Raw genomic sequence first — 102,930 nt, forward strand, 5'->3', positions numbered from 1 at the left:
AGCTTTTTAAAAATTGTATAAGCTTAATTTTTTTGCAAAGTCTAGTCACATGCAATTGTTACTGGACTCTTAACCCATCTATTAAGAAAGAAATGAAATATAGACATGAAGATCACAAAATACCAGTTTATAGTCCAACAGGTTTATTTGGAAGCACTAGCAACCTGATTTTTAAACTTTGTCCACCCCATTCCAACACTGGCTCCTCCAATCATGGAGATGGTAAGGAAATACCAACAAAAGGAAATTAATTACTGCAGTTGCTGGAATCTGTACTGGAGAGAGTCATTTAGACTCCAAGTGTTAACTTGCTGGTGCTGTCTGGCCCGCTGTGATTCCCAGCATAAACAATAGCAGAGACAAGGTCCTGTGCGGACACACCCCGACAGTAGCAATTAAGGAAGTGGGTGAGACAAAAGCGGAGGGAGGTTGGGAAATGTAGTTTAATGTAGAGCGGAAAGGCTGGTGCTTAAATAATGCTGGGGAGAGGTTCGAGTCAAGTGGTTGGGGATGTGTTTATAATATAGTAACAAGGAAACTGGAACAGGTAACAATATGTGGAGTTACTGTAACGGTAGAAGAAGAATCGCTACTTGACAAGCTCCTGACATTGCTGCTTCCGTGTGGCAGGCGGATGGGGTCAGCGCTGAACCGGGAATAAGGCGGAGCTGGAGCTGGACGAGCTGCAGTCAGTGAGTTGGATTCCTCGTTTCCGACCTCCTTTCTTGCAGTGAAAAATAAAGCAGGCCCAGAGACCCGCAAAGATGCACCGCAGGGGAGTTGGAGCCGGCGCCATCGCCAAGAAGAAACTCGCAGAAGTAAGTTACAATGTGCTGTCGTTTTCCTCTCCGGCTACAATCCATTAACACCTCCCAGCCCCAATATTTTGCCCACCTTCTCCATTGACAGTCAGTTTTGCTTTTCCTTAGTCTATCAGCCTTTTCTCCCAGTCACTATCCTGTTCCCCTCCTCCTCTCTCTCCACTCCCTGGATGATGGGGTGGGCTCGATTGGCTGAATGGCCTATTCTTGTTTCTATGGGGAGAGACACTGCTAACTGAAGACTAGTATCTTTCAAGGAAATAAAACTACGTTGCACCTGTCTCTATGGGTAGGGATTCCCATCTGAATTAGAAGGCCATTCACCCTGCTCCTGAGCATCATTATCATCTCCTCAGTTTTGCAACTAAGATCAAACCACTGTGTGAAATCTTAAAATATAACTTCTGATGGAACTATTGTGTAAAAGACCCAATTGAATTATCTCCAGTGTTCTTGTCCAATATTTGTCCTTCAGTCAATGCTACTGAAAACAGACCAGCTGGTTAGTACCATGTTGTTGTTTACAGAATCTTGTCATATATAAATTATTTCCTACATTAAAACAGTGGATTAATTTTCAAAGTTCCTCTTTAGCTGTAAAATACTTTGGATCCATGAATCATGAAAAGCACTTCAGAAAATGCAAGTCTATCCTTGTTTTCTTTCTTATTCTGTTAATGGTATTTTGCTGCTTAATGTTTGCTAACTGAATTTTCTTTAGGCTAAGTATAAAGAGCGAGGAACAGTGATGGCTGAGGATCAGCTGGCTCAGGTGAGTAACTATGAACTCAAGCCCATTTAATTAATCTTTATTACTATCTGAAATTGACACTTTTGGTTTCTGCTTTGCCTTGTAAAGAGGATCAATGGTCTGTCCTATCGAAAGATTTCTGAATTTTTCTTGATCTTTGCAGATGTCAAAGCAGCTGGAAATGTTCAAGACCCATCTGGAGGAATTTGCCAGCAAACACAAACAGGAGATTCGGAAAAGCTCAGAGTTCCGTGTTCAGTTTCAGGATATGTGTGCAACAATTGGCGTGGACCCTCTTGCCTGTAATCCTGTTCAGTCACCTCTCTCCAGTTTCATTTTGAATTCACATCTTCCCTGATCTTGAAATATTATCTTCATTGTAGGGAGAGTTTTATTCTATCTGACTCCATGCTGTCCCTGTCCTGGGATTATTTGTTGGGACAGTGTTGAGGAAGTAAAAGAGTAGAGAAAGCCTTACTCAATATTTAATCTTGTGCTGTCCCTGTCTTATGTGTGTGTTTGGGAACAGGAGCTTTACTTTCAGTCTAAAGGTGTAGATGGAGCTTTACACTATCTAACCCTGCACTGTCCCTGTCCTGGGAGTATTTGATGGGGACAGTGTTGGAAGAACTTTACTTAATTTACTTTCATTTTAAAAGAGTAGAGGCAGCTTAACAATGTAGCTAACCCTATGCTGACACTATCATGGGACTGATTGATGGGGACAGTGTAGAGAGAGCTTTACTCTATCTAACCCCAGACTGTACCTGTCCTGGACTGTACTTATGGAGAGAATATCAAGGCACATTTACTTTGTTTAAAGAAGTGGAGGAAAGTTTATTTTGTCTAAGCCTATGCTGCAGCCATAGAGGGAGTGTTTAATAGGGCAAGTGTAGAGGAAGGTTCACCTTCAGTTTAAAAGCTTATAGAAAGCTTTGCTTTCAATGTAAGAGTAGGGAGAGCTTTACACCCTGGAGGTTAGATTCAGAGTATCTCTCTTGGGAGAATTTGGTGAGTGTTGAGGAAATTTTACTCTACCTATCACCCACCCTAGTGCTGTACCTGTCCTGGAGTATTTGATGGGACAGTGCAGAGGAAGCTTTGCTTCCTGTTTAAGAGTAAAGTTCACTCTGTACCTAACTGTGTGCTGTACCTGCCCTGGGAGTGTTTGATGTTGTGATGTGTGAGAAATTGATGAGACTTCTGTGCCCTTGCACTGATGAACAAAAATTGTCACATACACACACAAGTTTACTTAATTTCCTCCTTGCAGCTGGCAAAGGATTCTGGTCCGAGATGCTGGGTGTCGGTGACTTCTACTATGAACTGGGAGTGCAAATTATTGAAGTGTGTCTGGCTCTGAAACACAGAAATGGAGGTGAATCTCTCATTATCCATATTAAGTGAGTGAGATGGTTTGCATGAGACAGTGATTATGAGTGGCAATTTAAAACATACTTTCATCCAGGTTAGAAGCTTGCTTATGGTATGAAGATGGTTGAAGGATTTGAAAGTGCCGAACTTTAAAGTATATGGGAGATGATATATCCACACAGTCCTCTGTGCAACAACAAATTAAATGTAGATATTTGCATAAAAGGGAATCCAAAAGGGCCAATTAGGGATCAAAAAAGGTGGCATGGATCATGGATGAGCCATTACGTAAGTATTTTGCATCTGTCTGTACCAAGGGAAATGTTGTTATCTGGGCCAGTTTTACAGAGGAGGAAGCCTAATCATTAGGAAGAAATGAAGTGAAATGAAAAATTGATAGAGGAGATATTTGATGAGCTGATGGCACTGAGAGTTAACAAGGCACGAGGACTAGATGAAATGCAAGGAAGGAAGAGTGGACATTGCAGAGACACTGGCAGGAATCTTCCACCCCTTCCCTGGATTCAGGGATGGGGTAGAAGATTGGAGAATTTAAACTTCCTTTTTGAAGAAAAGTGTAATTTTGTAAGTATAAGTCTAACAATTACAAACTACTCAGTTTAATTTCATTGAGACAGGGAAACTTCTGGAAACACTAATTTGGAATAGATTTAATAGCTACATGGATTTATTAAAGACCAAAAAACACTTAGTGCAATGCCACACAACAGATTTGTGAGGAAAGTTGTAGTTTGTGGAATAAAAGGGACAGTAACAACATGGATATAAAACTGGCATAGTGATAGGAAGCAGTGAGTACTGTTTAATGGATATTATTCCAACTGGTGGGAAGTTTATCGTGGAGTTTTACAGGGGTCAGTGCTGGGATCCTTGCTATTCCTAATTTATGTAAATCTAGATCATGAAGTGCACAGGACAATTTCAAAATTTGTAGATGACACAGAACTTTGAAGCATTGTAAACTGTGAGGATAACAGTGTAAAACTTCAAAAGGACATTGATAGGTCAGTGGATATGTGGCAGATGAAGTTTAATGCTGATAGGTGATACATTTTAGTAGAAAGAATGTAGAGAGACAGTATAAAATATAGTATTCTAAAGGCTGTGCAGGAGCAGACCTGGCTGTGTATGTGCACCTGTAGGTCAGGTAGCTAGAACATGGTTAATAAAGCAAAGTAAACCCAAGCTTTATTAATGGGGGCATAGAGTACAACAGCAGGGAGATTAAATGGAACCATAATAAGACACTAGTTCAACCTCAGCTAGAAAATAGTGTACATTTCTGCACGCCACACTTTAGGAAGAAGGTGAAAGTACTGGGGACGGTGCAGAAAAGACCAACAAGAATGGTTCCAGGATAATACACAGTAAAGACAGATAGAAGTTGGTGCTGTTTCCCTTGGAAACAAGAAGGCTAAGAGGAGATTTGACTAAAGTTTTGAAACTCCCCTAAGCTCTGGGCAGCAGAAAGGATGTAGAAGGAGAGGTTACAGATTTAAAGTGTTCAGAAAAGAAGTAAAAATGATGTGGTTTGAGTCTGGAAATGCAGTCATAGGAAATGTGGTGGTGATGGGTTCAATCAAGGAATTCAAGAGGACATTGGATAATAACGCTCATTATTTATCGAGAAAAGGCAGGAGAATGATAATAAATCATTATTATGGAGAGCCGGTGCAGACTTGATGGGCTGAATGGCCTCCTGCACTATAATAGTTCTGTGATATAGCACTGAGTAAATCTGACATTCAGTTACATGAGAAATTAGATCGGTTGACCAAACTGCTTAATTGGAAAACTAAGTTTTAATGTGTGTCTTTAATGGATAGAGATAGAGAATTTAGATTAGACTTAGTGTGGAAACAGGCCCTTCGGCCCAACAAGTCCACACCGACCCGCCGAAGCGCAACCCACCCATACCCCTACCTAACACTACGGGCAATTTAGCATGGCCAATTCACCTGACCCACACATCTTTGGAATGTGGGAAGAAACCGGAGCACCCGGAGGAAATCCACGCAGACATGGGGAGAACGTGCAAACTCCACACAGTCAGTTGCCTGAGGTGGGAATTGAACCCAGGTCTAACCTGGGATCGGATAGAGATAACCACTGTGCCACCGTGCCGCCCACAATTTATAGAGGACATTCGTGGTTACAAATGATGGAGAAATGAAAGTTGAGATGTGCAAGAGTCACATTAGGAGGGTGGTGGATTTTGATGTTACACAGAGTGTGGAGTGCAATCACGGTAAGACTATTAAGAATTGTGAAGCTGAAGCAAATCCAGTTAGCAGGCATGCAGGTGATGGATGAATGGAACTTGGTGTGAAAATGATCCCAACAAGTGAGAAAAGCAACTTATGACGTACCTTTTAACTTCTTTGTAGGTCTGATCACATTGGACGAGCTGCACCAGCGCGTGCTGAAAGGTAGAGGCAAGTTTGCCCAGGATGTCAGTCAGTGAGTAAAACAGGCAACTCCTAATGAAGGGGATCAATAATTGATTTAAGTCTGATCCTACCTTTATTTGCTTGAGTCTAGCTGTTTATCGTTCGCTATGCAACACTTCATAGAATCCAAGAAATTTGGAGTACACAAGGAGGCCATTTGGCCCATGATGCTGGTTCTTTTAAAGAGCAATGATCCTGATGGTAATAATGATTGGAACTCCCTTCTGCAAATGGCAGTAAATCAAGCAATAGATATTAAATCTGTTTGTGTTAAGCAAATGTCATAAGGGATTTGGTCAACAGGCAAGGAATATGATGTTAGGTGACAGATCAGCCAAGTTGGAACTGGCTTCAGGTCTCCTCCTGTTCCTATGGAAAAAAAAAACTTTGGGGGTGGGGAAAAAACCTAGACCCAGGGTCCAAGACCTTCAAATCAGGTTTCTCAATGGCAGTCTCTAGAGGTATTTCATCAGATGAAAGTTAGTAGAAATCTAAAACTTCATTCCTTCCGCATTAAAAAAGCTGTTGAGGCTGAGAATCCATTGAAAATGTCTGAATAACATTTAGCAAACTCCATTTAGATAATAGTGTTAAAGGATTACCTTAAATTCACCTGGACTGTCTCAGACTCCTCCCTCCCTTTCCTAGACCTTTCCATCTCTATCTCGGGCGACTGACTCAACACAGACATCTACTATAAACCGACTGACTCCCACAGCTACCTGGACTACACCTCCTCCCACCCTGCCCCCTGCAAAAACTCCATCCCATATTCCCAATTCCTTCGTCTCCGCCGCACCTGCTCCCAGGAGGACCAGTTGCAACACCGCACAGCCCAGATGGCCTCCTTCTTCAAGGACCGCAAATTCCCCCCCAGACGTGATTGACGATGCCCTCCACCGCATCTCCTCCACTTCCCGCTCCTCCGCCCTTGAGCCCCGCTCCTCCAACCGCCACCAAGACAGAACCCCACTGGTTCTCACCTACCACCCCACCAACCTCCGCATACAACGTATCATCCGCCGTCATTTCCGCCACCTCCAAACAGACCCCACCACCAAGGATATGTTTCCCTCCCCTTCCCTATCAGCGTTCCGCAAGGACCACTCCCTTCGTCACTCCCTTCGTGACTCCCTCGTCAGATCCACACCCCCCACCAACCCAACCTCCACCCCCGGCACTTTCCCCTGCAACCGCAGGAAATGTAAAACTTGCGCCCACACCTCCACACTCACTTCCCTCCAAGGTCCCAAGGGATCCTTCCATATCCGCCACAAGTTCACCTGTACCTCCACACACATCATCTATTGCATCCGCTGCACCCGATGTGGCCTCCTCTATATTGGGGAGACAGGCCGCTTACTTGCGGAACGCTTCAGAGAACACCTCTGGGCCGCCCGGACCAACCAACCCAACAACCCTGTGGCTCAACACTTTAACTCTCCCTCCCACTCCACCGAGGACATGCAGGTCCTTGGACTCCTCCACCGGCAGAACATAACAACACGACGGCTGGAGGAGGAGCGCCTCATCTTCCGCCTGGGAACCCTCCAACCACAAGGTATGAATTCAGATTTCTCCAGTTTCCTCATTTCCCCTCCCCCCACCTTGTCTCAGTCGGTTCCCTCAACTCAGCACCGCCCTCCTAACCTGCAATCTCCTTCCTGACCTCTCCGCCCCCACCCCACTCCGGCCTATCACCCTCACCTTGACCTCCTTCCACCTATCCCACCTCCATCGCCCCTCCCCCAAGTCCCTCCTCCCTACCTTTTATCTTAGCCTGCTTGGCTACTCTCTCTCTCATTCCTGATGAAGGGCTTATGCTCGAAACGTCGAATTCTCTATTCCCGAGATGCTGCCTGGCCTGCTGTGCTTTGACCAGCAACACATTTTCAGCTGTGATCTCCAGCATCTGCAGACCTCATTTTTTACTAAAGGATTATGGAACCAAGGTGAAAAAGATACGGGTTAGATACAGATAAAGATACAATAATGGAAAGGCTTGAGGGCCGAGTGGTCTCCTCTAATTTAGACATTGTCTGATTTTTGTTTATTTATATGGTATTTCATTTGCCCTTTAAATTAGTCACATCAACCAATGACTTCTCCCTTTTGTTTCCTCTCTACTGGACACCTAACCACAACTCTACTTACCTTCACTTCTCAGGGACGATCTCATTCGGGCCATCAAAAAACTGAAATCCTTGGGGAATGGTTTCAGTATAATCCCAATGGGAGGTGGATACCTGGTACAGTCTGTCCCCGCAGAACTGAATATGGATCATACAGTGGTGCTGCAGATTGCAGAGGTAGGTGACATCACTCAGTTTTGAGACACAGCTGGCGGACTGAGGGAACACTTGATAACAACCTGCAGCTTTTTATATAATCAAAACTCCCATAGCATGAAACAGGAGCAACTGTCAAACAAACTTCAACACTGAACCACATACAGAAGTATTGAGATAGATGGTCAAAGGTTTGTTCAGAGGCTAATAAGCATCTTAAAAAGGGAGGAAGAGAGATGTTGAAGGTACAATCACTAATGTTGGATAGTCTAAAATTGTGGATGTCTGACCAGGTGTGGGTGTGTGGGAGATGCCCCGCTTTCAGATTTTACAAGTTGATTTATGACAACTGTTCATGTTCTGAGCTTCCCATTCTTCCTATTACCCACACATTTCAGCTCACTCTCGTTTATAGACACCCTCTCTGTTTTTCTGGGATTTAAAAAAAAATCACTTGTGGAATGTGGATGTCGCTAGCTAGATCAACATTTATTGCCCAATCACTATTTACCCTGGAGGTGGTGATGAGCTGACTTCTCGAATTGGTCTTTTAGCAGCAGCAAGCAGATATACCAGCACAGCTCTTCCGGGGTTTTGACTTCCTGATAATAAAGGAACAGCAATTTAATTCCAAGTCAGTGTGTATAGTTTGGAGAGGAATTTTGCAGGTGATGGTGTTTCTGTGTGTCTGCTGCCCTTGTCCTTTTGGGTGGAGGAGGTTGCAGATTTGGGAGGTGCCAGTATAAGGGGTTATGCTGAGTTAGTGTTGGGTACTGCAGTAAAGAAAAAAACATCTTAAAACATCTAGGAGCAAATAAGCTTCTCCACAAAGCCTTAATGACGTTTGGCTGTTAAGGACTTGGGAACATCCCGTGAAGTAGTTTTGAAGTGTAGTCAATGTTGTAACGTAGAAATTCAAAAGCAAATGGGCACACTGCAATCTACCACAATCAGCAATGTGACAATGGCCATATTTGAATTGTTGACTTTGGGACAGTTACTGCACTAGGGAGAATTCACCTACCATTCACAATCCTACTGTGAGATTGTTCACATACTGTGGGGTGCAAACTGGACCTTTGTTTAATAAGGTCTTTATTACCAGCATCTGTGCAGCACTCCCTCAAGTGTTGCACTAGGCATGTCAGCCTAGATTCTTGAACAGACTGAGACTGAAGTTAGTTTGCCCTCTAGTAAGAGTGACCAGATAAAAGGGCATGAATGAGAAACTGGGGTAATTAGGGATAAAACTGACAACCGTCTTATGATGGGGAGAGAGAGAGATTAATCTCAACCATTTTGTGTCTTACAGAAGAATGGGTATGTAACAGTCAGTGAAATTAAGTCCAGCCTGAAGTGGGATGCTGAACGTACTAAGCAAGTACTGGTATGTATACCTACCATCTCCAGTCTTTCCTTCCTAGAACAGACTAGGCTGTCTGCTGAGACTGACATTACATTTTCCATAATTTGGCAGAACAAGGGAATGGTATAGCTGGAGTCAGGCACAGGCAAAAACATTGATTCTTTACTATCAAATATGGATGTCATCTTTGCAATATTGCTTGCTTCAAATAAGGAAAACTGCTAATAAAGGCAGCCTATATAAGCTAATAGAGCTGAAACCGAATGCTTCCAATAAATGACTGGACTTTTGTGATTGTATGTTAGGGTTATTTGGGAAATCAAAGAATGAAAACATAGACAAACAGGTGGTGAAACCTTCCCTGTGATTTTGCACATCTAGACTAGTGGACAGTGAATATTTAGTCAAAGTAGCCACCAATGTGGATGGCAAATATGAAGATATCAAGAAACACATTAATTATTGAACTTTGAGGATTTGTATTTTAAAAAAAATCTTCATGATACATTTCTTTGGTTCCCCATTAAATGTTAGTGTTCAGCATTTTCATATTTTAAACTTCTGTGACATTGTCACCTTTTAAGTGGTTTATCTAAAATTACAGCAACAAGCTTTTTCCCAGGGTGAGGGATTCAATAACGTGAGGTCATGCTTTCAAGGTGAGAGGTGAAAAGTTTAAGGGGGATACACGTGGTAAGTACTTCACACAGAGGGTGGTGGGCGTTTGGAATGCGTTGCCAGCAGACGTGGTAGAGTCAGACATGGTAGCATCATTTAAGATGCATCTGGACAGATACATGAGTAGGTGGAGAGCAGAGGGATACCAATGCTGAGGAATTGACCGACAGGTTTAGATAGTAATATTTGGATCAGATCAGGCTTGGAGGGCCGAAGGGCCTGTTCCTGGGTTGCAAATTTTTCTTTGTTCAAGTCCATTTAAGTGATTATATTCCCACCCTAGTTTATTCTCATTCTACTAACATATCATTTCTTGATGTTTACCTAATTTGCCATCTGCATGAGTCACCAGCTGTTCCTCCCACTAGCATCTCTGCTCTGCAAAGATTTTGTTTTCTTTTCATTACAGCGGGGGAGGATGGGAATTTAGCTGTGAATAAGGAATTAACAATTTAGATGAGAATCTGTGTCAAAAACTCTTGCCGTTGTAACCTCTTTCAGGAACATTTGTTGAAAGAAGGCTTGGCGTGGATAGATAAACAAGCTCCTGAAGAGCCTCAATACTGGTTACCTGCACTCTTTTCCGATCTATACTCCCAAGATGTCACTCCTGAAGAAGCTGATGCAAGTTTGCCATGAGGAAAAATTTAATACTTCAGTCCAGAGAGTGAATAGACTCCATCCACCTTGAGATGGCTTTGACACCAGAATGAAAGACTGGATGTTCATGTTCTGGATACACAAATCTTTTTGTGGCAGGCAACTTCCAGTATCCCTGCATATGATACTTGCACAATTAAATGGCATTTCTCAGCCTTTGACCACTGGAAACTAACCCAAGGTATTGTACTGCTACACACTTGGAGTTTGAAGAAAAAGTCATTTGACACACCTGTCTGAACACTTTAACTCTGAAAGTGTATTTCAAAATTGCCGTTAAAGTGGTGTTGCTGCAGATCAAGAGTTGGGAGCAGAATATTTGACCTGCAGAATTGTCTGGATAAATCGACTGAAATACTAATCTCCTGCTAAAGCTTGTAATTTTTGCTGGTGATGAAGATATACAAAATATTGGTCAGAAGAACAACAACCAGGCAGTTGTGCCTGCCTTGCTCTCATGATGACTGCAGCAACAATGACATGATGGTGACTTCTTATTCTTCCCCTGACCCCAAATCTTTGACTGACTGAGAAGTTACCACTTAGAGGCAAACCTTGGCATTAGCAAGGTTTTGTATTCCAAAACTCAGTTCAATTTAATTTTGTCAAAAGAAACCATGTAATGAAGAGAGTTTTATTTTTGCACCAAGCATTCACTCATTTAAAAGTTTCCAGCAGTGCATACATCACTTTCCTATGATTCATTAAAAGTAGCTTGCTGAATGCCAGTTTTTATGATTGAATCCAAATGCAGATGAATACTGACTGATGATTAAGATTTTCTTTTCCTTCTGCTGGTCAGGATGTCCCCATGCCCTGAAGCAGTTGGCAGTCTCATAACTGGCTTTTGAGTACTTGCATCATTCTAAGTAGTTAAATTGACCCTTTCAATCAGCCCCCAAATATCATCTTATCTCCAGGGCAGGTCCTGACTCGACTTTCGTCTCTGTCTTCACAAACTACACATCGTAATGGTTCATTGTACAAATTACAAACTGACAGTTTAGATATGAAGCTGTGTTTCCATGTTGCTGGAGGGAAAGGAGACAGGCACTTTGATTTAAGAATTCTCATACTTTTATTCAAACTGTTGCATCACCTCCCCTTTTGGAAAGTGGAGGAAAAGGTTTTGAAAAATTGCGATGATTGGACTACTGTGGTTCTGTGGGGGAGTGGGAGAGATGATGCAAACCAGTACTACAAATCCTGTGAACAATAAGTATTTTGTCAGTAGAAGGTTTCTGCCTATTTGGTTGGTAGTCAGAGGAGACAGTTTTAAAATAGTGGTAAAGGAACTGAGAGGCTGTTGCGAAGATGAAAAGTTATTTACATACTAACAGCTATAGGGAAAGAAGGGGGAAATTGGGATGAATGTGAAGTTGGCACAGACATGATGGGCATATGGCCTCTTTACGTGCTAAATTTTGCTTTCATTCAACTAATAACCACAATAAACCCACTGACTCTTTCCCAGTGTAGCTCTAAGTGGAATAAATTAAGTGAATCATGCAATTTAGTAGGTTTTGTCATCAGCAAATTTTATTGCACCAAAAATTTGAATTGTCACTTATATACAATATGAAACAATATAAACATCAGTGCTTTTTCCTAGTTTGCATATTAGTTGTTAACCATGATTAGACAATCTTTAACCACGTGCATCTATTAAATTGGTGTCATAGCTGAACCCAACCAGCAGTACCAGATTGACAATTCAATGGTGTTTTACCTTCACTCTTGTTACCTTGAAATGAAGTACCAGTGAGCTAATAGATGTGTATATAATCCACAGCAAGTAATCCGATAGAAAATTATATCCATTTCAGATGTGTCCAAACCAGTGGGTGAATGAATTATCACCTAACAGGTATGGGAGACCCTTGTCAGAAGATACGCCCCACTACCCAGATTGTTTATCTTGTAAGGCATCATAACAGTGAGGTATAGGTAATATGGGAAACCAAGGCAGTGAAAAGACACACTTTTTAAGTTTCCAAAAGGAGCTTTTTTTTTTTAAACACAAACTCTCACCTCATGCAATATTGTCTTTTTCTTACTGTTGAGGTACAACTCAAAGATACCACAGTCCATATCCAGTACCTCCTACAAACGACCACTGCTTAACCTTCAATACTAGCATTGTGTTTGACAAAGAACATCATGAGTCACTGGTTTGAGACTGCCTGATACACAAGCACTTTTCCCACAAGAAATGCCAGAGAGCGACTGGAGATGGAAAGGCAAGCTGAGACTGAAGCCAATTGCCAGTAACTCCACTCAAACCATGCGTGAATCAGAGAATATTCTGCTCCATATAGTCCAGTGACATCCTACTTTTACCCATTGAAGATGGAGCAGATACTGAATGTTGGAAAACATTATAATGAAGTTTCTGCACCTGAGTATGGAAGTGAAAGGTAACGTCTCAGTGGTACATAGCAGAGAGGGGTGTTTATCAGTTTGCCAATGGATGGCAGTGATTACTGTGCTGAGAGATGGGGGGGGGGGGGAGAGAATTGGGAAGGGGGTGGGTTTGGGAGGGAGGGGGGAGTGCCTCAGCAATCTAACTGAAACAAGTCATGATGGTTGTGGAAGGAGCTCAGATTACCAGGCCTTTCAAAAAATGAGCATACCTTTTAAACAAGAAACATTTCTCACATTAACTATACTTCACAGCTCTAGGCAGATTGCTCTTCTCTGAAATGCTGCTTTAAGCAGCTTTAATCCTCATCGTACTCCCATCATCTCTGGCCTTGGGAATATTACCCTACGTCAATGTTTTGCCTGGCAAGGGAATCGGAAATAATTGTGCAGCCAAGTTTAAGGTGAGGCCCAAAAGTGAAACAAACATGTTACCATCAACAATATTAAACGCAGAACAGATAACTGATATACTGAATGTCTCTCCCCGGGGTAAGTTGCAGCAGTTCAATTATAGATTTAAAAAAAAGAACAGAAGGTTGTAGGTAATGGATTAAGTTCTAACCAATATGTTTTGACATTAGCCTGATGGATACACCACAGACCATAGCTGTTGACTTTTTCAACTTTCTCTTCCACTGTAACCCCTAGGCTTCAGATTCTATTGAATATCAGGCTTCTATGGTTAAGTCCTTCCAATGTAGTACTGGTTACCCTGCAAAAGATGTTGCATGTCCATGGACAATACTCCAAGCCTTTTAGTTACAAGCGTAACTGACCTGCATCCTGCTTTCTAAATGCAGAGCTACTCCCTTCAATGCATTTGAAGTAAAATAAAATTCCTGTTTGATAAGCTGTTTCCTCAAAATGAATGGATCAACCACCCTCAATCACAATTCAGTTAAAACTGGAGTACAATTTTTTTATTCTGTCATGGCAGTGCAAGAATCCTTAGAAATCATTAGAATTCCATGGAACTGGTCGAGTAATTGAATATCTAACCAATCATATAAAAATGGATCTTTTTAAATACACTTGTTCCTACATAGCAACAGGACTTTGTGGGGGGTGGAGGGTGGGGGGGGGGGGGGGGGGGGGGGGAAGAACTTTTTTTAAAGCATACTTGATTTCAGATTGGAAGGACAAACGTTGTTTGAAAGCAGGAAACAAAGCTGATTCAATTCTGAATGTCAGTCAGTAAATAAATCAAATGAAGAACTGTTCTGGGTGTAGTAAACCATTTCGATTGCAGATTACATTAACTGTGAAAGGAATTCTGCTATGTTGCAACAAGCTTGGATTTAGATATATGCAACATAAACTAGGTTACCAAATGGAAGTGATCTCACATCCCTGTGTTCCTTTACTGGATGATCTTTCGGTTTCATTGTTCGTGGTTGGAAGCCTGAATGGTGACAATACATTATGATGCAGATTATAAGATTAAAAATAAATTGCAAAACAGGTTTTGTGATGGCATTAATGAAAACGTGAATTTGCCTTAAAATAGTGGCTATCATCCTAACTGAAATTGCAAATGGGGCTGCTAAAGTGACCTGACATCAGTTCAAACTCTTAGGGGTGCCCAATCAGGAATGTAACACAAGAATCAGAAATCTCAAATAACAAGCAATTTTTAAAATCTGTGTATAACATATTTATACATTTAAGGAAAAACCTACATGAGCCTTTGCCATTAATTGGAGTGTTTTGTTTAACATTGATTATAAAGCAACACAAATATAGATGTAATCTCTGATGTGGCTTCATTTTAGGGAATTTACACTTATTTTGTAAAACATGCACTCAATCCTCCCCACCCTTATCTTGAAAGCAACAAACGTTTGCTGATATGGTTGCCAAAAGCAGACGGTCCTTTTGTACCATCCCTAAATGTCTTTCTTAATGAGCAAACTGTACACTGCTTGACTATGGAGTGTATCACACATTAACCTGACTGTAACTCAACAAGTGTGCATATTCCAGCAAAGGCTTCTGAACACCAGTCAGGGCGGAAACAGTGGCTGATTTTTACACCTACAATTCGCCCACAAATGCTGAGGTCAACAAAAGCAGTCTAAATGTTGCACTGGTATTAGCAAACTTGCTACACTGAGGAATTGGATTGGGGACAGCTCTGGTTTTTATGATGAGCTCTGCGGTGGCAAGCACATTCACCAACTCAACTGCACAGGGGAGCTAATCAATCATTTTAGATTAACGGGAGATTACCAGTGACAGAGAAAGAAATTTTGGTAACTCTCAATATGCACACTTTCAAGTTATCTGCCACAATCTTTAGATTGAACTAGGATTCTATTATTAACATATTCAAGGTTATTATACATTTAGGGATCCCTGGATGCCTGTAGAATAAACTTGCATTATTTTGAGTAAACACTCAAGGCAAGTTTAGAATCATTGTCAAAGGTGGCAGTAAGTGTAATACTGATCACTAAGTAACCCCATAACAAAGGATACAAATCTCATTCTTTATGATCAAGTGGTGAACAAAGGTGCCAAACATAGAAACTGTCTGTCCCATTTGGATAACCTGAAATTTTGTGGTTAGGAAGCCAATGATAAGCTTGAACTGTATGATACTATATGGTAAGTGATATCCTTCAATTGGAGATATCTAACAGGGCTGAGAGATCTCTTGCTGTTATCAGTGACAACACCTTGAGCCTCAAATAATCAGTATCAAAAATCCCCGATTCCTAAAACTGTTCCATAGCCACTAACTTAACTAGGTCCATGATGTCAAACCCAATTACAGTTCTCAAAAAAAAAGCAATAGTTTAACATGCTACCTTCACAGAAATCAGCACCCCAGCCCATATTTTGGCAGTTTGAGGCTAATGAGTCATTGCAAATTTTAATCATAACCATAGACATTAAGTATCAATGGAAGTAGTTCCTCTGTTTGCCTCTGTTCCTTACCTGTATGTAATTCCTCAATAAGGTCTCCTACTTGATTTACTTTAGGTTTTGTAACTGCACCCAATCTCTGTAGTTACAAAATGATGTTCATGTTCCATCAATGCGCACTGCTCCAGGATCAGAACCATTGTCCTGTTGGTTCCAATTCCAGGCAGGAGAAAGGGATGTTGAGACCAACTATAGCACCAAGATCACCTTATAATTAACACTGGTCAGTGCTGTGTCAAAAAGCAAAGTCAATGAAATGAGAAGTTGTAAATGAGAAGTTTTGCAGGTAGCTCATCAGCAACTCCATCACAAATTCTCTCCAGTAATACGCTGAGAGTTACAATTCAACCTGAAAAAACTTCCATTGTTGACTTTTGCAATGCAATCACAAGATGTGCAGAGATGGCTTATAACATCAATATACAAAGCAGCAGCTAAACACCCAGCACTAGGTTATATCTCACTCTACTCCAAGGCCTGAGAATACTTTTTCAGCTAACTGTGCTGAAATATTGAAAGTAAATGTTTATTCAATTCCATGAAAAGGGAACCAAATGTTTAGACTATTTACACACAAGAAAAATCTTTACAGTTTCCACCAGACATTGCACAGAATTGCTCAATCATTAGTATTTTCACATGGCTTGTGAGTGAATGATGGCATCACTTTGACATGGTAACAAATGGGCTATTCATCATTAATAGAATCTGGCATAACAAAACTGCCAAGTACTTAAGAGAAGAATAAACCCATTGCTCTAATCTGGGTAGCAACGGGTTAAACTTTTTTAAAAAAACATTAAAAGCAATAATGCAATTAAGGAGGTTCCAGAAACATAAACAAGGTGTAACCGTTACTCAACTTATAAGCCATTATTACTACTTCTAAGTCAATGGTTTGGGCTGAATTATTTCAAAATTTATTTTAGATTACTTGACCAATGGCAATGTTTTGCTTTAGATCATAAGTTGCAAGACTTGGGAGCTGTTTAACTATTAACACCTCAGAAGCAAAGAAAACAAAAATCAGTGACTTTCCTTAACTCCAAATAAACAATGTCTCCAGCACAGGTCAAGTAACATGAAGGACAGGGGGTTAACTGAGGTGTCTCTGAACTTGCTGTAAATTGCATCAGTGGAAATGAGGTGATGAGATCAGTAACTCTCATCTGTATCTCCTAAAACATCCCACAAGGGTAGCCACAACACACAACAGTCTCATGGCTACAATATGTACAGTATGTTCAGCAGCCAGGGTTTTTTTTTGGGGGGGGGGGGGGGGGGGAGAGCAAAAAAAGAGAAACACTCTTGTCTCCAAGAAATTCTTATCTAGTAGTTTGGTTCAGCCATGATGAAGCACCCTGAACCATGCTGCTTCACATACATACAACCTTTGTATCAAATGGTTTCTTTAAAACTTGTTTGGCTGTACAATAAAGTAACGGCAGCTGGGTCACAGGGATAATGTAAAGTCACATCACAGCGCAAGTACATCAGGTACCATTTTCCAGATATCCCACGTTAATTGGGATTTAGCTGTCAGGACCATGGCCAGAGGAACTGGGAGCAGGATTTGGGGAGACTTTCAATGTAAGGGAAGAAGAACACAGGAATTTTCATCATCAAGGGAGGGTGAGGATTTTGCTGTCAGTGATTTCCCTCTTTCTGAACTTTTCCACACATATCTAATTGATCCAATAACGTGCCTGTTGTATTGGAGGAGGCATTGATCTTGAAATTATTGGTATTCACAAACCTTGGACAAACAAACAAAATTGAAACTGCGACAAAGCTGCAATGGACTGAGTGGAATCTCTGAATGAAACAACAATGTCCCAAATTCAGAGTACCAGCATTTCACTTCCATCAGATATCCCTACAGCTGTTATTCTGTCAAATGATCAGGTCAGAGCGTACTGAGTGGTCCAGCTTTCCATCCTTCCATTGAACAGACAGAAAGCAAAATCAGGCTGTCCTCCTGGGAGTCATCAAAGGAAGGCTTACAAAATTTGTTTTAAAAATTTACAGCTTCTAAAAACACTCTCCTTTATAAAGGAAATGGGGGGGGGGGCCTTAAATCTTTAAGAGTTGTACTAAGAATTATTTATGATGACATCAGGTTTTGTCCAAACAGAATCCAAAGTCACATTTTAAACTTTTATCTGTGATCACAAACAATTTTATATCATTCACCTGACCAGCAAATCCTCAATGGATTAGAAGTCAAACAGGTTGGAAAGATAGTGATTAGATCAGACTGAAGCTATAGAAATTACACCTTTGCAGCCTCTTGGACTATATCTGAACCTGCATTTGGGAGAGCAGAAGGAATACTCAAAACACAGCGATGAAGTCAAAGAGTAGGGGGAGCAGAGACACATTGACATAGTATGCACAGCAAACTATTAGAAAAAAGATTTATATTTACCTCAAGACTTAAGTTACTTAAACAAATCTGAACAGTGCTTTGACCAACTAAAGGTGCACTTGCTATGACCAGAAATCACCTCCAAACCTCTGCCCTATCCATACAACAAAGACTTTGAGACAACTGGTCAAGAGGATATGTTTAGCAGATATTTCTCTCTGGTAATCCAAGTTGCACTTAGTTGAATTTTCATCATGTCCCCGTTTATTTCTACAGCTCAACCCCCGCTTACAAACTTTCTAAACAGGGGTAACAGATTTCAGAACAGGTTACCAATGTGCAACGTTTTCAGCCACCATGCATGCAAATAGAGCAGACTGTGATGAACTCAGGACATTTGCCAAGTTGTGGACTGAACATCAGATCAAGTCTCTCCTAAAAGAATGACTGGTTTATATAGTATACAGACATTTCTCTCTAAAATATATGCATCTTTGGGAAGCCAATAAAAGGGGTTATAATGACTGTCACTTTTCCTTTAACGTTGGTACTGTGCTGCAAGAGAAATCCAGTATCAGTACAGCTATGTGGTGCCATAGATCAGTACAGGGCTTGCTTGGTGAGTTTTATAGAGACCCTCCACAAAAGAGAAACATGAAAAAAATCCATGTTTGACCCATCTGAATTAAACATGAAACAACCCTTAAGTAAACAGCTTTTCTGTCACTTGCCACACATTTAACAAAAGTGTGTTGGATTCTGTTTGAAAGATTGAATGGATTAAAACAGGTACTTGTATCAATTTGCAACAGATTCAACACCATATCAGGAAAAGTGATTGTTAAATGAAGTAAATTAATTCTGTGGATTTTGTAGTTAACATTTAAACACAGCTGTCAGACACCAGCCTCAGAGTACCCATTGTATGGTGCCGTGCAAGATGACTGGAAGTGTGATCCATGAATACCTGGACAGTCTCATCATACCAGAGATCGTCTCCAGAGATGTTCTCGTATAGATCTCAGTATATTTTAAAAAAAAAACATCCACACTGTTTCCCACAGGTGGCTATACTGATGAGGCAAGAGGCTAAACCTTATGGGTAACAATGGACATTACAGAGCAATGTTTTACAGTGAAAATATTGCCCTGCAAAAAAAAGTATAGATTGGAGAGCTAAAACTTTAAAAAATTATAATCAAGTGATTCTTACCCAAGCCAGTTCTCTCCTTTCTACCATTACAAAGCCAAAGCTGAGTAAAAACAGGCTTCCACAAAGATACCAGATCCTTGGTCTATATACAAAACCACGTGAGAGGTCTCACTCCTGGATGCCTGAGCTTTAGCCCAGCTTCCCTGGATCCTCACCATTACATACATGGGCTGTCCCAGTGTTCGTATTCTAAGGGTGAGAAGTGCCTTGACTGTCTTGCTCAGTTCCTGAAGAGCTGCTGTCAGAGTCTGCCTCTATTGCCTCTTCTTCATTTTTCTTTTTCAACCTCTGTCTTATGGCTTGCAGGCGATTCAGTAAGGTCTGGTAATCAAAATGACCTCGCCTCTCCCCAAAAGGATCCTGTGAGAGAAGGAAGAACATGCCCATGTGTTTTACTGCAAAGTTTTAAATCAAATTTTGCAAAATATCTTTAACATTTGCAATCATTTTGTTTCTATGACTACGAATAATACTCTGAAGAAAAAATACTCCCGACATTTTCTTTTCTCTAACTGTACCCTAACTTTCTCAACGGCAAATAGTTGTATTATACCAAAAAAAAACTGGTTTCAGCTTTTAATAATTTTATGATCCTGATTAGCATAAAGACAATTGTTTACTTTAATGATGCAATTTACAGACACTATTCGAGTGATAATCACGTACATAAATAAATGCGCACGCACAAAGACTGTTAACATTTTAAAGAACACAGGTCGGAATAGGCAGAAGTGCTTGAAAGCTGGGACGGGAAGAAACTGGTGAAGAGGCCATAAGGGATTTCTAAATGACTGTATAAATTTGAATGTTCTGGGGAAATGAAATTTCAAAACAAGGTCAGAGGTAGCTTCTTACCATGATTTAGTAAATATGAACTTAAAGCAAAGATCTGCAGGAATGCTGGAACTAAACAAAAGGAGGAAAAGTGAAATCACTCACAACAGATTGGTTTGTGGAGAGATGACTTAAGTGCTGCTCCTATAGTTAGGGATTTTGGGCATTTGGCTGAATGCATTGTGGTACAGGAAGAGCTTTGGGAAGTAACAAAAAAAACCCCAAAGAACTGCGGATGATGTAAATCAGAAACAAAAATAGATATTGCTGGAAAAGGTGGGCAGGTGTGGCATTTAGTGAACAGAAATCAGAGTTAACATTTTTGTTTGAGTGACCCTTCCTCAGAACTGGTACATAGAACCTGACCTTCAACTTTTGACTAATGTCACAGAAGCTGTGAAGTGGAAATAAACCTTGAGGAACACCAAAAACAGTCCGTCCCAAAAATTTACAATCTCATTGCGAGGCTTCAAAATTATCAGAATCCATCGAGTGGTCAGAGCGGGAGGACAGCTGTGGAGTTGTTCTAACGTGGACAGAGCTCTATGGCAGCCATTATTAGTGTCAGAGCTTAAGGACCCCATTGGGGTCCTGACCCTCACCTAGAAAACCCTGCACCGGATATTTGGAGCAGCATTTGTACGGGATACAGTGGCCACCTCAGGACAGGTAAGGTGGTGGTGCAGTACTTGATCACACCACGCTACAGCAAGTGCAGAAGGGATATGATGTTGATGATGATGATGATGATGATGATACCTGCATGGTTTGTCCCTGTAGATGAAGTCGGTCCTTACAAGACAGTTCATAGAAATCATAGAATTCCAGGAAAGATTTCTCCATCACACTTCTAAAGTAAACAGCAAACATCACAACAGTTAACATTCATTAGATTTAACTGGTGAATATTTCAGCTTTGTCCATCAACTTTGAAATAAATTTTAACTCATGACAGTAAAATACATCTTGCAGGTTTTATATTTGGAAACTTTTAGCCATATAGCAAATCTGACCACGTGAAAATGCTACTAACAGAAATGTTTAATGATTGATAATGGCCTTGTACTAAATCTTTTGAATAAATAAGATAGAATCTTGCGTTTTAATCCATTCTATACAAAATTACAGATTTTAAATCTGCAATCACACTTTTCCGGTTATCAGTCAGAAGCCAGAATGAGCCATTTTTCACCAACTTCCTTTTCTCTAAATTAACTCAACCACAAGAGTCCAGAAAAGATTCATTGTGTTTTTGATTCCTACTCCCATGTAATAATAATGCAGTACCATTTCAGCTGAGGATCTGGATTATCCTCAACTTTCATTATTCATCACGAGTTCTCTAATGCGCCAGGAGCAGTTACGATGGTTGAAATCAGATATATGGTTTGGCTTAGCTAACTTCATTTCGCAGATGATAAAGTAAGAAACACAACAAATAGAGATCATTTCACATTCATAAACTGCTTTTATCCCACCAAAATGCTTTAGAATTGATCTTCATACCTGTATGAAAGTAGGTGGGAGAACCCTGGAAGTTGTCAAGAAACAACCGTAGTTGCATTCTTTTGAAATACCTCTAAAATAGAGGGAGGATGTTGCGAGATATAGGAAAGGATTTGAGGTGGGTGCCAGTATCTGGAAGAATTAGGAGCTTAGTATGTAGGTACTATGCTGGGGATTATAGAGAGGTGCTTTAGAAAAGCAGAGAGCATAAGCAGTGGAATGGGTTAGGAATGGAGTTGGATGATATTTCAGGAACTGGAAATGGACAGTTTCATTGTTAACTATTACGTAAAGTATAACTTGTTGCTCACCTAGTGCTCTGGCTGGATACCGACCAATGCTTCGGCTGTTAAATTCCAGTCAGCGCATTTTACATATAAAGGACAAAATTTGAGAATGGACATTTTATCTTTTCTATTCAACCGTGTTTGATATTCCCTTGAGACCTTAAATGGAGGGCAAGGATATTGAAAGTTTGCTTTATCTAGTGTGAGGTTTAAAAATACTGAAGATCTTCTCAAAACAGCTAGGGGCTGCTTGCAGAAGGATGCTGACATCAAGAACATCTGCCAGAGCAATTGGCAGTCTGCTCATGAACAGGAGTGGGATAAAAACTTCCTTCAATGGGCAATGCTAAAACCTTTCACTGATGGTTGAAACTTACTCCAAGTCTTTTCTCCGGTGTACTGAATGCAAGCAGTTGGCTATTGACAAATTAGGCATGCTATATTCTCTTTATAAACAGGCAAAATGTGCATTATATTGGAAATCATGTGTAATGTACAGCATCCTGCTTTTTGATTGTAATGTCAGTTATGCTCAGTGAGTTATGCTCTCGTATGAGCCAGAAGATTGTGCTCAAGACACACCCACACCGTTGAGCATAAAATCTAAGCTGACAACACAATATAGTGTTGAGAGAATTTACTGCATTATTTGAGGAGTCACTTTTCAGGCAGCACACTGAACAAGGCAATGATATATTCAGATGGATATCAAAGAACTAGTAATGCAAGTCAAACAACAACAGGAGGTTTTCCCTAGTGATCTGGCCAAAATTGACTGCTTCAACATCAATAGAGACCAAGGTAAGGCAGCTTTGTTGCATCTTGTGCAAACTGACTGCCACATGAGCTTGTGTCACAGGGTCTGCACTTCTGATGTAATTAACAATGAAGACTTGACATGCAAAGGCTGTGATACTAAGGGGCATTTTTTAAGGTGAGGGGGAAAAATTTAAAAGGGATCGGACAGGCAATGTTTTCACACAGAGGGTGGTTCATATATGGAATGAATTGTCAGAGGAAGTGGTGGATGCAGGTACAGTTACAATGTTTAAAAAACATTTGACAGGTAAATGAATAGGAAAGGTATAGAGGGCTATAGGTCAAACACTGGCAGGTGGACTGGTTTAGTTTGGGAAACTTGGTTGGTATGGATGAATTGGACTGAAGGATCTATTTCTGTGCTGTATGACTAAGTTATTCCACCTTGTCAAAACTAACCCGAATGATAGAGATTGAAAACATTAAAATGTTGTTTTTTTATTTAGACAGTTTGCCCATATTAACTGTCTGCCAAAATGTCCCTGGTTTAAAGACAGCTGGTAATTCACTGGAAAAGTGCCTTTATAATGAGGGTTCAGTTATTCTCTACATCCACCTTCACCCATAACAACCATCCATAAACAACTCCTTCAGCAAGTAATTGAGAATTCTGAAAGGTTTCAGTGGGAAAGTGACAATATACCACAATAGTTAACTACTCATAATGCAATATGTGATTTACCTTAGTGCATCTGGACACAGACACTTGCCATCTAACATATCGCAAACAGCTACTCTGATGGATTCATGCCTTATGCATTCGTTGTAATTTTTACTATCTCCAGGATGCCTCTCCTAAACAGTAAATAAAGTTTTATTTTACAATTTTATAATTGTGCACATATATATTTTAAAACATTTGTTGCACAGCACATAACCTCTGCATCTTAACATGGAGTGAATTCTACCAGGTAGAATTTCAAAGGAGCCATTCCATACGGAGTCTTATCTTCTGGTCAGTGAATGCTGCTAGTCTTTTCAGTCACAGGGCCAAAGTCATGGATTGTGGTCCAGTACACTCTCCCAAGGGACAGTGTCAGCAGCAAGCACTCAGGATTACAATCTTTACCTTTTCCTCCTTAGCCTCGGCAAACCGAGGCCAAGTGACATGTTCCTTCAGATAAAGGCTGGTTCGTAATCAAGAAAGTGCAAGCATGGGCAAAGGTATGTAGATTAGAACAAAAAGTGTCCCTCTGTTTTGTGAATGGAACTGCACGCATCAACATTGGGAGAGATGTTAAGGAAATGCTAGAAATCTCTCATGTGAATGACCAGTGAAACTAAGCCCATGAATGATAAACAGGAGTTTCTTTGGTCTACTCTTGTGAAGACGTTAAGCATTTGATAGAACACTTCTCTTGGACTGCAGCTGCCAAAGTTCCTTATCCACATGGTTACTTCTGACTTGAATATAAAATCAGAGAGGTTATTCTTAAATTATATAGGACTTTGGTGAGCTTGCACTGTACAAAATATATTGTGTACAGTATCAGCCTGCTTATTTAAGGAAGGGTGTAAGTGCATTGGAAACAATTCAGAGAAGGCAAAGGAGACTAATTCATGGTATTGACTGGTTGTCTTAAGAGACAAGGTTCTAGGGTTCACTGGGGTTTATGAGATAATTTGACTAAAAAAAAAGAAAAGATCCTGCGAGGTCTTGACTGGTAGATGCGGAAAGGATGCTTCCCCTCATGGAAGATTCTAGAACTATGGTGGCAAAGTGGCTAGCACTGCTGCCTTGTAGCACCAGGGACCTGGGTTTGATTCCTGACTTGGGCAACTGTCTGTGTGGAGTTTGCACATTCACCCTGTATCTGCGTGGGTTTCCTCTGGGTGCTCCGGTTTCTTCCCACAATCCAAAGACGTACAGATCAGATGAATTGGTTATGCTAAATTGCCCATAGTGTTAGGTGCATTAGTCAGAGGGAAATGGGTCTGGATGGAACCCTCTTTCGGAGACTCGGTGTAGACTTGTTGGGCAGAAGGGTATGTTTCCACACTGTATGAAATCTAATCTAAACTAAGGGTCACTTTAAAAATAAGGTTACCCCATTTTCTTTCAAAGGATCATGAGTCTTTGGAACTCGCCTCAAGTGGCGGTGCAAGCAGAGTCCTTGAATCTTTTTAAGAAGTTAGTAAATTCTTGATTAGCAAGAGGTTGAAATGGGTAGGCAGAGTAATCAGATCAGTCACAATCTTACTGAATTGCAGCGTCGGATGCAAGAGTCTGAGTGGGCTACCCTGTTGCTAATTTGCAAGTTCATGAGAGCTCTGATAGTGGTGATGATAGCATGATATAAACTGACATATATTGCTAACTTACTGTAAGTCTGAGTTTCTGGTTTTTATAGAATCATAGAGATGTACGGCATTTGACTTAGTAATCTGAGAGTTCTGCATGCATCTGAAGTTAGCATTTAATTTGTAAGTAATTCTGTAGCCGCTTCTTTCAAATGATTTTGAAACCAGACTTTGAGGGAATGGATTTGTGTGCTATACAAATTGTTTCATTTTACCACTCAGCAATGTAAATAATGGGGCATCAAGGCTTGTTAAAGTCTTTGGAACTTGTAAACTTAAGGGAAACATCCATACTTTGGAGAGGGAGCCTTTAAGTTTCGGTTTTCACTTTGAGTTTTGAGCAGTCTGCAAAGTGCTTGTAATAGGATGCCATACAAACCAGTGTTGCTCAAAAGGAAAGGATACCTAGAGAATGACATTATTTTAAAGTGAAGAGTTAGTATTAGTCCCAGACCAAAATTAGTGAGATAAAACCCTGAAGAAGCTACTTAAAGCTGAGCACATGTAAGCTCAGGTGTGTGCTTGCTCCAGGAGGAAGCTGTGCTTTCAGTCTAAAGGTTGAAGCCACAAGTGACTTAAACATACCAAAATGTTTGACACAGGGACTCCAGTCCGAGTGTTGTATGAGTAGTACATTGGATACTGTACCAGCCATGGGTTTTGTGTACAATACAAAAGCTGCTTTGTTCCTTTCCAATTTATAGAGCAGTATTTTAGGATTAATTTGATTATATTTTCATTGTGGATTTAAAAATCTTTGTATCTGTACTATAAATTGATGGTTAGGTTTATTCTACCTATCTTCATGTCTTTTGTTAATAAACTTATTGTTTACTGTCAAAGCAGATTCTGCAGCATTTGTGTGCTCATGTTTCAGTAACAGACCACTGTTAAATCCAAAAGAAAACATGATCTATTAAGCCAAGTTTCAGTCAGGGATCTGATTGTCCAGTAATAATATCAGCTGAGATCACAACAACAGCTGTTTAATTTTAAGAGACGCCACTTCATGAAATCATATCTTAAACTTGTGGGTGTTTCCTACGGATATCACTGCATAGTGACTCAAACCATGAGGCTCTTTGCCAAACCAGAATATTAAGACCAGAAACCATGTTGATCGGCATGAGGAACTGTCACATCCTCTATGTTTCAATACAACATTCATACAATTACAGACACAGAATGTTTCAAAACTGCAGATTAGTTCTGACGCTCAGATAGACAAAAATGTTTTATTCAAAGTTTGTCAAGCATACAGCTGCATTCCTTTGACACATCCCAGTTCCATGGAGATTACCAAGAATTCCTGAACACATAGCATTTGTGTTACACACAGCAGAGGAAAAATCCATTTAGCCCAAATGATTTATTGTCCACACAAACCTGTTTCTACTCTTCTTTACCTAACCTTGTCAGCAGTTCCTTAAGTTCTTTCTCCCTCGTGTACTTATCCACTTTCCCTCGCAAGCAAAAAGCTTTACTTGTAAAATCAAAACCACAACTGCAAAAGCACATCTCAAAGTTCACCAATATTAACAAGCACTTCAGCTCACCTGTTCAAAACCTGGTTCATTGTGATATGGGTTCTCAGTCATAAGGGACTGAATGGATATGAGTACAGAAGAGATGCTTTGGGCTGGGCTCCAGGCAGGCCCTGTCCACGTGCTTCAAAAAAAAATATCGCCTTAGAACAGAGCAGAACTTAGTACAGCAACAGACTAATGATGATTCAAAACCATCCCAATATATGAAATGAACATTCACTTCACTTTTCAGTCACACGTACAAAACATAGGGTTGCTTAAGTCGTCACCTCTTAAAAATGTATGGGCTTGAATGGGTGCTCCAAGTAGATTTAACCTAAACATCACTACACACACAGATCATGACACTGCTAAGATATCCTGAAAGGACTAAGAAGTAATTGCACATTCACTCATTAAAATGCATAAAGCTTTAAAGAATTTTGCACCTGTGATGCACAAGATTTTGCATTGTGCTTGTGAAATTATACAGCTTGCATAATAGCAGTGTCTCTGCATATCCCAGTCTCCCAATACATTTCTTTGAAACATCAAAAAGCTTTTTCAAATTTGACACAAAATTAGAGATGGGTTTCATGAGGAGGGGAGGAGAGGGCAATATGAATCATGACTGTTGCCTTTACTCGTAGTTTATAGGCCAGCCCAGAAATTAACCTACCAACCATTAGTTCATATGTACGGCTCAACCCAGGTTATGATTTAATCTGTGCATACCCGAGGATGCTGAGGCAAACTTTGCCATTCCGGTAGAAGTTTGGGTTAAACCGCACAGTGTTGTTTCCAGTTGTCATGAGCTTGACTCTTGGTGGATGGATTGGATAGTCAGGAGGACAGCGAAAGAGAAAAAGGAAAAACCCTCCTTCGTAAGGAGTATCAAAGGGTCCTGTAATTAGTGCATGAATCTGTAGGGGGAAAAGAAAAAAGAAGAAAACCAACAGCTTCAATCAGAAACTTCTACAGACCTTACCTGGCCTGCAGGTCAAAGTTCAAACGTACAACAGCAGTGCAGTGGCAGTGTCCCTACTTCTGGGCCAGGATCTCCATGTTCAAGCCCCAGTTGCTCCTGACATGTCCTACTGTATCTGAACACACTGATTAAACATACCTATAAGAGTGGAATACACTAAACTGTGCCAATCAAACCAGTTTCTTATTGCACAATTGGGCATTCAAATTTCTATAACCTTAATTGTTGACCTTCCTATGCATTTTACAAATAATTGACGGGAGCATGTTAGGATAAAGCAGGAAGGATAAGGGCTCAATTCTGCTATTTCAAGACCTCGAACCTCGGAATTGCCGGGTTACAGTGTGGGAAGAAGGGAGAGGAACTGGATTATCAGCTTGGATTCCACTCCAAAAACCTTTTTCATTAGTGATTTGCTTATTGGGGAAATTCTACATTCAAACATCTATACAAATATACATACAAGTTAAGAGCAAAAACAAACCATGCAAAACCTTTAAGTCTGCTTCGTTCAGTAAGATTAAGGCTGATCTGTTAGTGTTTTGAATCCCCATCTACCCTCAATAACCTGATTCCCCTGCCTAACAAGAATGTATTCCCCTCAGCCTTAAGAACATTCAATGATATTGCCTCCACCACCTTCTGGAGCAGAATGTTCCAAAAATATGTAACTCAGGAAAATATTTGCATCTTTGCTCTGTGATGGACAAATTAAAACGATGCCCACTTGTTCAGAACTCACCCACAAAAAGAAACATCCTCTCCAAGTTCATCTTGTCAAGACTATTCAGGATCTTATCTAATTAGGTACTACTCTTCAGTCTCACCTTAGTCATATCTTGTGGGTCTGGGACAACAAACATCCCTGGCGGAGGTTCTTTGTAAATAGACATGATATCCCTGAAAGACAAAATGAAGCACAATATTAAAATATGTTCAGTAACTTGCTCAAACATTCCAATAAAATTCCAAACTCTTGATCACTACCATCTAGAGGGATGAGGGATAGTAGATACGTGACCTGCAAGTTCCTCTCAAGCCACTCTGGTGAAGCAAATCCTGACTAGAAGTATACTGTCATTTGTTCGGTATTGTAGGGTTAAAATCCTGGAACTGCCTTCCTAACAGCAGAGCCAAGTGCTGAGGGTCTACCTAAAGCACACTGACCACAGCCAATCAAGGAGGTCATTCCCCACCTCCTTCATCAGCGCAGGCTCAGGCATTAAATGTTAGCCAAGCTCATGACGCTCATCGCCTACAAGTGAATTAAAAAATTACACAGAGGCGAAAGAAGAATGGATGTAAAGATGACACTTCCACTTCATCTCTCCTGAAGACCGTGACTTGAAGCACAATTCTGTGGCTCCTGCAGTCCCCTATGTTATGGTTTTTGCGACCATTTTTATATTAGTGCTGAATGCCTATTCCACTGTGGAAGGCACATAATCAGGTCTCATCTTAGTGTGATCAGGTGATTATACATGCAATTGCCAACATGTCAATCACTTGCTAAGCAAAGCCATTCTAGCAAGCCAGAGAGAAGTTCCCCATGTAGATGCAATTAAAAATCCATAAACATTTAGCAAACTATTGATTAGGCAGTACTAGAATGGAGTCATCAAATCAATTGACAAAGTCATCATTATATAATTATATACACTGAAAATTCTGAAGATCTATCCCTGGTCATTTCCCTGCCTAGGAAGGCAGCACACCTTTAAAGTCATAATTTAATAGAAATTGGAAAAATAAATCAAGAGAGTTAACAATTGTATAAAGCTGAATGTAGAAATGTCCAAAGGTCAATTCAAAGGAATGAAAGGGTATGGTAAGAAGGTGGGAACTCAGTACTGAGTTCAATGATCAGCTGTGATCATAATTAATGGTGGAACAAGCTCAAATGATGTACTCCTGCTCCTATTTTGTATGCTTCATATCCTAGACAACTTCAGAGACTCTTGACCTACAGGTCAGAACATAACATTGCTAAATTTTTAATTAAAGCAAACTACAATTGGAAATAATTGTGGAATCTTCAGAGGCCCATTTCCGTGTCCATGTTTTGGATTTATAGTGTACAGAGGTTAAGAGACATGTTGGATTATGGCCAGGTCACTGCAAAGTTTGTACATTTTCAGAGGAACATCGCAGGTGGCATCAGTCCAAATGAGTCATAGAGATGTACAGCATGGAAACAGACCCTTCGGTCCAACCTGTCCATACTGATCAGATATTCCAATCCAATCTAGTCCACCTGCCAGCACCTGGCCCATATCCCTCCAAACCCTTCCTATTCATACACCCATCCAAATGCCTCTTAAATGTTGCAATTGTAGCAGCCTCCAACACTTGGTCTGACAGCTCATTCCATTCAGCTGTCATCCTCTGCGTGAAAAAGTTGCCCCATAGGTCTCTTTTATATCTTTCCCCTCTCACCCTAAACCTATGCCCTTTAGTTCTGGACTCCCCGACTCCAGGGAAAAGATTCTGCCTACTTACCCTATCCATGCTCCTCATAATATTGTAAACCTCTAATGAGATCATCCCTCAGCCTCTGACGCTCCAGGGAAAACAGCCCCAGCCTGTTCAGCTTCTCTCTATAGCTCAAATCCTCCAACCCTGGCAACATCCTTGTAAATCTTTTCTGAACCCTTTCAAGTATCTTTCCGATAGGAAGATGACCAGAATTGCACGCAATATTCCAACAGTGGACTGACCAATATCCTGTACAGCGCAACATGACCTCCCAACTCCTGTACTCAATACTCTGACCAATAAAGGAAAGCATACCAAACGCCTTCTTCACTATCCTATCTACCTGCAACTCCACTTTCAATGAGCTATGAACCTGCACTCCAAGGTCTCTGTGTTCAGCAACACTCCCTCAGACCTTACCATTAAGTGTATAAGTCCTGCTAAGATTTGCTTTCCCAAAATCCAGCACCTCACACTTCTCTGAATTAAACTCCATCTGTCACCTCTCAGCCCATTGAACTATCTGGTCCAGATCCTGTTGTAATCTGAGGTAACCCTCTTCGTGGTCCATTACACCTCCAACTTTAGTGTCATCTGCAAACTTACTAACTTAAGTTTCTTTACTTTAGTTACCATGGGGCTTCTCTCACTCATCAAGGAGAAAGTGAGGTCTGCAGACGTTTCGGGCATAAGATTCCTGAAGAAGGGCTTATGCCCGAAATGTCGAATTTCCTGTTCCTTGGATGCTGCCTGACCTGCTGCACTTTTCCAGCAACACATTTTCAGCTTCTCTCACTCATCACCCAACTCAGTAGACAAGTTGCTGCTGTTGAAGGTTAGTAAATCAAAGGCTGGGGGACCACTGTGCAGCTTCAGGCACCTTATGAAAGGAGCGGTCAAGCCTTTGGACATGTTAACTTCCCTGTTTTTTTTTACTGTTCAGCGATTTTTGCTGCTATTATATTCCATGATGCATTATGTTTCTCAAAAGCAGAAGAACCATTTTGCCTCAAGTTGCAAATTCTGTGCTTCGCTTGAGATAGAAAAAATTTGAATATACATACAAACCAGGAGGCGTAGGCACACCATCAAGTCTGCCCAATCTATAAGACTGTGGCTAACCTGAGTGTAAGGTCTACTCCACATTCCAGACTACTCCATTAACCAGCTCACCCTTTGTTTATTAAGAATCTAAGAATGTTCAAAGACTTTTCTTTCATCACCTTTTGACAAATGGAACTCAGGGTTTCATAACTCTGAGAAAAGATTCCTCATCTCTCTCTTTAATGGACAACCCCTTTTTATAAAAAAGAACCCCAGTTTAAGATTCTTCCACAAGAGAAAACCTGTTAAGACAGACTCCTGATCTAAATATCCCAACTTATTTTATCAGAACACATTGATTAGTGGAACTCCCTAATCAGACAAGCTGTGGCTGCAACCAATTTTCTTAAGCTCCGTGGGGGTGGGGAAAGGGGGAGGGGAAGTGGGGCTTGTTAAGTCTCAAGAGTGCAGCTCCCCATTGCCCCCAACTCTGCTTGCCCCAGTTCAGCGTTCAGTTGACCTTGCTGCTGCTGCCTTTAAGAATTTAATGCTTTTCAGTGGGACATTTCTCATTCGTCAAGAACATAGGTTTATTCTATGCGATATCACCACTAGAATCAGTCCTCTCACCCTTAAGGAATAAGGGTGCAGATGCAGTTTCACCAAGGCCACGAAGAATTTTAACAATGCGTCCTATTGTACATTGGCTCGCACCCCTGTCACAAAACAGGACAACACATAGTACTTGCCTTCCTAATTGCTTGCTGTAAATATTTGCACACTTCCTGTAGGAACATAAAATCACCCAAAATTCCTGTATTTACAAGTCTCTCACTATTTTAAAGCAGAATTCTGCTTTTCTGTCCAGCCCAACAAGGTGGATAATTTCACACCTTCACACAGTTTTCCCAGCTAACTGCTCCATATGCCTTTATAGCTTGTGTGTCCCCTCCACATAGCTTTATTTATCATCGTAGCACATTTTCTCTCTGCCAGAAGGTTGTGGGTTCAAGGTAATTCAAGATGGAGGACAGGAAAAAAAACGTGGTTGTAAGAGCTGCTCCTCCAGTGAAGGTATTTTAAGTGTTGGAGGCAATTTCCTCAAATTCTAGGTGTAGAAATTATTGCATTGTAAGCTGATGCATTGTTTTGGAACTTTGGCAATTTAATAAGGAGGAAGATAGACAAAAGCAGTGACCACATGGGGAGTGAACCAACAGTAACCTGCACAGGTAACTGCCTCTGCTGTCTGGTTTCAAGTATCTCTGGACATCAAAGTTCACTAGAGAAAAATTAACAGTGAAATTCACAGCTGACCTTGGAGAAATCGGTGTATGAGAGCTCACAGGAGGACAGCAGCTAAATGGCTTTTTAACATGTAACCCTACTGTTTATTTGTAAATAAACAATAGTGAGTAGCGTGGGTTTTTTTTTGACTATATGTTTTATTGAGATCTGTCTCTTGATTAAACTTTAAAAATATAAAACACAAGTACTAAGTTAGTCTGGAGGAGTGTTTTTTTTAAGAGCAGTAGGACTGTTATTTTCTGGGTCTGTAAAATTGTTAAGGTGCAAAGATAGCCTTTAGTAGAGTGATGGGCTCTTCCTGTCGGGAGTGGGACATTAGGAAAAGTTTCCATGTTACTGATGATTATGTTTGCAGGAAGGAGGGTTGGTTGTGTATCATATCTGATCACGGATCAGTTGGTGCAGTAGTTAAAGGCAATGAAGAATTCACAGGAGCTAGGGGGTGTGTTGGATGGCGGTTGTAGGTAGATGATAAATCACAGATACAGTCAGGTAGATGGGTTACCTCCAGGCAAGATAGAAGAGGGAGGCAGGTCTTTCAGGAGTCTCTTGTGGCTTTCCCTATCTCAAAGAAGTATGCTATTTTGGAAAATGTATAAAGTTAAAAATCACACAACACCAGGCTACAGTCCAACAGGTCTATTTGGAAGAACTAGCTGTCGGAGCTCCTTCATCAGGTGGTTGTGGAGTATAAGATCGTAAGACACAATTTATAGCAAAAGTTTAGTGTGATGCAACTGAAATTATATAGAGTCATAGAGATGTACAGCATGCAAACAGACCCTTCGGTCCAACTTGTCCATGCTGACCAGATATCCCAACTCAATTAGACCCATCTGTCAGCACCCGGCACATATACCTTCAAACTCTTCCTATTCATATTCGCATCCAGATGCCTTTTAAATGTTGCAATTGTACCAGCCTCCACCACTTCCTCTGGCAGCTCATTTCATACAAGTACCTCTTTCTGAGTGAAAATGTTGCCCCTTAGGTCTCTTTTATATCTTTCCTCTCTCACCCGAAACCTATGACCGCTAGTTCTGAACACCCCCACCCAGGCAAAATACTTTGTCTACTTATCCCATCCATGCCCCTCATGATTTTATAAACCTCTATAAGGTCACCCCTCAGCCCCTGACGCTCCAGGGAAAAACAGCCCCAGCCTATTCAGCCTCTCCCTGTAGCTCAAATCCTCCAACCCAGGCAACATCTTTGTAAGCCTGTTCTGAATCCTTTCAAGTTTCACAACATCCTTCTGGTAAGAAGTAGACCTGATTTGCATGTGATAGTCCAACAATGTCTTGTTTAGCTACAACATGACCTCCCAATTCCTGTACTCAATACTCTGACCACTAAATGAAAGCATACCAAATGCCTTCTTCACTGTCCTATTTATCTGCAACTCCACTTTCAAGGAGCTATGAACCTACACTCCAAGGTCTCTTTGTTCAGCAACACTCCCTTGGACCTTACCATTAAGTGGATAAGTCCTGCTAACATTTGCTTTCCCAAAATGCAGCACTTCACATTTATCCAAATTAAACTTCATCTTCCACTTAAACTTCATTGGCCCATCTGATCAAGATTCCGTTGTAATCTGAGGTAACCTTCTTTGTTGTCCACTACACCTCCAATTTTGGTGTCATCAGCAAACTTACTAACTAGACCTCTTATGCTCACATCCAAATCATTTATATAAATGACAAAAAGTAGTGGACCCAGCACCGATCCTTGTGGCACTCCACTGGTCACATGTCTCCAGTTTGTAAAACAAGCCTCCACCACCACCCTTAGTCTTCTATCTTTGAGTCAGTTCTGTTTCCAAATGGCTAGTTCTCCCTGTATTCCATGACCTTGCTCTGCCCTCATCAATCCTCTTTGTTACTTCTTCAAAAAACTCAATCAAGTTTGTGAGACATGATTTTCCATGCACAAAGTCATGCTGATTATCCCTAATCAGTCCTTGCCTTTTGAAATATGTGTACATCCTGTCCCTCAGGATTCCCAAAGATTCGCCAAAGAGGAGCGTGTTAGTCATTGGGGACTCAACAGCCAGAAGCTCAGATAAAAGACTTGTTGGGAACGAACAATACTCGCAGTTGGTGTGTTGACTCCCAGGTGCCATGGTCTGTGATGTCTCGGATCGTATCTTTGGGGTCCTGAAGAGAGAGGGTGACCAGCCTTAAGTCGTGGTCCATGTAGGTACCAACGACATAGGTAGAAAGAGGGATAGGGATGTAAGGCAGGGTTTCAGGGAGCTAGGGTGGAAGCTGTTGCGAAAACAAACAGCTATTAACTCTGGTTTATTACCCGTGCCGCGTGATAGTGAGGCAAGGAATAGGGAGAGATATCAGCTGAACATGTGGCTGCAAGATGGTGCAGGAGGGAGGGTTTCAGGTACTTGGATAATTGGGGCTCATTCTGGGGAAGGTGGGACCTGTACAAACAGGACGGTCTTCACTTGAACCAGAGGGGTACTAATATCCTGGGTGGGAAATTTGCTGGTGCTATTCGGGTGGGTTTAAACTAGCTCAGCAAGGGATGGGAACTGGAGGTGCAGTTGCAGTGCACAGGAGGATGAGAGTAGGAAGGACAGGGACAGGATTTCAGGGTCCTAGGAATGTGCTGGCAGACAGCAAACTGTTTGAAGTATGTCTACTTCAACGCCAGAAGTATCCAAAATAAGGTAGGTGAGCTTGCAGCATGGATAGGTACCTGGGACTTCGATGTTGTGGCCATTTCGGAGACATGGATAGAGCAAGATGAGGAATGGATGTTGCAGGATCCAGGGTTTAGATCTTTCATTAAGAACAGGCAAGGCGATAAAAGAGGGGGAGGTGTGGCCTTGTTAGTCAAGGATAGTTTAATGGTGGCTGAGAGAACTTTTGACGAGGACTCGTCGACTGAGGTTAGGACAGGAGAGGTAAGACTGCTTGGAGTTTTTTATAGGCCTCCGCAGAGTTCCAGGGAGGTGGAAGAGAGGATTAATAAAATTATTCTGGGTAGGAATAAAAGGAACAGGGTGGTCATTATGGGGGACTTTAGCTTCCCCAATATTGTCTGGAAATGCTATAACTCTAGTACGTCAGATGGATCAGTTTTTGTTCAATGTGTACAGGAGGGTTTCCTGACACAGTATGTCGAAGGGCTGACAAGAGGGGAGGGCATACTGGATCTGGTGCTTGGTAATGACCCAGGCCAGGTGTTTGATTTAGTTGTAGGTGAGCACTTTGGAGAGTGACCATAATTCAGTTATGTTTAGTTTAGCGATGGAAAGGGATAGGTACATGCCACAGGTCAAGAGTTATCGATGGGGTGAGGGCAATTATAATGCGATTAGGCAAAAATTAGGATGCATAGAATGAGGTAGCAAAATGCAGAGGATGCAGACATTGGAAATGTGGAGCTGGTTTAAGGCACGGATATTGCATGTCCTTGATAGCTATGTTCCTGTCAGGTCGGGAGGAAGTGATAAGGTCAGGGAACCGTGATTTACTACAGAAATTGCACCTCGTGTTAAGCTGAAGAAGGAGGCTTGTGTGTTGAGGCGGCAAGATGGTTCAGATGAGGTAATAGAGTTACAGATCAGCTAGGAAGAATTTAAAGAGAGAGTTAAGAAGAGCAAAGAGAGGACACAAGCAATCTTTAGCAAACAGAATAAAGGACAACCCTAAAGCTTTCCATAGATATGTGAGAAATAAAGGAATGATTAGGGTAGGAATAGGCCCAGTCAAAGACAGAAGTGGGAAGTTGAGTGTGGACCCTGTGGAGATCAGAGAGCTGCTAAACGAACATTTCTCATCAGTTTTCACTCAGGAAAAGGAGAACATTGTAGAGGAGAAGAATGAGGTACGAGATATTAGACTAGAAAGGATCAAGGTTAGTTACAAACAAGTGATATCAATTCTAGAAGGAGTGAAAGTAGACAAGTCCCCTGGGCCAGATGGGATTTATCTGAGGATTCTCTGGGTCCTAGGGAGGAGATAGCAGAGCTTTGGCTTTGATAATTGAGTCGTTATTGTCTACAGGTTTAGTACCAGAGGACTGGAGGATTGCAAATGTTGTGCCCTTGTTCAAGAAGGGCAGTAGAAATGACCCAGGTAATTACAGACCAGCGAACCTTACTTCTGCTGTAGGAAAGGATTATAAGAGATAGGATTTATAATAATCTAGCAAGCAACAATTTGATTTCAGATAGTCAACATGGTTTCGTCAAAGGCAGGTCGTGTCGCACAAACCTCATTGAGTTTTTTTGAGAAGGTGACCAAGCACGGAGATGAGGGTAGGGCAGTTGACATGGTATACATGGACTTCAGTAAAGCCTTTGATATGGTTCCACGCGGAAGGCTGTTGGAGAAAATGCGGAGGCATGGAATTGAGAGTGATTCAGCAGTTTGGATTAGAAACTGGCTTTCTGAAAGAAGATTTAAGACAGATGTTACAGGCAGGTTCTTTCCGCAGAGAGTGGCAAGGGTGTGGAATGCCCTACCTGCTAATGTAGTCAACTCAGCCACATTAGGGAGATTTAAACAATCCTTAGATAAGCACATGGATGATGACGTGTAGGGGGACGAGCTGAGAATAGTTCACAGGTTGGCGCAATATCGACGGCCGAAGGGCCTGTTCTGTGCTGTATTGTTCTATGTTCTAACGTGCCCACCACGGATGTCAGGCTCTTTGGTCTATAGTTCCCTGGCTTGTCCTTACCACCCTTCTTGAACAGTGGCACCACGTTAGTCAACCTCCAGTCTTCCAGCACTTCACCTGTGACTATTGATAATACAAATATCTTAGCAAGGGGTCCAGCAATCACTTCCCTAGCTTCTCAGAGTTTTAGAGTACATCTATTATTGAAAAAAGACCTGGATTTTCAATATATAATTTCTGTTGCATCACACTGTAAACTTTTGCTATAAATTCTGTCTCTTATGATCTTAACTCCACAACCATCTGATGAAGGAGCAGCGCTCTGAAAGCTAGTGCTTCCAAATAAACCTGTTGGTCGATAACCTGGTGCTGTGTGATTTTTAATTTTGTACACCCCAGTCCAAAACCGGCACCTCCAAATCTTGGAAAATGTAGGGGGTGATGGACTCTCAGGGGAACGGAGCACTGGTAGCCAGGTTTCTGGTACTGAGACTGGGGTTCATCAGGTTCCAAGTAATCAATTGTCACAGAGGACTCTCCAGTCAGAGGCATAGACAGATGTGTCTGCGGCTGACAGCAATACATCGGAATGATGCGTTGCTTCCCTGGAGCCAGGATTGAGGATATCTTGAAGAGAGTGTAGAGTATTCTCAATGGGAGAGGAATGAGCAGGGAGTCATTGTACACATTGGAACTGATGACATAGGAAGAGAAAAGGATGAGGTTCTGAGAAGAGAATATAGCAAAATAGATAGAAATTTAAAAAGGAGGCCCTCGAGGGTTGTAATGTCTAGATTACTCCCAGTGCCATGGGATAGTGAGGGTAAGAATAGTAGGATAGACCAGATGAATGTGTGACTGAGGAGCTGGTGCAGGGGAGAAGGGTTGACATTTTTGGATCATTGGAATCTCCTCTGGGGTAGAGGTGATCTGTATAAGGAGAACAGATTGTACCTGAATTGGAAGGTACTGAATAAGCTGGTAGGGAGATTTGCTAAAGCTGCTCAAGAGGATTTAAACTAGTTCGGCTGTTGGGGGGATGGGTGGTGGTTTTGGGGGGAGGTTGCGATTCAGGAAGATAGTGAGGAAAGACTTCAGTCTGACACTGGTATAGTTGAGAAAAGCAAGTCAAACAGTCAGAGCAGGCAGAAACAAACTAGGTAGGAGTGATAAATTGCACTTATTTCAATGCAAGAGGTCTAACAAGTAACGTAGATGAACTCAAGGCACGGTTGGGAACGAGAAACTGGGATATCATAGCAATTACTGAGATGTAGCTCAGGGACGGACTGGACTAGCAGCTTAAATGTTCCAGGGTATAGATGCTATAGAAGGATAGACAGGGAGGTGAGAGGGGAAGGGGAGTGACGTTTTTGATTAGAGATAACATGTGGCTGTACTTAGGGAGGATATTCCTGGGAATACATCCAAGGAAGTTTGTGTTGAACTGAGATGTAAGAAAGAGATGATCACCTTACTGGGATTGTACTATAGACCCCGCAGGAAACTGATAAACAAATTTGTAAGTAGATCCCAGTTATATAAATAATAGGGTGGTTATGGAAGGGGATCTTAACTTAGCATAGTCCAGGACTGCCATAGTGTTAAGGGCTTGGATGAAGAAGAATTTGTTAAGTGTACACAAGAACATCTTCTGATTCAGTATGTGGCTGTACCTACTAGAAAAGGTTCCAAACTTGTCCTACTCTTGGGAAATACAGCAGGGCAGTGACTAAGGTGTCAGTGGGGGAGAACTTTGAGGCCAGTGACCATAATTCTATTAGTTTCAAAATAGTTATGGAAAAGGATAGACAGGATCTAAAAGTTAAAACTCTAAATTGGGGAAAGGCCAAGTTTGATGATATTAGGCAAGAACGTTCAAAAGTTGATTGGGGGCAGATGTTTGGATGGCTGGAAAATAGGAAGCCTTCAGAAATGAGATAATGAGAGTCCAGAGACAGTATGTTCCTGTTAAAGTGAAGGGCAAGGCTGGTAGGTGTAGGGAATGCTGGATGATTAGAGAAATTGAGATATTGGTCAAAAAAAATGAAGCGTATGTTAGATAGTTAGCAGAGATCGCGTGAATCCCTAGAAGAGTATAAAAGGCAGTAGGAGAATACTTAAGAGGGAAATGAGGAAGGCAAAAAGGGGACATGAGATATCTTTGGCAAATAGGATTAAGGAGAATCTAAAGGGATTGTACAAATACATTAGGGAAAAAAAGGGTAACTAGGGAGAGAATTTGGATCATTAAAGATCAGGAAGGCCACCCGAGACCGCAGCACATGGGGGAGAAAGTAAACATCAGTGTTTACTGTGGAGAGGATATGGAAGGCATAGAACATGGGAGGAAAAAGCGACATCTTGAGAAAATGTCCATATTAGAGGTGGTGGTGCTTAAAACTCATAAAGATGAATAACTGGGATCTGACCAGGCCTACCCTAGAACTTTGTGGGAAGCTAGGGAAGTGATTTCTGGGCCCCATGCTGAGTATTTGTATCATCAATAGCCACAGGTGAGGTGCCAGAAGACTGGAGGTTGGCTAACATGCTGCCAACTATTTTAGAAAGGTGGTAAGAAAAGCCAGGGAACTGCAGATGGAATAGCCTGACATCAGTGGTGGGCAAGTTGTTGGAAGGTATACTGAGGAACAGAATTTACACCTATTGAAAGGCAAGGGTTGATTTGGGATAATCAACATGACTTTGCGTGTGGGAAATCTCACTAACTTGATGGAGTTTTTTGAAGTAACAAAGAGAATTGATTAGGGCGGGGGTGGAGATGATCTATATAGACTTCAGCAAGGCATTCAACAAGGTTCCTCAATAATAGGCTGGTTAGATCACATGGAATACAGGGAGAACTAGCCAGGTGGATACAGAATCGGCTCAAAGGTAAAAGGGAGGATGGTGGTGGAGGGTTGTTTTCAGACTGGAGACCTGGGACCAGCGGTGTGCCACAAAGATAGGTCCTGGGTCCACTGCTTTTCATAAATGATTATATAAATGATTTGGATGTGAACATGAGAGGTATAGTTAGTAAGTTTGCAAATGACACCAAAATTGGAGGCATAGTTGACAGTGATGAAAGTTACTTCACAGTACAAAAGGGATTTTGATCAAATAGACCGATGAGCTAAGGATTAGGAGATGGAGTTTAATTTAGATAAATGTGAGGTTCTGCATTTTGGAAAGCGAATCAGAGCAAAACCTTTGTCCGGGGAGAGTTGCTGAACAACTCTTGGAGTGCAGGTTCATAATTCCTTGAAAGTGGAGATGCAGGTAGATAGGATAGTGAAGGCAGCTTTTGGGATGCTTGCCTTTATTGGGCAGTGCAGTTGAGACGTCATGTTGCAGCTGTACAGAACATGGGTTAGGCCACTTTTGGAATATTGCATGCAATTCTGGTCTGTGAAACTGCAAATGGTTCAGAAAAGATTTCCAAAGATATTGCCAAGGTTGCAGGGTTTGAGCTATAGGGAGTGGCTGAAAAGGTTGGGGCCATTTTCCCTGGAGCATCAGAGTCTGAGCTCATATAGATTTTCATAAAATCATGGATATGGTAAATGGTAAATAATGGATATGGGGCATGGATATGGTAAATAAACTAGGTCTTTTCCCTGGACTGGGAGAGTCCAAAGCTAGTGGGCATAGATTGAAGGTAAGGGGGAAAGATTCAAAAAGGACATAAGGGGCAACTTTTTCACAGAGAGGGTGGTGCATGTATGGAATTAATTGCCAGAGGAAGTGGTGGAGGCTGGTACAATTACAACATTTAAAAGGCATCTGGATGGGTATATGAATAGGAAGAATTTAGAGGGATATGGGCTAAATGCTGGCAATTGGGACTAGATTTATTTGGATATCTGGTCAGCAAGGACAAGAACAAGAAGGAAAATTTACAGCCCAGGAAGAGGGTCTTCAGCCCTTCAAGCCTGAGCTGATCCAAATCCAATGTCTAAACCTTTCGCCCAATTCCCAAGCATCTGCATCCCTCTGCTCCCCACCTACTCATACGTCTGTCCAGATGAACCTTAATCTACCGTGCCTGCCTCTACTACCTCTGCCAGCAACACATTCCAGGCACCTACCACCCTCTGTGTAAAGTGCCACATATATCCCCCTTAAATTTTCCACCTCTCACCTCGAACATGTGACGTCTCGTTATTGAATCCCTCACCCTAGGAAAAAGCTTCAATCTACCCTGTCTATACCCTTCATGATTTTGTAGACCTCAATCAGGTCCCCCCTCAATCTCCTTTTTTCTAATGAAAACAATCCTAACCTACTCAACCCCTCTTCATAGCTAACACCTTCCTAACCAGGCAACATCCTCGTAAACCTTCTCTGCACCCTCTCCAAAGCGTCCACATCATTTTGCTAATGTGGCAACCAGAACTGTACACAGTATGCTAAATGCGGCCGAACCAAAGTCTTGTACAATTTTAACATGACCTGCCAGCTCTTATCCTCAATACCCCGTCTGAGTAAGGCAAGCATAACATATGCCTTCTTGACCACTCTATCCATCTGTGCAGCAACTTTCAGGGTACAATGGACCTGAACTCCCAGATCTCTCTGCTCATCAACTTTTCTCAAGGCTCTTCCGTTTACTGTATTGTTCACTCTAGAATTAGACTTCCCAAAATGCATCACCTCCCATTTGCCTGCATTGAACTCCATCTGCCACTTCTCCGCCCAACTCTCCAGTCTATCGATATGTTCCGGTGTTCTTTGACAGTGCCCTATGCTTTCTACTATCCCACCAATCTTTGTGTCATCTGTAAACTTACTGATCAGACCAACAATGCCCTCTTCCAGATCATTTATGTATATTACAAACAACAGTGGCCCCAGCACTGACCCCTGTGCAACACACTGATCACGTTTCTCCATTTCGAGAAACTCCCAGCAACTAATACTCTATCTCCTGCTGCTCCACCAGTTCTTTATTCACTTAGCTAGAACACCCTGCACACCATGTGACTTCACCTTCCCCATTAGTTTACCATGGGGAACCTTATCAACACCTTACTAAAGTCCATGTATGTGACATTTACAGCCCTTCCTTCATCTCTCAGCTTGGTCTCTCTGTGTGGGTTTCCTCCAGGTGCTCCGGTTTCCTCCCACAGTCCAGAGATGTGCGGGTCAGGTGAATTGGCCATGCTAAATTGCCCGTAGTGTTAGGTAAGGGGTAAATGTAGGGGTATGGGTGGGTTGCGCTTCGGCGGGTCGGTGTGGACTTGTTGGGCCGAAGGGCCTGTTTCCACACTGTAAATCTAATCTAATCTAATCTTGGTCACTTCCTCAATGAACTCTATTAAGTTGGTAAGGCATGATCTACCTCGCACAAAACCATGTTGCCTATCACTGACAAGCCCATTCTTTTCCAAATATAAATAGATTTTATCCCTCAGTACGTTCTCCAGCAACTTTCCCACCACTGGTCTGTAGTTAGCTAGAATATCCCTACTGCCCTTCTTGCAAAGGGGGACAACATGAGCAACCCTCCAGCACCTCACCTGTGTTTAAGGATGCTACAAAGATATCCATCAGAGCCCCAGCCATTTCCTCTCTCACCTCCAGCAGCAACCCAGGATAGATCCCATCCGGTCCTGAGGATTTGTCCACCTTAATATCCTTTAGCCTACCCAACACATCTTCCCTCCTTATGTTAACATGCTCCAGAGTAAACAAACTTCTATCTCTAATCTCAACATTCATCACCTCCCGTTCCTCAGTTTACACCAACTGAAAGTAATCATTGAGAATCTCACCCATTTTCTCAGGTTTGACACATAACCTTCCTTCCTTATCCTTTAGTGGATCAACCCTTTCTCTGGTTACCCTCTTGCTTCTTATAAGAATACAAGGCCTTGGAATTCTCCCAAATTCTGCTTGCCAAAGTTATTTCATGACTTTTTTCGCCTACTTGATTCCTTGTTTAAGATTGGTCCTACTCTTCTGATATTCCTCCAAGGCCCATTGTGTTCTTAGCTACCTGGGTCTTATGTACACTTCCCTTTTCCTCTTGGCTAGTCCATGATTTCTCCTGTCATCCATGGTTCACAAGTTTTGCCTATTCTATCCTTTGTTTGCAAAGGGACATGCCTAACCTGCACTACCTTTAACCTATCTTTGAAAGCCTCGCACACATCAAATGTGGAGTTTCCTTCAAATAGCTGAGTCCATTCCACATTTCCCAGCTCCTGCCTAATTTTGATATAATTGGCCTTGATCCAATTTAGTACTCGTCCTTTAGGGCCACGTTCATCTTTGTCTACTAATATTCTAAAACTTACAGAATTGTGGTCAAGTGGACAAGTTGGACTGAAGGGTCTGTTTCCATCTTTACACCTTTATGACTCCAAGTCCCAATTCAAGAGTTAAGCACAAATTTCATGGTTGACACTCTAGAACAGCATGTGATTTTGCAATAAATTCTGTGTTTTACAATTGTGTTCTCCACAGCCACCTGATGAAGGAGCAGCGCTCCGAAAGCCAGTGCTTCCAATGTAAAGGGCAGAGAAGTTCTCTGACACAATTTTTAAAGGTAGAGCAATATCAATCAACATAACAAACAAAAGCCAGCTTTGTATGGTCATTGCTATCTTGCCATCTGAGGGAGTCTGCTGCATGAAAGTCATTAAAACAATAGCGAGACCAAGTAGTAACTATTTGGCACTTCCAGTGGTTGCGAAACATGCAAATGCCAGTTGTTTATTTCTGGTCAACAAACTTTAATATATTATTCTTGGTCCCCTTGTCTAGATATTATTAAACAATCTGTTTGGAGATATTATTACAAAGCTCTGGAGCAGGTCGGACATAAATCCAGGCCATCTGACTCAGAGACACTATCACTGCACCAAGAAAGGTCCTGGGTTCATCAAAATTTTTTTCAAATTTTGTTTAACCTAGATTTCAAATCAATCTGTTTAGAGAAATTATTACACACCCCTGGAGCAGATGAACTTTGAACCAAGGCCTCCCAGTCCAGGGTAGGGACACTGTGTGCCATGAGGGGCCTGGTCTTGTCGTCGATTTCTTAAAATTTAACCTACTTTTTCTGATCAACCTGTTCAGAGATGTTGATACACATCTGTAAAGCAGGAAGGACTTAAAACCGGGTCTCCTGGTCCAGGATACTATCACTGCCACAAGAGACTTTGGTCTCTTCATCTAAGTAATTAATGTAGATTGTAAACAGCACAAGCCCTCAACCTATGGCACACCACAGGTTACACCTCTGCTTTCCCAAAAATGACCTGTTTTCTACCTGTTAACTAATCTCATGAGCACCATGTTCTGTTGCTGGCTAATTGCATTCACAGTTCACACTCTAAGCAATATAATACTACAGTGATCTTTTAACCACAACCATATAGAGACTAGTGCCCTTGCAGTACCGGCTGGTCAGAAATTATGAACAGTAATCACACTAGGTGGATTTGCATAAACATCAATTCGCAACAAGGCATTTCAGTTATCCTATGAACTTCAGAGTGAGGAAGCTTCAGTAGATATATCACCAAAAAAACTGCAATTCCTCATGGCCTTGTTTATGTAAGAAAACAGCTTTTTACAATTCTCTCCTTGGCAACAAGAGGAAAAGATTTTCACAAAGCAAGTGGTTCAGAGCTGGAATGCACTACCTGAGAGTGTGGCCACTGAAGAGAAAACTAAATTGTTATCTGCAAAGGAAGAACATGCAGGATTACAGGGGCAAGGGCACTAGGTAAACTGTTCACTGAGACAGTCTATACAGATATAATGGGCTGAGCAGCCTTCTTCAAAGCTGTAAAAATTCTATGATATAACTTTGTGCGTCATTTATTGGCGTCGCAACAGTAATCCCACAGAATATTCAAATGAGTCATTACGATATCTCTGTTCCAAAGTTCTCCTTCTGATCTCTGTAACCACCGCCAGCCCTACAGTGAGTTAATTGTGCTACTTCAATTCTGGGAGATTTCCTTCAATCCACCACTGTCTGTACCTTCAAACGAATAGCTGACCCATGCTCTCCTCCTCCTGTAGGCTTCTTAAAACCACCTCTTTGGCCACGTTTTCAGTCACCAAGGTGGCTTGTTGTCACACTATATTGGATGACACTGCTGTGAAGTGTATTGGGATATTTGCTACATTAAACATGACTGTTGTTATTATTGTTGTTATCTCTATTATGCTCCAAATGACCTTAGCGCTCATTTAGATTTACGCCTTTTGAATCTATTTCCCCAGTTTTAATAATATTTGGCCTTCAGAGGGCCTCACTGTTTTATCAGGTTAATACAGTGATTGTTCCTGCACTGACAGCACAATCTAGTTGCTGGTTAAATGGAATTCCTTGTCCAACACGCTCAATCTGCCAACGAATCAGAATAGCTCAACTGGCAGTTAAAGTGAATTGTGAAGAAATTCTAAAATAGAACTTTGTTTACATTCTGCCGTTTAAATTGCATTTGATCATGAAGGACAGCAAATTGGCTGCCATCTCTCCTCCAACATAACAGTGATTACACTTCAAAACTACTGTGTTTGTTAAACAGTACTTTGGGCTGTTCTGAGGACGCAAAAGGTACTAAACGCAGGGTTTAGTATGGCTGATTTGATTAAGATGGAATATGCTACTCAGCCTCCTGAACCACACTGCTCATATTCTAGAAAGTTCTACAGTTGTTGGCAATGATCGGGAGACATATTGTTTGAAACATTGAGCAGAACATTGAAAATCCTTCAAACTGTTGACATTACTTTGGCCAACAATCAACAATTATGAAGCCCAACTTCTGGGGATTTAAAGGGGAGTGTTGGAGAGGAAGAGATCCCCAGACCTGCAGCTGAGGATGACTTGAATCCAGAAGTACCTCACATTCAACACAAGAAAAGTAAAAGCCAGGGAAATGACTGAACCATGACCCCCCCCAATCCTGGAGGAAAGGGGAGGGGACTAAAGGTCAGTTAATTACACTATTGGGCAGAGTGAATGGAATAAAAAGTTAATTACATTTCTTTGGAAGTGGGTGGAAAATCTAAGAAATTAAGATGCAATACTTGCTGGGGAGGATTGGGTTTGAAATGGGTGTGATTGTGGTTAGAGGCTGAAATAGAAGAACTCCTTCCCTCTCTGCCTCAGATTCCTTGATACACCCCCAGTTTCTGCTCCATCAGTCACCTGGCACCAATCTCCTCCCCTCCCAGTCAGTTACACTCTCTGGTTTCTTGACCTGCAATCTTCTTCCCGATCTCTCCGCCCCCACCCCCTCTCTGGCCTATCACCCTCACCTTAACCTCCTTCTACCTATCGCATTCCCAATGGCCCTCCCCCAAGTCCTACCTCCCTACCTTTTATCTTAGCCTGCTTGGCACACCCTCCTCATTCCTGAAGAAGGGCTTATGCTCGAAACGTCGATTCTCCTGCTCCTTGGATGCTGCCTGACCTGCTGCGCTTTTCCAGCAACACATTTTTCAGTTACATTCTCTGGTTCCAGCTTTCAAATCTTCCTCCACATTTAACTAAACATTCAATTTCAAAGATTTGCATCTCTCGATACAGAAGTAGAAAAGACTTACAGAAATTGCACAGGGCTCAGCTGAGACTATACCCAGAGCAGCATGAACCAGTTTTAATCTTAGCTTCCTATCAGGAAATGGAATGAATGTTTACTAGACTGAGAGTAGGAGACTGTTAAGAGATGGTATGCGTTCACACACTATAACAATAACATGCCCTAGTTAAACTATAAAATGAGAAAGGAAGATGCTGAATAGTTATTGCCACCTGGTTGAAGGGTAGATCTGACGGGGTGTGTGTCAGGATAAGGCATTATAAGTCATTTCAGACTGTGATGAGAAAATTCGGATTGTGAATCTTTGAAATTATCAAACAGAGAGAAATGTGGATACTCAGCTATTGTGATTTAAGATTCATTAGTAGATGGTTGGGCATGATGGGAGAGTCCAGAATGGCAGAGTGAAAGTAGGGGTACACCTTCCACTTCTCAACTACTTCCTCTTATTTTCCCTCCTCATTCTTCCATCTCCTCACCTTTCATCCTTTTGTCCCCACTTTTTTTTGTCATCCCTCTCTCTTCTACCTCCAATAAGATCTTTCCTCCTCCCCAAATCCTCCCTCCATCGCCCCACCTTGCTCCCTCTCTCCAACTATTCCCTCCCTATTCACCTTCCTCTTGCAACTCGTCTTTTCCCCAGTCAGTCGCGTCACAATTCTCCCCAACCATACGTTCTCCTATCTCACTCCACACTTATACTCTGCCCTCTCACACATCCTTCCTGACCCTAACCATTTCCTCCATCATCTTCCCTACCTCTTCCTCTGCTCCTTCAACACTCCCCCATAAAAACGTTGAAGGTAGGAGGAGAGTCCCTTGAGCCTGTTCTGCCATTCAGTTTGATCAGCTGAAAACACTGAGCTCAATACTCTAATCCCTCCCTCTCCACATTTTCCTTTGATCCTTTTAGCCACAAGAGACATTTCTACGTCCTGTTTGAAAACACAATGTTTTGACCTCAACTGTATTTTCAGGTAGTGAATTCCACAGACTGACTGCTGTCTGGGTGTAATGTCTCCTCACTCAATGGTTAGCACTGCTGCCTCACAGCACCAGAGTCCCAAGTTCGATTCTAGCTTCAGGCAACTGTCTGTGTGGAGTTTGCACATTCTCCCCGTGTCTGCGTGGGTTTCCTTTGGGTGCTCCAGTTTCCTCCCACAGTCCAAAGATGTGCAGGTCAGGTGAATTGGCCGTGCTAAATTGCCCATAGTGTTAGGTGCATTAGTCAGGGGGAAATGTGTCTGGGTGGGTTATTCTTCGGAGGATCAGTTTGAACTGGTTGGGTCAAAGGGCCTGTTTCCACACTGTAGAGAATGTAACCTAATCTCAGTCCAAAAAGGTTGACTCCTAAACAATGACACTTGGTTCTGGAGTCCCCTTCCTGAGAACATCCTTCCTGCATCTAACTTATCCCTTCCTGTCACAATTTTACAGGTTTCATAGATTCCCTACACTGGGTAGCAGGCTATTTGGCCCATCATGTCCACACTGATCCTGCTGAGAGCACCCCATGCAGACCAACTCCTCCTCTCCCCCTCTCTCTCCCCCACCCACCCATCCTATCCTTGCATCCCCCATGGCTAACTCAATTAAGCCTGCACATCCTGGACACTATGGACAATTTAACATGGTCAATCCACCCAACCTGCACATCTTTGGATTGTGGGAGCACCCAGAAGAAACCCACGTAGACACAGGTAAAACGTGCAAACTCCACAAAGACAGTCGCCCAAGGCTGGAATTAAACCCAGGTCCCTCGCACTGTGAGGCAGCAGTACCAACCACTCAGCCACTTGACATTCTTCTAACCTCCAGTGAATACTAGCACAACTGACTCAATCTCTCCTCATACATCAGAGACATACAGCATGGAAACAGATCCTTTGGTCCAACTCATCCATGCCAACCAACATCCCAATTGTCAGCACTTGTCCATATCACTCCAAACTCTTCCTATTCATATACCCACCCAGATGCTGTAACTGGACCAGCTTCCACCACTTCCTCTGGCAGCTCACTGCATACACACATCACCCACTGCGTGAAAAAGTTATCCATCAGTTCCTTTTTAAATTTTTCTCCTCTCACTTAGACCTGTGCCCTCTAATTTTACATTTCCCCACCCCAGGAAAAAGATCTTGGCTATTCACCCTATCAATACCCCTCACCATTTTATAAACCTCTCCAAGGTCAGCCCTCAGCCTAAAACACTTTAGTGATAAAAGCCGCAGCCTGTTCAACCTTTTCCTAAAGCTCAAACCCTCCTAGCAACATCCCTTTTTTTGTTGGGATGGCAGGTATTGAATCATCTTGGTCAACATTTGCTGCACATTTTTATAGCACTCCTGTTCAGTTGAGGAAACCAAAACTGCACAACATTCCAGGTGTGGCCTCACCAAAGCCGATATAATTGTAACAAAACATTTTTGCTCTGTACTCAAATCCTTCAGTTATGCAGGCCACCATATGGTTTGCCTCTTTGCTGCCGGCTTATTTTCAATGAATGGTGCACAATGACACCGAGATCTTGTTGAGAATTCCTCCCCCCAATATACACCTACTCAAATAACAATCTGCCTCCCTATTTTTGCCACATTATACTGCATCGGCCATGCATTCACCCTCCCACTCAACTTGTCCCAATCACACTGCAATCCCTCCATCCTCCTCACACACCTATTTCGCTCCCTTAGCCCGTCCCACTCACCAATCTCCTACTCTCTCCCCCCCCACCTCCCTCTCTCCCCCCCCCACCTCCCTCTCTCCCCCCCCCCACCTCCCTCTCTGCCTCATTTCCTCTCTTTCTTTACCCTACATCCACTTTTCTTCATTCCTTCCACGCTTGCCCCTCCTCCTCCATCTATCCCCTCCCTTTCTCCTCCACCGGTCCTGTCCACCCCCCCCCCCCCTCCTCCTCACCCTCCCCCCATCTCCTCACCACCCCTCCCCTCACCCCCCTCCTCCCCTCCATTCTCCGCCCTGTCCCCCCTCCACCACCTCCCCATCTGCCCCCCTTCTCCGCCCCTCCCCTCATCTACTCTCCATCCCCTCCCCATCCACCCCCCCTCACGACCCCTCCCCCCTCTTCCTCACCGTCCCTCCCCATCCTCTCCCCTCCTCCTCCCCGTCCCCTACTCCACCGCTCCCCCTTCTTGCACTCCTCTTCTCCCCCCTTCTCCCATCCTTCATCCCCTCTCTCTCCCTCCTTCCCTTCCTCCTCCTCCCTTCTTTCATCCCCTCTCTCTCCCTCCCTCCTCCCCTCCCCTTCACCCTCCCCTCGCCTTCCCATTCCCCTCTCCCTCCCTCTCCTCCTCTCTCTCCCCCTCCCACCTCCAGTCCCTCCCTCCCCTCCTCCCTCTCCCTCACTCTCCCTCCCCCTCCACTCCCTCCCTCCAGTCCCTCCCCCCATTTCCTCTCCCTCCCTCCTCCTCTCCCTCCCCTCCGCTCCCTCCCTCTCCCCTCCCTCGCTCCCTCTCTGCCTCCTCCTCCCTTCCTTCGTCCCCTCTCCCTCCCGCCTCCTCACCCTCCTCCTCCCCCTCCCCTCCCTCCGTCCTCCCGCCTCTCCCTCCTCCTCCCCTCCCTCCTCTCCCACTACCCTCCCTCCTTCCACTCCCTCTCTCTCCCTCCTTCTCCCCTTCCCTCACTCTTCCTCCCTCCCCCCCTCGCTCCCTGTTCCCCCTCCCTCCGTCCGCCCCTCCTTCTTCTCTCCTCTCCCTCCCTCCGCACCTCCTTCGTCCCCTCCCCTCCTTCGTCCCCTCTCTCTCCCTCCCTCCTTCGTCCCCTCTCTCTCCCTCCCTCCTTCGTCCCCTCTCTCTCCCTCCCTCCTTCGTCCCCTCTCTCTCCCTCCCTCCTTCGTCCCCTCTCTCTCCCTCCCTCCTTCGTCCCCTCTCTCTCCCTCCCTCCTTCGTCCCCTCTCTCTCCCTCCCTCCCTCCTTCGTCCCCTCTCTCTCCCTCCCTCCTTCGTCCCCTCTCTCTCCCTCCCTCCTTCGTCCCCTCTCTCTCCCTCCCTCCTTCGTCCCCTCTCTCTCCCTCCCTCCTTCGTCCCCTCTCTCTCCCTCCCTCCTTCGTCCCCTCTCTCTCCCTCCCTCCTTCGTCCCCTCTCTCTCCCTCCCTCCTTCGTCCCCTCTCTCTCCCTCCCTCCTTCGTCCCCTCTCTCTCCCTCCCTCCTTCGTCCCCTCTCTCTCTCTCCTCCGTCCCCTCTCTCTCCCTCCCTCGTCCCCTCTCTCTCTCTCCTCCGTCCCCTCTCTCTCCCTCCCCTCCTTCGTCCCCTCTCTCTCCCTCCCTCCTCCGTCCCCTCTCTCTCTCTCCTCCGTCCCCTCTCTCTCCCTCCCTCCTTCGTCCCCTCTCTCTCCCTCCCTCCTTCGTCCCCTCTCTCTCTCTCTCCTCCGTCCCCTCTCTCTCCCTCCCTCGTCCCCTCTCTCTCTCTCCTCCGTCCCCTCTCTCTCCCTCCCTCCTTCGTCCCCTCTCTCTCCCTCCCTCCTTCGTCCCCTCTCTCTCCCTCCCTCCTTCGTCCCCTCTCTCCCTCCTCCTCCTCCTCCCCCCCTCACCTCCTCCCTCACTCTCTCTCCCTCTCCTCCTCCTCGCCTCCTCCCTCCCTCCTTCTCTCCCTCCCTCTCTCCCTCCCTCTCTCCCTCCCTCTCTCCCTCCCTCTCTCCCTCCCTCTCTCCCTCCCTCTCTCCCTCCCTCTCTCCCTCCCTCTCCCTCCCTCCCTCCTTCGTCCCCTCTCGCTCCCTCCCTCCTCCCCTCCCTCCCTCCTTCGTCCCCTCCCCCTCCCACCCTCCTTCGTCCCCTCCCCCTCCCTCCCTCCTTCGTCCCCTCTCTCTCCCTCCCTCCTCCGTCCCCTCTCTCTCTCTCCTTCGTCCCCTCTCTCTCTCCTCCTCCGTCCCCTCTCTCTCTCTCCTCCGTCCCCTCTCTCTCTCTCCTCCGTCCCCTCTCTCTCCCTCCCTCCTTCGTCCCCTCTCTCTCTCTCCTCCGTCCCCTCTCTCTCCCTCCCTCGTCCCCTCTCTCTCTCTCCTCCGTCCCCTCTCTCTCCCTCCCCTCCTTCGTCCCCTCTCTCTCCCTCCCCTCCTTCGTCCCCTCTCTCTCCCTCCCCTCCTTCGTCCCCTCTCTCTCCCTCCCTCCTCCGTCCCCTCTCTCTCTCTCCTCCGTCCCCTCTCTCTCCCTCCCTCGTCCCTCTCTCTCTCTCCTCCGTCCCTCTCTCTCTCCCCTCCCTCCTTCGTCCCCTCTCTCTCTCTCCCTCCCTCCTTCGTCCCCTCTCTCTCTCTCCTCCGTCCCCTCTCTCTCCCTCCCTCCTTCGTCCCCTCTCTCTCCCTCCCTCCTCCGTCCCCTCTCTCTCTCTCCTCCGTCCCCTCTCTCTCCCTCCCTCCTTCGTCCCCTCTCTCTCTCTCCTCCGTCCCCTCTCTCTCTCTCCTCCGTCCCCTCTCTCTCCCTCCCTCCTTCGTCCCCTCTCTCTCCCTCCCTCCTTCGTCCCCTCTCTCTCCCCTCCCTCCCTCCTTCGTCCCCTCTCTCTCTCTCTCTCCCTCCCTCCTTCGTCCCCTCTCTCTCTCTCTCCCCCTCCCTCCTTCGTCCCCTCTCTCTCTCTCCCTCCCTCCTTCGTCCCCTCTCTCTCCCTCCCTCCTCCGTCCCCTCTCTCTCTCTCCTCCGTCCCCTCTCTCTCCCTCCCTCGTCCCCTCTCTCTCTCTCCTCCGTCCCCTCTCTCTCCCTCCCTCCTTCGTCCCCTCTCTCTCTCTCTCCCTCCCTCCTTCGTCCCCTCTCTCTCTCTCCTCCGTCCCCTCTCTCTCCCTCCCTCCTTCGTCCCCTCTCTCTCCCTCCCTCCTCCGTCCCCTCTCTCTCTCTCCTCCGTCCCCTCTCTCTCCCTCCCTCCTTCGTCCCCTCTCTCTCTCTCCTCCGTCCCCTCTCTCTCTCTCCTCCGTCCCCTCTCTCTCCCTCCCTCCTTCGTCCCCTCTCTCTCCCTCCCTCCTTCGTCCCCTCTCTCTCCCTCCCTCCCTCCTTCGTCCCCTCTCTCTCTCTCTCCCTCCCTCCTTCGTCCCCTCTCTCTCTCTCTCCCTCCCTCCTTCGTCCCCTCTCTCTCTCTCCCTCCCTCCTTCGTCCCCTCTCTCTCCCTCCCTCCCTCCTTCGTTCCCTCTCTCTCCCTCCCTCCTTCGTCCCCTCTCTCTCCCTCCCCTCCTTCGTCCCCTCTCTCTCCCTCCCCTCCTTCGTCCCCTCTCTCTCCCTCCCCTCCTTCGTCCCCTCTCTCTCCCTCCCCTCCTTCGTCCCCTCTCTCTCCCTCCCCTCCTTCGTCCCCTCTCTCTCCCTCCCCTCCTTCGTCCCCTCTCTCTCCCTCCCTCCTTCGTCCCCTCTCTCTCCCTCCCTCCTTCGTCCCCTCTCTCTCCCTCCCTCCTTCGTCCCCTCTCTCTCCCTCCCTCCTCCGTCCCCTCTCTCTCTCTCTCCTCCGTCCCCTCTCTCTCCCTCCCTCCTTCGTCCCCTCTCTCTCTCTCCTCCGTCCTCTCTCCCTCCCTCCCTCCTCCGTCCTCTCTCCCTCCCTCCCTCCTTCGTCCCCTCTCTCTCTCCCTCCCTCCTTCGTCCCCTCTCTCTCTCTCCCTCCCTCCTTCGTCCCCTCTCTCTCTCTCCCTCCCTCCTTCGTCCCCTCTCTCTCTCTCCCTCCCTCCTTCGTCCCCTCTCTCTCTCTCCCTCCCTCCTTCGTCCCCTCTCTCTCTCTCTCCCTCCCTCCTTCGTCCCCTCTCTCTCCCTCCCATCCTCCGTCCCCTCTCTCTCCCTCCCTCCTCCGTCCCCCTCTCTCCCTCCCTCCTCCGTCCCCTCTCTCCCTCCTCCTCTCCTCCCTCCCTCTCTCCCTCCTCCCCCCCTCCCTCCCTCCTCCTCCCTCCCTCCCTCCTCCTCCTCCCTCCCTCTCCTCCCTCCTCCCCTCCCTCTCCTCCCTCCTCCCCTCCCTCTCTCCCTCCCTCTCTCCCCCCTCCCTCTCTCTCTCTCCTCCTTCTCTCTCCCCCTCCCTCCCTCTCTCCCTCCTTCTCTCTCCCCCTCCCTCCCGCTCTCCTCCTCCTCGCCTCCTCCCTCCCTCCTTCTCCCTCTCTTCCTCTCTCCTTCTCTCCCTCCCTCTCTTCCTTTCTCTCCTTCTCTCCCTCCCTCCCTCTCGTCCTTTCTCTCCTTCTCTCCCTCCTTCTCTCTCTCCCTCCCTCCCTCCTCTCTCTCCCTCCCTCCCTCCCTCCTTCTCTCCCTCCCTCCTTCTCTCTCTCCCTCCCTCCTTCTCTCTCTCCCTCCCTCCTTCTCTCCCTCCCTCCTTCTCTCTCTCCCTCCCTCCCTCCTTCTCTCCCTCCCTCCTTCTCTCTCTCCCTCCCTCCCTCCTTCTCTCTCCCTCCCTCCTCTCTCTCCCTCCCTCCCTCCCTCTCTCCTCCCTCCCTCCTTCTCTCTCTCCCTCCCTCCTTCTCTCTCTCCCTCCCTCCTTCTCTCTCTCCCTCCCTCCTTCTCTCCCTCCCTCCTTCTCTCTCTCCCTCCCTCCCTCCTTCTCTCCCTCCCTCCTTCTCTCTCTCCCTCCCTCCTTCTCTCCCTCCCTCCTTCTCTCTCTCCCTCCCTCCCTCCTTCTCTCTCCCTCCCTCCTCTCTCTCCCTCCCTCCCTCCTTCTCTCCCTCCCTCCTTCTCTCCCTCCCTCCCTCCCTCCTCAGGGTGGTTTTTACCTTTTGATGCGGAGCAGACAGGGCTGTGATGGCTTCTCGCTGTCCCAGTCTGTGCTGAGTGTCGGGTCCCAGGATGTTGCTTGGAGTTGGCTCAGGAGGCCGGTTGCTACCGAGCCGGTGCCTGGTAACAGGATCGGGCTCACGCTCTCCTCCACCGGAGCTTCCGCCATATTCCCCCGACTCCGGCCCGCACTGCGCACGCGTGGGAACCCCCCACCAACAGCGCCGCCAGCCGGTAACTCCGGGAATCACACGGTGCCAACAGCGCCGCCCGCCGGTAACTCCGGGAATCACATGGCGCCAACAGCGCCGCCCGCCGGTAACTCCGGGAATCACATGGCGCCAACAGCGCCGCCCGCCGGTAACTCCGGGAATCACATGGCGCCAACAGCGCCGCCCGCCGGTAACTCCGGGAATCACATGGCGCCAACAGCGCCATCTAATGATAGCATCACGCCACAAACACGGCCGCCCTCAGGGAGGAATCCAAGATGCGCCACCAATCGGCGATTCTATGGTACTGTAATGAAAATGGCCAAGGTTCCAGATTTCATTCAATTCTGCTCCTGCCCAATATTCCATACTGTCTTTAATCCCTGCCACCTATAACAAGTCACTCATTGCACCAGCCCGTCCAAGGAACAGAAATTAAATGTATAATAAATCAGAGTTAAGGTTTTTGAGTAAATTTGGAGCTCAGGTTGGTTTGCCCACCAAGCTAGTTGGTTTGTATGCAGACTTTTCATCACCCTCCTGGATAACATTATCAATGCGCCTTCCAATGAAGCATTGTTGTAATACTTCTCTTATTCTTTATCTGACCCTGTCAGTGATGGTGGGTTGTGTCATTTCTGGTCCTGCTCTTCAGTGGCTTGAATATAGGATCCATTTCTACATGTCTGTTGATGGCGTTCCAGGTTGAGAAACAGGCTTCTAGGAACTCTCATACGTATGGTAAAAACAATGACTGCAGATGCTGGAAACCAGATTCTGGATCAGTGGTGCTGGAAGAGCACAGCAGTTCAGGCAGCATCCAACGAGCAGCGAAATCGATGTTTCAGGCAAAAGCCCTTCCAGATGAAGGGCTTTTGCCTGAAACATCGATTTCGCTGCTCGTTGGATGCTGCCTGAACTGCTGTGCTCTTCCAGCACCACTGATCCAGACTCTCATGTGTATCTTTAGTTAGCTTGTCCCTATACACGCAGACAAGGAGGGCCATCAGTTTGACTGGGATAACATAACCATCTTGGGACAAGCTAACCAAAGACACGCACAGGAACTTCTAGAGGCCTGGTTCTCAACCTGGGAAAGTTAGCAACAGACATGTAGAAATGTATCCTATATTTTATTGAATATAAAAACAGGGATGTATTTCTGAGGCTATATAAGGTTCTGAGGAGAAAATGAGGACTGCAGATGCTGGAAATCAGAGTCAAAAGCACAACAGATCAGGCAGCATCTGAGGAGCAGGAGAATTGATGTTTCGAGCATAAACCCTTCATCAGGAATCATTCCTGATTACTATACTTTTTGGCTATATAAGGCCGTGGAAGCCAGGTCACTGAGTATGTTTAAGACTGAGATAGATAGGTGCTTGAGTATCAAAGAGATCAAGAGTTCCAGGGAGAAAGCAGGAGAATGGGGTTGAGAAACTTATCAGCCATGATTGAACTGTGCAGCAGACTTGATAGGCAGAATGGCCTAATTTCTGCTCTGATGTCCTACGGTCCATATACGAGCCATTGCGGAGCATGACACAACCCACCATCACAGACTGGGTCAGATAAAGAATGAACAAAGTTGTACAACAACGCTTCATCGAAAGGGGCACTGATGGTGTTACCTGGCAGGGTGATGAAACTCAGCAGACAAACCAACAATCACAATAAATCAGATTTGGCAGAATTTTGCTGTGATAAATTAGACAATTTGGTTTTAGGAAACAAATGTCACGTATTTGGGAGTATGTGGAATCAGGCATCAATTTGTAGCTGCAATTATGTGCATTCGCTGCCAAATCTCACAGGCAGGAATCATCTGAATTGTAGGTTTCTGGATTTAAGTCACACTCCAAAGGCTTAAGCATGTCTCTGTTGACATTAGAATGTTTATTGAGGAAGCACTACCTTGCTAGAAAATATGATGCTAAACTGAGGAATTACCAGCCATTGCAAGGACTAAAGATCCTATGGTTAATGTTTCAAATTCGATAAGAGTCTTCGGACCCGGAACATTAATTCTGTTTCTCCCTCCAGAGATACTGCCAGACCTGCTCCATTTCTCCAGTACTTCCAGTGTTTCAGATTTCTACCATCCCAGTATTTTCTGTTTATTTTTTGGTGACCCCATGTCATATTTCAAAGAGGGGAGGAATGTTGTCCCATTGAAACAGCTAACCAGAATTTTAAAAAAAAATGTTTTTGGGACGTGGGTATCGCTGGCTAGGCTGGCATTCATTCAGTGTCCTCAGTGAGGTAAAGGTGAATTGAATCCCAGTCCCTGGAGCTGTGAAGCAGCAGTCCTAACCACTGAGCCACCATGCCACCCACCCTCCAGAATTTGGCACTTTTGTGCACATTTGAAGTAAGGTTGTAATTAAGTCAGGAGCTGAGTGTCCCTGATGAAATCCATTTTGTTTTTTTTCATCCACCACCATAACCTGGTCTATTGCATGCTATGTCCACCATTTGGCCTATGAGATGGCTTTACTAGATCAATATTTCATTTCAAGAAATCTGTGGTGCAGCTCTTGGCATGTCCTCTGACTTTTTTTTAAAGGGTTGACTGCCCAGCTTGTTGGTTATGGTAGAGTTGGGGGGATAGCCAGACCATGAGATTATTGTTGGTGACTGTAATTCTGGTGCACAGTGCTTCATGGATGTCCAGTTTTAAGTTGCAAGACCTGTTCAAAGTCTGCCTGATTTCAAATTGTGGTTGTTATATTTTTAACACATCGCTTTTTTACAGAGCCAGTTGTATCTGTGATGACTATGGATGCACATGACTGGCACATTTCCTATATCACAACAATAACTACACTTCAAAAGTACTTAATTGGCTGTAAACAGATTTAGGATTCACTTAGATGTGAAAGTTGCCATATCAAAGCAAGTCTTTGTGTCTTCATATCTCTGGATTAACTTTAGTACTTTGGAAAATCAATGAGATTGTTGGAATAGCCTTGTCTTTAATTGTGTAGCAGCAATACCTCACTCAGAGTCCTAATGTTCATGACAGGAAGTAAACATTTTCAAAGGTCTATTTATTTGAAAACCAACTTCAGTCACATCCAAAGGCCAAGACAAAGTGAGTTTTATAATTGAACATATCAATTGAACATAGAAAGTACAAATCACGATAGAACTTCAATGGAATAATGTCCAACAGACTGATCATTAGGTGAAGGCCTTTATGTTATCACAGTTCAAAAACTATGATGCTCGAGAAACCAACACTGACAAAAACAGATCTCTGCATCTTCACTGCTCAAAACTGCAAATAGTAATTGTTTTCATACAAGGTAAACTCCCCAGAGCTCCCAGTTCCCCTAAAATAAGAGTTTGGATTACAAAATGCAACCCAGCAAAAATGTGTTTTTTTCCCCCAATAGATCTGTTCAAAGATGTTATTACACACATCTGGAGCAGGTGAAGCTTGATCCAAGGTCTCCTGACTCAGAACATAGGAACAGGAACAAGCCCCTCAAACCCATTTCACCATTCAATAAGATCATGGCCGATCTACGATCTAACTCCATTATCCCATCTTTGGTCCATATCCCTTAATTTTTGTTAAAGTCTCAGGGACACTACTATTGCAACATAAGAGCCCCATCCCCATATTTTACACTTGTATAATTTTAGATTAATAAACTATACAACTTCTTGTTCATTTAATAAATTGACCCAAGGGACCTCAAATCAGTGAGCAACAAAACTGGACAGAGCACCAGAGAAGCAGATACTAGGCAGGTGACAGAAAGCCTAGTGAAAGAGGTTGATTTTAAGGAGTCTTAAAGGAATTCTGAAGTGAGGGGGGTTAGGAATGGAATATTCAGATCTAGAAGGCTTAAGGCATGACTGGCAATAGTGAAGTGGAACAAACTGAGGATGTTAAAGAAGCCAAAATGAAAGTGCAGACAGCTTGGTGGATCATTGAACTGAAAGGTAGAACAGGGATAAGGAGGGATGAGGTCACAAAGGGATTATAAACCATTCAACGTCTAGATGAAATAATGGGCAATGGGGGTGATTATTTTTTGGAAGACACGTGTTCTACAGGTCGACATTGATGGTTCAAACAAAACTACACAGGAACAATATACACTGTACAAACCTGACTTAACAGTATAATGCTCATCAGACTTTGGTAGTCATAGATTGAAGTGCCAAAGTCAGCAGATAATACAGCATTGCACTCAGATAGTGCTGAATTATTTGTTACAAAATCAACTGACATACCACACCTGATTTGAACAGGTGTTACATTTCCTTCAGCATAGGATCAAAATCCTGGAACTCCTTCAAAGACTACAAGCGTTGTAGTTTACTCATCACAGTCTTAAAGACACAATGGAACGTCTGCTATTGAAACCCACAGCACAAAAATAAATTACAAATAGATTCCAGATGGTGAAATGGACCTTGTTTATTTTAGCCCTTCGTAAGATTAAAATCAATTTGAGTTGGTTCTGCCATCCCATACTATCTTCCTCCATCTGAACTCTCCTTTCAAGGCTATTCCCCTTAGGAAACAAAAGGTGTCATGAATCCCTGCCTTGAATATACTAATAGAGCACCCAGAGCTGTAGAGAATTTTAAAGCCTCACCAAACCATGAAAGTTTCTAAACTCAATCTGAAATGGAAACCCCTTGAAATTGTTACAATTGTTTACAGCACATATTTCAAGTGAATAAATTTGTTAGTCATAGGGCACATTCCTTGACTGTCTGTTCAACATGCCTGTCACCAAAAGACAGCAGAGATTGGTCTACCTGCTAGAGGAAAGATGTTGCTAAATGAAGGGATTCAGAAAAGATTTACAACATTACCAGGGTTTAAGCTTAGGCAGAAGCTGAATAGATCATGGTCATCACCCCCTGAGTGTCAGAAGCTGAGGGGTGACCTTAGAGAAGCTTAAGGTCATGAGGCACATGGATAGGGTGAATAATCAGTCTTTCCCTGTGTGGGGGTTTAAAAAAAAAGGTGGTGCGAGAGCCCAAAACTGGAGGGCATAGGTTGAAGGTGAGAGGGGAAAAGATTCAAAAGGGAGCTCAGGACAACTCTTTCATGCAGAGGGTGGTGCATATATGGAATGAGCTGCCAGAGGAAGTGGTGGAAGCTGACAATTACAACATTTAAAAAGGCATCCAGACAGGTCTAATGAATAAGGGTTTAAGAGGGATATGGGCCAAATACTGGCAAATGGGACTAGTTAGTTTAGAATATCTGGTCAGCATGGACAAATTGGACCGAAGGGTCTGTTTGTTTCAACCCAGAACAAATGTGAAAGAATTGGATGTGAAAAAGGAATCAATCATTTGCAGGGCTATGCAGAACAGGGACAGTGTGACTAATTGGTTAACACTTACACAGGGACCAAATGGCTTCCTGTAGCATTTTGGATTGTCTGGTGTATTGCGGAGCTACAAATTAGTTGAGAATTGATCACACTGAACCTGTCCTGATTAAATTTAATCCAAGTTAGAATCAAGACCACATTTGGATACAGAGAAAAGCATTTCTTCAATTCAAAGGGGAAAATGTAGTAGTAAATACCAGAGCAGATAAATAAATTATATTGGGCAGATGTGCCAACTCATTAGAAAGAATAATTAAACTGAGACAAAACACTTGTTTAACCATTTTATTCAGTGACTCCTGCGCTATTAAATCAGAAGAGATCTTACACAATTGGATTGAAAAAATAATCCTATTTCAATACTTCGTGGTGACAGAGGCCAAAGCCACACACTACAATAATTTACTCTTCCCCAGCCATCTTCCGGATTCTCCCACAGGAATTTACATGGCAAACAGGATCAGGAAGGCAACCATCAGACAGAAGAGACCCATAGCTTCAGACAGGGCAAATCCCAAGATGGCATAAGAGAAAAGCTGTTGTTTCAGGGAAGGGTTCCTGTAAAAGATAAACATTCAAAATAGATTTAAGTTTCTACAACTATATTAACATTTCAAAACTGAGCATACTTGGCCAAGGAAGGCCATTATTCAGTAGGTATTGGAGGCTGAACACTTAAGTAACTACTCTTGATAAAAATCAATAAATATTTCAGTAAACAGTACAAATAGCTTCAACATTCGTTAGTTTAAAGTAGGGATAAGGAATAGCCACATTATATTATCACTAGACCACTGAGCCAAAGACTGAAGCAACATCCTCAGGACCTGTGTCCAATTCCTTTCATGGCAGATGGTGGAATTAACTCTTTACTGCCCTCTGAGCAGTAAATGCTGGTCTAACCAGCAACACCCATATCCTGTGAATGAATAAATGTCCTAAAGTAAGGAGACTAAACTGTATGCAAGTGAGGTCTCACTAATGCCCTGTACAGTTGCAGTAAAACTTGCAGAGATCCAGGTTCTGAGGCCAATGCTCAAATTTGAAATAAACAATAATTTGGATCGAAGGCCATTAATAATAATGACCATTAAACCACTGGCAGGAAAACTCACCTGGTTCACTAATGCCTTTCAGAAGGAAATCTGATATCTTTACCTGTTCTGGCCTACAAGACCTACAGGAACATGGTGGACTCAAATATCCTTTGACCAATAATGGTCAATAAATATTGGCATAGCTAGTGACACCCACATCCCATGTGGGATTAAAAAAAGACTATTTTCATGCTTTGATTAATGTTGAGGAATTCAATGATTCCTCCACAGTTTCAACATTAGAATGGAATTTTTTGGATATAGTAAGCTGCTCCAACTCTGCCCTTGATATGCAACCTACTCTGGTAGCAGCAATATACTCAAACAGCCAAAGTTCAATCCCATCAATTTGGGCTCCCACTGAGCTATGGAGGAAGCTGTACAATCTGGAGGCAGACACCACTCCAGTGTTAGAGCAAATACAGAATCAGAATTGTAGACAAGTATCTGCTAAACTTCCTTCTAGAAGGATAGAATGGGCTTCCACCACCTTCACAGGTGCACTGTTTCAAATCCTGATCAAGTGTAAAACTCTCATCTCCACTAATTACTTACCACTAGTCTACATTTCTACTAGCCAGACAGATTGTCTTCAAGGCAGAGATTGATAGATTCACAATGTCTCAAGGAATTAAGGGCTACGGGGAGAATGTGGGTAAGTGGAGTTGAAATGCCCATCAGCCATGACTGAATGGGCCTTACTTCCACTCCTATGTCTTATGGTCTTAAAAACTTTTCTACCAATATGATCAAGCCTCCCATTATCTTCAGAGCCTCTAAAAATCTGTCGAACTAATCAATCTATTTGTGCTTGAAGATTCCATGCCATTTGGTGAATCAAGACTGAGGCAAAATCTCAGATTTATACAGATTGTTACCTGGCATAACCAATGATCAAGCTGCCGAATACCGTCCCAATACCAGCACCAGAGCCTGCCACTCCAACAGTAGCAGCACCAGCACCGATGAACTTAGCAGCAGTATCGATGTCCCTGGAGGTGACACTGGTCTGGAGGTCCCGCCTTCCAGTCTGCACTAGTGCATTTCCTGGTGCAGGGAGGAGCTGTGCCTGAAGATAAAGATGGTCTTTAGAGGATTTCCAAAACAAAAAACCCCGAAACCAAAAATTTCTTTAGGTGGTCTTCCATTTCAGAAGAGGCCCTGTTCTGAAATTTCATCACTTGCTGTAGGTTACAGCAAGACTTGCATCACATGTGCTAGTAGCTGAACTCAGAAGGAACTTTGCAGCAAGATAACCCTAAATTTAAGAAAAGTGGAGACCAGACTCAGGATTTCAGCTCTTGAGCGAGCAACTCCTTCAATAAAGCACATACTGAGTAAAATTGGATCAGAGAGATGACGTTGACGATGTGAATGGGGAAAGTTGACAATTCAATCCTTTCAAGAATGTAGTCAGTCATTCACTAAATTTAATAAGGATAGCTTGTAGCCTCACATGGTGACAAGTGAAACTCCAATGTGATTGCAGAACCTTGTAGAAATACAAAGTTAAAATGGAATGAAAGTGTTTTGCTGAGCTTCCCTTCAGCTCCATTTGAATCAGTACACACTTCTAGGTGCTCTCCTTTACAAAGGATATACTGACCTTGAAATGAGTACAGAACAGAATCAGAACGTTAGCAGGGTTCCAACAGTTAAAAGTACAAGTAGAGATTAAGTAAACTAAGCTCATACACAAAGCTAAGGGTGACATGAGTGAGGTTTTTAGGATTTTGAAGTGAATCGTTGGGTACAGAAACTAGTCTGCTGCTGGGACTGTCTGCAAGGGGATATAAATTCAAAACCAAAAGCTGACAGAGGTATGAACATTCTCCAGAGAAAGGACTTCAACTCAATTCAGAGAGATGGGCTTTTACTTGGCAATGCACAGGACATGTCACATGGATACAGATCAGTTATGATCTCACAAAATGGCAGAACTGGCCCACAAAACTGAAATGGTGGCCTGTTCCTGTCAAGATGCTACTACCTGGTTTCACTCAAATGTTAGGAGGACTTTGAGCATTCAGGATGTGTCTAGCACATTACACTTCCTGGAGGAAGAAAATAAATACAGCAGACAACCACCCAGAGCCCATGCCTGATCCACCATTCAATTAGATCATTGCAGACCTAGATTCAAATTCCAGACCCTTGATCAACAAAACTTAACCAACCAGCTCTACAATAAACACATATGGATCACAACAGCAAGAGATGGAAAACACCCCCAAATTTAGGAGTGGGCAAAAAGGCACATGTCACTTCTAATTTGTGACAAAGCTGCCCAACCCAATTGATGGTCATCATCTTTCCCAATTAAAGATGCAGTGTACACTTGGCACTGATCTTTACCCTGCCTCCGACTATATGCTTGACCAATTTACTGCAGCCAGGAGGCACTCTCCTAATGCAACCCACCATCAATTGGATTTCCACAAAATACCACAGGATATTCCAAACAAGCTTACTTGTTCATTTCTGATCTCTGGTCTGAAGACGGAGGCCGACATTGGTCGAAGGAATGTCCTCGAAGTGCTGCGAACCTAGAAAAGAAGAATTGCTTGAAAATCGCAGCCAACAGCAAATCAGGCTGGCCCATCTGTTTGTGCATGTCACTCAACAATACTGGCCCCACATCCCACAAAATGCATTAATATTTTAGAAATAATTTGTACATGTCCACAACTGTAAATACTTCCCACCCTTTTCAATTCTGAATATACTGTACAGAAAACAAGTTAACTGATTATCCAATTTTTTTAGACTATGATCTCCAGATGTTCAGTTCTACCAAATCTAAGCAGAGCAAGCAGCAAGGGGGGGGGAAGATGATAAGGGATAAGGTCACACTATAGATTACTGATAGATATCTAGGAGGGGCTCAGTTGTACATTTTCCTCAATTTGTAGATAAAGAATCACAATTTCCCCAAATGCCAACTAGTCCTAATTCAGACTCAAGGGCAGAAAATGAGATACCTTTTTACAAATACTCACCACAGCAGGGCAGGAGACAAACTTAGCACAAGCATACATCATGATTAGACCTTAAGGAGGAAGAAAAATCTAGTCACAAATAGGATTAGAAATTCTAATCTGCAGTACAGCTGGTTTGAACTGAGAGCTGGTGCAGTGCCTTGATCTGCTATTTGCAGATAGAGACTCGGGTACTTGCAAATAACTAAACATCGAGGAAACCGACGGCACATGTACAATGGGCCCCAATTGCTTCAGCACCTTAGCAAGGTATCGTCCAGCGGAGTGACCCTCCTGCAATCTGGAGGTCAAGGCACAACAGCGAAGGGATTAAAATAAGGAAAACAAAAATTCCAGCACGGTCATTTTAAGAACATTCCTGTGACGGTGAAACCCAGACGACACGAGGAGCTTCAGAAACCCCTGGAGCATTTGCAGCCAGAGACTCCACTGAACCAATGCTTGGGGTCAACCTCCAGACTGAGGCAGCAAAGAGAGACAGGAGCCCGCGGCGAAGGCAGCCTTGGATTAAAACCCATTGCAAACAAACCAGGAGTAATGACCTGGAGAAGCTTCAGCTTCAACAGACTCTGGGTCACCCGGGCTCCAAAAAAATAAACATTGCGTAAATGTGTCAGCAAAAAAATAGTCACAACGGTGATTATAATCATTAATATTGATGATTATTTGTAAAGCGGGTGCGGGTGAGGAAGGTCAGGCGAACGGGCGTGGTCCACCTCCGCCCCTACTCCGAACTCGAGGCCCAGGCTTCGAGGCCTAGCAGGCCCCAGAGATGAAGCCGCGCACCCCCTCGCGTGCTCGGGTCACGAGCAGGGCGATGGCCCCCTACGCTGCTGCTCCTAAAGCGGCTTTACCCGGTCTCAGATTCCAGCCGCCCCGTCTTTTCCCTCAGCCTCTCCTTCTCTCCGGCAATGCTCCTCAATGGCGGCACCGCTCACTCACCTTCTCCTTAAAGTCACCTCCAACCACGTCGCCGCTGATTGGCCACTCCCCGCCTCCGCAGACGGAAGTCCCGCCCAACCCGCCGAATCGCTCGCCTCTAATTGGCCTTCCGCCTTGGCTGGCACTCTACTCTGCCAATAGCTGCGCCCCCACTAACGAGCCGCAGCCAGAGCTTGGGAAGGAAGAAACCCCGCTGCCGCTACCCACCGGCGCCGACTTTTACTGCCCCCCCCTAGCGGCTGGGAGGATGATAGTGCCTGCACTGGGGATGAAAGGCCACCTCTTCTCAAACCTGCCCTGTCAAGGTGACCTTCTTGCAGAACTGGCAGAAATTCCACTGCAGGGGAGTTGGTGTCGTTTACTGCCTCCAGGTTTTACAGTCACCCGCACAGACATAGGTTAGGGGTGACTAGGGAGGATGAGCAGGCCTTGGAGGGGCTGCAGAAACTCACCAGGTTGTGTCTATGTGAATTTCTTCAAAGGGGGTTGTTAAAATCTGCAATTGCTTGATATGAAAGGGTGTCAGAAATACATTTCTTTCAAAAGACAATAGGGCATGATGAAAGATTTCTAACTTGCAAGGTGATTGGGAAAATTGGACAGTTATTGAAAGAATTACATCAGTAAACTTAACAACACGCATATCAGGATTGATATTCCTGTAGCTAACATGATGATTTGCTTGATTAAAGTAATGAGTTGTTTCTGCTCACTCAAAGAATGACCTAACTTTGTTCCTGGTCTGCATGGAGTCAATTGACCGAAGTGGGACAAAGACTCATAACCTCATAGGGCAGATGGTGGTGGAGCAGTAATGTTACTGGACTAGTAATCTAGAACCCCAGGATAATGTCCTGGGAGCAAGTGTTCAAATGCTGGAAAAGGTGTGGCAGCATCTGTGAAGAGAAATCAGAATTCACATTTTGGGTCCAGTGACCCTTCCTCAGCACTGGACCCAAAACATTAACCCTGATTTCTTTTCACAAATACTGCCAGATCTGTTGAGGTTCTCTTGCAATTTCTGTTTTTGTTCCTGATATTTCAGCATCCACAGTTCATTCAGTTTATATTTGATTTTGACCTCAGTGAGAATTAGGTGTAGACTGGGGAAAGTCAGCCAAGGGCCTAAGAGGAGGGGCAGCTGCCATTCGGTGATTATGTAAGTCAAATAACCTCATAGGGCAGATGGTGGTGGAGCAGTAATGTTACTGGACTAGTAATCTAGAACTGAAAATGTGTTGCTGGTTAAAGCACAGCAGGTTAGGCAGCATCCAAGGAATAGGAAATTCGACGTTTCGGGCATAAGCCCTTCATCAGGAAGGGCTTATGCCCGAAACGTCAAATTTCCTATTCCTTGGATGCTGCCTAACCTGCTGTGCTTTAACTAGCAACACATTTTCAGCTGTGATCTCCAGCATCTGCAGACCTCATTTTTTACCCTAGTAATCTAGAACCCCAGGATAATGTCCTGGGAGCAAGTGTTCAAATTCTACCATGTGAAATTCTGAATTTTGAATTCAATTAATAAAATCTGGAATTAAAAGCTTGTCTCATGGTGACCCTGTCATAAAACCCGATCTGGTTTGCTGGAGCCATAGAGATGTACAGCACGGACACAGTCCCTTCACTCCAACTCACTCATGCCAACCAGATATCCTAAATTAATCTAGTCCCATTTGAAGAAAGAAATCTGCCATCCTTACCTGGTGTGGCCTACATGTTACTCTACACCTATTGCAGAAGAGTTGAATAGGTATTTTGGATCTGTCTTCACTGGGGAAGACACAAGCAATCTCCCAGATGTAATGAAGGACCTAGGGTAATGGATGAACTGAAGGGAATTAACATTAGGCAGGAAATGGTGTTGGATAGACTGTTAGGTCTGAAGGTTGATAAGTCCCCGGGACCTGATGGTCTGCATTCTAAAGTACTTAAGGAGGTGGCTCTAAAAACCATGGACGCATTGGTAATCATTTTCCAATACTCTATAGATTCAGGATAATTTCCTGCGGATTGGAGGGTGGCTAATGGCTAATGTCCCACTTTTCAAGAAAGGAGGGAGAGAGAAAACAGGGAATTATAGACCGGTTGGCCTGACGTCAGTGGTGGGAAAGATGCTGGAGTCAATTATAAAAAATGAAATTACGACTCATTTGGATAGCAGTAACAGGATAGATCAGAGTCAGAATGGATTTATGAAGGGGAAATCGTGCTTGATTAATCTTCTGGAATTTTTTTGAGGATGAAACTATGAAGATGGACAAGGGAGAGCCAGTGGATGTAGTGTACCTGGAATTTCAGAAAGCCTTTGATAAAGTCCCACATAGGAGATGCATGAGCAAAATTAGGGCACCCAGTATTGGGGGCAAAATACTGACTTGGATTGAAAATTGGCTGGCTGACAGGAAGCAAAGAGTAGTGATAAACGGGTCCCTTTCAGAATGGCAGGTGGTGACCGGTGGGGTACCATAAGGTTTAGTGCTGGGACTGCAGCTGTTTAGAATATACATTAATGATATAGATGAAGGTATTAAAAGTAATATTAGCAGATTTGCTGATGACACAAAGCTGGGTGGCAGGGTGAAATGTGAGGAGGATGTTATAAGAATACAGGGTGACTTGTACAGACAAGGTGAATGGACAGATGCATGGCAGATGCAGTTTGATGTGGATAAATGTGTGATTATCCACTTTGGTGGCAAGAACAGGAAGGCAGATTACTATCCAAATGGAGTCAAGTTAGGTAAAGGGAAGTACAACGAGAGCTAGTTTTTTTTGTACATCAGTCAATGAAAGCAAGCATGTAGGTACAGCAAGCAGTGTAGAAAGCTAATGGCATGTTGGCCTTCATCACAAGAGGAATTGAGTATAGGAGCAAAGACGTACAGGGCCCTGGTGAGACCGCACCTGGAGTATTGTGTGAAGTTCTGGTCTCCAAATTTGAGGAAGGACATTCTGGCTATTGAGGGAGTGCAGCGTGATTCACAAAGTCAATTTCGGGAATGGCAGGACTATCATATGTTGGAAGATTGGAGTGACTGGGCTTGTATACACTTCAGTTTAAAAGGATGAGAGGGGATCTGATTGAGATGTATAAGATTATTAAATGATTGGACACTCTGGATGCAGGAAGCATGTTTCTGCTGATGGGTGAGTCCCGACCAAAGGACACTGTTTAAAAATAAGGGGTAGGCCATTTAGAACAGAGTTGAGGAGAAACTTTTTCACACTGAGAGTGGTGGATATATGGAATGTTCTGCCCCAGAAGGAAGGAGGCCAAGTGTCTGGATACATTCAGTAAAGAGATGGATAGAGCTCTTAAAGATAGTGGAATCAAGGGTTATGGGGATAAGGCAGGAACAGGATACTGATTGTGGATGATCAGCCATGATCATAATGAATGGTGGTGCTGGCTCGAGGGCCAAATGGCCTATTCCTGCACCTATTTTCAATTGTCTATAATGTGCTTGACTCTTAACAACTCTGTGGGAAATTAGGGTTGGGCAATAAATGCTGGCCTAGCCAGCGACACCCATATCAAACAATAAATGATCAGCAAAAAACGCGTTGGCTGAGAATAGCGTTAATCCAAGCTGCTGTTAGCTCTGACACTAAAATTGTTGGTCAGCGCTCTCTATCCAGCATTGGAAACCACGAGTGTTTGCTGGGTTGAGCTACAAGCAAACTTCAGCAGCCATGGAGGTCAAACCAGCAAAAAGGAAATAACCTGAGGAGTGAGTGAAATGAGCAATGGGGAAAAAATGTGCATCAAGAAATTAATTTGTTAACATGTGAATACGATCAAATTAGAATGATGAGAATTGTTGGGATTTAATTTTTTTTAGATTAGATTACTTACAGTGTGGAAACAGGCCCTTCGGCCCAACAAGTCCACACCGACCCGCCAAAGCGCAACCCACCCATACCCCTACATACACCCCTTACCTAACACTACGGGCAATTTAGCATGGCCAATTCACCTGACCCGCACATCTTTGTGATTGTGGGAGGAAACCAGAGCACCCGGAGGAAACCCACGCAGACACGGGGAGAACGTGCAAACTCCACACAGTCAGTCGCCTGAGTCGGGAATTGACCGGGGTCTCAGGCGCTGTGAGGCAGCAGTGCTAACCACTGTGCCACCGTGCCGCCCACTTGATATCTGATATGATATCTGTTATCCTAAAAATGGACCACAAACAGAATAGAAACCACAGATAAAAAGATTCTTCCACTGTATACAGATTGGGACCATAACTCTAAGAACAAATTTATAAAATCAAAAAAAGCTGAAAATGTGTTGCTGGAAAAGCGCAGCAGGTCAGGCAGCATCCAAGGAGCAGGAGAATCGACGTTTCGGGCATAAGCCCTTCTTCAGGAAGGGCTTCAGCCTGACCTGCTGCGCTTTTCCAGCAACACATTTTCAGCTCTGATCTCCAGCATCTGCAGTCCTCACTTTCTCCTCTAAAATCAATAAAAGACAATTTTTGAAAATGGTGATCAGTGAACATCATTCATGATATTATAAATTGTCACCCTTTGGGTGTGAAAATAAAAAAGTTACTAACAAGAGAAAATTATTCTCCTAATTTGTACTGCACCAATTGCTGTCAAAGTGACCCTTCCCTGTACCTATCTGTCATACAATTGGGATAACAGTGACAGAGTTAAGGTACCTCAACAGTGAGTTGTATTTGCACAGAGTGAAATAACACTTAGATAAAAGTGATTTATGTTAACAATACTAAATGATTTTTGATGTACCTTCATTTCATCTTTGCAATCTTGGATTCATCCGTTCAGACTCTGTCTTTGCTTGCTGAAAATTTAATTAATGACTTATGTTTCCACCCCAATGATATTCTCAAGTTGCTATGGTTCAGTTTTGGGAGCTGTTTGAGCAGATTTCTAGGTTGCTACGTGAATTCAGTGACAGTCCCACTTGTGAGCACAGCTACCATGTTGAAAATCCCAGTGTAGTATTGAGGAAGTGCTGCACTGTCAGAGATACCATTTGGTCCATCGATGGCCAGTAAATTGCTCATTCACGATTTCAATAGGGGCCGAATATCCATCAATCAATTGATGGAGTCATACATATGTACAGCACAGAAACGTACCCTTCGGTCCAACTCGTTTATGCTGACCAGGTATCCTAACCTAATCTAGTCCCATTTACCAGTATTTGGCCCATACCCCTCTAAACCATTGCTGTTCATATGCCCATCCACATGCCTTTTAGATATTGCAATTGTATCAGCATTCACCACTCCCTCTGGCAGCCATTCCATACATGCATCACCCTCTGCATGAAAACGTTGCCCCTTAGGTTCCTTTTAATTTTTTTTTCCTCTCACCCTAAACCTATGTCCTCTAGTTCTGGACTCCCCTGGCCACTATCACATTGCTGTGTGTGGAAGCTTATTAAAGCTGCCTTTACTACTACTTCTTAGATGTCCCTTCAGACCAAGAATAACTTACTTCAACTGGACTGGTGAGTCATTTTGATGGGGTTGAAGCTGAGGATACTTTAGTATGGAGTGGCTGTTCCACACTGTCTGCTACACTGTCATGGTGGAACAAGGTCTTTGTCCAGGGACAGCAATAACTGAGACTGGAGTCCAGGCTCTGCTGTGCAGACAGGGATAACATGTCCCAACCCAACTGCATTACTTTCTTTACAACAGAAACTACATTTCAGAAGTATTTTCTTGGATGTAAACATTTTTGACATCCTGAGTTCATTTAAAGGAGGCAACAGCAAGGCAAGCTATTTTTTCTTCCTTTTCAAGGCGAGGCTGTTAACAGGAAGTTCTGTTCTCTAAAAAAATGCAAATCACAAGAGGTAGAGGAGAATGAGAATTTCTGGGTTTGTGACTTGTGAGAAATGGTAAATGAGCTAATTTGATTGATCTCTGGACAATGAGCAATGGACCAGTATGAGACAAAGGCCCACACTTGATTGTCAGCCCCAGTCATCCTAACCCGAGTGCTTGCTCATGTATTCAGATGAAAGAATTGTTAAAATTGCAGGAAGCAATATACGTACCTAAAGGAGCCTTGATTTCCCAGAATGCAGGAGCAGTGCTCAGTCTGAACTCTGCACTGACTTAAAATCACTTCCGGTGTAGTTCCTGACCTAACCAGAAGATGCCATATGTGCTCTGTTCATGTAAAAGCCACTCAGTTAAAATTCAGGTCAGGCAAACCAATAAGACAAGGTCAGGCATGAGCAATGCTGAGTAAAAAGGAACTGCATAATTGTAGAGATGCACTGGGGTGGGAGTAATGTTTCTTTCAGTATTCCCTTTCAATCTGATCCTTTTGTGCACCTACTAATTATAAAACATTGGTGTCGCCCAGGTATCTCAGCACAAATTCCCCAGGAAGCTATCACCAAATCTAATTGTGGCTGATTGCTATGTTCCTGTGCCCCTTGTTATTTCCCAGTCACTCTTCTGCTGTTATACTCTAAGACAACATGAATTGTTTCACTTACAGTGAGCAATATTAAGAAGCAAAAATAATTTATAAATTGTAATTCTGCTTTTCATAAAGTAGGTTGATGTCCTTCAAGCTCCATGTGAATTCTTCACAAGCCTGTCTCTGATCTTGACTGACCACCATCTTATAGCTCCCTAAGCGAGCAATATAACTGGGTTCCACATTGAATCATCAGAGAGAGCTTTATATTGATAAAATTGCTGGAGCTATTTTAACATTACAATGCTCTTACTGTGACTGATTGCAGGAACAATTTGTCCACTGAATACCAAAGCATGGTACACCAAAGGTTATTGTTGGCTTTGTCGTACAACAGGAAGCAGGATTAAAGTCGTGTCATGGAATTAAATTCAGTACAATGCAATAAAATGACCACTAGAATGAGAGGCTTTCCAGGTTAAATGGACCAAAAAAGTACATTTAGTTCCAGCATATGTCTGCTGTGATATTAGAGGAATTTGAAAATATGAATAGCTATTTAGTCCCTTGAGCCTGTTCCATCATCCAATCAGTTTACAGCCAATCTGTATAATAACTCCATGTACCTCCCTTTTGTATTTCTTAATACCCTTCCTGAATAAAAAAAATACATAATTTTAACATTTCCAATGAAGTCCTATGGGGAGAAGGTTCTAGATTTTTAATCCCCGTATTGTGAAGATGTGCTTACTGATAACCTGACTCTCATTTTAAAGATATAATCCTGATGAAGGGCTTATGCTCGAAACGTCGAATTCTCTATTCCTGAGTTGCTGCCTGGCCTGCTGTGCTTTGACCAGCAACACATTTGCAGCTGTGATCTCCAGCATCTGCAGACCTCATTTTTTACTTAAAGATATAAGCCCATGTGCTGGACTTCCTCCACCAGAGGAACTATCAAGCTTACAAATAAATTATTCTAACAAATAACCCTTAATGGTTCATTATTCCAGGTAAGTTGAGTGTGAAACCTGTCCTCCTTGTTTAATAGTAGTTATCTCACCTTCAGACCATCTGTAGGACTAGAAGACAGGGAGTTGAGGTTAAAAACCCAGAGGAATTCCATTGGAAAAATTGTTAAATGTCAGCCATTTTGGACTGTGATGAGGGAAATTTTCTCACTCAGAGAGTTGTGACCCTTTGAAATGTTGTATCCCCCAGAAGGTTCTGGATCCTCTGTTGTATCCCCTTAATTTTAATTTCAAGATCTTATTGAATTGCAAAGCAGGCCTTTAGAAGTGATTTGGATACAATTTTAAATTTGTTTTCTTTATTTTTGTTATAATTTTATTTTATAAATATATTGCTTATGTCTCACAAACCAGCTCTGGACAATCCACATGTGCTTCCTTAGAGTACAGTGAGTATTCTCCCTCAATGTGGGATTGACGATCGGCCACAGCTTTTTCTAGTGGCTGTAGCAAGCTCAGGCAAGTGGACCTCTTACAGTATGAATTCCCTGATTGGGGCTGTTAATCTGGTCCAATCAGGGAGCCCTGACTGACAGATATAAGCAAGAATGTCAGAGGTTCTGTTCATTCTCAGAGCTGGCTCTGAGGGAGCTGTATCAGTGTCAGGGACTCTCCATGTGTAAGTAAAGGGTGACTCGGTGACAGGATGCTGGCCTCTGTGGGGTTATCACTGCAATTGGAGGACCCTATAGGCTACAATCCACTACTGATCAGCCATCACAATGTGTGAGGAGCTAAGGTATCCCATAATTATGAGACCCTTTCCCCACCTTACCGCATTTGGGTCAGGATTTTAAAATATTTTCTTTTAGAAGTTATGAATCAATTTAACTTCAAACATAGTTAACATCCCTGGGCCGGACTGTTGGACACCGTGGGATCCTCTTTCTCATTGACTATCAGGATGTAAATGCTGCCTCAGTTCTGTAATCTCCCCACCTTATGTCACATCTGTTTCAAATACATCTCAGTTAAATCTGATGTGGTCTGTTTATCGATTTTACCGAAGCCAGGAGGAACCACGATGGGCTTTCATAGTATTTAACAACTGTTTCCTCCCAACGTTATATATGGATTATTAGTGATGAAATGTTGAGGTATACCTTTTAAAGCACAGAAAACATGTTCCTTCAGGAATGCATTTGCCTACATATTTCTCTGTGTATTCTCCGGCGAGAATATTTAATATCGCTTCTTCTGGCAAAAATTAAGCTCGTACAGAAACTGCTGGCAGTTATAAAGCTTATGTTAACAAGCATCTGGTTTCCATTATAACTCCCTGACAATTTAGTTCCAGAACATCTCCATAGTGCAAGACAAAATGTTCACAGAATATACATGGAAATGACACAGAACATTCAGACAGAAACAGATTGTTTCCAACACGTTGGCATCAGCGATTTTGCCCCATGCAAACCTGGTCCTACCCCTTTTTAATAACAGCCTCCCCTCACCATGAAGATGAAGATTTGGTCCTGAGATTCAGTTATAGAGTCATACAGCATGGAAACAGACCCTCCGGTCCAACCAGTTCATGCCAAACATAATCCCAAACTAAACTAATCTCTTCTGCCCCTGCCAGTTGCTCAGATGCTTCTGAACCTTGCTACAGCTGGTGTAGCTGGAGGCAAGGTGTGTGGCAGAATCAGACAAGAAGTCAGGTGAGGTCTACCTCAACATCAGGAGCATCTTGCTCCATTTTATACACATTTTCCAAGCAATGCAGCAGGTTCCTCTTGAAGCAAGGACAAGTTGCCAATTAAGAGGGATCGGTGCTTGCAATAAAGCTTGTCAAATGCCTTAATAATTGCACGATGCACCTTACTAATATTCTACTTCTTATCTCACCAAATGCCATAAACAAGTTATCTCAAAGTGGAAATCAGAGCAGGCATCTGATGGCTTCAGGTCATTGGTTGGTCCAAACAGTTTCCATTTTCAATATGTATCTCAAGCACGCTCCACGGACAGCAGCCAAATATAACTCCTGCCCGTGAACATTGGCATTCGACCTCTGTCAGCATCCAAGAACCCTCATGGCACATCTCTGATCCATGTACAGGATGCTTCATGTACCTCAGGCTGTATTGTTAACTCTCATTATAATGCTACAGCAAGAACACTGTCTTCAGAGACAGACCCCAGTTCATGGGCCACTCTGGGCTGTACATTCAGGCTCTTTTGTTTGTTATCATGCAACTGTGCCTGTAGGTGCAGCAGCCGATCCAAACTCCTTCAAGACAGACGGAGGAAATGGGAACAAAGGAGGCAGAGGATTGGATTACTGTCAAAAGCAGGAAGAAGAAACCTCACCAGGCCCCCAAAGCCACCCAACGAAGGGGGAAGCGACACCTACATGACGAGGATACAGGCAGCTCTTCCGATAGTGATGATGGGCCCAAGGAGGGTCGTCACCAGAGGAAGAGACAGAGCGCCGTGGGGAAAAAGGCGGGCAGTACCGCCCAAACAGGAAAAGACGATCCCTCTGAGGGTTGGGTAAAGGCCTCCCCCTACCTGGTGAGAACCAAGAGGTACTCACCAGCCCACAGCTCCAGGTAACTGGGAGCAGCAGTCCTGTGACAGCCCCACCATCAGATGGAGAACTGGACTGTGCGGACCCTGGGCCCAACCCAAAGACACCAAAGCGGACAGCTACCTCAGCCCTGGGAGGGTCCAGCAGTTTGCCGTCACCACGGGGATGCACACAGCTACCCTAGAGGGGCAAGACCAGCAGCAAATGGACACTTGTAACTTCATAAACTGTTAAAATGGGGGTAAGAATTACCAGCATCAATGTGTGTAGCATCAAATTGGCTACGCGATGTGTTTCTACCATGGCCTTCCTGGCCAACGTTAAAGCTGACGTCCTGTTTCTGCAGGAGTGTGGGATACCGCACCTCAGCAGCTACAGGAGATGGTTGAGCTTGTGGGCCCATCAGTTCGGTCGGGGGACAACGATAACCGCGCCTCCGGCCTGGGTATCCTGTTGGGTGGAGCCAACTTCACCATCTCTGAGGTTAAGGAGGTAGTGGGCGGGTGCCTCCTCATCACCGACGTCATGTACAGGAAAGCTCCCCTGCGACTGATTAATGTGTACGCTCCAGTGGGTAAGAGTGAATGGTTGGCCGTCCTGCAGCAGCTTCCACTGTTGCTGGCTACGTCCAGGCCGGTCATTCTGGCTGGAGACTTCAACTGTATCATTGATGCAGATGGACGATATGGTGGGGGGGACAGTAAACTGGACGCCACGTCCAGAGCCCTGATGGACACGGTAAAAGCATCCCTGCAGACGGAGCGCAGCGTAGATACACCTGGTCACGGGCAGACGGGTTTATCCGCTCAAGGATAGATTACCTGTTTGCGTCCCGAATGCTCTCAGTTAAATCCACCGACATCAAGCCCATGTTCTTCTCTGACCACTGCCTCCTGCTGGCCGACTGTCACCTACAGGACGAGCAGCGGGTGGGTAAGGGAACGTGGAAGCTGAGCACAAAGCTGTTGACCCCAGGAAACATTGAGGAGCTCAAGAGGGACTACGCAGGTTGGAGATCTGTGAAGCCCCTCTTTGAGTCCCCAGTGGACTGGTGGGAAACAGTAAAAGGGAACATCAAGAGGTTCTTCATCCTCAAAGGTGTTCAGGAGGCAAGAGAGAGGTGGGGAAAACTGTCCCAGCTCCAGGAAGGTATGCAGAACCTGCTCCTGCTGTAGACGATGGGGGTGGATGTCATGGAGGACCTCAAGGAGGTGAAGGGCCAGCAAGCCTCACTCTTTGCCTCGGAGGCCTCCAAGACAATCTTCCGGTCCAGGGTCCACTCATATTTCTCCTTCCACAAAGAGAGCTCCATGCTCAGCAGCCTGAAGGAAGAAGATGGCTCGATAACGTCATCTCAGGCTGACGTCATGAGGATCAGTAAATCCTATGCCAGTCTGTATAGACCGACAGCGCGGCCTCCCAGTCGTCCCTGTCCTCTATCACGGAGGTCTTAGACAACAGAACACGGGAGAGGCTGGAGCAGCCGCTATTCTTGGACGAGCTGACCAAGGCCCTCGAGTCCTTCGAAAAGAATAAAATTCCAGAAGTGACGGCTTACCGGTCGAGCTCTATTCCGCTCTGTGGGACTTGATTGACCAGGACCTGCTGGAGGTGTATGTCAGTATGCTTTGGGCAGGTACCATGAGTGAATCCATGAGGAAAGGCATCATCACCCTCATCTACAATCGGAAGGGGGAGAGGGAGGAACTCAAAAATTGGAGACCGATCACACTGTTGAATACGGATTACAAAATTCTGTCAAAGGTAATCGCCAACCGGGTCAGGTCTGCTCTGGGGTCGGTGATTCACCCTGACCAAACCTGTGCTGTACCGGGCAGGAAGATCGCTGAGAGTTTCGCACTCCTCAGAGATATGATCGCCTACGTGCAGGACAGAGGGTTGGACATCTGCCTGATCAGCCTGGACCAGGAGAAAGCCTTTGACAGGATATCACACAGGTATATGAGAGATGTTCTCTCCAAAATGGGCTTTGGGGAGGGAATCTGCAATTGGATCAGACTGCTCTACACCAACATTGTCAGTGCAGTCTCAATCAATGGGTGGGAATCAGATAGCTTCCCAGTCAGATCTGGAGTCAGGCAGGGCTGCCCTCTCTCTCCTGCCTTGTTTGTGTGCTGCATAGAGCCATTTGCCGAGTCCATCAGGAAGGATGTGAGCCTGAGAGGGGTGACTATTCCTGGCAGCGGGGGCCTGCAGGTTAAGGCCTCTCTGTACATGGATGTCTTTGCCGTTTTCTGCTTGGATCCACTGTCCGTGCGCAGACTCATGTGCATATGTGACAAGTTCGAACAGGCCTCGGGGGCCAAGGTCAACTGAGGCAAGAGGGAGGCCATGCTCTTTGGGACTGGGCCGACCAATCCTCGATCCCCTTCACCATCAGGACTGACCACCTGAAGGTGCTGGGTATTTGGTTCAGGGGGGCTGGGGCGTGCGCCAAGTCTTAGGAGGAGCATATCAGCAAAGTGAGGCAGAAACTGGGCAGATGGAAGCTACGGTCACTCTCCATCACGGGAAAAAACCTGGTCATCAGGTGTGAGGCACTGTCATTGCTGTTATACGTGGCACGGGTCTGGCCTGTTCCCAGAACCTGTGCCGCTGCAGTCACCCGGACCGTCTTCCAGTTTATATGGAGGTCTAAGATGGACCGGGTCCGAAGGGACTCACTGTACAAAAATCTGGGCAACGGGGGGAAAAAATACATCCAATGCCATCCTCACCCTGATGGCCACCTTTGTGTGTGGCTGCATCAAGCTGTGCGTGGATCCCTGGTACGCAAACACCAAGTGTCACTACGTACTGAGGTTCTACCTGTCCCCGGTGTTGCGAAGGATAGGCCTGGCCTCGCTGCCGCCGAACGCTCCGAGTAGTTGGACCGTTCTGTATCACCTGTCCTTCGTGGAGAAGTTTATGAAGAAAAACACCTTTGACCACAAGTCCATCAGGAAGTGGTCAGCACGTAGTGTCCTTGAGACCCTTCAGGAAAAGGAGAGGGTGGATCCTATCAAGCGGTTCCCTGAGCAGACTGTCAAAGCCATTTGGCAGAATGCCTCATTGCTAGAACTTTCCAACAAGCACCGAGACATGGCTTGGCTGGTGGTGAGAAGGGCTCTGCCTGTGAGATCCTTTATGCATGCCCGGACTCTCAGCCGCACTGCACGCAGCCCTCAAAGCAGCTGCGGGAGGGACAAGACTGTCACACACCTCCTTCTGGAATGTGCCTACACAGAAGAAGTCTGGAGAGGAATGCAGTGGTGTTTGTCGAGTTTCGTCCCGAGCAGCGCCGTGACACGGGACTCTGTGCGCTATGGCCTGTTCCCCGGGATGCACACCAAGACGAACATCAACTGTGCCTGGAGGATCTTCAATTTGGTGAAGGACACTCTCTGGGCGGTCTGAAACCTGTTGATCTTCCAGCTGAAGGAGTTGACCCCGACTGAGTGTTGCAGACTGGCACATCCCAAGGTCCAGGACTACGTGTTGAGGAATGCGCTGAAGCTTGGGGCAGCTCCTGCCAAGGCGCGGTGGGGAAAGACCACCGTGTAACATCTGCCTGCCTAAGAAGAACAGAGGGCCCACCCAGTCATTTGGGCTCTGCTGACGCCTCAGCTCAATATGTAATCATACAGACCTGTATATAGGAATGATTGCTCTGTCTCTGTATACCAAGAAATGGAATGTTTACGGATGTATGGCATGACCAATTGTACAGATCATCAAAATATTTTATGAATAAAGTATATTTTTGAAATTTAAAAAATCATAATGCTCACTCGCTCAGGGCCCATCTGCCTTGCAATACATTGCCTTTTTAAGCTTTACAGCTCAGCCACCAGACTCATCTCACTATTACACTATTTAACACAGCTGCAAATACAGGAAGCTTGTTGTGGTTGTCAGCAGTTCTCAGTCTTCTCCAGAGGCTCCCAGCACAGTGAGTCAAGGACAACCTCTGAAACCAATCCTGGAGTTTGGATATCATCAGGCAGCCACCTCGGTGCAGTCAGTGTCAGGATCCTCTTCGTATAAGGGACAAGGAGCCAGATGTTAAGCAGCCCATCATCCAACTTGATTCTGTGTGACTCGGGGGTGGGGGGGGCGCAGGGGGGTGTAACTTCCCTCCTGGAGAGGCAAGTATGAAGGCAGATGAAAGTTTGTGGTAGAGCTGGCATTTATGTAGACAGGATGATTTATCAATCAAGGAGTGAGTAGAAGGCACAGAGGGAATAGTGTCAGGAGTTGGAGTGGATGACAGGGAAGGACAATGTTGCAAGCAATAGTGAGGGTGATAGAGCATGAGTCTTAGTGAGAAGTGGATACAATGGCGGAGTTAGACTGAGTGATGCATTGGAGAGAAGATGGTGGCACTTGCTGTGGCGGAGTAGAGACGGTCATTGATCTTCTTCTTACATTGCTGGGCACTCCTGGTGATTGAGACTGGGCTCACCTGGGTGGTAAGCTCAGCACACGCTGATGCTGTGGCCTCCGACTGCTGGTCCCAGTGGAAGAAGGAGTCCCACATTTGCACCACCCCATCCAACAGGACCTCCAGAAATTGGAGCTGTAGGGGGCAAATGTCAGCAACCATCTAGGGCAGCTGTGGGCTCATCTGGGTGTTCAGTGGGCTTTTAAAGATGGCAGGGTGCCAAGGAGGCTGGTCTCTCAGTGGATATCTGGTGAGTTGCGAGTTGAGTTGTTTTGGGAATGGTGCATGGTACAATGGGGAAAGAATTGTCTGTGAGGGATGCCAGGGGCAGGGTAGGTTGTTTGGTAAAATACAATGATCAGTCTTACTGGGCCTGGCAGCAGGAAACTCTTCACAAAACTGAATGCATTGTGCACATGAGTCAAAAAAGTAAGATTCTGCCTCCTGTTAATGTTTCCTTCCAATCTGTCTCTTGATCGAAAATGGTGTTAACCTGAGTTTCTTTTTCATTTACTCTCTCAAAACCCTCATAATTTGGAAGACCTGGTAAACTTCCCCTTCTCAACCTTCCCTGTTGTAAGAAACTACTGTCCTTACCTAGCCTACCTGTGACTCCAGACCCACAGCAATGTGGTTGCCTCTTAACTGCCCTCTGGGCAATAAGTGCTGACCCAGTCAGTGATGCTCATATCCTGTGAATGATTTTTAAAAAACTATTTACCCAGCTTCTCCATTTAATTTTGTCCTGAATTTTCCAAAGCATCAAAGTTTAACAAAATTCATTGGCAATTCTCTGTGCCTGACTGTGCAAAATGTTGAACAAAACAATCCAGTAATTCCTCAATGCAAAGAAGGTCTTAAAACACATGGCAGGAATTTGAACAGGGAGTTCAGTGTACGAAGGGAACACAAATCAGGAATCTGGGCAAAGTCTGCACACCCTTCATGAATTTCCTGTTATTCACTCCCTCGCTCCCTCAGTCAATACAGAATCTTGTCGATTAATACATTGCAAGTACTAGCAAAGACCATTTGGTTTAATCAGTCTGTCTCCTTTCGGTCAATCTCAACCCTAACTTCCGGCGCCTCACCAATCCCCTTTCTCTCTGGAAGTGCATGTAGCAGTCTTATGAACCTATTTATAATAATTACCTTAAGTGACCTTCGCTCTTTCCCTGGTAACTTAATCCACATGTTTAGTTGTGCGAACCACTTCCACCTAAATTCCCCGTTCATTCCTAATTTTAAAAGGATACTTTTTAATGTCCGAATCCCTCACCAAAATGTATTTGTCTGGATCACATTTTCAAACACCTTACTAATTTTGAAAGCTTGTTCCACAATTCTCCCTCCCTTTTGCTCAAGTTGACGTTTCTCAGCAATTTCATTTCTGTGTTATTTATTCTTATGACGTGGACGCAGACAGCAACCACTGCCTGACTTTAGTTGCCTTAGTTTGATAAAACTGAAAGGTTTGTTGGTGTACTTCTTTGGCGTAACACTGGAGTCACGCATAATGAACCAGTTGGGATTTATGGCCATCTGATAGCCTCACTTCTTTTTAACTCATACCAGATTTACTTTTATTAAAACAGAATTTGAGCTCTGTTTCATTCTGCAGAGAGTCTATGATCTCAAACCTGCTGGATTAGTAGCCCTGTCATACAATGACTACATTAGCTTATCAGTTCCTTTATTGAGAGCAGCCTCATGTCACTGTTCTTCATGTTTAAGCATGGGCTTCTTCTGAATTTTTAATTTATTTTTAATCAAGGAGAGCCAATCTGTCATGGATTCTGTTATGGTCAACATCTAGCAGAAGTTGGCATGGGGATGGAGGGGGGATGGAGTCTGTCTGACATAGACCAGGGCTCTGAGGCTATTAATGTGGCATTTTTGTGAACTGCACAGATCAGTGTGACACAGACTGGTATCTGTGAAGTCTTAGACATTTGTTGGTGTTCTGTAGGGAAGGAGGTAGGGAATGGGTGACGTTACTGTGTTGGTTTGGATTGGGTCAGTGTTGTGGGGCATCACGGTTACCAATGGCATCAAATGGCAGAAAGGCCACACTCAGTGGGAGGGGAGTGGAAGCCTACACATCTGAAACATTATCAGTGTTGCCTACTGGAGACAGTGAGCATGATTCCACCCTGCAAGAGCAGGGAGTTGTCCTGTGGTGAAATCGCTGCCAGGTACATTGCTGAACATTTAGGAGCAAGTTACTGCAGATGCTGGAATTTATACTGAAAACAACAAATGCTGGAGATCACAATGGGTCAGGCAGCATTCATAGAGGGAGAGAGCAAGCTAACATTTTGAGTCTAGATTAACTCTTCATCAGAGCTGATGTGAAGTGTGGAGGGGGCAGCATTTATGCTAAAGTTGGGGGTGAGGGGACCGGAGTGCTGGGAGAGAAAAATTGTTGATGGTTCAGATTATGTGATCGGAATGTGACAATGTGATCAGTTGTCTCCTGCCTCAAAGGAATAATCACATCATTGCATTGGACATTCCTTAGACATCAATGATCACGATATTAGACAGTTTTTGGACATCAATGGTCATTATACCAGACAGTACTCAGACGTTAATGGTCACTACATTGCACAGTCCTTGGTAAAATTCCATGCAATTTCCTTTAACATAGCAATGAGAAACTTCACAGCCAGGAATGTAAATGTGCAAGAACTTTACTGCACTATAATTTCAATGAAGGGTGGAGGAGACTCTGTGATTATTTCATTTGTAAAGAATTTCTCCAAATAGAAAAAAACTGAGGACCACAACATAGCTTAGTGACATCATTCATTTCCCAACCAAGCAGATGGGAAAGTTAGCAGTTACTGTCATTCATCTTGAGGACTTTGGGATAATTTGAACTTTGGACAAGAGGGAAAAAGAGGCAACATTCACTCATCTGTCTGCTGTCGTTTTGTTGGGGAGAATTTGGCATTAGCCATTTTGCTAACAGCTAAAGTCAAACAGCTGGAAAAGGAAACGATAGAATTTACCCAAATGTGGATCACAACAGGTCACTGCGTCAAAAAATACTTTAAAACAATTTGGTAATGGGAAGAACTGAGAGCCGGAATCATCCTATTGTGTAGTGATTGGAACAAGGTTGGCCAGGTAAATCTCACTGAGTATGAGATCCCGGATTGAGCCCTGGCTAACAGATATGAACAGGAATCTTGTGTTGATCAATTAGCATCAATGGTTAGGGCGTGGTGCTAGTAATGCCCAGATCATGGATTCAATCCCCATACTGATCAAGTCTGCAGGCTTCCAGATGTGGATTTAATGTTGCACAGTATCATTAAATGGCTCTTGTGGTGAAGTGGTAGTGTCCCTGTCTGTGAGCCAGGATGCCCAAGCTTGAAGCCCAGGTTCAAATCCCATCAGCTCTGGATATGTGTGTGATAACATTTCTGAACAGGTTTATTGGAGTATCTATAAACAGGACTCTCAGAGAGTTTCCTCGCTCTAGTGACTGGCTCTGAGCTAGCTGTTCAGAGCCCATGTATTGTGCTCTTGTAAATAAAGGATGCAGTTAGTTCACATTGGATAAGAAAGTGTCTGTTTGCTTCCTGATTGGGAAGGCAGGGTATTGAGGGGAAAGAGATGGTGGACAGTATTGGGGACACTGGATGAATGGGTCACAAGGTGAAACCTTCAGAAAAACACGCAGCCAGAGTTGGCAGCTCGACCTTTAGCAGGAACCTTCTGGATAAGAATCAGAGTAGGAACAGCAGTTGATTTTTCCCAATCACAATGTGGAAGAACTGAAAACGTTCTGTTTGTCTGCTGGATTCCACAGCTGGGATGAGAAAGTTCATGAATGAAACCTAAGCCTTTGCTGGGCACGAAGAATGTTATGTTACAACAGGCCATTCAAACTGAACAACCGAGCCACTGCAGGAGTATATCATTGTGTATTTCTGCAAATTTAGCTCTTTAACAGAGGGGTTCTACTGGCCCATATAACTAATAGAGAACATCTGTGCATTTAAAAAAGAATGCTAGACACTCGCAGTATAAAAATAAATCAAAGAGCTTTTAAAACGGTGAAGGCGCAATGATTTTAGCTTCTTAGTCTGGGAAGCCAATAAAACTAAAAAGCCCTTGGAGGATGAAATGGAGAGTGTTAGTTTGGAGGTAATGCTGATGTGAAATATTGATTGGAAGCAGCAGGTACATTCAAAAGAAAGTTGAGTATTACTTCACCACTGGTGGCAGGAGGAATATACACAATAAACGAATCAAATATTAAATAATTGGAAATGGAAAATGACTTTGCTCACTAAATAATTGAAGAGGTTACAGTTATATTTAACAATCTCAGCATGTCCCAAAGTGCTAATGAAGTACTTTTGAAGTCTTGTCACTGTTGTAATGTTGGAGCAGCCAATTTATACACAGCAAACTCTCACAAACAGCAGTGTGATAACATCCAGAAATACCCTTTTTCTGTAGTGACTGTGGAATAGATATTGGCCCAGGGCATGGGGAGAAATCACCTACATTTCTTCAGAATAGTGATAAGGGATCTTTTATGTTCACCTGACAGTGCAGCACTTCATCAGTACTGCACAGGTATTGTTAACCTGGAGTTTATGCTGCAGTGACCCTGAAACACACACCTCCCAACTCTGAGGCAAAGGTGTACCTCACTGTCAAAAGTCTACTCAAAAACATTCCTGATCAAGGTTCACTGACAAGGTCCCTTTAAATAATTAAAAGAAAACAGAATTTTATTTCTCAGCATTTTTAATGGTCTTACTCTCTGACCTTTGCCTTTTATATTGTGCTGAAAATGTGTTGCTGGAAAAGCACAGCAGGTCAGGCAGCATCCAAGGAGTAGGAGAATCAACGTTTCTCCTGCTCCTTGGATGCTGTCTGACCTGCTGCGCTTTTCCAGCAACGCATTTTCAGCTCTGATCTCCAGCTTCTGCAGTCCTCATTTTCTCCTTTTATATTGTGCATTCACAGTGCTTGACCCCTGAAGCTGTTGTCGCTTATTAGTTCAGTGCTGAGAGGCTAAAACAAAAAACGGAAATGCTAGAACAGCTCAGTAGCTTTGGCAGCATCTCTGGAGAGAAATCAGAGTTAACAGTTCTGAGGAAGGGACACGGACCCGAAATGATAACTCTGATTTCTCTGCACAGATACTGTTAGACCTGCTGAGCTTTTCCTGCAATTTCTAGTTTTGTTTATGATTTACATCATCCGCAGTCCTTTTGGTTTTTATTTAGTGTTGAGAGGCTATTCAACTGAGGGGATGACAGCAGACTTTTGTCTCAGGTGCTGTGTGTGCTGACCCAAGGAGAAAGAAAGCTTGGAGGAGTGACAGGACAGCATTTGGTACAGGCATAGCAATTATTAGAGAGGAGAGGACAGAACTGGAAGACAAAAATTGCTTCCCCTTTTGTCTAATCCATTGCACTCATCTTCCACTTTCAAACTTTTGCTGCATAATTTAAACCAATTAAATTTACCCTAAGCATTAATTTGTAAACAGTTAATATAACATTGAATCGATAAGTTAATTGATGACAATAATCCTGAGACTGTAAGCACTTATTGGAGACAGACCAGTACAAGAATGCACATAGGTTATCTTTATATACCACCTTTAACATAATAGCACATTATAAAGCAAAATTTGGCACCAAGCCACATAAGAAGACTTTAGGACAATTGACCAGAAATATTATCAAAGAGGTAGGTTTAAAGGAATGTCTTCAGGAGGGAAGAGAGGCAGAGAGGATTAGAAATGGAATTCCCATGGGTTAGGATCCTGTATCTTATCTGCCCTCTGAAGAAGCCTCACAAAGACTTATTTCAGGGTGGTCCATAAAAATAGACAATAGGTGCAGGAGTAGGTCATTCTGCCCTTCGAGCCTGCACCACCATTCATTATGATCATGGCTGATCATCCTTGCCACTGACACCCATTTCCCACAAAAGGGTGAAGTTAAAAAAAAACTACTCCTTGTGGTAGTGAGTTCCATATTTGTCCCATTCTCCGGGGAGGAATTCTCTCAAATTCCCTTCTGGACTTATTAATGACCATCACTAATTAGCCTTGGTTTTGAATTCCTCCCCAAGTGGAAATATCTCTACATTTAAATTTCTATAATTTCAAGGTTTTCTGTTTGGTCTCCTCTTTTCAAGGGATAGCAGCTCCACCCTATCCAATATTTCCTGGTTGCTACAACCTCTCAGCTTTGTTTGTCAGCTTGTAAATCATTTGGTGCACTTTGTCAAGTGCGTCTATACTCTTGTGGTAAGTGCACATGCTGATAGACGGACACCCAGTTGAACACCTTTGGTCAAATGAAAAATAAAATCAGAAATGACATCCACATATTTGCTCTGCCATTATAATTCAATAGAAGGAAATGGTTTCTGTTTCCTGTCCTGGATGTCAATCAGCACAACATCAACATTAAAAAAACCCGGCCTGACTTTATGGGCTCTAGTGTCGGCTTGGCAGTTTATTGGCCTGTATTTAAAGGGGCATTGCACCCCTATAAAGTTCCCAGGAAAGGCTTGTTCCTCTTGGTGGTTATCACCCTGTCATTTGCAGTGGGAAAATATTACTGTGTTATTGAAGTTGTTTTTCTTCCCAATAACAAATTTACTGGATTTGGAATTATTTCCCTAAAATTAAATATTGGAAACAGTTCCTTCATTCTAGCTCACAGGGCTGTTTGGCACATCTACTCCATCCTTTCAAAGATCAGAGAGCTTCCTCTCCCCCAGCCTTTGCACCCCAACCCGCACCCCGCAATCAGCTTGAGTGATTTCAGAGTTTGGCGATTGTTTGATAAAAATAGCAACAGGCGGAGACCACTTGGCCCATCAAACTTCTGTGCCACCCAATCAGATCATGACTATACTTATCCATCTTCCACTCTCCAGCCTTAGAGTCATAGAGATGTACAGCACGGAAACAGATTCTTCCATCCAACCTGTCCATGCCAACCTGATATCCGAACCCAATCTAGTCCCACCTGCCAGCACCTGGCCCATATCTCTCCAAACCCTTCCTATTCATATACCCATCCAGATGCTTTTTAAATGTTGCAATTGTACTAGCCTCCACCACTTCCCCTGGCAGCTCATTTTATGCATGTACCACCCACTGTGTCAAAAAGTTGCCTCTTAGGTCTCTTTTATATCTTTCCCTTCTCACCCTAAACCTATGCCGTCTAGTTCTGGACTCCTCCACCCCAGGGAAAAGACTTTGTCTATTTATCCTATCCATACCCTTCATGATTTTATAAACCTCTATAACGTCACCCCTCAGCCTCTGATGCTCCAGGGAAAACAGCCCCAGCCTCTAGAGCCTCTCCCTATAGCTCAAATTCTCCAACCCAGGCAACATTCTTATAAATCTTTTCTGAACCCTTTCAAGCTTCACAACATCTTTCCAATAGAAAGGAGACCAGAATTGCATGCAATATTACAACAGTAGCCTAACCAATGTCCTGAAAAATGTGTTGCTGGAAAAGCGCAGCAGGTCAGGCAGTATTCAAGGAACAGGAGAATTGACGTTTCGGGCATAAGCCCTTCTTCAGGATTCCTGAAGAAGGGCTTATGCCCGAAATGTCGATTCTTCTGCTCCTTGGATGTTGCCAGACCTGCTACGCTTTTCCAGCAACACATTTTTCAGCTCTGATCTCCAGCATCTGCAGTCCTCACTTTCTCCTAACCAATGTCCTATACAGCCACAACATGACCTCCCAACTCCTGTACTCAATATTTTGACCAATAAAGGAAAGCATCCCAAATATCTTCTTCACTATCCTATCTACCTGCGATTGCACTTTCAAGGAGCTATGAACCTGCACTCCAAGGTCCCTTTGTTCAGCAACACTCCCCAGGACCTTACCTTTAAGTGTATAAGTCCTGCTAGGATTTGCTTTCCCAAAATACAGCAACTCACATTTATCTACATTAAACTCCATCTGCCACTTCTCAGTCCATTGGCCCATCTGATCAAGATCCTATTGTATTCTGAGGTAACCTTCTTTGCTCTGCATTGCACCTCCAAGTTTGGTGTCATCTGCAAACTTACTCTCAAATCCATTTCACATTTCCATTAATTCTGTCAGTAGCAAAAGCCTGTCAATTTCAGTCTCAAAAATGCTCACAACCAAGAATTCACAGCAGTGTCAGAAGGAATTCCAAAGAATCACAATACTGTTGAGTGAAGAACTTTCTCCTCATCTCTGTCTGAAATAGCAAACTCTTTATTCTGGGCCTGTAAACCCCAATTTATGACTTTCTAGCCAGAGCAAACAACCTCTTCGTGACCAGTTGCCCTAGCATAGTCTCAGAGAATCCCTACTGGGTGCAAAGAGACCATTTTGCCCACCAAATCCACACTGACCCTCCAAAGAGAATTCCACCCAGGCTGGTCCACGTAGCCTGCACATTCCTGTACACGATGGGGGATTTACCTTGATCAATCCACCCTAATTTACACATCATTGCACTGTGGGAGGAAACCAGAGCACCCAGAGGAAACCCAAATAGACAGACAGTCACTTGAGGGTGGAATTGAACCAAGGCTCCTGGAGTTGTAAGGCAATGCCAATCACTGAGCCACCATGCCTATCAGACTCTCTCAGAATTGACACATTTCAAAGAGATTTGCTGTTGATTATCCAAATTCCAAAATATATGGACCTTTCTAATCAATTGCTCCTCATTTCATTCTGAAATTGATAGCATGAATGCATCATTCCTTTTTGTGAAAAAGTGGTTTTTGATAATGACATTGTCTTTTTCCAGTTACATTATCTTAGCCAATAGTTTTAATATGAATGATGCTCAGGATTCCTATATGATGCTCTATTTCTATAATTCCAAGGTCTGCCCTTACTTGGCTCCCTCCAGGGATGAAGAACTCCCCCACCCTTTCTTCATAATTCAATCCCATAACATCGCGATTGGGATTTTGGACTTCATATTCAGTCGAAGGCTTGGATTCACCCTCTATTTCTGGGATTGTTCTCCGAAGTGCCCACATAGCTGCCTGCTTTCAGTACTAGGGCAAAACAGAGAATCCCTACAGTGTGGAAACAGGCCCTTCAATCCAATAAGTCCACACCAAATCTCCAAAGAATAACCCACCTAGACCCATTCTCCCATCCTATTATGCTCCATTTACCTCTGACTAATCCACCTAACCTACACATCCCTGAACACTATGGACAATGTAGCATGGCTAATCCACCTAACCTGCACATCTTTGGGTTGTGGGGAGAAACCAGAGCACCCAGAAGAAAGCCATGCGTATAAAACCTATGCAGACATGGGAGAATGTATAACCTCCACACAGTCAGTTGCCCAAGGCTAGAATTGAACCCAGGTCCCTTGCCCTATGAGGTAGCAGTGCTAACCTACAAGAGACCATGCCACCCCAAAGTCATTAAGGGGGTGCCCAGATTTGAATTAGGGACCTCGTGATCTGCAGTCAAATGCTCTATCACTGAGCTATACTCCCTGAGCTATACTCCCTCTGCTAAGTGCACAGCTCTTCACACATCCACAGGAATGATAACTTAAGAAACAATTTGTACATATATGGCAACATGCATTGGTTTGTTGCTATGCATGTTCATAAAGGTATGTGTGTATGATTGAAATTGTGTGTGTACAGTACTGCCATACTTATGTACATATCTGTTGTTTAATATGTTTATGGTACATGGAAAGTTCTGACAAAACCAGCATTTAGTGCCCATCCCTGATTACTGTTGAGAAAATTATTGCTCTGTGTCTGAGGTCAGTTAAGAAGCCAGACTGGATAAGGACGGTAGATTTTCTAACCTAAGAACAAACAAAGAACAAAGAACAAGGAAAGTACAGCACAGGAACAGACACTTTGCCCCTCGAAGCCTGCGCCAATCCAGATCCTCTATCTAAACCTGTCACCTTTTTTCTAAAGAGCTGTATCCCTCTGCTCCCTGCCCATTCATGTATCTGTCTAGATACATCTTAAGTGATGCTATTGTGCCCGCCTCTACCACCTCTGATGGCAATGTGTTCCAGGCACCCACCACCCTCTGCGTAAAGGACTTTCCACGCATATCTCCCCTAAACTTTTCCTCTCAACTTGAACTTGTGACCGCTAGTAATTGAATCCTCCACTCTGGGAAAAAGTTTCTTGCTATCCACCCTGTCATTAGTGAACTGGATGAGGTTTTACAACAATGTGGTCATTTGTGACATTTTATTGAAGATTTATTGAATAAAGTGAATTGTAATTCTGAACTGCTGTACCAGGATTTGAACTCATTGTTTATAAATCATTAGTCCCCTCCTCTGGATTACTAGGCTGGGACTATAATCATTATGATTCCTGTACTCTACAATGTTCCTTTATCTGGATTGATGCCTTATAATTTGTTTCATTTTGCTTGTAAGCACCTTACAGAATTTTGCCAAAAGATGCTAAATTAAAGTTGTTTTTTTATAAATATTTCCCTGGCCATGGCTGTCTCAGGTCACACATGAGAAGTGCATACTGGGTTAAATTATCATAGGTCTGACACAGAGATAGTCACAATTGTCCAGGTGCACATTGTGTCAGTAGATGGAAAATTGCCCTCGCTGGCCTGCGATTTTAATGGATTGAACATCATAACTAACCAATGTACAATTTCATGATATGCTAAGCTGCGCTGTGTCTGGATAATTGAAACTCTTCCTACATAACTCAGCATGGACAATACCAAGAGGAGATGAGGGCAGTACAGAGCAGAAACCTGGTTCAGAATCTTCAATATTCTCATAATGTAGGGAAATTACAGCAAGTGACAATCCCCCATAGTTACAGGTTGTCGTCTGAATTTATTCCATTGGACGATAAAAATAGGAAGACAAAATGGTCAACACAGAAAGAATATTCGAGAAATGTGTTTTATTTTACTTAAAAAACACATTCTGCATCGTAACTTCTCTTATAGGTCTTCAAAGACCTTTTATCGAAATCTCGACTGGAAATGAGCATCACAATTATCAAAGATTAATGCCAGGAACTTGTTATAAACACAGAGACAAAATGAGCATATTGTTCTGCCACAGAACACACTCTTAGATCACAGGAAGTGTAGTGTCCCTTCCAGAAACCTCTTCCTCCCTTTCAACTGGTGCCTATATACTGAATAAATGAGCATCACTGACACTTTGTCTCACTATAGGGCAGGAAGTTTGGACTGACAGCAAGTGTGGATGAGACAGGAAAATGAGATAAGGTGAAGCAGACTTCAAATTGTCAAGAATAATAGGCTCAATTCCCTCTCGTTCAGCACTAATGGAGTTCCCCAAAGCCAGTTCCTTGACGTTGGATGAGAGATAAATCACTGAAGAGAACTCTTTTGCCCTTCTTTGAACAGTGCCATGAGATTATTTTACATCCACCAGAGAGGGCAGACAGACTCTCAGTTTAACATTGCATCCAATAGACCAGCTAGGCAGTTACCCGAGGATGGAATGCGAATCCAAGTCCCTAGGTCTGTGAGGCTGCAGTACTAAGCACTGAGCCACTGTGTTGCTAGCAATGGCAGCAAATGAACAAACTGACTCTTCAATCGGTCCAGTCTGCTCCATGTCTCATTCTGCATGCACAGTCTGCTCCAATCTCTAACTCACAAATCCCTCCCAATAACTATTTAACAAGGTTCCTTTTCACTTCTTGGATCTATTTGCTCTTTAAATGATCTCACCTCATCCTCAATTTTATGAACAACCCTCTCCAGCCCATTTCCTGATGTCTAGACTGATCGGCTATTCTCTTTGATTTACTCTACATGGTGGGAGAACCAAAGAATACATCCATAGCAATCCAACACCAGGCTGAGGCAATTCAGCACCTGAAGTGTTTTCCACATTTCAATGTCTGATCTGTATCTTACCTCCCATGTACTTGCTTGGTCTGTAACTCTGCATCGATTGACCTCAATTTTGAAATTTGGCTCAACAGCTTTTTGGGAGGAAAGTTACTATAATATTAAAATAAATCTCTGTCAAATGCCTTAGCTCTGCTCCTCTGACAGTCCCTCACATGCTTGGTACTGACCTTCTGATAATAGAGCATTCTCCACACTATCCTTCCTTTGTGCAGTGCCCCTCCACAATATCACCAGAACCTTCCAACAAACACCAAGACATCACTTGGCTGGTGCTGAGAAGGTCATTGCCTGTGAGATCCTTAACATACACCCGGGCTCTCTGTGCCACCACATGCTAATCTCAAAGTGACTGTGAGGAAGTTCAGATTGTCACACATCTCCTTCCGGAATGTACCTTTACAAAGGAAGTCTGGAGGAAGAAGTGATGGCTTTTGTTGAGGTTCATCCCGAGAACTCTGTGTCACGAGTCTGTACCCTACGGTCTGTTCCTTGGGATGCACACCAGGACAGACACTGACTGTGCCTGGTGGACCATCAACGCAGTGAAAGATGCTCTTTGTTCTGCCCAAAATTTGTTGGTCTTCCAGAACAAGGTGTTGCCCCTTACCAAGTGTTGCAGACTGGCACATTCCAAGGTCTAGATTTATGTGCTGAGGGACGCGCTAAAGTTCGGGGCAGCTGCTGTCAAAACACAGTAGGGAGAGAGAGAGCAGTCTGAGGTCTTCCTGCTGAAGGTGGTCCGTTCAGTTACTGTCCGTCCCGGTGCCTCAAATGTATGTAAATAAAGCCTGCACAAATAATAGATAGATAATTGCTGGATAGAGTCAAACTCCAATGTTTGTTTGTTTCTTCATATGCTACTGCACAGAACCAAACTGCTTCAGTGACTATGTATATTCATTAATATGTTTTTATGAATATAGTATAAATTTGAAATTTAAAAAGTCTCTTCAACAGTGTAGTGTTCCCTGATCACATCCTTGTGATAGTGCAGGAATCCCTCAGTATTGACCCCCCGACAGTGCTGCACTCCCTCAGCACTGACCCTCCGACAACGCAGCACTCCCTCAATACTGACTCTCTGATAGTGCAGCGCTCCCTCTGCACTGATCCTCAAACAATGCGGCACTCCCATAGCACTGACCCTCTCACAGTGCGGCACTCCCTTAGCACTAATGTTCCGACGATGCGGCACTCCCTGACCCTCTGACAGTGTGGCACTCCCTCAGCACTGACCCTCCAACAATGCAGCACTCCCACAGCACTGACCCTCCAACAGTGCGGCACTCCCTCGGCACTGACCCTCCAACAATGTGTCACTCCCACAGCACTAACCCTCCGACAATGAAGCCCTCCCTCAGTACTGACCCTCTGACAGTGTGGCACTCCCTGAGCACTGACCCTTTAACAGCAGCATTCCCTCAGTATTGACGCTGTGACAATACAGCACTCCCTTAGCACTGACTGTCTCACAGTGTGACACTCCCTCAGTACTGACCCTCTGACAGTGTGGCAGTCCCTTAGCAATGATCCTCTGACAATGCAGCATTCGCATAGTACTGACCCTCTGACAATGCAGCACAGTGCTGCTTTGGGAGTATCAGTCCACATCTGATGTTAAAACCTGTGGAGAGGGTTGTGAACACCCAATTCTCTGAGCAAAGAGGCTTTCCACTGAGGCACCACTAGTGCAACATGTCCTCCACATCAATATGAGTGAGACACAGGAGTACTGTACCACCTTGAGATATGAAGTCCATCAGTTAGTTGGGGTTGTGTGTATAGGGCTGCCAATACTCCAGGACCATACTGGAGTCTCCATGAAGATTAATGTCTAGGATACTGCAAGTTCTGAGCTGCAGAAAATACCACCGGGCAATTCAGAAAACATCTTTCAATGTTCTGCTTGTAATGAAAGTATTGAATGTGGAGAAAATTAAAAATATAAGGCTCTTCAAAGATGATGATGCATCCATTCACTTTCCGTTTGGTCAAGTGAGTCAGAAACTAGAAAGATGGACGCGTTTGGTGGGAATGTGAGGGAAGGGTTGGGGGGACTGGGGGAGTGGTGATGGCATGTCATGTATCTCCAGAAAAATGTGCCAGAGGAGTTGGGAACCAGGGGAGAAGATCTCTCCATTGCTAAATGAAAAAAAAAACTACTTTTAAAATAAAAATGTTTGACAAAACCCTAGCTCATCACTTCTAACAGGTTAGCTTTGCAGTCCTGACACGTTCAACGATTATAAATCATGTACCTCGCTGCCATGTGAACAACACATTAGCGGGTAATGCTGAGGAGGGACGGGGGCTGATTTTAATTAAAGTCCCTGCCTCCTGGTTTAATTAGCTTTGTGCCCTCTCCAGCACAGGCCACATCAGTCATAACCACCTGAGTCGCTGTCTGCACATCAGCACTCACCCACTAGAACACACTTCCTCTCGTTTATCCGGGCTCGTACATTATCCACCAACATTGATTGAGCTACGGCTGAATGTCAGCCTCTGTCTCCATTGCATCCCAACACTAACATTCTATATTTCATTCTGCAGACAAAGGGGAAAAGAAACAGAAGTAGATATGTTTCTAATTTATTAATTTATTGCGGAGCAGATTCCTGGCCCTAAGCTTCCTCGCCCATTAAGACAAACTGCTGTCTGCCTCTGTTCAGTCAGATCCTTTTATTATAGCTTTTTACTGCTTTTCCCTGCCACCTCCAGCAGTTATAGTCATCTTTTTTCTGTTGTTAGTAATCAGATTTATAGCTAATAAACTTTTAGCTGTGAAGGATGAGAGCACTGACCTATCAGATGTTGCGGTAGGGATGGTGATGCTCATTGGAAAGCACTCTTCCTCTAAGTTACAGGTTGCTGGTTCAAGACTCACTCCAGAGACCTGAGTGCAAAAGGCTAGGCCAATATTCTAATGCAGCCTAAGGATTTGCTGCATTGTCAGAAGTGTCACCATTTGAATGAGACATTAAATGGAAGTTCGGCCTAACTTCTTAAAGACCCCAAGGACCTTTGTCAAAGAAAAGCACTTGCATTCTTCCTAGCGTCTGGCCAAAATCTATTCTCAACCAAAACAACAAATCCAGATTAACCAATCATGATCACACGGCTGCTTGTGGGACTTTGCTCTGCATGCAATGGCTGCAGCACTTTTATGGAGAGAGTGAGGGCCGCAGATGCTGGAGATCAGAGTCGAGAGTGTGATGCTGGAAAAGCACAGCAGGTCAGGCAGCATCCAGGGAGCAGGAGGATCAACGTTTTCGGGCATAAATCCTTCATCAGGAAATAGTCAATCCTGCTGAAGGGCTTTTGCCAGAAACGTCAACTCTCCTGCTCCTTGGATGGTGCCTGACCTGCTGTACTTTTCCAGCACCACATTCTAGACTCTGCAGCATTTTTATGTTCTACTAGAATGACAACAAGTTCAAAATTCTTCATATTTTTATAAGGTGGGCTTTAACATAGAACATAGAAAGATACAGCGCAGTACAGGCCCTTCGGCCCTCGATGTTGCGCCGACCGAATCCTACCTAACCTACACTAGCCCAATAACTTCCAAATGCCTATCCAATGCCCGCTTAAATGACCATAAAGAAGGAGAGTTCACCACTGCTACTGGCAGGGCATTCCATGAACTCACAACCCGCTGTGTAAAGAATCTACCCCTAACATCTGTCCTATACCTACCACCCTTTAATTTAAAGCTGTGTCCCCTAGTAATACCTGACTCCATTAGCGGTAAAAGGTTCTCAGTGTCGACCCTATCTAAACCCCTAATCATCTTATACACCTCTATCAAATCTCCCCTAAACCTTCTCTTCTCCAATGAGAACAGCCCCAAGTGCCTCAGCCTTTCCTCATAAGATTTTCCTACCATTCCAGGCAACATCCTGGTAAACCTCCTCTGCACTCGTTCCAATGCCTCCACATCCTTCCTATAGTATGGCGACCAAAACTGCACACAATACTCCAGATGAGGCCGCACCAGAGTCTTATACAGTTGCAACATGAGAGAGCATAGGTTTCAGGGAACCAGAGAATGCCTATGCAGACACAGGGAAAACATACCAAATCCACACAGACAGTCACCTAAGGTGGGAATTGAACCCAGGTCCCCTGTGCTCTGATGCAGCAGTGCTAACCACTGAGCCACTCTGCCACTCACACACTTTGCTGGCTGCCTATCCCTAGTTGCCCCTTGAGAAGATAGGGTGAGCTGCCTTCATGAATTGCTGAGGTCCCTTTGCTGTGGGTAGACTCACAATGCCCTTAGGCTGTGAATTCCAGGAGTTTGACCCAGCGACAGTGAAAGAATGGTGATATATTTCCAAGTCAGGACGGCGATGGAGGAAAATTTGCAGGTCATGGTGTTCCTGGATAACTTCTGCCCTTGTCCTTCTGGATAGTAGTGATTTGGAAGCTGCTGTCTAGGGAGACATTCTATAGAGTACATGATACTACTATTGAAGATCAGTGGTGGAGAGCATGAACGAATATTTGTGAATGCAGTGCCAGTCACGTGGGCTGCTTCTTCCTGGATGGTTTCAAGCTTCTTGAGTGTTGTTGGAGCTGCCCTCATCCAGGGCAAGTGAGGAGTAATCCATCACTCTCCTGACTCATGCCTTGCAGATGGTGGACAGGCTTTGGAGAGTTAGTAATTGGAGATTGTGGAATTAGGATTCCCAGGACCTAGTTTCTCACCTTCTCTTGTAACCACAGTACTTGCATAGCTAACCCAGTTCAGTTTCTAGTCAATGGTAACCTCCAGGATGTTAATTGTGGGGGAATTCAGTGATGACAATGCCATTAAATGTCAGAGGGTGATTGTTACATTGTTAAAATCCCTAGAGTGTGGAGGCAGGCCATTTGGTCCATCAAGTCCACACTGACCTTCAGAAGGGCAGCCTACCTAAACCCTCTCCCCTACCCTTTTCTTGTAACCCTGTATTTCCCATGGTTAATCCACCTAGCCAGTACATCCCTGGACACTATGGGCAATTTAGCATGGCCAGTTCACCTAACCTGCATATCTGTGGGCTGTGGGAGAAAAAAACAGAGCACCCAGAGGAAATCCACGCAGACATGAGGAGCATGTACAAGCTCCACACAGACAGTTGCCTGAGGATGGAATTGAACCCAAGCCCCTGGTGCAGTGCTAACTGCTGAGCCACTGGTTAGGTTGCCAGTTGGAGGTGGTCATTATTAATAGTTAGGTCCTAGGGAGTGTTGCTGAACAAAGAGACCTTGGAGTGCAGGTTCATAGTTCCTTGAAAGTGGAGTCACAGGTAGCTAGGATAGTGAAAGCAGCGTTTGGTATGCTTTCCTTTATTGGTCAGAGCACTGAGTATAGAAGCTGAGAGGTCAAATTGTGGCTGTATAGGATGTTGGTTAGACCACTTTTGGAATATTGCATGCAATTCTGGTCTCCTTGCAATATGAAGGATGTTGTAAAACTTAAAAGGATTCAAAAAAGATTTACGAGTCTGTTGCCAGGTTGGAGGGTTTGAGCTATAGGGAGTGGCTTAATAGGCAGGGGCTGTTTTCCCTGGAGTGTCGGATGCTGAGGGGTGACCTTATAGAGGTTTATAAAATTTTGAGAGGCATGGACAGGATGAATAATCAAGGCCTTTTCCCTGGAGTGGAGAGTCCAAAACTAGACGGCATATTAGATTAGATTAGATTACTTACAGTGTGGAAACAGGCCCTTCGGCCCAACAAGTCCTCACCGACCCGCCGAAGCGCAACCCACCCATACCCCTACATTTTACCCTTTTACCTAATACTACGGGCAATTTAGCATAGCCAATTCACCTGACCCGCACATCTTTGGACTGTGGGAGGAAACCGGAGCACCCGGAGGAAACCCACGCAGACACGGGGAGAATGTGCAAACTCCACACAGTCGCCTGAGTCGGGAATTGAACATGTTTAAGGTGAAAGTGGAAAGATTTGAAAGAAACCTAAGGGGCAATATTTTCATGCAGAGGTGCACATATGGAATGAACTGCCAGAGGAAGTGGTAAAGGCTGGTGCAATTACAACATTTAAAAGTCATCTGGATGGGTATATGAATAGGAAAGATTTAGAGGGATATGGCCACATGCTGGCAAATGGGGCTAGATTAATTTAGGATATCTGGTTGGCATGGAAGAGTTGAACGGAAGGGTCTGTTTCTATGCTGTACATCTCCATGACTCTATTACCTGGTGATTGTGTGGCTCAAATGTTACTTGGCACATACCAGCCCAAGCCTGGATATGAGTGAGGTCTTACTGCACATGGACACAGATGCTTTGGTAGCTGAAGAGTCGTGAACATTGCTGAACATTGTACAGTCATTGGCGAACATCCCCACTTCTGACCTTAGGATGGAGGGAAGGTCATTGATGTAGCAGCTGAAGATGGTTGGGCCAAGGACACTCCCCTGAGGAACTCTTGCAGGGATGTTCTGGAGCTGAGATGATGGTTGTCCAACAACCTTTTTTTTGTGCTAGGTGTCACTCTAACCAGTCAAAAATTCTGCTCCTTAATGCCACACTTGCTCAAATGTTGTCTTGATGTCAAAGACAGTCACTCTCATCTCACCTCATTGGCAACAAAGTGCTTTAATCAAGTGCTTTGAAATCTGCCGTACTAACTGGGTCTGCCCTACATGTGACTCCAGACCTTCCATACAATGTGGTTCACTCACAACTGGTCTCTGGACAATTACAGAGGTAGTACAAGTCTAGCCAGCAACATCCACATCCTGTAAATGATTAAAAACATCAGTTAACTAACTCACTAAAGGTCTAACCTACTAACAAACTAACAACGGTTAAAAAAAACTGAGAGAAAGGCAGAGTTGACACGAATTAAAATGACTAAACCATGATGGTAGCGAAAGGGTTTAGACCAAGTCTTCACCTTTACTGTGGATCCAGGTATTGCCAGGAGAGGGCTCCACCTCCCCACAGTGCCGTCCATTCTGCAGCTCCAGCCTGCCATGGGGGATGGGATGGAAAGTACAGTGTAGCCTGGCTTTTATTCCCAGTGTTAAAGGAGCTGTGAAACATATGCTGAATTATGGTTCCGATTTTTTTATTCTTGCATTACAAGACCACAAAACAACTTCAGAAGGACTGACAACATATTCAGGCCAGAATCTTGTTTCTGAAATAGACTGCTATTAAATCCTCATAATTAAAAGTATTACAGTTTAAAACCAGCATTTAAAAATAAGCCCTAGAGATCACTGACTCTCAGTGAAGAGCACACTTCCCTCTCATTTAGAATGTTGTGGGTTCAGTCCCATTCTGGCAACATCACCTCAGGATCTCAGTGGACAGGCCTCCTGGTGGTACTGAGGGAGTGCTGCACACTCAGATATGCAGCCTTATTAAGACCTAAGGCACAGGAGAAGAAATTAGGCCATTCAGCCCATTGAGTCTGTTCTGCCATTCAATCATGGCTGATAAGTTTCTCAATCCCATTCTCCCGCTTTCTCCCCTTGACACTTGATCTTTGATCCCTTTGATACTCAAAAGCATATCTCTCTCTGTCATAAATATACTCAATGACCTGGCCTCCACAGCCTTCTGTGGCCATGAATTCCATAGATTTCCCACTCTCTGGATGAAGAAGTTTTTCCTTATCTCCGTTCTAAAAGGTCTTCCATTTACTCTAAGGCTATGCCCTCGGGTCCTAGTCTCTCCTACCAATGGAAACATCTTCCCAACATCCACTCTGTCCTGGCCATTCAGTATTCTGGATGCCTGAAGTTTGTTGTAGGCAGACTGGGAGGGGGAGTTGAAATGTTGGGCCACAGGGCGGTGTGGTTGATTGGTGCCGGTGTCCCAGAGATGTTCCCTAAAGTGCTCTGCTAGGAGGTGTCCAGTCTCCCCAATGTAGAGGAGACCGCATCGGGAGCAACGGATACAATAAATGATATTAGTGTATGTGCAGGTAAAACTTTGATGGATGTGGAAGGCTCCTTTAGGGCCTTGGGTAGAGGTGAGAGAGGCGGTGTGGGTGCAGGGTTTGCAATTCCTGCGGTAGCAGGGGAAGGTGCCAGGACAGGAGGGTGGGTTGTAGGGGGGGCATGGACCTGACCAGGTAGTCACGGAGGGAACTGGATTCTGGATGGTTCAATTAGATACCCTCTCATCTTTCTAAACTCCACTGAATATAGACCCAGAGTCCTCAAAACTCCTCAGATGTTAAACCAAATGCCCTGTCTGCTACCTCAAATGATGTAAAATATTTTGAGGAACCACTTCAAAGACGAACAATTTGCCCTGGTATCCTGGTAAATATTTATCCCTCATCGACATAAACACAGATTTGGGCTTTCTCAAGTTTCTGTTTGTGGGTGCTTACTGTGTGCAAATCGACTGTGACATTTCCTCATTAAAACACTACCTACATTTCTAAAAGTCTATCAGTGGCTGTAAGGCACTGTGGCTGGGATACCCTGAAGTACTAAAGAGCCAAAATAAAGGCCAGTTTTGTTTTCTTTATTTCTACTTTTACTGCCAATGCAATGCTCCTCTTTCTCGTTTTAATCACAGTTTCAGCAGAGAAAGCTGAGGTGGGACCTGATTGAGGTGTACAAATTTATGAGGGACATAGATACAGTAGACAGGAAGAACGGGCAGGAGGTTTAGAAGGGATTTGGGAAGAATCCTTTCATCCAGGAGATGATGGGTTTTTGGAATTTACTGCCTCTAGTAGAAGCAGGAACCGTCACAATATTTAAGAAGAATTTAGATGAACACTGAACTCGCCATTGAATATGGGCTGGAAAGTGGGACTAGAATAAGGTACTTAATGATTGATGTAGGTACGATGGGCTGAAGAGCCTCTTCCTGTTCTGTCCTGATTTGTGACTGTAACATTCTAACTTTGGCAGACATATCTTCAGCTGCTTGTGCCCTGAGCTCTGGAATTCCTCCCTGGAACTCTGTCAGCCTCCACCTTCTTCCCCTTTTTGACTAAGCTTTTGTTCACCTGACTTGGTATCTCTCTGTGACACTCAATGTGAAACGTCAGATGGAAACGCTGCTGTGAATAGCCTTGGGCGATTTTAAAGGCGCTATTGCAATGGAAGTTGTTGTTGATTGAGCCCTTTATCTACCTGTGCCCAGATAGCAGATTGGGCGGAGCTGCCATCAGCAATAGTAATGTTCCTTTGACGTGGGTCAAATGCCCACATCTAAGGAATGAATTAAAAAATCTCTTTATTACCTTTTTTCTCCAGTCATCAAGTTTCCATTTGAAAGCATCAAATTCTTTGTCTCAGCAACTTCCTTGCTGTAGTAAGTTCTACATTCAACAACCCCTTGAGGAAAGAAATATATCTTGATTCCCTACTGAATGAATAAATACATTTCTATTATTCGTGGCTCTTGGTTTCGCAGAACCTTTGAGAGATTGACTGTCAAAGACTCTCTTACTGATGTTCTTGAGGCTACCAGGATGATAAGAGGTGCGAGCTCAATTGATTGGACGGCTAATTTGTGATGCAGTGACACCAACAGTGTGGGTTCAGTTTCTACACCGCCTGAAGTGACCTTGAGAGACTTGCCTTCTCAACCTCTCCCCTCGCCTGAGGTGTGGCAATCAGCTACCATCCCACTCTGTAATCAGACAGCGGTCCTCGGAAACTATGGTGACTACTTTTCAGAAGACGAGCTGAATAGATGTTTGCCTTTTGCTACTTACAATTCCCATAATTCCACAAACCTGTGTCCTACTGTCACCAACCTAGCCATATTACCACACTGATAATCCAGCTGGGGGACACTCATCAGTCAAATTTCAATAATGAGAAGGGAAAAAATTGAATAAGGCTTTCCAAATCCCTCTCAAAGTGTAATCACTTTTAATCAATTATTTTGAGACACCTTTTATGTCAATAGAAATATATACATTTATATACCACCTTTCATCAGCATGGACCTCTCAAATTGCTTTGCATACTTTTGAAATTTTTCAGATTTAATTTGCACACAGCAAGCTCTCATTAAACTTCAGTGTGAGAATGACCAGACAATCTGCACATGTGATGCTGAAGGATAAATGTTGGTTAGGATCTAGGTTTAAAGTCTCATCCAAATGATGGTGCACTCCCTCAGTGCTGCACTGGAGCATCAGCTTTGATTTCTGTGGTCAAGTCTATGGAGTAGGATTTAATTCAAGAGCATTACTGATTCAGAAATGGGAGTGTTACCCAATGAACTGTGACTGATTCCTGACGTACAACCTGACAGGGCATGTTCCATTGTTTCATAAAGAGGGGGTGAAGGGTTATGTCAGACAAACATCTGGATCAGCCATGATCTTACTGAATGGTGGAGAAGGTTTGATGGGCTCAATGGCCTACTTTTGCTCCTAAATGCGATGTTCCCATAAGTAGGGTACAGCAAGATCCCAATCAATAGCCATGATAGAATTGACAATGGTTTGAGAGAAACTTTGATTAGAAGGTGTTTACTTCCTTTCAGTGGAACTTTTCACAATCACCTCGACCACTACACCAGGCATGGCACATACACACACACAACAAAGGAAGAAAATGTGAAAAGGTATAGTAATCATACAATTGCTCAAACACTGACAATAGCAACAGATTTGCTGCACTGAGAGTTAGCTAAACGTGTGTGTTGTTGGCAGTTTTATGAGGAAAAATTTAAACTGAGTTGATTAAAAGATAGCTACTTTGCATTTGGCAATCTGAATTTATATTTTATTTCAGCTGGGAAGCTCCTTTCCCAAACGCAAGGGTCAAGGTCGCAGCTGAAACGGTGCTTGAACAATGTTCACCAACCGGCAGCCCTTGTGGTTTCAAGGTTCAAAAGTAAAAGCAACTCTTATGGCCCTCTTAGAAGTTAGATAAGGGGCTGGAGGAGGGGTGGGCGTGCTGGGCCACCTAAAGTTGCTGTTTCTTTTTGCGAAGCTAGTCTCTGAAAGCGTCTTTTATTTTCTCATTGGACTTCTCCTGTTTGTCCTGCAGCGTCCTGTGTTTCTGAGGGTAATGTGGACTGGAGTGGGGGGCAAGGTTCCTCCCTTCAGACTTCCACAACTAGTTTTGTTTTTCCTCTCCACTTCAGCCCTTAGGGCCAGCTCAAATCTTCTGTATATTGTTGCTGAATTCATTTCCCAGCTATGTTTTCACCAGAACGTTCCAGAAGCATAGCGTGTCTCTACTGAAAAGCAAATATATCCAAACAAACAAACAAAGTTTAAAAACATGAGCAGCCGTGGTTGGGCCTTGCTTGTGAATTAGACTCCCTTGTCTTGTGGCCAGTTAATTTGCACTGACAATCCACTTGGGTCTTATTCCATTAAAGGCCATGTTGTAACCTGTTACCATGTTATATCCCAATTTCAGTCAGCAAACTCATCTTCAAAGGTGAAAATTAGGACTGCAGATGCTGCAGATCAGTCAATATTAGAATGGTGCTGGAAAAGCACAGCACATCAGGCAGCATCCAAGGAGCAGGAAAGGTCCTTTGCCCGGAACGTCGATTTTCCTGCTCCTCGGTTTCCTAATGAAGATTCTTTTGCCCAAAACGTCAATTTTTCTGCTCCTTGGATGCTGCCCGACTCGCTGTGCTTTTCCACTCTAATCTTGACTC

At 44.0% G+C, this 102,930-nt stretch overlaps 3 protein-coding genes across 5 annotated transcripts; 1 reads left to right on the top strand and 2 right to left on the bottom strand.

Moving 5' to 3' along the window:
* Positions 1-466: 466 nt before the first annotated feature.
* Positions 467-12,427, top strand: snf8 (SNF8 subunit of ESCRT-II). The gene is made up of 8 exons (XM_060849021.1): positions 467-818; positions 1,543-1,593; positions 1,736-1,874; positions 2,846-2,950; positions 5,355-5,427; positions 7,585-7,726; positions 9,018-9,092; positions 10,251-12,427. Exons 1-8 carry the CDS (start codon positions 765-767, stop codon positions 10,386-10,388), a joined length of 777 nt encoding a protein of 258 aa, XP_060705004.1. The 5' UTR covers positions 467-764; the 3' UTR covers positions 10,389-12,427.
* Positions 12,428-18,375: 5,948 nt separating this feature from the next.
* Positions 18,376-54,497, bottom strand: ube2z (ubiquitin-conjugating enzyme E2Z). Its single transcript, XM_060849020.1, has 7 exons — positions 54,320-54,497; positions 28,431-28,503; positions 27,351-27,538; positions 26,646-26,757; positions 23,471-23,583; positions 20,936-21,026; positions 18,376-19,702 (listed from the first exon to the last, which is right to left on the bottom strand). The coding sequence occupies exons 1-7, from the start codon at positions 54,487-54,489 to the stop codon at positions 19,532-19,534; spliced, it is 918 nt and encodes a 305-aa protein (XP_060705003.1). The 5' UTR covers positions 54,490-54,497; the 3' UTR covers positions 18,376-19,531.
* Positions 54,498-60,170: 5,673 nt separating this feature from the next.
* On the bottom strand, positions 60,171-71,033 carry atp5mc1 (ATP synthase membrane subunit c locus 1). Of its 3 annotated transcripts, none has more exons than XM_060848776.1 (5): positions 70,989-71,033; positions 63,998-64,047; positions 63,470-63,544; positions 61,877-62,067; positions 60,171-60,459 (listed from the first exon to the last, which is right to left on the bottom strand). In XM_060848776.1, the coding sequence occupies exons 2-5, from the start codon at positions 64,037-64,039 to the stop codon at positions 60,345-60,347; spliced, it is 423 nt and encodes a 140-aa protein (XP_060704759.1). In that variant the 5' UTR covers positions 64,040-64,047; positions 70,989-71,033; the 3' UTR covers positions 60,171-60,344. The 3 variants fall into 3 exon arrangements, with proteins under 3 accessions (XP_060704759.1, XP_060704757.1, XP_060704758.1); XM_060848774.1 differs by lacking the exon at positions 70,989-71,033 and adding an exon at positions 64,940-64,991; XM_060848775.1 differs by lacking the exon at positions 70,989-71,033 and adding an exon at positions 64,852-64,941.
* Between the last annotated feature and the right edge of the window lie 31,897 nt (positions 71,034-102,930).

The sequence above is a fragment of the Hemiscyllium ocellatum genome, chromosome 32, assembly GCF_020745735.1.
Source record: "Hemiscyllium ocellatum isolate sHemOce1 chromosome 32, sHemOce1.pat.X.cur, whole genome shotgun sequence".
NCBI lineage: Eukaryota > Metazoa > Chordata > Chondrichthyes > Orectolobiformes > Hemiscylliidae > Hemiscyllium > Hemiscyllium ocellatum.

Excerpts from the sequence above, each read along its gene's own strand:
- snf8 (XM_060849021.1), top strand. The coding sequence starts at position 765 with ATGCACCGCAGGGGAGTTGGAGCCGGCGCCATCGCCAAGAAGAAACTC. Across the intron at positions 819-1,542 it reads CCAAGAAGAAACTCGCAGAA|GCTAAGTATAAAGAGCGAGG; the intron begins GTAAGTTACAAT and ends AATTTTCTTTAG. Across the intron at positions 1,875-2,845 it reads TGGCGTGGACCCTCTTGCCT|CTGGCAAAGGATTCTGGTCC; the intron begins GTAATCCTGTTC and ends TCCTCCTTGCAG.
- ube2z (XM_060849020.1), bottom strand. The coding sequence starts at position 54,489 with ATGGCGGAAGCTCCGGTGGAGGAGAGCGTGAGCCCGATCCTGTTACCA. Across the intron at positions 23,584-26,645 it reads ATGAACCAGGTTTTGAACAG|GAGAGGCATCCTGGAGATAG; the intron begins GTGAGCTGAAGT and ends TTTACTGTTTAG. Across the intron at positions 21,027-23,470 it reads CTGTGTCCAGATGCACTAAG|AAGTGTGATGGAGAAATCTT; the intron begins GTAAATCACATA and ends TGTTTACTTTAG.
- atp5mc1 (XM_060848776.1), bottom strand. The coding sequence starts at position 64,039 with ATGATGTATGCTTGTGCTAAGTTTGTCTCCTGCCCTGCTGTG. Across the intron at positions 63,545-63,997 it reads TTGTCTCCTGCCCTGCTGTG|GTTCGCAGCACTTCGAGGAC; the intron begins GTGAGTATTTGT and ends CTTCTTTTCTAG. Across the intron at positions 60,460-61,876 it reads TTGATCATTGGTTATGCCAG|GAACCCTTCCCTGAAACAAC; the intron begins GTAACAATCTGT and ends TATCTTTTACAG.